Source organism: Symphodus melops (assembly GCF_947650265.1).
Source record: "Symphodus melops genome assembly, chromosome: 12".
Lineage (NCBI taxonomy): Eukaryota > Metazoa > Chordata > Actinopteri > Labriformes > Labridae > Symphodus > Symphodus melops.
The window spans coordinates 19,714,235-19,819,803 of record NC_136702.1 but is presented as its reverse complement, the minus strand read 5'-3'; the positions used below and the strand labels follow the sequence as shown (position 1 = coordinate 19,819,803).

The 105,569-nt window shown below is 38.9% G+C and overlaps 4 protein-coding genes across 7 annotated transcripts; 1 reads left to right on the top strand and 3 right to left on the bottom strand.

Annotated features, from left to right (window-relative positions):
• Nucleotides 1-875: 875 nt before the first annotated feature.
• Nucleotides 876-9,817, bottom strand: ccnt2a (cyclin T2a). 3 transcript variants are annotated; one of them, XM_079358192.1, is made up of 10 exons: nt 9,574-9,817; nt 8,870-8,951; nt 8,615-8,743; nt 8,244-8,304; nt 7,681-7,743; nt 7,060-7,105; nt 4,553-4,716; nt 4,308-4,378; nt 2,785-4,069; nt 876-2,629 (listed from the first exon to the last, which is right to left on the bottom strand). In XM_079358192.1, the coding sequence occupies exons 1-10, from the start codon at nt 9,729-9,731 to the stop codon at nt 2,556-2,558; spliced, it is 2,133 nt and encodes a 710-aa protein (XP_079214318.1). In that variant the 5' UTR covers nt 9,732-9,817; the 3' UTR covers nt 876-2,555. The 3 variants fall into 3 exon arrangements, 2 of the variants coding, with proteins under 2 accessions (XP_079214318.1, XP_079214317.1); XM_079358191.1 differs by lacking the exon at nt 876-2,629 and having other exon boundaries at nt 2,662-4,069; XR_013780298.1 differs by lacking the exons at nt 876-2,629; nt 2,785-4,069; nt 4,308-4,378 and having other exon boundaries at nt 4,583-4,716; nt 6,664-7,105.
• Nucleotides 9,818-10,242: 425 nt separating this feature from the next.
• acmsd (aminocarboxymuconate semialdehyde decarboxylase) lies at nt 10,243-16,359 on the bottom strand. 2 transcript variants are annotated; one of them, XM_079358106.1, is made up of 10 exons: nt 16,138-16,359; nt 14,538-14,582; nt 12,982-13,078; nt 12,844-12,893; nt 12,343-12,579; nt 12,075-12,168; nt 11,650-11,745; nt 11,319-11,491; nt 10,931-11,029; nt 10,243-10,512 (listed from the first exon to the last, which is right to left on the bottom strand). In XM_079358106.1, the coding sequence occupies exons 1-10, from the start codon at nt 16,192-16,194 to the stop codon at nt 10,450-10,452; spliced, it is 1,011 nt and encodes a 336-aa protein (XP_079214232.1). In that variant the 5' UTR covers nt 16,195-16,359; the 3' UTR covers nt 10,243-10,449. The 2 variants fall into 2 exon arrangements, with proteins under 2 accessions (XP_079214232.1, XP_079214233.1); XM_079358107.1 differs by lacking the exon at nt 12,343-12,579.
• A 1,366-nt stretch (nt 16,360-17,725) lies between these two features.
• LOC306833052 (transmembrane protein 163a-like) lies at nt 17,726-85,770 on the top strand. Its single transcript, XM_079358108.1, has 8 exons — nt 17,726-17,935; nt 25,752-25,871; nt 69,423-69,466; nt 70,530-70,621; nt 74,115-74,211; nt 81,121-81,232; nt 82,934-83,075; nt 83,196-85,770. Exons 1-8 carry the CDS (start codon nt 17,734-17,736, stop codon nt 83,254-83,256), a joined length of 870 nt encoding a protein of 289 aa, XP_079214234.1. The 5' UTR covers nt 17,726-17,733; the 3' UTR covers nt 83,257-85,770.
• A 5,024-nt stretch (nt 85,771-90,794) lies between these two features.
• Nucleotides 90,795-100,952, bottom strand: LOC306833107 (alpha-1,6-mannosylglycoprotein 6-beta-N-acetylglucosaminyltransferase A-like). Its single transcript, XM_079358189.1, has 14 exons — nt 100,531-100,952; nt 99,868-99,957; nt 99,659-99,724; nt 98,739-98,915; nt 97,276-97,445; nt 96,904-97,029; nt 95,039-95,172; nt 94,810-94,943; nt 94,220-94,363; nt 92,680-92,826; nt 92,303-92,416; nt 92,109-92,183; nt 91,850-92,007; nt 90,795-91,383 (listed from the first exon to the last, which is right to left on the bottom strand). Exons 2-14 carry the CDS (start codon nt 99,952-99,954, stop codon nt 91,176-91,178), a joined length of 1,740 nt encoding a protein of 579 aa, XP_079214315.1. The 5' UTR covers nt 99,955-99,957; nt 100,531-100,952; the 3' UTR covers nt 90,795-91,175.
• Nucleotides 100,953-105,569: the final 4,617 nt, after the last annotated feature.

Here is a 105,569-nt window from a genome sequence, read left to right as displayed (position 1 = left end):
GTGGCACTGGCCAAAAAAAGGGACCATGCCACCTACAAAATATGTGATCCAATCAGATCTTATCTTGCCCTGAACCCATTGGGTGGGTGTTGTTTTTGGGGGGCGTTGCTTGTACTGTACCCGCGGCTGTAGTTGGGTATTATTGAAGAATGGGCCAACAGGGCGATGACTGCTCACCGACGACTTGGTGTGTCAGGGACTAAGATGAAGTTAAAAGGGAGGCCAAGGCCTACATGAGAAGCACTTTTATATATTTGACTCAGTACACTAGTAGAACCTATAAGATGTGAAAAGATTACATAAAGACTTTTATTGACTTCTTTTAGATCAGTGGTTCTCAACTGCTCGATCGGGTCCCAAAAAGTTGATCACAGACCTGATTTCAGTATGTCAGATACCTGAAAAAAAAAATGTGTCAAAAGTCCATGAAGCACTTTTTAACCTTTTTTTTTTTTTTTTTGTTCTGCTACACATTTTCTACCTTCTAAATATTAGTCATGTTCCATGAAGGAGTTGGTGGGTCCTGAGGCTTGACTAGTTGAGAACCACTGATCATACCGCTCTTACACATGTGCCAATCTTATATACCTTAAATGTGTAACTAAAGATCTCTTTCCTACATCATGTTTCAGTTACATAACCTACACGTGTTAGCGCTAATGAAGTACTAAGCCTTTACTGATTACATGTTACGGGGGTCTGTGTGTAAAGTAGTGAATAAAAGACATGGCATTAATCGCATTTCAATTAGCACCACCTACTGTAACAGCATGTCCTACTACACTCAATAAAACACAAATCAGCGAGTCTACTCTTCTATTAAGGTATGTTACTGACATAATAAAGTGACAGAAACGTACAGGATTTATACTGTGTCAGGGAGGAGGCAACTTCGTAGTTTATTTATAATATTGAAATGAAAAGAGCATGTATTAAAGGGCAAATGCTCAGGTTTTTTTTTTCTTTCACATCTGCATTTGTTCAGATAATCTTGAGGGGAAAACAATCAATCCAGATCCAGGCTTAAACTTTTGTCACACTGAAATAAATAAGTTAATTTCAGGGGGGATATAGAGTTTAATGCAGGATATCGATGTAGAGACGTTTCTGGACAGTTCTGTTAAACAGTAAATTTCTAAATATAAATACTATTGGATCAGGACATCTGTAAGAAAACCTATTAGCAACACATAATTGCAGAGACTTGAGGTTTCCAAATAGCATCAGGTCATATTGCATACAACCAATTAGTCACTGGATTGTTTTTTTTCTGTCATGTTTACTGGAAATGGATGATTCAATAAAACAAGAGTCCTCTTTATAGGCTGACATCTAAAGGCTACAGATTCATGTTATGAAATTACGTCTGATGCACTTCAAAGTCAAAGGGGTTATGTAAACTTTAATAGCACACTACTAAGATCTTTGTTTTTTTTATTTATTTTGAGGCACAACCTTTGGCATCCAGCTTAAGGTCTACTTAGAGGTCCAAAAAATTATTTTTGGTACAAGCTGCATTGCTGTGATGTGGTAAATTGGTGTTGGATGTGCCAGTGTTACTGAGGGCATCAACAGATCTTTCCTGTGGTGGAAAAGCATGTTACAGCACCCTCTACAGGAAGGCTGTGAGAAGCACATTCACTGGAATGCTGCAATCATTCAACTGATGATGCCCAGTCCTTTGATCAACAAAATAAAGATTTTTTTTTATAGGTATTATAGTTATCTTGTTATACTTACAAGCAGCTCAAAACCTGAGTAGTCATAGTATAGAATCTTTTTCTAAACATACAAAAACGTATGCACATTTATCTCAACTTTCTGTAAACAGCAAGTACGCAATCTCCTTTCAAATCCCTTTGATGATTGAAACATGCAAATCATACGCACATCACTTTAGTATAAAAAGAAATCAACACAAGAAAGTAATTGAGGAGATGAAACTTTACACCTAAAAAAAAATTAAAAAAAATGCATCCATGGACAGTACTAAATGGAATGCCTGCCAAAAAAATAACTTGAAATCATCTCCATCTGGCCACCGGCGTCCTCCATACAACCGTAATAATGATTCAATTAAATTGTTAAAAAAAAAATATAATGAAACAAGTGCACCTTGTATGCCTTTGTAGTAGGTACTAATACTTTTTTTTCCCATATGCAGACGTGAAATGAAGGTAGGGATTCGGGTTGAGCGTAAAAACCCTCAAACCCGTCCTTGCACATTCCTAGACTCACTTGAGGAGGAAGGAGAACCGAGCAGCAATTCAACACACTAAACAAAAAGACAGCACTGAGCATCACAACCCAGAGATCTGACAGTTAAGGAAGCATAATCTTTCATCTTTGTCTCTCACAAATTGAGAAGTCCAACAACACTTCTTTTTTTTCTCTTTTTTTTTGCAGATACATTTTTTCTGCCTTTCAGTAAAGGGTTTATAATCACAGAGTTTTTTTTAGGGCACTTAACAGGGAGGTGAGCATAGTCTTCAGAGAGAACTCTGGGTAGTTTGTTGCCATTTCCATGAGCTGGCCATGGCTGAAGAGTGGTGGAATCAGTGTCTCTGCTCTCCCACTTCATGTGGCGATTCAGTAGGAGGCGGGTACTGCTGAGAGGTCCGCAGCCCACCTGGGTGTGACAGGAGGGGGGAGGAGGAGGAGAAACAAGAATGAGGAGGAAGAAGGGGGAGGGAGGTTAGCCATAGAGCTGCAAGCCAGACGAGACACACTGCAGTACAGGAGAGGGGCAAGGAGGAGGAAAGGGGAGAGAAAAAGTTGTAGTACCTGCAGCACCAGTGCCACCCTTGGAGATTTTGCTCACTTTGGAGCAGGAAGTGGCGAATGAGGAGGAAGGGTGATGGTTGTGGCTGGCATCGGGGTGCGGCCTCCTTCGTGACGAGGATGACGGTAAAGAGGTGGCTCCGGGAGCGAGCGCCGTTCCTTCCATGCCCATCAACCCTGGAGGACCACGAAGCAGGCTTCCGCCGCCACCTGGACCCTCGGGGCCTCCCCGTCCATTTCCGCTGTGTGTGTGTGGATGACTGTGCTTGTGGTGGCGATGAGCGTTGTAATCTGCTCCTTTATGAAGTTTCTCCTTGCTTACCAGAGGGCTGGAATGTTTACTCTTGTTGTTGTTTGCCCCCATTCCTTCATCTGAAGAGCTGTGGCGCTCCGATGATGAAACTTTTATCTTCATCTTAAGCTCATCTTTGCCTGCTTGTCCGCTTTTATCCAGCTGGGAGCTGCCGCCAGGAACTGCCAGACGGAGTTTTAGTGAGCCCTTATCCCGTTTTTCACTGTGATGACGTCTGTCTTGCCCTGACGCAGCGGAAGAAGGGACTTTCATTTTGATCGGGGAGGCAGTGGGAAAGTTACCGCCGCCGACGGACGCTTGGTGGGGCTGTGAGTGTTTTCTATGGTCTACTTGGCTTGTGGTGGAGGGTGCATAGTTAGAAGACGAGGAAGACAAAATATCCCCCCTCGTGTCACAATCCATAGCTCCTCCGTGCTGTTCCTGGCTGCGCTTCTGCCCAGAAACAACCAGCTCTGCGGCATGTTTCTCTCTGTATTTGTCCAGAGATAGCTTCTGAGCTGGCGAACGTTGGGGAGGAGGAGCTAGTGGAGGATAGGCAGACTGAGGCGGTGGCTGTGGCTTGCCCACGCTGCTCCCGCCAACAACCTTTTGTTCCTGTTTGACAGGGTTGAAGTCTGTTTTCTCAGTCCTGTACAGTGGCGGATGCTGAAGCAAAGAAGAGGTGGGCTCTTGGATAGAGATACTGAGGGGTTCTTGTTTTATACAGGTGGAGGGGTACCATGACTGGGTCTGGTTACTCTGGGGCCAATCGCTGTGGCTAGACAGATTGTACGAACCAGCCAAAGAGTCCAAAGACAAAGGCCCGTCTCCAGATTGGCCAGGCATGGACACTGTGAAGATGGAGCCTGCTTTGGAAAAACTTGGGTTGGTGGTGGGGCAAGCGTCTACTGGATCATGGAGCATGGAAGGCCCAGCAAAGGAGCTGTCGGAACACTGGGAGCTTTCAGTCTTGGGCTTCTTGGCAGCTTGTGTTGCCTGGAAGGTAGAAGAAGACTTGTTATGTCCCCCTAAACTTAGAAGGTATTTACAGTTTCTTTACTATGTTAAAAACTTTGTTTTGGCTCAAGCTTTCTGCTGCTTTAAAGGTTTCACGTAGCTTTAAACATATCTGTTGCAGGAAGGAGGATCTATATTGGCGTGTATGTTAAATTTGGATTTATTGATTTCAATCTCGTCTTTTTAAATTAAGACATAAAGTAGCAACATTTCCTACCCTCCAGTTGCGAATCCTTTTCAACCGGCTCGGTGTCTTCTCCAGAATCTGCAGAAATTCATGGGTCAAATCTGCAAGCAAAAGATATAGATGATACCATCAATCTCAAAATTCCCCTGATTCAGCCAGCCCTTCACGTATTTAGTGTATTAAACGTTGTCAACATAAGGACACTGCTCAGCAAACATTTTTTCTATACACATTTAGAAGACGATGAAATAAAATGGATATAAAGTCAAACTCACCATCCAGCAGCTCGAGGGTGACAGAGTTGTCCACGTACTCCCACCAGTGTTTTCCAACAGTGGAGACGGGGATCTCCCAGTTGGACCACTTGCACGCCAAATGAATGCAAACGCAGGCAATCACGGTGGGCTTGTACTGGAGGCAGAAGGTAGTGAGGTGTAGACTGCAGTATTTGGAAGTGATGTGTGTGTAATGCGTGCAAGCAAGAGTGAAATGGATTGGTGTGAGGGGAGACGGGAGGTATGCGAGTGAGTTGATTCCGCACAGGTGGAGTCACCGTTGGTCCAACATTTGGAGAGAGAAAAAAAGACAAGGAACAGACAGATTTAATGCACAGGCTGATTGGAAATGACTAGCTATTAGGTTTCTCTTGATGCATTTATGTAACTAAAAACTTCACAATAAAAGTGACAACTTTCACAACTTTGAATCAAGAAGGACACAATTGCAAACTTGCTTGAAGTAGAATCAAATAGCACTATGTGACAATCACTTATTTTCCACAGCCCTTGGGTGTTCTTTAAAACAGTGAACTAAGTAGGGAGCAGGCCACAGGTAATAGAGAAGTGGAGTTTGTCCAGTGTGAGTAAAGCTCAGTTTCCACACAGCGGTCCGGTATGGATCAGTACAGTTCGGTAAAGCCTGATTCTGTTTGCTTTTCCACAGCCAGGCGGTGTGTAGGCTGGATTCTGATAGCCACGTCAGCTAATTAAAAGCGTCACATGATAGCAGCTCATAGCCACCACGCTAATAAATTCAACAAAGGAGAAAAACACGACACCGAAAACAAAACCAGCAATGAAAGACGTCCAGCACTTCATCTACTTTGAAAAGAAGCGCGACTGTTTTGTAAAAGAGAGCCACATGCTAACGACAGAGAAGTCTGTGTGCGGCGAACAAACAATCGACTGTCACATGGAAAGAGACAAATCTTTTTCGACCAATCAACGGACTGCAGTGTTTAGCTCCACCTCTTCATCTTTAAGGTCGGATCTATATACACTTGGCGCCCCAACAGAAGTAGGACGGTACGGGTCTGTAATTTGGGAATCTTTCCCGGCTTTAGATTATAGAAACGCTGCAAAATGCGCCGTGCGGAGATGAACCGAACCGCCTCGTGGAAACTGGGTACACAAAGCTTTATGGACACAAAAAGCTGAAAGATCTGTTAAATCTCCACTCAGGGCTTTGCTTCTTTCCATTCACTGTAAATGACTAAATGAGTTTTAAAGGACTAATCATGGCTGCTCACAACTATTTAGACAATTAACCCATTAAAAGACAGTAAAGAACAACTTCAGTTAAAAAGAAAAACCTAGTCCATGATGTCACTAGATGCAATTTCACTTTAGAACAAAGCCCTGCCTCAGCATGACGCTGAATATAAAAAAGAAGCCAGCTATTACATTGCATCACTGTGTTTTAAGACCTAGTCAGGAAGAGTTGGACGATAGCTTTTACCGTAAGCAAGTACAATGTCTGGAGTCTGACGGGTCTGATTACAGAAGCCTGATGTGAAACAAATCGCTTGGATGAAAACATGAATCTAAAATTGTCTTTGAATTCTTTTTGGACTATTCCTGACTTCTTTTTTTTTTTTTTTTTTTTAAGTAAGACGTAATCAGGTGAACAAGCTTTTTTGTGAACTGTCACTGGCCATTGCTCTCCATCTATACAAGTGCCAGCCCACACAAATATTTCACTGTTCACAGCCATCACCCAGACATTGTCAACTGATTTGATGAACTTTAACTACAAAACATCAATTCCTTTCCAACATTTTGTTCCATAGACAAACCCTTTAAGGACCCAGTTATTTTTCATGAAAAGACATTTCAAAGAGATAATTTTGTCCTTTGAGGCTGAATCAATTTCAGTATTGTATTTTTGATCACTGTGAGAAATATCCAAATAGTATGTATTACACATTCTGCAAATCCTTAACGGGTCAGGAAAAAGTTTTTCTGGTCACATCTTTGGAAAGAGCTTAAAATATGAAAGAAGAGCTAGAAAAATTTTTTGCATTTTAAGGCAGGTAAGTTTTACAAAAGGTGGAAAAATATTTGAACAAATGGATATGAAAATAAATAAGTGAATTTGCGGTACTTACCGGAAAGACCTCTACGAGAAATGTTTACATCTGTGAAATCTTTAGCTGCTATTCAGGCTACCAAAGTGTCTTTCTTTTAGAATTATGCACTTTTTCGCAACCGAACAAACATGTGGGTTTCAAGCGCACCACTACACTTCACATCTTGCATTCAACCCATCGGTGCCAACACGTGGACCCTTGTACAATACACCGCACTGCAACTGGGGCCGGTAATGCTACGAGCCACCCTGTCCCGCTCCCTGTGAACAAGGGAGGGTTTGCTTAGGGGAGAAGGCAAGCATCCCAACAACCACCAGCGCAAGTAGGGCCCGTTGGACACTGAAAGGGCACCCTGCATTACAGGAAGCTATGGTGTGCAGTCAAAGTGCAACAAAGGAGGGGCAGGATAACAACCTGTTGGTAGCCATGAAATAGGAAGTCTGTGCCAGATCCTTGCTTGCTGTGGAGACAGGAAAAGACACAAAACATAAAAAGAAGGATTACTTTTTTTTTTCTAAAAAAGGCCGATGCATCTTTCATCAGAAGCAGAACAGCACTTTCATCCTTTGTCTTTTCTCAATGCTCTGTTTAAGACAAGGTCAAGAATAAAAGCAACGCTCTGCAAAAAAAAAGTTGCTTTTTTAAACATTTAGCAAGAACGACTTATCCAACAATTGCACCGTAATTACATGTGATTTTCTAAACACCTTTTACAATATCATATATCTGTTATAGTAATTTAAAATAGCTAATCACATGACAGAGAGAGCATTAGTGTTTTATTACGATTTATGCAATTTACATCACAATTACAACATCTCTCACACATTACTATTTGTTCCATAAAAGTTGTTAAGCTGTGAACAAACTCCATTTAAATGAATTACAATTCAGAGCAGGTGAATGCAGTTTAGGTGCTACGTCATCAAAAGAAAGGTGTGTTGTGGTCAAGATTTTCACCCCCCCTTCCCACCCATATCTGAGGTGGGACTAACATGAGCAGAGGGCACAAAGAGCAAAGAAGGAAGCCTCTACCTCGCACTAGCTGGGAACATTTCACCACATCAGTGTGTGGGTGATCAATAGTAATTTCAAAGCCTGGAACAAAATACATGACAGGTGAGTTCAACACAGACACAGTTGGTAGGTGACATGTCATTTTAAGATGAGGCAAACAAATGGGCTGCTACGTTTCGGGCTATGATTTGGGAATTGAGGAGACGCCTCGATGATCGGCCCCAAGCATCTTCACTTGGATATTCTTTGGACTTGAATCTTATACATAAGCGAGCACAAATTGAATGGTGACAAATTTGTCAAAGAATTATTACTGAAATAAATGAGCCTTATTGAGTCCATGCTTTAAGACTAATGGGTGAGAATGACATGTCACCTTTACATGATGTATTAAAAGAAATTACATGACAAGATACCCGTACAGCAGCTGATAAAAACTTTCCAATCAACAAGCTGTGATGAGTATATTCAACAGACAATAGTTCTATTTCCTCACTGATAATTACAAGTCAAAGATAATGATTATAAGCAAAAGGCTATCTCTCTCTCTAAAGCCATCCACTCCAGTCACCACTACTTACCCAGGGTCTGCAGCACTATGGATTCAAGTATCACCAGCTCTTGAGCTTGCTGGAGGTATGCCTGAAGTTTGATAGACAGCCATTACAACACAATTGTAATGAGTCTATTAATCTATACCCCTACCAACTAATATTTAATGGCCCAAAACGCCTATCAAAGAAGCTCTTTTTTTTTTACCAATTATGAAGGCTTTTTTTGGTGTGGTGTTTGACAACAACGGCACGCCAGGTCAGATAAATTAAGGCCCTTAGGGAATATGGGCCCAACCACAAACATAGGAGAACTGTGACCGTTGAGAGAACCTGAAAGTCAGGTATAAATGGAACAAAACATGTTCGACCACACAATACGAAGAGCCTCATCAACTTACATTGCTTTTGGTGTCTAGTGGCGGCTCTTGGGGATTCAGGCAAGCATGTGCTACTTTGATCACATGTTCCAGTTTCCGAGGTTGCTCCTCCACTTTTGCGGCCAAGAACAAGGTTGTTGGAGATATTATCTGTTCAAAAGCACAATGACAATTACACGCAAACCCACAGTAACTAAGTAAGTGTTATTTCTGTAGCAGGTTACCCGACATGCAAAAGCATGTGTCAGGTCAATAATTAGTGAAGTTTCTACTTACATTCCTGTGGAATTTGGTGAAAGAATGTTGCATATAAAATCTATGCATGTAAACAATGGCGGTATTTATTGTTAATTGTGAGCTGGATGGGAGGTCAAGGGAAATATCACATTTTATTTAGAAAAACAGCATATTAGAGCGCCAATGACATACAGGCAAGACAATGCATTGAGCCAGGGGTGCACACTGGGCAATAAGGTATCCATAGATAAAGGTTTAAAGATATTTAAATTAAAGGAAAACAGAGTAAAGAGTCAAAGTTCAGCTCACGTTACTGAAGCATGTTGACCGTGTTAGCATTTTGATCTGACTAAAACTTACACACATCCCCATGAACAACTTTGAGGATAACAAAGATGTATGCCTTTACTTGATAAACCGAGCTTTAATCGGCCCGGGTAAAATGAATAACACTTGGCTAAGATAAGTTTCCAACAGCGGCTGCAGACTCAACTCGCGGCCCTTCAGGCGTGCAGCCTCAGCTACTTACTAGCATGCTACATTAGCCTATAGCCAAACAAAGTCTCATTTAGTCTTCAAATAAATATGCTTGTTGTGTAACAGCATTTAATCCTAACATCTAATAAACGTGTAAAATAAAAAGTCCGTAATTGTGCCATCTAACCTCAGCGCACAGTGTAAAAGTAGCTGGCGCAAAAAGGGGCCTAGTCTCCGATCAGCGACGGTTTGTTTACAAAGGATACACGTTGAGCCGTTGACCCATATCTTGAACCAGATTCGCAGCTTGTTGTCGATAGGACAGTTCCCGGTCTGGTTCTACTCCACATCGGCGGGACGGCGTGCTCTCGAGCTGCTCCCGGGTGAAAAACCATTTCGACGAAGATCCCCGGCACGCCGCCATTGCGCTCCAACGTTCACTCGGGCATCGAGAGAGCGGATATGACGTCGTGTCGCACCGGAAAACACGACTTCTTCGACTGTGACGTTTACCCGCTAATCTGTTTCGCAGTGCATTTAATCAATCGTGACTGTGATACAGGACTCTTTAGGTCTATGATGTTTACAGTGTATGGCGATATTAATTGAGCGTAAAAACGTGATATTGATTTACTAAATCCGAAAACAAAAATAGGTTTTGTTAAGGGAATTAAATCACTATAGCCTACAATATTAAACAACTGTTCACTAACACCCAAAGAATTATAACCAATTAATAATAATAGCTGTCTGTAACTGTCTAGACTTAGATGCACGGTAAGTTTTACACTTACATCTTTATTTGTATTATATTTATTTCATTCATGAGCCTGATGAATGTGTTTGTAGTGTTACTTGTATCCTCACTCCACAATAAAGGCGACCTCAAACATAGAAAGAACATGACGATTTAAATAAAGACTTAACAGCATTAATTGTATCTTCTCAGAGGTGCATGCAATTTATTACGAGTTTAAAGAAATACAATTTCAATAACACAGGATAACATTTTTTATGAAATGTGTTATGAAACACAAATTAAGTTGGTTTTCATAAAAGCTTGTTATACATGTTTTTAAATAGTCAAACTATACATCTTCACTCTGATTGAGTCATAGCAGCTTGTATCGCAGATTATTCTGTTACTCAAATTGCTCTCTTTTCAGGCCCAAAAACTCCAGTGCATTTCCAGCAAGTATTTTATCCTACAAAATAAAAGTGTAAGCAAATTAGAAACAGGAATGTCAATAAAAAAACACTAATTTAAACGTATATTTATACATTAATGCACAGTATTTTAGTTTCAAGTGTTGCATACTCAAATACATGTTATTGTGGGCTGATTAAAAACAAAAGACACACACATTCTTCAATGGGTGCTGGATCCAAAAAACATAAACAGGTAAAGAAAAGCAAAACAATCCGCACTCCAAGAAGCTCCCATTTCAAGGATTTAAGTGACGTTCGAGTCAGCATGCTCATCCTCAGACTTGGAGCATCATACCTGACACATTTACTCATTTAGTCATTTTCTCTTCTGCCAATAAATTTGTTCCACATTGTTTCAGAGTCCATTCATTGTAAAACAACAATACTGAAGCTAGGGTAGAAAAATACTGATACCTTTAATTTGTCATCAAATTCCTCCATTGACTCGATGAGTGATCCAGGCTGCAGCTCCCCCAGTGGGAATGGATAATCTGTTCCTAGCATCACTTTATCCTAAAGAAAAAATAGATGCACTTCAAACTGTTGTCAGGTTGAACATCTAATGAACACATGCTCATATTCAAAGCTGTCTATCAACTAGGAATGTCATCAATACAACCATTCTGGAGCAACTGACTGCACTTTCAAAGAGCACTCTGCTACTTTTGTGAGCCTGGGTACACAGTTTTTGTGTTTTATTAAGATGACTTTCCAAATATCCTCGGTGCTAAAAACTGTCAATACTCCCTCAGTTTCCTTTCAGTTTGCCCTCTCTGACCAAAACAAGTGAATTTATGCTCACTTTTCCAATAACATCAATGAGTAGCTTCAGGGCAATGGGATCATGAACGAGGGAATCGGTGTAGAAAGAACCAAGGTATTTCCTGGGGGAGATCTTGTTGTCAATAGCACACAGGTCAGGACGGACTGTGTGGCCGTGTTCAATTCTACCAACGGTATACGGAAAAGATCCCCCTGTAATCATAGTCACAGTTAAGGTCAAACAACAGCACAGGCTTGTTGCATCTTTAATTGAGCATGAAGTGAGAATACATTGAACTTGACACCTTAGTGCTAATGTTATGCTGCTGTGACTTTGTTTAATTCAATGAAACATCTAGTCAGTACCATACCTCCATGTGCAAAGCAGACTTTCAATTTGGGAAATCTCTCAAAGACACCTCCAAATATCATTGAGCAAATAGCCATGGTTGTCTCTGTTGGCATGCCTGTATAGTAAGGAAGAGGCAAAAAGCGAATGTTAGTGTTATCAAAATAAGTCAACAAAAATTAGTTGATATTGGCCTTGATCACATTGCATCAACTAGAATCAATACCATTGTGAAAATACACTGATTTGGTTTGAGGACTTTAACTATCGTAGAGGGGAAAAGTTAGTATAATGTAAGTTTGTGTTCAGTGGTTTGGTTAGTCATGCATACAAAATTAGATTTGGGTCCATTTCTATCTTATAGGGAGTGTATGCCATGAGAGAAGTGCATCCTATGTTCTATTGACGATGAGGAATTCAATATCCCCTGTTCCTACTCTCCCTCACCCACCAGCCAGGGCAGCCAATACTTAGCCATCCTCCCATCTGTCTGCATGTCCCACGGGTGCACAAATATGGAGCAGCCCAGCTCCTCAGCTGCCTACATGGAAGACACAACTTCTAAATCAGTATTTATGGTAGATGAGTGAGTGACCTCTGAATACAAAAGATTGCTGTGCAAGTCAGGAGCAAATCATTCAAACCAATGCAGACAGAGTAACATTTACAACATTATGTCATCATGTAAGCTTAAAGTGCACATCCTTTGTCTTACAGCATAGAAGGGATAGAGTTCAGTGGCGCTGAGTTCCCAGTTGTTGATATGTGAGCCCAGCTGCACCCCAGGGAAACCAAGCTCCTTCACGCAGCGGGTCATCTCCAGCACTGCTAGGTCAGGAGCTTGCATGGGCAGAGTGCCCAGGCCCACAAACCTCTTGGGGTGGCTACGTACTGTCTGTGCCAAATCGTCATTTAAAAGGACGCAAAGATCCAGTGTGTCATGAGGTTTGGCCTGCAAAATAAACACACTAATAAAAGCTTATCCTGGTTTTCATGCTCATATAAATGATGAGGAATTTACTTTTTGAACCAAACGCCAGTGGATCCTTACAAAAAGAGCCTGAAATATATTTTGCTCTTCAACAGGAATAGGTAGGTGCAGCTCAGTAATCTCAGGTAAAGAAAACAACTCAATGTTCCAGGTTTTAAGCACACATCAATAAAACACATCTATTGTTTTTGTTTCCAAGTTCTCACAGGCTTTGTGTGCACTTACCCAATAACTGAACATCACAGGAACTGTAGAAAGGGCCTGAACTGTGACACCTCAAAGTTAAAAGAAGAAACATTGTCATCTAGAAAAAAAATACAATATAACTCAATGCTGTCTTTCTGATCTAAAAACTGCATTTACCATGTTGGTCCATGTCTCTAATGCGTGCATGAGCGTCCCAGCAGTTTTCTTGAATTACTCGGAACAGCTTCCCATCCTTCATCATTTGTGCTTCACCCTGAAAAATCACATTAATACACTTTTATCAGCAGTCTAGACATCTTGCTGTCCTTGTATTTGGTTCTGCTATTTGTAAAAGGCATAAAGTGAACATTTTCCATTAAAATAACAAATTCATTCAATACATATTAACTACACCACATAGGACTGTGGCTGTGGCTCTGTCTGTGTCTGCAGGTATTCTGACCTTGTTGTATTTTCTTCAAGACATCAGCCTTTGGACAGTAAAGCACAGTTTAAACTGCATCAAAGCAGTTAATTCCTGTCAATTACTCCCCTTATCTGCTGCTGAAACACTGATCCATGATTTAATTACATCCAGACTTGACAACTGAAATAGCATCCTTTCCGGCACATCATCCAAAGTCTTCACTAAACATCAATAAATCCAGATTCTCTGCTGCCTGTCTGCACATCCATCATTCTCACAACACCTCTGTCCTGCAAAATCTCCATTTGCTCCCTTACCGCGAGTCCAATTCAAAATCCTGCTCCTCACTTACAAATCCATCAACTACCATGCGCACTCAAACTTTAACGACCTCCTAATCTGTCACACTCCTTCCTGGAGCCACTGTTCTTCCGTCTTGTCTCTACTTCTTAGAACCAAGCATCGAACCTGGAGGGACACAGCCTTCTCCATACCTGCAGAAAGACTTCGCTGACCCATCCTCTTTCAAATCATTGCTCAAGATTTACGTTTCGTAAATAAGCTTAATTAAATTAATGCTATGACTCTCTTTTTATCAAATTATTTGCTTTTGCTATCCAGGGTCAGCTTATCCACTTTGCTTTTGAGCTGGTATTGCAAAGGCTGAATGAAAACCTATTGAATATATATATATATATATATATATATATAACCTATTGAAACTTTATACCATCTATACTTTTACATAAAGAATAATAGTCCCTTAAAATGTTGACATAGTTTGATATGTTTCGATAACACTTCAAAAAACAACCAGATGATGGCAGCAGACAGCTGATTCATTCTGATGTACAGAAAACCAACACTGATTTATACTCAGCTGCAAATTTACAATCAACATCTGTACCTGCACCTGTGTGACCTTGAGTCTCCAACCTCTTGTTTAACATCCTCACCAAGAGAGCAGATGTTCAGTGCCAGACATGACTTGTGTCTAAAGGCATCAGTGAGACACATTCAACTATCCCTCCTTATGTGCTGTCTGCTGATGGCAAAGGCTCAACCCACATCTGCCACTGAAGGTTTCACTGCTTCAGAGAGCTATCTGAAGTGTGATCTTTTGCTGATGTAGTGGCTCCGTGCTGAGTTCTTCAGCAGCTCACAGGGTGAGGACCAGGCGGACAGGCCCACAGGGTCTGGCGCAGCCTGCAGAAGGAACCTGCTGTTTCCTCTGCATTGGATGCATTTCTGTATCAGGGCCCCTTTAGCTGTAATCCGACAGCATATTCAAGAAAAGGCGTCTCACCTTGCAATGATGATGAAGCTGCACAAATCCATCATATCCATACCTCTGGAACATAAAGGAGAAAAAAGTAGAGAATGATGTTGTTTATCTGAAAGTAGCAGGTACTAAAAAGACACATTCAATGCATGGATGTAATGTCTGTTTTATTTTATTAAGATGTAGAAACTACATTTTAAATAGGTGTAGGTTAGTTCCCCCAGGCATCACTCTGAGGAAGACCTTTTATTGATTGTGTTCTCCCATCTGTAAGGGGTTCTGTCTTTATCTTCGAGAACTATCTTATGTAACACACCGGATAAAACAAAGCGAAAGCCATCTGAGGCTGCTGACTCCTTTGCATACAGATGAAGCTGAAAATGATCTACGTTGGGAGCACAGCCAGTAAAGCCCCATTTTTTCACATCAGGACAGATCTGCAGCACTGTACTTTGTTGGTACCACAGAGAAAATGCAGCTTTCTATAATGCCAGATAGGTTCAACACCCTTCTATATACTTAAGGTGTGAATCTATTTTGTCAGTTTAGATGGATGCTTCCCAGCTTAACAATAAAAACTAAAGACATTTAGAAATAAAAACATTATGTTTTATTTGAGGTCCTGAGTGACCAGGCTTTGTTGAACAGCTAAAAACAGAATGAATATCGTTCTGACTCTGATGCTTTGTTGCTGTTTATATTCTTATGGGAAAGTCTGAAAAATTGAACTGATTACATGTTCAAACCTCTCCAAAAATGATGCATTCATTATATGCAGGTGGAATGCCAATCTATTGACCAACATTATCCAGAGACATGCTTACATATAAGATACATCAAGACGTGTTTCAGAAATCTGCAGCTCGTGCCTTAGACATTTAAGTGGTGAGTCAAGATCATGTGAATAGCCGATTAGTTAAGCTGTATCACACCAATGTCTGAGCGCTGCCAACAATCTGCTTGTGTGGATTTAAATCAGATCTCCAGCAGAGAAGCTATTCAGAGCTCAAAACAAGAATATGTACAACACATGTCCATCTTATTATATTTACTGTACTTGTTCATTTTATTCATGTAAAAGATGATGCATAGAAAGCTTAAGGGAGGGTGATGGCTTCATGTGACTGAGTATATGAGCTCTCATATGAGAACAGTCAACAAAGATACATGGATGTATCTTCGGCCCTCAAGGCTCCAATCACCGACTTTCTACTCTGTACTAAACGTGGGAAATGATTAGCTAAGGGTCGGCCTCCACAGTGACACAGACATAAGAGCAGAAGCAGATAGGACAGGGGAAAGCGAGGCCAGAGCCACATATTGATTAAAGTTTAACCATCCATAGAGAACACAGATTTATGGAGTGAGCTGTTAAACTCCCCGTTGACACTCCAATGGGACAAGTCTACACTTCTATTTTACTGCCTTTCAATAGCATTGAATTAAAGTGAAGCTCTGCCTGCTGTATAGAGCTGTACAAACAAAATGTGTTTCTTTTAAACCCACTCAACCGCATGAAAGACATCCTATTGATTGTGATTTGCCTTAGGCTATTAAAAACAAACAAACAAACAAAAAAACAACCTCTCAGATCTTTGGTGAGTTTGTGTCTCTGGTTGCCTACCTGCTTCAAATCAGGCCACTCCCTTGGTAAAATATGATTATGGATATCAACCTTCATCCTTGTGATTACCCTCAGGGAAACTGGAGATCGGCTTCCAGCGTTCACTTGCTGTAACTAAGTGCAAATCGAACAAATTCACTCTTCGCCCTCAGTCAGAAACCAGTGACCGACAGGTTAGTGACTGCTGCTGTGACACCCTGGTCATTCATTACCCAGGCATTACGGCAGGAGATAAGTTATTGCTGTGTGTAGCCAATATGAAGCCATTCATAGGCTAGTCGATATCAAAACAATAAAACCTCTATTAACACCCTACCACACCTCATCCACCAAAATAGATGACTGCCTTCTTCATGCTGGCTCAGAATTAGGGCTAATAGCTCATTTGGTTATGATTATTTACACACTGTGCATGCGTAGTATGCTTTTATAAGCTGCAGCCACATATTGCTGACTGACCTGACATGCACAATGAATAGGAAATGACAGAGAATCTGAGCAATAATTAGAGCTCCCCCCACCACATTTGTTTTCATTCCGTTCATTCACAGTCGTGTGTTTTGCCGCCACCTCGTGGCTGACAACTAAAGGATTGAGCAGTATCATTGCTCAAAGTCAAATGTCTGTTAAAAATCAACATCTTTAAAAGCACTTCTCTTTTAAACTAATAAAATGCATGTAGCCTACTTACAATGTATGGTCACGTAGACTGGTAAAGTCCACGTAAGGAGTTGACGGTAAATAAGCCAAAGTATTTAAAATACAGTGCCTCTGGAGTTGTCATCACATTTTAAGTGCTACTCTTTTATTTTCTTGTAGGAACGTGTCGTTATTCAAAAATCACACTATTTTACAAATCCTTGGTGGTATTTGGTTGGATTTTATACATACAAACATTAACATAAAAAGAAAGAAATTATGTAAATTTAAAAAGTTAGTATATGAAATAGGATCAATAATAATTAAAAAAAAACCGAGTAGACTGGCATAAAAAAAATACAAAAAAAGGAGAAAAAAACATTTTGGCAAGGTTTGTTTGTTAAATAAACATTAAAAAAATCTTTAATTTAAACTCTTTTAGACTCTTTCGGGCTAGAAAGTTACTTTTAATATCATGCAGTGGCCTGTAATGTTTTTCGGAGATGAGCTTTGAGGGGCGGAGAGAAGGAGGAATGGGAGGAGGAAAGAAAAACTTGCTGGCACCGCCTGTCAGAGTCTCAGTAGATCCCAGCAGTTTATCACATCGCCGCATCTAACCCTAAACTGTCTGTAAGTGGTTCAGCCGGGCGGAGTGTTTACTGAGGCTGCAGAGCTGCTCATGCACTGTGGACTTTAAACACAGGGAGTTGGTTGGCGGCTGATGCTGGGGAGATTAAAAAAAAACAAAAAACCTTTTATCTTCCATCTTCTCTTATCGCCATCTCTTCTGTGCTCCCCTTCTTCGCAACTGAGTCGAAACCGGTGGCTTATTGGACGCGCTGGATGGCTGCTGCACTCAGCGAACCGGCGTGAATCTTTCTATCTCCATCATCATCATCATCATCATCATCTTTGTCTGCCTTGGAGCCTGAAATCAAACCAGTAACTGCAGCAACAATGACAGACCCGGCAACCCAGGAGTCCTACCCTGTCCCAGACCCGACTATCGTGGGTCCATGCCCGGCCACAGTGCGGAACGGCCAGTGCGCCCCGGATGGCTTCACCAACAACCACCACCAGCAAGCCAAAACCCCCAGTCAGCTGGAGGCGTCAAACACGGGCCAGGAGATGAAAATCACAGACAGTGTGGAGGGAGAAGGTAACTTTATACATTCCTGTCATGATTTTAAAAGTTGCCTGGGTGTGGATGTGTGTGCGTCAGGTTAGGTGGGCTGAGATGATGGGAGGGGTATTTTTACCCGTTGGAGATATTTTTAGTCGGCTCTCAATTGAATAATTTATGATCGTCCTACATCAGCAGGATTCATGGAGCGAGGCAAAAGTTGAGTTAAATTTTTAAACATTGTTGAATTGATTATAGTCTTTTCATTCATTTATTTCATAATATTTTGCTTCCAAGTTGTCTGCTTGCTTGTTTGTCTCTCAGACTCACAAGTCATGTTTCAAAGCTTGATTTTGGTACCAGCCACAGGCTCGCCAAATTAACCCTTACTTATGGTCTTGTATTTGGTTCAACACATGAGTGTGTGAGTTCATAGTCATATAATCCCAGTCATAATTTATGCAACATGCAGAAAACTAGTGATGCAGTCAATTCCACATAACAAGGGGGCCTCTGTTAAACAACAGTCCACTAAGCCTGTTAAGGCAGGCAGTTTGTTTAAGACATGCAAATTTACTGGATGGGGAAGTGATAAAATAATCTGAAATGATTATTGAATTCTGTGTTGCAAAAGCTATGTGGTTTACATGGGAAGATGCAGTCAACTGACAGCATTATCTGTAGAAGATGAACTAAAAGGTCCCATTGATGGATGATGGATAGATGCTATTGGGTTAAAGATGTTCTCAGCTTTAACTGGCTTTACATGACCAATGAGATGTCAGATAATGACTTTTATATACACAGGGCTTATATAAATACACAAAACAAAAAGACAACATTTATGAAACAGCAACTTTACATACTGTATTCCTGATAACTCAAAGCACTTTAATCACCACAGGTCACACCTGCCCATTCACACCAGAATTAAGCACTGATGGCGGAGGCTGTATGTAAAGTTTCAGTCAATAAAAATCAATCACTTATATCAATTCATACACATTTACACGCTGCTGACACAGCAGTGGGAGCAACTTGAGGTTAATTGTCTTGCCAAGGACACATTGTCATGTTGCAGCAGGAGCTGGGATTGAACCACTGACCTTCAGGTTGAGGGATGCGCCGACTCTATAACTGAGCCCCAGATACAATTCTTTACCTGTACATGTGGCCTATACATATTTTTTCTATTGAAAAATCTAATCCTGCTGTCTTTTAACTGCTGTAAATCATATTGATCAATTTTCGGTCTGGAAAAATGTAAGTAAATGCTGTTTCTGCAGCATGCTGTAAGACCCTGTGTCCACCTAGCATTTTTCCAGGCAAAAAAGTGCTGGCTGTGCACTCAGGAGCGCTTGCATGAAGCGTTTGTGCACTGGGAAAAGAAGTGCTACACGTCTGCCCTGTCTTTATGACAACAGTCTGTTTGCAACAGGTGCTGTATGACCGACATGCCCTGTTGGTTTTTTACTATGTGTTATAGTTGAGATTATTTTTTTCCTGATCAGAAGAGAATGTGAGTAAAGAGGCAACAATTCAGGGAATACCTAATATTTGAAAATGAGTGTCAGTGAAGTCAACAGCACGGTTCTGACAAGTTGAGCAGTTTTCAACTTAAGCACTTGGAGGAGCCGCACAAAAAAAGGGCGGAGCGCTATACTCCAGGTGTCCGCTTGATGCTCCGAAGATCTGTCCTCATTGAAAACCATTCAAAAAGACACTGGCACCTTGAACAAATGGTGGACACAGGGCCTAACTTAGTTTGATTGACATCAGATTGTTTAGGTTACATAGAAGAATCTGTATTTAATTTAGTCTGATTAATAACCAACACTGATGACATCAATATGACATCACATGGATTATCCCCCCCCCCCCCCCCCTTAAACCAGTATTGTCATTATAATACTGTTTTAACAGGGGTGACTGCTATTCTGCTGGTAATTTAGAGAGATTGTAATATGTTGTGGAGTGCACCTTTAACCGTGTGTTCACTTGTGTTGATGTTGTTTGTAATGTCAGGTGAGATGATAGAAATAAACAGCTCATCTCATGGAAACAATAACAGAATGATCAGCAGAAATCAAGGATGACTTTTTTTTTACATGCAGCTACTGAAATAGATGTAGAAACACCAAGCTTTAAATAAACTCTAACACACATCACACACACACACACACACACACACACACACACACACACACACACACACACACCCACACATTATATTTCACACATTCACACTCCCTCCATCTGAATCCCTTTTCCACATTCCTTATTTCTCTCCTATTTACATAAAAGTCACTGCCATTGCTGTGAGGAAACAGTGCAGACTTTCAAGCCTGCTCATCTTTGCAAGTGTTTCTATCGATATGTTCGTCTGTTGGTATGACATGTGGTACATTTAAGCAAAATAACATTAAAGTAAAAAAGCTCAAGGTAAGGATGAGGAATTCAAGAGTTTTAATCTCTGTTAGGTCACACTCCAGCCTGGAGTTTTGTACTTAGTTATGCTTTGTGGCTTTCCCTATTCTTGTAAATATGTGTGTAAAGTGTCGAGTCATTACAGCTGATGTTTTTTTTATTAAGGAACAAAGATGTGACAAGGAGAGAAATATGAATACACACACACATCCACCCACACAAACTTGTGCGTGTTACAAAGAGATACATGAGGAGATGTTGAGCACATGCCTCCCTGTCTGATCCCTCAAGCCAGCGATCATGTGAGCAAAGTGATTTAAGCATGATGTCTCACTTCCCCCTCTGCAATACTACACACGCACACACACACATGCAGAGGCACACGGGGGCACACACACTGGTCAGTTTGTCTAAAATGGTTCCAAGAAACTCTGCACTCGGTTTTTCTTCCCATGTATAAATCTCAGCCAGCAAAGTTGTATTACTTTTAATGAGGATAGGAGGGTTTGTTTCCACAAACTTTACTCGTGCTCTGACCATTTCTGGGTTGGAAGCTGTGCTAATGTCCTTAGAAAATCAGCTAAAGGTCTTTTAAAAGCATGTCAAGCCAGAGGTCATAAGAGGTGTATTGTGCAATTGAGAAATGTCAACTACATTGTATAACACTACAGTTTTATTGTTTTTTGTTGCAGTCCAACAAACTTAATTTGACTTCTAATCATTCTGAAGTATAAATTTACACTCACAAACTTAGTTTGTCGAAATGTGTTGATACTTTTAGATCACCATATGTTTTTAACCAATAAACCTTTGTTTCTTTAATGATCAATATCGTCAAAAAGTACCAAAGCTTAAAGGTAGGGTTGGTAATTTTCGAAAACCAGCATGATTCTGTAAGTAGCATCCTCTCCGTTCTCCATATTCACTCACCCCCTCCCCTCTGTACTCCCCTCAAAAGCCCCGCCCCTCACTTACTGTACATGCACGAGCGCCATTGGTCCAGAAGCAGATTTCAGCTCATGCTTTGAGTGTGGGCTCATGCATGCAGGGTAGAGAGGCTTGATTGGTTTATAAAACGTGGTCGAGTACCAACATTGGTCGACATTTTTACGTGTTTACCAGCAATAGATGAATATTTTTGTTTCTTTTTCAGAGCAAATGAGTTATTAATTTCTGTCAGGACCTAAAGACAATTTCAACCAAAATCTTGAAAAGTGTATTTGGAGAAAATTACCTATATACCCTATCTTTAATAAACAGAGCTGTAGTTGTATTTTTAAAGCAAAGCTGCAGGGAGTGACAGAAAGAGAGCAGATGTGGGCCGTCCACAATTCTCAGGTCAGCAAATGCTCATTTCTTGTCTGTCAAATTGCAGATGGCAGGTTTTCTCAAATCATTTTGGGGTCTCATAAAGATGCAGAAGTTTGTTGCATTTCTCATCCAAAGCAGACGAGGAGCAGAGAGAAGACACAGTCTAAGTTGCACACAGCTATCCGAAATGTTTTAATACGGAAATGTTGTCAACATACTTGTGCAATTGGCACAGTGTGCAGGAGTTAGCCTGTAAGTTTTGTTATTAAAAACATGAAATTACATCATTTTCGTTGACTAGGAGGACTTTGTTTTACAACAACAAAGGTTGCGATATGATTTGATTGACCTACTGTTGTATCAACGTTCAAAATTCAGGTGTCAAATCAATCCTATGAGAAACTGTGTCTTATTAAAATGAGTCTACTTTACACATACACACACACAAATGCACCCACACACAAAGGACACAGCTACCAAGTGTGACAAAATTTTCAGCTCTTTAAGTAAATTGATCTTTCTCTTCACCCTCAGACTAATGTTTGATTCCTATCAAGAACGAGACATGTGATTTCCTTTCATTTTCGGAGAAATGAACAACTTGATTCATAAAGTCAAGAACTGAATGAGAGTTTGCTGTAAGCGCGTGCCAAGATGATCAAAAGGCTGGTTGTGGTGTTTTCTCCCCTGCATGTCAACACATTGTTCATGTTTTAATGAATTCAAAGTGAGAATGACACTGAACGTAATGGATTATAAAGCTAAGGCTGATAAGTATGCACCCAACTAAAGACGTCAAGTTTAAGTCCTCAAAGAGATTTTCTCAGTAAAGCTACAATCTGCTTACAGTATTTGGCAGATTTCTATAGTGATTACATTCACACTTTGTTTTGCCTCCCGCAGTTAAACTCAGAGGAAGGCTACAGGAGTTGAACATTTTGACACAGTGCAATTGTATTATTTTACACATGAGACTCTGTATGTGGTTGGATTCAAAGTCGTTTCTGACAGTTGTAGCTTGGAGTTTTCTGAATTGAACAAAAGTCAGCTGAAGTTTTATTGTACATGGCTTTGAGCGCAAACTCTGGCAGACAGACAGAAACTGTTGGCAAGGTTTTCGCTGGTGGGAACCTGGTGAGGGATCATATTCTAGTAACAGCAACAATTCCCTCTGGATGCTCTGTCTGCATTGTCTGCTTCTGTCTACACCCACTCCAGACAAATAGTCCCAGACAAAAACAACATGAGAAAAGGGAAGAAAATCTAATCAAAGCACCTGATCTATTTAGAGGGTTATTTTCAATACTATGTGATGAAAAATGGAAAGCTTTTCAAATGAACTGAAACAAGGGCTTTTTTAAGTTAACATGTAACAGGTTGCCCCAATAATAACGAAAAAAAAACATCTTAATGATATAAGGTGTTTTCTAAGTTTGAGGAGAGCATTTACATGCAAAGGTCAGTTCTCAAATCATGTGAACCACTTCTCTGCTGCATTGAGAAGGGTGATGTATGATTAAGAATTCTTGAAAGTATTGTATTTGTGCTTGACCCGTACTTTGAATCAAGCCAACAAGAGTTAAAAAGGAACACAACAAATACAAAGTGGGATAACTCAGCCTCTGCGTCTCTTTTATTTCTACCAGTCTTTGACAATCTGTCTTTTGTGGATCCTTCAATTCATGGAAGTGAAGCACAGAAACTCTGTAGTTCTCCTTGAAGTCCTAAACGGTTAGATTTGGCACAAACATGTGACTTTTGCAGCTCCCAATCAGCTGTTGTTTCTGGCAGGATTCCATATAACAACAACAACACACGCAAACACACACATGCACACACACACCGCTCCACAGCCCTCTCTGTGCACGTATGCCCTGCAAGTCACATCATATTGTTTCTAAAATCGTGTTAGTTTTTGTTGTTCAGTATTAAGTACTTGATCAAAATGTTTCCTTTGTCTGATGTAGAGGACAGCTGCTTTGTGAACCTCCAGGGGTGATTGGCTGATGTGTATGAGTTTGTGCAAGCTTAAGCCATCACTCCAGGTGATCAAACAATGTGGCAACCTGACAAATACTGAGAAGAAAAACTTTTATCAAAAGTGACCCAGTTTGGATGTTTTTCACAAGGTAGAAACAGGCAAAGATTCCAGCGATGCTCAAAGTAACTCGGTCTGTAAAACAAATTCAAGAGCATGGTGGACGTGTTTGTTTGTTTTTTTGCGGCACCTTCTCCCATGGCGAGACACAATATCACTGCTGAAGCTGTGTTAATTTAAGTCAATGGAAAACAATTAACCAAATCAGCCAATATTGTTTAACTCTAAATATTCCACTCTACCAAATGAAGACAGAAACATTCTTTTTAACATGATAAAACACAAACACACTATACAGGGCAACATCTGTGCTGCAAAAGCTGAAATCTACACACGTTTTTATATCTTATCAACAATATCTCATTACACTACTCATGAATCAGATTCACCTAACAAGGTGAAAAAGAGCTTTGTGAGTATTTCGCTGCAGTGTCGTGACATATTTCCAACTAGAGCAGGATCAAACCAATCACTAGATAGAAGGTGGGACAAAACATGAAGATGGCTTTGATTGGATCGTCAGCTTTGGTAACGCTTCTTTATTTGTTGAGAAATGAGTAAGCGCACCTTAGTGCAGGATGAGACATTGAGTTATTATGATGAATTAAATTCATAGATATGTAATTTATTTAAATATATTTGGAAGATATAAAGGACGTGTCTGATGAATGTCTCATTATAATTTCAACAAGGTATTTTATAACAGGAAAATAGAAATGTGTGCCCTTTTAGTGCAGTAATTCCTCTCCAAGCAACTTACTCATATGATTACTGAATCTGTTTCACAAGGTTAAAAGGTTTTAAAAAAGAAGTTGTTTTCTTCCTAATTAGTTCTCATTATCCGCCTGTTATTGTGGAATATCTTGTAGTCTGGACACCTTCAGTGACTCAGGATATTTCACAGGTGACACACTTTGCCATAGTGCTTGGGACAGATTGCTGGATAGAATGTCGACAGATACATTAAAAGCTCTTTTGGGTGAAAAGGTTCAGAGTTATAAATATTGTATGAATCTGCAGAGCCTCACTTTATAACAATGAAAGAGCCCAGGGCTGTTATGTCTGTGACTTCAGGCGAAGACTTCTCACACAGAAACAAGGCTAGGAAATGTATGCTAATTGGATAACTGAGCAGCGGAAATGTGTCTTACATAGCATCTGAGATTAAAGCAGACTTTTGTGGTTGTCAAACTCAGTCATTTCAAAAGATGTTTGGTGACATATTCTGACCAGTTACACATTGCTCTGGTCAGAGGCTGGTTGTCCACTGTGCTAGTTTACATCTGTGCAGTGTATTATGGCAGCTACTGCCCCAGTTTATGGCAGGTAGCTGCTTACATACAACAAATGTCCACCTGTGGGCTATAATAAATGAATTTAACCTACAGTAAATCGTTGAATTGTTTAGTCGGCTAGTGTAGATTCCTAACTCCTAGACCTCTTGAAGTTGGTTGATTATAGCTGGTTTAAAATATCAGTTCATGAAGCACTTGTGTAGCAGAGCTTGACTCCTGACCTCCCACTGGAAATAGCAATGCGAACATTGAGTTTTTATAATAACTAGATTATGAAATGGGGAAATGTGGTAGTCTCACTTGCAATATCAGGATACAATAAATAAATTGTGTTTTTTTGTTCAGTGTTGTTTACAGTTTTGAATGATTGTGTGTCACAGTAACCTCCAGCCTTATACGATTTACTCATGCAACAGTAGCTTTGACATTATAACTAAAATACAACCCCTTGGTTCTTGAATTTATCTATAATCAGGATTACTTGGTGATTTAAAAGGCTGATCTTTAGCCACCTAAGTTGAATGTCAACTCATTGTTGTTGCAAAAGGAACTCCAGGATGAGTTTTATTCAAACCAAAGTGCTGGAAAAGGTCAAATGAACACTCATTTTTTTCTCTGGTTGTGTACCATGATCAAATAATTCCAACAATGAACATTACTAAACACATACAAATGAAAATGAAGAGTGTTGTTGTAACAGAGTTTTTATGTCTCCTTGCAGGTCTTCTGGAGAGCAGCATGCGCCTGAAACCACACGAGGCTCAGAGCTACAGAAAGAAGGCTCTGTGGGTTTCCTGGATCTCCATTGTGGTCACTCTCATACTGGCAGTGGCAGCTTTCAGTAAGAATTAAACAAAAAAACACTCATTCGTAGGCATGCAGCATGGACACAATGTGAATGGAGTTACTTTGACACGACTGACTGCAGCAGTTTGTTTCTCAATCCCTTGTTGGCTCAGAAAATATGTTGTCATCTTACGGTCCGTTTAAATCGTGGTGCAAACACATATGCACCTCCTGGGTCACCACAATGAGACCCAGGAGGAGAGATGAACCGGACAAAAAAGAGATGAGCATAAGTGGTCTTTACTTCACAAAACAAATACAATGAAGACAAATGCAAAAAAATCTGAATCGGGCAAAACAAGCTGAGTCAAAACTGTGGATTTCCAAAACTGAGAAATCGTTAAAAGCTTAAGGATTAAGATTACAAAGAATACAGCCCTTATTAACTCTTCATTCCAATGAATATGTCAACAGCACATCAGCACGTGAAAAAAACAACTTGTGAAACAAGTGAGCAAGACGATTTCATGGCTAGTAGCTTATAAAGTACACATTTTCTACACTTTCCTCCGAAGGGCCCGAGGATCCTAACTGCATGTGTGGCATCTTCAAAAGATGCCCTTTAGTCCTTTACAAAGGAAGTGTTACTTAACCTTCACTCATGTGATGTGGCACTAATTTTGAAATCAGTATATGATTATCAGAGCACACATTTTTTAGAGCCGTATGACGTTGAGCATGTGCCTTTCCCCCACAATGACCGGTCAAATAAGAAAATGAATGAGTCATGCCTATTATTATTCAAGGCTGAGAAGATAAGATGTGTTTGCAGAGAAAAGTTCTGCTGTTGTCAGGCACTGACCTTTTATACTTTTGATCGAGGGGTAACATAGTGTCAAGTTCAACAGTTGTAAAATGTCACTGGTGTTTGTTGGAGCAATTGAAAAAAAAAAAAACTGAAAATGAAAGAGTGGATGAACGTAAAAGACACAAATCTTGTTGAAGAGTGGCATGAAATAAGAGACAATTCTGTTAGAATGTGTGTTTAGAATAGAAAAGCATAACACTGTATTTGTACACTGTGTGGTTAGTTGTCTCAAAGACAGGGTTGGTCATTTTCTCCAGATACACTTTTTACTCTTCTTTATATTGAGGCAGAAACTCCAAGCAAAACCAGACTCATGTTGAACAGACATCTTTCAAAACTGTGTTGGGTATGGAAAGTGGGATAGACAGATGCAGGAAAACGGAGTGTATGGGTCTATGGTTATAACACAGTACTGGGGTCTGAAAATTCATTCAAGGAGAAGGAAAAAAAGCAATAGTCTGAGTTGGAAGTCGTTTTCTGATTTGATATGACGACTGTATCAATTACACTTTGGAGTTAAATCACACAACCACAGATTTATAGTATGACAGTCTGTGTGGAGATTATCCTTTAGAAGTTCTTTAAGCTACATCAACTTTTCCTCAGTGATCACTCTGATGTTGTGAAATGATGCAGCAATAGTTTCATCACACGTTTTTTTTTCGTCCTGTGATATAGAGGATGTTTCTTTTCATGCGCTGTGCTGTTGTGGGTGCAACAAAGGATGTTGCTTTGTCATCCTGCCTAAGCTTTTACTCACAACGTGTTCATATTCATTGAGACATTTTGTCAAATATGAGGATAGCTGACTGAGGCTAAACTCACCTATTTAAAGTGTGTGAATAAAACAAAATGGTTCAAAAAGCTGGTGGCACAGACTCTGCTATAATTAACTATGTCAAGCTGTGAAGCAAACAGTTTGTAACGAGCCGAAAAAGTGCACATTTTCCATTTCATACAGGACAAAGGCTCCCCCTTCTATGTTGAAAATTCACATCTGTGTGAGTCACGTCTGTATAAGTGTGCCCTGCCAATTTAAAAGCAGAATGTTAAGGTGTTGGCTTGCTTCCATGGCTTCCTAGTGGCAGAATATCTGCAGCAAATAACAAAAAAGAATACTTCCAATAAGATGAGAAGTGATAAAAATGATGTAGGTGATGATAACGAGTTCTTCCCAGACACTAATAGGAGTTTGTTATTGAATCAATACAGCCTGTGGTGGGGACAGAACCTTCAGTTTGTGCTTGACATTTGATCTCTTTCGATGAAACCACTCCAAGGAAGCAATTGAAAACAGCCTCTGTTAAGTATAAAAATAGAAAGTGTTCTTCTGTGTTGCCGTGTGTGTTTGCCTTTTGGAACCTGTCACTACTGACAGCTTCCAAAGAGACTTTAGCAAAAGATGACCCACAAAAGTGGAAACCACTGAAGACTGAGGGGAGCGTCCCAGTTATGGGAGGTACAGGTACAGCAGAGCACAGACAGAATTCCAAATGTTAGAAAAACTGCGACCTATAGAGAACTTTTTGGTGGGAAAATTATAAATGTCTATAAGTCTTTTGCCATCTGCCAGCATTGAGAGAAGTGAAAGACAGATGGATACGCATTGTGGAGTGAAGCTCTGAAAGGTGCGATGGTGCCAGGGGACGAGGCTGTGAGTCCTGGCAGGCAGCGTTTGGGCAATGGTGGTTATGATGGCTTAACTTGAAAGAACAGCAGCGTGCTGTTTCCTCCCACCTGTGCCCTAGTTTCTCAACTCTCAGTCTCGCCATCCTCTGTTTTATCTGGAACGTCCGGTCAGCTTGCTTCCTTAACCTTTACTTTCTTTACCTCCTCTTTATGTTCTCATCATATCCATGCCTCTTTGCCTCCGGTTTATCTTGTCTCTTCTCTTTATCTGTTTTTTTCCTGGGTCTGTGTCTTTTTCTGACCTTTAGCAGTATTTAACATTTATCACGAAAAAGGTTCAATACGTTTCCTTTTCCTCTCTTCTGTCTATTGTGTGGACTCAGGAATGTCTCGGTCAGAAGTGCTCGTCTACGCTCGCTCAAAAAAACGTTTTTGAGAAGTTGCCTTTTTGTGCTCACATGTCTCACTATTCACCTGTTAAAGTGGTACAAGTCCTCGAAGCTTTATCAGGCATGAAGACAACTCAAAGAGGCACAAGAGGGTAAGTTGTTTTTCTGTACACGTCTTTAAACTAGCAAGCAGACTGTCATGGTAATCGACAAACATGCCCAAAGACATTAGCAAGCTGACATCACATTTCCTGATGTATTGATCTGTCACACATCTCAGCCCCCACAGTCATAGGTTGTAGCTCTTACCAGATATATTGTAAATTCATCATTATGAGAAAAAAAAACAAGAATGACAGCTACTTCCTTGGGTTGCCGTGCTGAAAAAAAAAAAATATCCAAAGTGATAGAGCAGTAGACACAGTCGACCGCCCACTTATGTTTATTTCTGTTGTTTTATGCAAATAAGTGTCTGAGAGCAGACACGTCCCAAGACAGTTTTATATGCTGTAGGCAATTGATTTTTAGTGTTTTAGTAAAATGCTGTTTTGCCAGCATTAGATAATGTTTTATATTGTCATTGGCATATATTTTAATAATATTTCCCTTAATTCTATTTTCCCATTTATGTTAAAAATCCATAAATAAGTTAAACACAACGAGTTCTCAGGAGTATAAACTAGGTAGTGCACTGCCTTCCTTTGATAAAATGTTTCATTTGTTCATATTTTCACACTATTGCTTTACAAAGAAACCGACGTCCACCTTCCAAACCTGTGACCAAGTAATGCCGCTCTCCTGCAGTGAATTTTCCTGACTTTTTTTTTACCTGCTTCCTTCACACATTGGCTAATAAGTAGGGAAACAGTCTGCTAAAGTCATACTGAAAAGTTCAGCAATTGCATTCACACATCATGCAGCACACTTCATTTTCAGTCCATTTTGTGCATGTGTAAAACTACTGTTCGAATGAGTTTTATGGAGAGGAGATTAGCACATTTCCAACTACCTTATATCTGCAATTCCTGCCTGCTTTCTAGGATGTGGACCACACTCCCTCATGGGAGTTGTAATAATGCATGCAGGTTTAAGGAAGTCATGTTAGTTATCCAATCATTTCATCCATCCTTATACCACTTTTTCCCACTGGAGGTCACGGTGGGCTGGAGCCGATCCAAGCTGTCATCGGGCAAGAGGCCACAGGGTACATCCTGGACTGTTCCCCAGTCAATCACAGGGACAACACATAGAGACAGACAGACAGACAGCCACATTCAGACCTATGGGCAATGCAGCATCTGCAACTGAGCAAACCACTGCACCACCGGGCAATCATTTCATTCAGGGTGACATTTTGTCAAGGAGCTTATTACAGGCCTTGGTCAACCACAAATCATGGTTTTTCTTGCCTCTTTAAGAGCATTTGCTTACTTGATCACTGTGAATAGCAAAGTGGAGTTAACAAATATAACAACAAAAGTTCACTTAGTTCACTACCGACATCTTTAAAGGTAGTTTCTGTTTCATTTGGTGTTTGGGACTAAAATAGAACATTTGTGGCCTAATCATATACCTCCCCCAGAAGATTTTTTTGCCCCAGACAAGTTGGAATAAAAATGTAAAGACGGCTCTTATTTGTTGCAATCCAGCCTTAATATATGTGTGTTCAATCATAAGTAGAAAAAAAATGCAGTTTCTTTTGTATTTTCAACATTTACATGTGTCTTATTTGAAAACCTAACCCCATTTGTGGAGGGTTCTGTTGTCAGACATGAAGGGATTTCTGACTTGCATGTGTGTGATGCATTTGTTGTGTGCCTGCTTAGCGACCACAAAAAAGCTGATCCATATTCAGAGAGTAGAACAGACTGCGCAGCAACAAGGATGGTTCTCAGATTGCCTTACAGGCCTTCTCGGTGCAGGCAATTGGAGCTGGCCTGTGGACTAATAGGCTGCCGCACGATCAATCAGTGGCACTGCCAACAACCATTTAATGTTTGAGCAAGGGGATCGGAAGCTCGTGCTATGAGAGAGTAACAGAAGGAGCGAACAGGAGGGATGGAAAGGGGAGAAAATCTGAGATTGAGCGGTAGAAAATAGGACTGAAAGAGACGGGGAAACTAGGAGGGAGTAGAAAAGATTTGAGTTAAAATATAGTGAGGGCAGAATAGAAAAAATAAGGAAATATATAGTTGAGGTAATGTTTTTTTAAAGATTGGGTTTTATCTGCTCATGAATTGGCCATGACTTGCTGCCATCTGTCCTTTAGGGTATTGCAAACATGATAATAAAGCGCCATGAACCTGAGTCATTGTCCTGCATTTAACTTTATTCTCATGTTTTTTACAAGTTCATTTCCAGCACCAGATAGATAATGAGCACCAGATAGAAATGAACTTTTTTCCTGAAGCGAGCTAACAAATGCAGGTCATCCAGATGAAATAACACTCTCATTGCCATCCGCTCCAGACCCTCTACACAAAAATAGATTTTTACCACGACGATTGAAAGGTTTGGGGCAACTCCTCTATGAAAGAGCTTTGGTTACCATCAACTCTTTGAAGAACATAATACATTTTCCCTTTACTGCTAGTAATCGTTTGCACTGAGGACTGTTTTTTAGGCTAATAAGCACATAACACTTCCAATTTGCCTCTAAATGTATGCATAGTGTCTCATTAAAATAAGCTTAAGTAGCAATAGACCCCTAGAACCCTTTCTGCTTGGCAGAGCAGTTTCTACCTTTAACGGCTGCTCAGAGATTTACACTATTTTTCCTTCTCCTTTTTCTAGAGGTGGCAAAGACCAGCCCGTGTGAAAGATGGATTAGAGAAAAGTTATGGTGTAAGACAATAGCAGATGGATATATAAGGATGGAAATATGGCTGATGACAAAGACACAATAAGACTACAGACAGTATGAAACAAGTCATTATGCAAAGACTTCAACGCACAGCCTGCCTCTCTTTTCATCTGTTTCCTGTTTGCTCTGTTCTTCTCTGCAGCAGAGCTTTAATTACACAGATTTAACCCAGATACATAAAGGAAAAGCTGGATGTAGTTATTAATACGCCTTCTCTTACATCTATCTGTGCCATGACTTTGTAGTTGTAGATAGAAGGAACTCAGCCAGGGAGAGGTTTCATGGTGGTCTCAACATTTGCACAAAAACTGAACTTTTGACACAGTAAGAAGCTCAGTCTGTAGGAACATGGGTCTGAATCTGGAGGGTCGCTGGTTCATGTCCAGATAAGATAAGATGAGATAATCCTTTATTCATCTCGCAAACGGAGAAATGCACAGTGTTACAAGCAGCAAAGCAAGATAGCAGAAGAAAATCACACAGTGCAAAATGAAATTAGATAAAAATATAAAAATGTTAAAAAAAGGAAACAAAAATAGTTAAAAAGAGCCAGTAACTGTAACATGTAAGTCTGTATAAACTGGAAGTTATGGAAGTGATAGCTGGAGTGTTGCCAGTGCACTTCCTGCGTACTGCCGAGGTGTGTGTTTGGCTCTGACCTAATCACTTCTCACAGTATTAATTTACAAGCAGAAATTTGAGAAGTGATGGTGTGATATCTTAACACCCCCCTACTGTGAGAAAATAGCATTTAAATCAGTGCAGCTTAAGTTGAGCGCCTGAACTAGCTCATGGGCGTCTTTGCTTTAATGCATATATATGGCCCTAATGCATGGGATATATCTGGTTGTTCCCTTTTAGAATTATTATCCATGGTCCAAGTGTTGACGGCTGCAGGTGTCAAGAGTCGACCATGGTTGTTTATTTAAATTAAATCCCCAAAGGTCACCTTTAAATAATGCCATTAGCTGAGTTTGCTTTTTTCCCTCTCTGCCCTATTTTCAAAGGTTACAAGGTTAGAGTTATCGGTTTTAATTGACTTATTACGCTGATTTATTTACAGAGCTAATCTTTTATCTGCAACTGTTGTTTTTTAAAGAAAGCTCACTGGTAGACTGTTTGATGTTTTTACTGTAGTTCTAGAAAATATTCCCCATGACAAGAGAGCAATAAGTTTATCTCTCTTGTCAAGAATTAGTTTTTGCACTATTTGCACTAATAGTAAAAAAAGTTAAGCTTTAAAGACAAGCAGTTAACTGTTTTTTAAAATTAGACGAAATATGTTGTGTTCAGATACTGAACCATAAACATCCTTATTAAATAAAGTTGAGACATCAGAAAATGTTTAACTATAGCACAAGACGGTATTGTTTTCTCACAGGGGGCAAGGGATGGACTACATCGGACAATAATGAACATGTCTGTAGCTAAATCATTAGATTATAGGTCAACAGGGTGACAATCTGATGTCTGGCTTCTCTAACACCAGGATAAAGTGTTTAATATTATCAGGTTTCATTTGTGTTCATTAGTGATTTATCTGTTCCCTCATTCTGCCTCCACTTTCTCATTCGCTGGATCTGAGAGAATAACACAGCCGTGGTGAAAAAGCAAATGATGAATTACAGAAGGCAGAGAGCACACAATTGAGATGTTTGCATTCAGCTGTACTGTGCTATCTGCAGGCCATTCATCATATCTGGCCGGCAACACAGTCGTACCAATATCTGCCTCCCTCTCTTCCTTCCTTCTCTCCCCCTTTTTCTTTTTGCTACAATTCCATCTCCCCCTTCCTCTTTATTCCCTCAACCCCTCTACCCCGCTTATTTTTACTCATGTCTTCCTTACCTACACAAACCTCTTTCTTCTTGAGCTTCCGCTCTCCATCTTCTGTTTCCTTCTCCTTCTCCCTCCATCCACTCATATAGCCCCCTCCCTACACTTCTGTCTGTCTCAGAATAGAAAACATGATAATTTATTCATTTGTTTTCCCTCTCCTCCGTGTGCAGCCTGTTTTTCACTGGTAAATATCAAGTCACCAGCAGGGAGAAGTGCGAGACTGTAGCCTGTGGTGTTAAACTTTGAAATGAAAATCATTTATTTCCTGTTGTTTCGCTGCAATTATTTTTAGGGTGTTTTTTAGCTCTTTTGCTCTCCATTTTGTTTGCCTTGCCTGTGTTCTCATTACCATAATACAGGAGGTTTGCTAACTCTGTTTGTGCTTTCTCCCTGCACAGCTCCAGCATGTTTGGGTTTTGTGTTATTAAGAGCTAATTCTGAATAAACTCAGACTGAAGCCGTCATTATGTGACAGTACATTTGATTGCTAGCAGCCTTTACGTCACTCACATGTTGTTTCCAAAGATGTCGACAGACATGAGCTGAAGGGAAAGGAGTTGATAGGTGATGTGAGACTCCCATCGCTTTCAATTTGAGCTTCACTTCTACACCGTGTTTTGTCTGTTGTACAACCAAGAGTTAGAGAGAGTTACGGAAACAAAAACACTTTTTCTTTCAGGCTTTAAGAACAAACACGCTAGTTTATCGCCACACAGATGCACATGCAGTTAAACTAACAGACGTAATGCAGTCAGTTTTAAAGTAACAATCCCTGCGATCTTCATTAATGCATGTGAACCAGAGTTGTCACATTGCGTTGAAAAACAGGGAACTGGACCCAATTGCAGATTAACGAATCCAATTAAAGTTATGAAAAAAACCCCAATTATAATACAACTATTTATTTCGGCTAAAAGAAGTTAGAAAGACAAAACTATCAAAAAACAAAGTCCATCAGGAGAAACAGGAAGCAACGAGGAAACACAGACATGAACGGACATCCACACCAACAAACGATAATGAACTGACACAGAGCGAAAGAAACACAGAGACTAAATACACACAGGGATAATCAACACAGGTGAGACTAATGACACAGGTCAGCTGTGTTCGAATTAATAACTCCTTCTTGCAAAAGCAAGTGGAGAGGGTTTAGAGGTACAACAAAAGACCAAAAGAAAACTAATTAAAGCGTCAGACTCTGTTTGCTTCTTCTGCCACTTGTATCTCATGTGTCTTACATGTTCTGCCTCCTCAGACCACCCCCCACCCTCCTTCTGTCCAACACGGATCGTCTCCCACTGTGTGGGACTTGTCAGCCGGCCTGAAATGTTCGATTTGTTTTTGAGAGTACACATGTGACACGTCGAAAATTGCCTTCTCTGATGGCACTGCACTTCTGTCGATGTGCAGTGCCATAAACCAGTGGCTTTGTGAAGAGCAACCTATATGGTATGGACTGATGCATAGAATGAAAAATTATGTTTTTTTTCCCTCCAAGATACCACTTTTGAGTATCATGGTGCTGATTTTAGAACCACTCTTTGTCTGCAGTGTCGGTGTATGCAAGGTGTGATATTACAGACAGATGTGAGCAGACAGCCTCATTCAGTATTTCTGTTCAGTGTGCATTTGTTTTCTTAAATGACAAGCATAACAGTGTTTCCTCGAGGGAAATCAATCCCTTCCAAACTCTGAGTTGTTTACTCCACTATCTCAGCTGCATTTGCTTTCCTGAGGTACATACATCAATTATCAGTGGCATGCATCTACTACATCTTAGCTAATTCCTCTTAGATTTTAAACGATCTTAGTCTATGTGATGTCAAGTAGTTAATTCAATTGACACCATTTAATTAATTTTCTTTTTGCTCCTGACAAAATTTGTCAGATTTTACTTTCAGCAGACACTGACTATCATTTTTGGAAAGATTTGTTCCATTCATGGTTCATTATTTCCTCTGCCTGCACTTACTCCAGGATGTGTGCTTGTTTTTCCTGTCTGCTGATGTCAAGTATTTAAACCAAAATCGACTGTAGTTCAGTATGAAAAGGGAACTACAAATGTGTTCCTTTTTATCTAAATATCTCGCCCAGTGCAATTCCACGGTGGAGTTTTAAATGTATTGGGTTCTCCCCCTATGCACTGCATTTGAAGACTGACTCAATGCCAAATGCTGCTTTGTGAAGTAAAACTTCCATTGCTGTTTAAACATGTACACCAAGGTCACTAACAGCTCCCCAACTGCCTTCAGAATATTTCACACTTTCTTAATGATTATCAGCAAAGTTGGGTGTATGAATTGGAGCAAATACATCATAGGTTGCTATGTTGGGTAGGATTATGTCAGATTTGTTGACATCATTTCCCAGATTGGCAATGACAGTATTCTGCAAAGACATCTTTCTAAACGCGTATGTTTCCAGAGGGTACCATATCGTGAATTTTCAAAAACTCTGCATGTCATTCCTGCTGAACCATTTTACCAATTGTTGTGTTTTCCCCAATTATAGACGTTGAGTGCAGATGTAAAATGCCACACGCTTCCCCTCCACTTAACTGCCAGCTGCCGACAGAGAAACCCATTATCACTTTAAATGATCACTTTTCAGACTGCGTTGCTGTTTTCTGTAGAGGATAATTTGCCCTGAATTCCCACTTAATAAACAAGAATTACAGCCAAACGATACGGCAGATCAAATCACAGACATCCTCGCTCACATGACCCTACGTTTCAGTGTAGTATTCCACATATCTGTGTTCGTTCCACATGGTGTCCAATCCTTCAGGGGTTTATGCTGAAACAATAGTGGACAATGTAACATTCTGAAGCAGAAAGGGGGCCACAGACTCGCTGTTGCCTGGCATGTTAATCCTGGAGGTTAAATGTCTCATTCTTTGCTTTCTAGAAGCATTGTTGGGTGAACAGGATAATGCTTTCTTTTACAACCCCATGATTTGACGGCATGTGCTGAGACTGTATTTAACATTTACTAGCAATTACATAATGAATGGCAATGGGCCTGTGTAAGGTTCACTTCAGCAGCACAGAGCATTAATATATAGTGTGTAACTGTTGACAGAATGGGGACAAGGGTACTTTGACTATACTCAGGGATTGAGGAGTGACTGCGGTTGTTGCTGCTCAGTGTAGCTACAACCCACCATGAACCCTCACCGCACTGAGTGCAGCAAGAAAGATATAGAATTTGAAGAAGCATTTCTGTATTGCTTTTTATATTCTTAAATTTAAATTTAAAGACAAACTGTATGTTTTTCATGTGATGTTCAATGGGTGGAATCATTTTCCTGACATTTTTGAGCCAGTATCAAATCAAAACCTCTAACGTGTGTTGGGCAACATTTTACACATAAATACAAACAAAATCAAATATATGTTCTATATCGCTATCTCCCTGAGCCATGACCGTTCCATGTTTATGTCATGTTTACATGGATGGGACGCCCTAGCATATAATGCTGTTTTAGTCAGGGACGAGAGAAAAGAAGAGCAACACAGCCCACTGCTCACATACGTTAAGTGTCTTTAGGCCTTGGTCAATTTGTGTCAATGCCTGTGCAATATGAAGCTATGAGTTCACCAGAATAAAGTGTGCAGAATAGTAGAGGTATCCTTTTTGGTTTCATGCGAGTGCTCAAAGGCGACATCTACTGGATCAAAAAGTTGCAGACTCATCATTTGATTATTTATGGTTATTATTGTAGCATGTGTTGAAACTAACTTGTGACTGTTGGGATATTCCCTCATGATTGAAAGTGCATAAAAATAGTTTTTCTCTTAATCATAAGTTAATCATGACACCATTACTCTCTCATTGTGATTTACAACGTACAGCACCAAGTGACCCTTTTCATGCTTATCAAAAAATATCTGTAACAAGGAGTTAGGAAGAAAACTGAACCAATGAAATGTAAAATCCTTTTTCAGAATTGTATTAAAATAATGACAGTAAATCAGTAAAGATAAATAATACAACAAGTGATACCCCATGTTGGCTTATTTTATACTGTTGATGCATGATTGACAAACTGGCCATTTGACAAATTGCTTTTTGCTTTCTTTTCGTTTGTTTTTTTACCAAGCAAACACAATCCAGGTGTGAAGATGTCAACAGTTGTTCTTCATCCATCTTTCTGTTTCCACCCTCATTGGTCTTTCTTAAACTAAAAAACATGCAGAGTACCAAACCTTACCCATACTATATTATTGTTAATAGTTCCTTTTTTTAATGAGAAGCAATTAAATGAGTTTTCCATAGTTCATAGTTTTTTTGTTATCTAAAAACGTCTTGTCTCAGTGTTGTAATGCACTTTTCAACGATAACACATTTAGGCATTATAAATAGTCCCATGTGTAGGGTTGCCTCAAGCCAAAAGACTAATTTATCGATTTGTGCTTCTACGATATATTGTGGTTATTACACAAGTTCCTCACTGTCACAATAAACAGATTCCCTAAGATTTACATTCTCTGAGAGCAGCTTGGAGGTTGTCACCAGTTTCTTGCTTTCTCACACCAGATGCTTTAGTCACATTGCCCCTCTTTCTATTCAGAGCAATATCAGTATGCAGAATAGCCACGCACACACGCACATACACACACACACACACACACACGCTTATCTTGAAATGATCCTCCCAGACTCTTCTTTTCAGCCTTTCCACTGCCTAATGACTGCAGTGTCCACTTAGTATATACTCTGCTGTGTGTGTGGATCTGTGTGCGTAACTCTGGTGGTAAGGTAAATATTTGTCCTCAGACTCTGGTTCTGGAAGTGTGGTTATAAAATCTTTACAAGGCTTGGGATAATGTCACAGTTATAAATCAAAGTCTTAATGCTCCCGCCAAACACCCATTTTTCTCTGCACTTATTGAGCCTTGTCTTTTCTCTGCGTCTTTCACTGGCTTACGGCCAGGCACAAAATTCTAATTTAGTAGAATTGTGTTTTATTTTTAATTAAAAGCTCTTCTGTACCTTTCTTTTCTCTTATGTTAACTTCAGTTGAAGTCCAAAGAAGTCGGAACCTAATAAGTAAACAATCATTGGTAGAATTAAGTCCAGCCCATTACTGATATGATTTTAAAGCTGTGTATGAGCTGGAATTAAAAACATAAAATAAACATTGATACTTGTTTTGTTTCTGTAATCACAAGAATATCTTTGGTTTCTTACTTTATAGACTTTTTAAAAAAAAAACTTTTTAGAAATTAATTAAATTTAACTTTCTCTGAAGTCATGTATTGCATCTTTAAATGATAAAAACCCCTGATGATACCAAACAAAAACTGACAAAGTAAATGCTAATATGGACTCGTGCTTGTATAGCACTGCTGGTTTTGTGGCGGCTGGAGCTGGGGATCAAGCCCCCGACCTTCCAGTTGGGAGTTGACTGCCTCTGCCACCTGAGCCCCCCCCCCCCCATTACGAAGCAGAAGACTGTCTAAATCAAAGCTCTCATTACTCAGTTTACACAAATTGTCCTCTGTGATTAAATCGGCAAATGGTATGCAAAGAATGTTGGGTGGCATCTGTCTCACTACAAAGACTTGGAACAAGTGTGTGTTTGTGTGTGTATCTGTGTGTGCTTTTCTGTGCAGTAGGCTCTTTATGTTTTATACCATGTAGTCATGCATACTCTAATACACAACTTCAATCATTTCATTACATGCAATGATTAAACATGTAAGTGCATGCTAAACATGCACATATATAAAGTTATGAGTAATTTATGTAGCAAATAACATTAAAGATCACTGCACTAATGATTTGTCCTATGACAAAAGCACAAACTGGTGTTGCTGCAGTATTGTATTTGGTTTTGATAATTATATGTACGGTAATAGCACCAGAAAAGCAAAGACAGAAACAGACATGCAAATACTTTCTAACATTTCAAAATGAGTCTAATTGTTTTGGTTTGCGATGGATTTATGTTGGTTGTGCCATGGTTGTCAAGGCGATTCTGTCCACCTCAGCAGTGTTGCTTGGCCATGTACACAAATGCTAAATGGATTTTTGTTTAGGATTCACACTACATTAACTTACTGATGCCACCTTTGGGTTGTGACAGGTGCTCTAGATGTAGGAAGCACGCCAATTAGTGACTTTGTTGTGGTAAATGGGCCAAAGCGGCTTGCTTCATTGCATCTGTTCCAGTCAGGTCTAATGTTTAATTTTGATAACAGAAGAGAGGAATAGGGGGCTTATTTCCTTGAAATATTGAAGCAAAAAGTAGTTGTCTTATTTTTACCTCTACAAACTGTAATCAGTAAAGTCTTTAAAGTTTTGCTTAAAAAAATCATCCCTGTTTTTTTTTCTTTGGGTTGTTCTGTTCTACAGTTAATCATATTTGCGGTGTCTGAGTCTTGAAATTGAAGGGCTTTATCCTTGCAGACTATCATTTGGCGATGCTAAAATGCAAAGTCTCCTGCTGCAGCATTAACATTGAAGTCATTGATGATATTCTACCTCACTGCAGTAGCGCAGCGCTATTGATCTGCTTTTCAAGATTAAAAAAAAAAAAAGTCGGGATGATGAAGGACAGACACAGGGTTAGTCATTTGTTTTCCAAACAAGACAAAAGCCCAAGGCATCTAACATACATTTTAAATCATATAGAGCTTCGTTGTTGTCTCTTTTTTGCTTTCTACTTTAAACCATGAAACGATGATAAGCAAACATGCTAAAGATGAAAGAAAAAAACAGAAATCCAGATGAGTGGAAGGTTTGAGAACATAGCAGCTTTGGAAGTTCCAAGCACTCAACTGTGCTGACTGGTTGTTTGCGAGTACGAGTTTTCACACTGCACTTCTCTTGCACACACTTCACCTTGCTGTTGTTGTGTCAGGGATATCTGGGTAGGCATTTTTCATCAGAGGCTGTGGAGTGTTTTATCTGTGTATATGCTTGGCTGTCAAAAACCTCTCCATCTGCAGCGCAATTATAGGACCGACTCTCTCACCATCTTTTATCAGCCAGCAGCTCGGACTATTTTTACTCATCACTGATAAACCAAAGGAGGGAGGCGGTGTGTTGGGATATAAACATCAGAAGGGAATGTCTGAGTGGCTGTGAGTGTGTGTGTGTGTGTGTGTGTGTGTTCGGAACACTTCCTCTTCGTCACACAGTCTTGAAATGCTCTACCTATCATGTCAAGGTGTAAAGTTGGGGGGATATTTTAAGAGGAGACAAGAAGGACTTTTGTTAATTATGGGGGTAATGGTGTGTTTATCAGCCCAGTGTGTATATAGTCTCAAGTTATTGGTCTTTATCTTGTACATCAGTTAATGTTGCATGTGATCAATACATTGGAACAGCTTTGTAAATGTCATTAAATATTTATTACAGCTCAGTTAAAGGCACTATGCCTGACAAGTTTGCAGTGCTGATGTCAAGAAAAGCTACAAAAAAGTAACTTTTATACAATTTATGCAATTTACATGTCTATTTTCTGTCAACTAGAGGTGAGAGGAAAATCACGATTCTTATCTTATGAGATTTCGAATAGATTAATAACTTGGGTTTATCAATCACACGCTGCTAAGTCCCAAGGCTAGCTCTTTAACTTAGTAAATGGAGAAACATGAAATTCAGCTGGTCTCACAGATGACTGGAGTAGATCTTAAAGTACGTACTAATTAAAAAAAGACTTTGAATCTTGAATCCTAAATTGTTTTGAATCAAAAATAGATTATAAATCAAATCGTGACCCTATGAATCTAAAGAGAATTGAACCGTGAGACACCCAAAGATCCCCAGCCCTGTGAGCCTTTAAGTATGTCAGATTGATTTCACTAACAAAAAAAAAAGTCATATGAATATACATGTACAAGAGTAAATGGGCAGTGGTGTATTTTTTTTACAGGACTCCGATAAGAAACTTTCAGTTTGCATGTGTGTGGGCAAACTGTTATCCCTTCACAGATCTTGTCCTGTACATGCGTAAGGAATATTAATCATCATCCTGCCTTCTCGTAACAATCATATCCTAACTGTAAATCTTAAAGGCAGGTAATCTGCCGTTCTGATGCATGCTGTACCTTAATTCATTTGACGCCGACCAAAAAAGCTGTTGTACTGTAAGTATTACAAGTAATAATCAATGGTTGATTAATGGGTGCTAGTGAGGATTAACTCCATTTCAGATCAAGCCAAACACTCCTTACAGAATATTTTCCAAAGTCTAATTGCAGAGGAAGAGATATTCTGACATGTGGAATAATACAGATGTAAAAAGTTACCATAATCCATCCATTCATGTTCCACATTGAAAGTTTCGCTAAGAATAAGGGTACTCATCCATGCTAGCATCCTTTCTACAGTTCTACTCTGGAACAATGTTTTCAACCTCAATGCAAATGTCAGCAAGTGAATATGCAGGACGTGAAAATGCTGACATACTGTACAGATGTTTAGGAGTAAGGATATGCATGCAGCAAGCTATTGTTTGCTAATTAGTACAAACATTGATAATGATCAGTCACAAGTTAGTGTCCAAGCTTTTCACGATTCATATATTTAGGACATGAAGCATTGGAAATGTTGCATTCAACATTGTGTTTTTAGTAACCTTGAAAGTGGAGGAAAGTAGTTGAGTAAATCACATTGACAATTCATCCTCTTGAACGTATACAGCAACATAAGCAAGAAAGAGAGGTGTATCTGCTCCCCAATGAATGCGATGCCATTATTTTGTCTCTCTTTCTCTATTTTATTGTGTCTTCAGACTCACAGGGCATTAAAAGGCATCTGCTCCCTCATTCTTACCTCCCGAGGAGCAGGTGGAGGATTCAAGAGTGTTTCATGCCTGTTTTAGCCAAAAATTGGGTATTATTATGAGGTACAGTCATCCTTCGAGGGCCATGAATATATTTTCAATGACTTATTGGACGAAATAGTCACAACAGTTTAGTCCATATGCTGCCTCCATATTCCTCTTCTCACTATCACTGGAGCGCTGACTCCATTCTATTCAGGATCAGACCAAAGAGCTCACTTAAAGAAAATCACATTATGCTTCACATCTATGTTCTACTTTCTCTGGTGGATTATTTTACATCGCTTAAATTTATGAATAGCTTGAGGATCGAGCTGTTGATAATGGACTCTTATTGAACTAGCTTTTTTGGCCCGATGCAGTGTGGAGGAAACACAAAAGAGCAGACAGTGAAAGTCCCCGAGCCGCCAACAGCTCGGTCTACAGTGATCGATGGTAAACTGATGCTTACAATGGATCCATTAGCAGCCAGCCTGGGCTTCCTTATGCTGCAATTTGTTACCTGGGAATAGGCTGTGTACTGGCAAAGGTGGCCTCGGGGAAGAGAGACTGGGAAAGGCTAATTTTTTCCCCCTTAATGCTTGATTTTTTTATTGAACCGTGTGCTGTTTGGCTGATGAAACATGTAAATAGGAAAAGGAAAAGGCTTTTAGTGTTTAGTGTGGGAAGTTAAATCAAGCAGGTGAAACAATGGAGGGAAACATTACAGCGGAAAATGAAGATCATTTTTCTTCATTCAGCCAGGTGATTCCACGTTTGCTCACATTATTGTAAAGCAACATGGGACGAATGGTGAAAGCAACGTCAGCACCTCCTTTTCTCTATCATTGCTTAAAAATGGGGTCAAACCTTCTTAGATTATATTGACTGCAAGAAAGAAAAGACAGAAAGACAGAAAGGAGTAAAATTAGGGCTGAGGGAGGTTGACTGAAAGGCCATGCTTTGAAATCAAGTAGAAAAAGACAGGATAATGGCAGCAAGAGTGGGAAAAAATAAAGCAAAGCAGCATTGAAGTTACAATGGTTAAACAAAACAAAAATGAGATATAGCATTTTGTAGCCATATGGAGAAACTGAACCAAAGCTGAAAGGGTGCAATGCCCCACTCATCTTTCTGAAATCAGACTAATTTGTTTTTGAGGTTTCTGACACTCGGTTTGATGTCCAAACAAATTAATTGGATTAGTGGTTTAAAAGTGCTGCAGTGATCAGTTTTACACAAATTGACACAAGTATGAATACAATGTGTTTGTTTGTCATTTGGAATATCTAAAGATGCAGGTATTGATCTGATAAGCACTTTGAATTAAAGTTTTCAGAAAATTATAATAGCTGATGCAGTATTTAATTTTAACAGTCTGATCTCCAATTTGATCTCTTTTCTTTTAGACTTTAAATTCAAACCAATGTAATAGAATCATTGTTTCACCCAGGATGAAGCGGTACATGTGATGCTGGAGGTTGCAAAGGAGTCATGGGGATGGTGTTTTCTATTGAAAATATTTGAATCCACTCCCTTATTTATAACGCATTAGATATATATTAAGAATCAGAAGAATCAGCTTCAGAATCAGATTATTATTATTATTATTGTTGTTAATATCTTCACTTAGATTTATTCTCCAATGGAGAGTTCAGAAACACAAAGTCTCATCTTTTGCTCTCCATGCTTTGGGTTATATTACCCACATTCACACACCACAGAGAGAATAAAACATGGACTCGATGGCCATGGCGGTCACCACATAGAAAATGCTGTCTCTACCTCTACTTCAATTAGGGTTAGCCAAAAAGACGATGTGGAGGTGAGGCGGACCTTGCACGTCTTCACAGACAGCTACAGCTCAGCCACTGATATTAGTCAGAGTTATGCATAACTGTTATCCTTGATACTATTAAAATGGATGAGATTATTGTTTTTAATCACCCTTCTTCGAGCATAAAATGGGTTTTGCACCAGGCTGTTAACATGTTCTGCTGTTGTAGTTAACATTTTTAAAGGGTGTGTACGTGACTTATTGGCCTTTCCAGCCAGCCTCAAGTGGGCTCTCAAGGAACTGCAGTTTTTTACACACGCACACGGGCCGATATATTTAATACCTTTGGGGAATGATTAAAAAATAATTAATTCATATATGAACCTGCATGTCTCCTTTTTTTCCATACAGTTATTTTGTATAACAAGTGTTGGTGTGTAGCTGTGTGCCAGTTGGTAGAGTCGATTAATTATTAATGTTAAGCTTTTTAAATGCATATGAATATACATCACATGTTTGATCATCTAACCAGCGCAGCCCTGTTCTATTCAACATTTTTTATTATCTCAGTTCATGTTTTTGCAGCAATTTAAAACGGGTAGTTTCAAGTGTTTAGTCTTAATTTGCCGGTATCCCCCAGGTGGCAGGCCATGCTCAGTGCCATGAGAAGACATAACAAACACACACACCCAGACACACACGCACACACATGCATACTTGAGACAGAGGACTAATTTGCACTCAATTTTTGGACATGATTTGAGAGATGGCAAACTGTGACTAAGTGTGTCTCCGAAAGATAAGGTGTGCTAATAAACTGGAAAACATTTTTTTTTTCTTTTTCAATTACATGTTTTTTGGGGTTTTTTTTTTAATCACAGTGACTCAGATTGGAATTTCCATAATGAACTCTCACAGAAAAAATCTCAGGCTGAACAAGACACAGGCTACGTCGATAAATACATAAACATATATGAATATTAATCAGAGATCTTGTATTCTTCCACTTCTGTAAGTACAAACACTTAATACACTTTGTTTCAAGGGTTCTGTTTTGTTTGCATGATTCAAAAATATTGTTGACATGCCCATATTGGAAAAGAGCATTCACAGAGTGCATTTAAAATATTTATTTTATTTATTGGTTGTAAATTAAGCAATACCACTCTACAGTAGATGTTCTCTGTTTGGGCCATTAGCTAACCTACAGTAAATGTAGCTCAGATGAAATTCAAGCTTTTAGTAGTCCCCATCTGCAGCTCAGCTCGGCTCAGCTGTACTTTTGAAAGTACAGACAGTATATACTGTAACAACCTCTCACTCAGCACCAGTACACACTATATTGTATCAAAGCCAGTTCCAATTTAAGATCAGAGCAGAAACAGCAGCAGTGCCAGCATCACTGGAAGTGTTATACATAAGGTATGTGAGAAGCTGCACCGAGTGATAATTAGTAACCGGTTTATCCATCCTAGTCTTGTTTGTGCAGAACTTCTTTACATCTTTACGGGCTCTTTGCTTGACAGGTGTGATAGCTTGTTACGTACATGAGTTTAGGAATATAAGAAACCGAATAGAAGGGTTAGGGCCAATGAACCTCCTGAGCAAAGTGCTTATGGTTTTATTGAGTGCCAGAAAATGAACGGTTTTCCTTCAGCTATGTGCTTAATCTGACTAGATTTTCTGATGGATTACAAAATATATTATTGTTGTTTCTGTAACATAAGTACGTATATGTTTTTGTTTATTCATACACATCCCTCATTGCTGCATCTGGATAGGCGTTCTTTGTATTTTTGACCTCATTTCTTACTTTGAATCCCGTTAATTACAGCCCTGATAAATTACTGCAAGCATTGCTGGTCCTATAATTAAGCATACATAGTAGCTCAGTCTGTTGGGATTTGGGTTGGGAACGGGAGGGTCACTTGAGTAATGCACCGAACCCCCAACTGCTTGGCCACTCTTTCATATGCAGCCCCACTCTGACATCTCTCCAATAATGCATGTCAATATGTCCTGTTTGTGAATTTGTGTATTTCTCTAAGAGAAGCACATATCTCAATTACTGAGTGTAAATCCACAAATTCCCCTCTGACATTAATACATTAAAAGAAAATGGACTTGCTTTAGTATTTCTCAAGTTACTGTATATTTATCAAATAGAATTAAAGAGGTACATGTGAGAGTATCAGAGGAACAAAAGGTCAACAGAAGATCCACTCACCCAAACAAAATATAATAATTCAAGTCAAATTATAAGAGGTTGAATTCAGCAAAGCTTTCAATAAAGAAAACCAAGGCTAAAAAAGAGCCATTCTGTGCCAAAATATGAAAAAAGAAAAAGAGAAAAAAGCAGACTAACACTTCATTAACACAAATGCTTATTTCAGCAATAAAGAGCAACAGCTCCTGTGACATGTGGCTTAAAGCATAGCATATAACACATTGCTAAAGTGATAGGAAGGAAAGAAAGCAGGATGGATTACCACAGGAAAAAAAAGTGTGAGGATGAGCTAATGGCACCTCTCTCTGCGGGCGCAGGATGACAAAGTGAGAAATGTCAGCTGACAGCCAAACCATGTCGGCTGTTTGCTTCCTGATCACCTCCAGAGCAGCACATGAGACACAGAGAGAGGGATGTCACAGTTCTACAGCTTTTTTACTGTACAGACGGCTGGATTTGGTCTGTAGCATTACACGCCTTACATATGATCACTACACATTACAATTATCTTTGAATTATGTTATAAGGTAATCAAATAATGTCTTTGACAATTTTTGATGCACTTTTAATGATCAATAGGATTAAAAGTACTGAAGCTTTAAAACATTTCTGATCTTCAGTCATATGTCTAACTAAAGGTTCCAACACAAGCTATACAGACTCTCGAAATCTAACTAATACGTTGGCAAAGTTTTGGTACTGCAATGTTGCCAACGTATTTGTGCTGTTTAGATAGTGTTCAGGAACATGCCAACATTTCTGGCAATTTAAACCCCCCATAAGCATAACATAAGATCATCAGACCAGCATGTTCATTTCTGCTGTAAAAACTATTTTTATTTTTTATTTTATTTTTACAGGGAGTGTGTGTGAGTTTCAGTGCTCCTTTCGTCAATCTTGAGTGAACATTTGACGAATTGCAAAATGTTGCACTTCACTACACATTGGCTTCATTTATCCACTTTGGAGGTTAGCACTTGGTCTTCCTTTATATACTGTCATTTAAGTTATTATCAAACATTATAGACTGTAGCAAATAAATACAACCGAATGGTCTCCAAAGAAATACTTTTCACTTATTCTGATTTTATATGGATTTGTGTATTATGGCCAAACATAGCACTTTGACATCTTTGAAGTAGTCTCCTGCCAGCTCAACCCCATAAAACAAGAACTGTAATTGACAGCACTGAATCAAATATGCGATAATAGTTTCATGATCATACTTCTCACCTCATTTATTGTTCAGCATGATGAAACAATGTAACGGGTTGGGTGCAGATATGTTTGACTGAGTGACACTGGGCTGCAGCTGCTCAGCATCATTGTGGGATGGCTGCCTACAGTGGATAATCTAAACATCACTGTGACTTACATTTCACAATGAGTCAATCAATGTCAGACTAAGTAACATGATGGGGTTGTTTCAAAAAACACATGTGAGAAGACCTTTTTTTAAACACGCATAATTTGCTACCACACTCACATTTTTTGAACCTGAAAAACTGCTCTCTGAAGACCTTATCTGGCACTACCTCTTTATTTCATTTGATGTGAAGTTCTGTGTTTTCCTTTTTTAATTCTAAAATGCCTCAAAGACTGTCTTCTTCTGCCAAGCTCGACTGAGTCCAACACATCACACAGTTTTTTTGTCTCTAAAGCTGAGAACCAATCAGCAGCTTCTGTGCTCATGTTACCACGGAGAATGAGAATGAGACAGGACGCCCGTTGCTATGACAAAACTGCTTGTCACTGTGTGCATCTGATACATTTCACATCCCCCTCCTTTTGTCACATTGGATCAAGAAAACTAAATATACCTATGCAGGTGAGTCATTTGACAGAGAGGTCTGCACAAGACATAATATACTTCCTCTCAGAGCTTGTTTACTGGCTCTCCCCATCAATGGCCTGAAAGAAGATAACTAATGTGCAGTTCATAAATTACAGTTTTTATCTTGTTGGTTGGAAGCAAATGTTTCCCCTGTGACTCACCTCACATTTGTAATAATGGGATGGTTTCATAGCCAGCAGAATCTCTATTACTCACGATGTCCCATGGATGGTTAATATTTGATTAAATATACTGCTTGGGTAATCTGTCGCTGGTTCATACTAATATCATTTTATTACTGGTGGCATATTTCCTATGCTGATTAAATAAACCCAAGGCATTTAATCAACAGTGATAATACTCTTGTGAATGGTCTGCAGTTGTTTTCTTGTCTCTTCCACAACCTTCCAACATGGATGAGTTTGCTGTTGGAAGGCAAATGTCGTGATGTACTGTATGATTCGACATGAGTCTGGTGTCACCTATTAGCAGCTGCCGTGTTTGATTTTCAGGTTTATTTATGCTACATGTCCCTTTAATGAGAGAGCAGCAGGCGGACAGACACTTACTTTCACACCTAGAATGGAATGATGCCAGAGAGTCTATTAAAACATTCCCCTCAACAAGAGTGTAATTAATATTAATAGGTATGACATTTGGTCTTTTTAAATGTCAGTATTTAGACCATATAATTGCTGTTGCTTTCACTACAACCCAGTGATGCTCTAGTTCGCTGAAGACAATACTTTATTTTTTGAATCCGGATACACTTTGTTTTTATTGTTTTGAAACGGATGAGAGGCTCTGCAAAGTCTGTGGTGATTAGACACCATTGTAATGTCTTCATGTACAGGAGGAGCTGAAGAGCTGGACACTGATGAGATGATTGGTTGTGACTTGAGGTGGAGGAGGGTCGAGCTCGAGCGATAGAACTGAAACAACAAACTGACAACCGCAATGGAGAACTCATTTTAAATTTGCTGTCGATTTTAAATCAGTTCTCCACTGCTACTTTAACAGCAGGATGATTGGTCATTAGAGGTTTTGGTGAAGTCTGGTTTGTTTAGCACCTACAATGGTCAACGAAATCATCAGATAGCCGACGCAAGAAAAGACAAAGTGAAAGTGGCAGCAAAATGAATGAATGAGTATGAATCATTTTTCCTGCTTGAACTCAGCCTGAGCTTCATAAAGACTTTCGGCATGTTCCAAGTAGGTCTAATTTAGAATGTGATTTCTGAGAAGTTGCCATGTCATTGGTTAGGTTAAATCTGCAATTCTCTTGTTAATTGTTGTTTTCTGGCTCATCACTGCATGTCTAAATCCTGAAATATAAGACTTGTTCACACTTTTATAAAACTCCAGACGTTCTTCAAGGTGAGCAGCATGTTTTTGAACCCAAACAGCTGGACGTATCACTCTGACTATATCTGGAGTTTCTCCTGCCAGCAACCTTGTACTTTTTCCATAAGTCATCCTCGGGGAGCCGATGTGAGAACTCAGCAGGATATAATAATCAGCAGAATGACCCTCAAGTTAGTGCGAGGGGTTTGTGATGTTTATTCCCTGTGAGCGACACACAACCATCGACTGAATTCAAGCGACCATTGTGATCTCCGTGCACGTGCTTCAACTGCTGCATGATGTTTTCTGTTCCCAGTATGTTCTTCTCCTCTCTTTTCTTGATATTGTGATGTTGTTGAACTCTAGCATTGATATAAAAGCAAATATTCTCTTTAAAGCGTCATGTAGTGGACTCTGCTGCTCCATCCTGCCACTTCTGCTTTGCTCTTTTTACGTCATGTCTTGCCTCATGAGATCCCCTGCACCTCCCTCCAGTCCTACAGTGATATTCTCCCACTGTAAGGTGGGATGTGTGAACATTTGGCTCATTTGGCTCATTTTTACAGGCAGACCTCCTGAAATACTCATACACAGTGCATATACAGTATGACAGCAGCTTAACTGTCAAAAATAGAAACTATTCAAATACCTAAAATGTAGTTTCACTCATGCAGTTTTGACACCTCCGATACAAACCATCTCAGTAATTGGTGTTTGACAGCTGAAATAATATTTATGCTCAACAGAAATAGCAGCCCTCATTATGTGCGTATGTGTGTGAGTGTGATACGTGTCTATCTCATCTCTGTGTGTCTCAATTTGATTATGTAGATCTCCACTGAGCTCATTATTGCTCTGTGGGGGAAATGAGTCGCAGTCAAAGCTTCACAGGAAACCTGTTTAGTGAATTTGGTTTTAGCCGATGCTTTCCAGGACACAACACTATCTGCATAACTCTCTAGTCTTTATGTATCCCCACACGCACACGCACACACACACACGCACCAAGTCACACTTGCAGTATGCAAAGGTTAAAAAAACCCTCATCATATGTGAAAAGACACCCACGTACATCCCTTTGCTGTCAATCTCACATAAGAGGAATGGACACTCTGTCTCAAATGTGTTATAGCTGAAAAGGAAACCTAACTTGAGTTATTTCTGAATCATCAGGATCAAGGTCATATTGAGAGAGAGAGCATCAGTCTGATTACATTTACATTAACGTTTAAAATGTGATGCTGCAGGAGCATGTTTATAACCTATGAAAGAACACATTGAATGCAAACAAATTTGTTTCCTTCCACAAGCTCAGAAACAGATCATTTATCAGCGGTTTCCTTTCAAAGGTTTACTGAATAAAGAGAAAATATCTTTTGAAAATGTGCCAGGTCTGATCTTGAGGTTTCATTTAATTATTAATATTTGAATAACTAGGGATCAAATGTCATCTTTGCAGCTATGAAATGAGAACTGACAGTTACCTGAACACGTCTGGATAAGCAGTCTGACTGGATGACAGTTCCCCTGAAGCATTTTGCAGTACGTCTGTAATCTGGACTCAGGGCTCAGCCGTTACTATTCAGCCCTTTCATTTTAACGAGGGAATGTATCTGCAGTTTCCGCAGGGTTGAAGAGAACTGCTCATAGGCTGAGGAGTCGTGGGATACTGACAGATAGCAGTGCAAAGAGAGGCTGCTGAATTACTGTAGCTCTCATAGGATGATTTTCAGAGAGAGAGAGAGAGAGAGAGAAAAGAGAGTTTTAGTGGCTCAGGTGTGTTGCAGTACTGCAGGGATAAAGCGATCATCAGTCAGACTCAGGAGAATCCATTTAGCTTGAAGACTAATATTTCATGTTTGGATTTCCTCTATGCGTTTGTGTGTGTGTGTGTGTGTGTGTGTGTGTGTGTGTGTGTGTGTGTGTGTGTGTGTGTGTGTGTGTGTGTGTGTGTGTGTGTGTGTGTGTGTGTGTGTGTGTGTGTGTTTGTGTGTGGTCATGCATCTGTTCACTTGGTGTCATCAGACCTGTTTGGCCCTCATGTGGTGTGGACAGTGTAATCTGCATTTAAGCCTCATTAGCCTGCTTCCACCTGACGGGTCAGACTAGTGAGGCAGGCTTTATTTCTTTCCACACCTCAGTGAAACAGTGTAAACATTTCTTACTAGTCGAAGAGACCACAGCTCAAAAGTGAAGCTTACATATATTTTTCTCATCCTCTTGTAAAGGTTTTCAATAATGAAACTGCAAAACTTCTGCTAATTATTGCTCACTGTTTCCCCTGCCAGGGTCCTGATGGACTGTACTTAAAATGTATCAAAGCAAATAAATTAGGAAGGTAAACAGTAATCAGAGGGGAGATTTTTTTTTTTTTTATGTCTCTGCCAGCTGTACTCCTGATGGACCCAGAGAATGAAAACAACTTAAGATTTGAGTTTGTTTCTTTGTTTGTTATAATTACGTGGAGCAGTTTAAGATCTCATGGGTTCAGGTGGTTAAATAAGATGCAAACAGCACAGTTATGTAACTCTGTACGTTTAAACCAAACACATTTACAGCTAAAGCACTTCAAAAAAAAAAAAAAAACTTCTGGAAGGGATATATTTGTAATAGGCCGGCAAAATGGTAGGTTAACTGTCCTCATAAAGATCAGCGATATGGTCCCAGTGAAGTTATGAACAACATAAGTGGTGCCGCTTGGGGATGTCTGCCCCCCAAGACTATTAATTAAATAGCCAAAATAGGTTAACAGCCTTTGCCTGTAAATGTAAAGCATGTGTAAACAAACTTGTTTCAAGTGCATCTTGTACACAGGGAATAGATACACTTCCCTGTTTGACCAGTACAGTTATAACCAGGAATGTGATGGCCTCTGCAGTTTCCTTGCCTTCTTCAACCCCCTGAAGATTTGTTGGGCACATATTAAAGGTACTGTTTTACTCTACTGTGGGTACTGCCAAAAAGTCTCTCAGTTCTATGCAATATATCTACCTGACTGCTGATGCTGCTTGTGCTGTTTAAATACTGCTGTAATGTATTGTAAACATGACTTTGTTGTTGACAAGGTGTTTCGCTGAAGATTGGTGTTATTTACCTTGTGCTTACTGTAGCATTTTACTTTCTTTTTCAATGCCTCTCCTCTTCATATGGCCAAAAGACTGGCAGCTTAAGACATCCAAACCATCAGTCATTTAAAATTCCCCATCCATGCTGATTTGAAAAAAAAATGCAGAAAGCTAATTAAAGGAGATATATGTAAGACAGAAAGATTAAATTACCCAATCATATCACCGACATGCTATGTTGGAGTACTGATTTCTATGACAATAGTTGAGCAACCAGTATGTCTAAGATTCCATTTGGGTCCGATCTGTATTTGTTTAGTTATGGATGCTTCCGAGTTAACAAGACATGAGGCCAGTTATCACAGCAAACCAACACGTTTTGCAGTAATGGAAGCGAGCAGGCGAAAAAGTTCCACTGATACCTAAACTATAAAAAACACGCCTGCAGTTTTGTAATAGTCTCCACAACCAGAAACGTGGTAAAACAAGGATCAATCTTAGAGATGATTCTGAAAAAAGGAGAGAGGTTAAGAGTCAGATGTAGCTAAACACTGAAGCTTCATTGCGAGCAAAATGGCAACCTGTACCATAGGTTGTCAGCTCTAGTGAGCACACATTGACAGGTATAAATACCTTATTAACACTGGACTATGAAGTCAAACACCATGCACAGCCACAAATCCTGACACCAAAGACTGTCAGCTTTTGGCAAAGAATTTTCTGCAGTCCCCCACATTCTGTGACTGTATTAAAAAGTTTAAGTGTAATCCAAAAAACTCAGCAGCTCCCTGTTTTCATCACCATGCTTTCTGTCTTCAACAAACACAGGCTGTTCCATTTCACATGTGCTTTTTCAAAAAGGATTGGTCTCACAAACCCCAGCCTTTCAGATCATTATAACTGAGTAGTCACTGGAATGTAACACTCCAGGACGTATAACCCATAACAACCCTTTGACCTATTTTACACTTTACTTCTATCAGGCTGCACATACAGGACACAGGTGGGGAATTTCATGTTGCCAGGAAAATGTTGTCTCTGCCATTGAAGTTTCAATTCTACAACTTGAGAATTACAATAACACAAAATATTGCATTGTGTACTTTGTATTGTAATATATCTATAATATGAAGGCACATGTAAAGCGCTTTGTCAAAACACATAATTACCTTACTAACATTGCTGTGTATATATATTGCATACATATGTGTATTGGATTCAGCTAACCAACTGTTGTAGAAATCTGGTTGTGTTATCTAACTCACAAGCAGCAGTAAGTTATATTTAATTGGAGATGGCTAACTGGGTTTGCAATCATTGTTCATGTTGTCATTATTCTCACATACTGTACATTATATGATAGACCATTTATCTGTGGTTGCTGTTAGGCAGGGCTAAGAGTTCGAGAACCCAGAAATGCAGAACACAGAGTCAGGAAGCAGTTGCAAAAGGAAGTTTAATGACCAACAGGACTCTTTGAAGATCCTGAAGTTCAGGGGAGGGTCAAGGGCCGAGTCGAGCTGGTGCATTTGGGTTTGCTGGGGTGAAGAGTTGACTGAGGAATCCAGATAGATGCAGGAGTGGGATGGAGGCAGGAGTTGAGCGCCGGGAAAATGTCAACGAAGGAGAACAAGGTTTAGAATGATTTGTACAGAACAATAGGAAACCGATTTTCTAATAAGCAGCTAGAACAAGACTGACTGCGTAAACCAGAGTGGTGGAGTTGAAGCCCAGTATTTGTAGCAGAGTTGATTGAAGATGAAGAGCAGCTGCAGCCGAACTCCTACACACCTGAGTCCACTCCTGCAATCAAGAACACACACACTGCAGGCCAGGATTAAGCAGTGGTCATGACAGTTGCCTTGTGAAGACTTTGTTGAATTGAAGAGAAAATGAAAACTCTCTTTTGAAATGTTGAAAGCTCTGACCTGGAAATAAAATATATATATATATATATATTTCTACTTTAAAAAAAGGTGGAGACATACAATATTCCACACTAAATGTGTGCCCAGTATCTTCCATAACATACAGCAATAGATATGGTACAACCAAAACACCAACAGTAAAGATAAGGTGTGATTTGCAAATTAACAGAGGTCTACAAAGTTCATTCTTTTAGTGTGTGAATGCTCGCAAACAGTCTTTGTAGCCCTAAAGAGGTAGAACACATTGGTTGAACTGACTTCGTAAACAGGTTCATGAAACAGTTGAGTTGTGGTGTTTGCCATGTTTCCCTAGCTTTTCAACAAAACCATAAATATCAGAAGAGTTCCATCCTGTTCATCTTTTGACAGTTCAATCCTGTAGAAAATGTGCTCTCAAACAGGCCATTCTGAGATGTTCCCTTTGTGTTATCAAAAAGTAAATATCCCTGTAGTTGTTTGTTCTGCCCTTTAAGTCTGCCTTCTCACTGTAAACAATTCGGCATGTTGCAAGAAAGCCAAAGCAACAAAAGCCCTTCCAGAGTGGAGTAGTCAGACACGGCTCATTGGCATAATCAGCGGGAATTCTTGCAACACACTCATGTTTTGGGTAGCTATAGGCTTATTTGAACAGGTTAGAAAAGGAGGGTAATATGTGACCTTTAACTGTAACTCTTTTGCTAGTTTGACTGTCATCAATCACCTTAGTGATGTCTTAGCCTGAATATGTCATTTGTTAACATCGGTTGGCTAATTGTCAAATATTTCAAACCCTGTCAATCCTGTGGTTTTGGGATTGTCTGACTGTGAGAAGGCCAGTGAGAAGTTGTACTCGTCACTGCTTTAGATTCGAGGTAACCTCTCCTACATTTAGGCTTAAAGCTGCAAAATGATAATATTATCATCAGGAAAACTGGGTGTGCTACATTTATTGTCAGATTGATGCACACCTCTAAAAATAGGCTCACAATAGGCTATGTATCAACCGAGCATTTTTTCTCTGCACCAGCCTTTTTTCAGAAATTCTTAATAGACTAGATCCTAATTTCCGTTATTCTGATGTGATATCTGATGTGGGCAATCCACAAGGAAGGCAGAAAGGATTTCAGGGTAGCAGTAAAAACATGATATTGTTTTTCATTGATTTCACTTCTATCAGTGAGAAAGAAGATTGGATTTGAAGGAAAGTGCTCTCCCAGGGTAGATAGACAAATGTGCTGAGTTTATGACAGGGTAAATATGACAAGGTCCAAATGAATTATTTTTAAAAACTATAACAATAATCGGTCTGACACCCTCCCACTGTACCCGCTGATCCAGCCAAAATGACTAGGCAGCCTACCAATACATGAAAATGGCCAACTCAGTGAACAAAAAAGAATGTACTCCGTTTTATATTTCCTCTAAGTGGCAGCTGATAATGGATATTTAATGGGATAATAAAAGTCATCCCTGCTGATCCATCAAACCCACAGAGATAGATACCTGCTCTGAAGCCAAATACAACACTGGCTCTCCATGTCACTGTAGTGAAAGTAACAGCAGACCTTGAGGAGGATAGTTTGCCTGCTGCATTTAAATTCCTTTATTTTGGAACAAACGCCATAGTATAACCTTCAACTAAATGAATCACAGTAATTCTCCCTGCTGCGAGGAAATTAACAGAAAATAAATAGTTTGTAGCAGTCTTATAAACCATCCTAATGTAGACATTGTATTGAATTATTTTGTTATTACAGTAATAAACCCTTTTGTCTCTCATTATTATTACTATAAAAGCCTGAATGTTCAGTCCACCACTGACACTTCCCTCCTGGTATTGGAGCTGATACTGTCCTGAGACTTAGATTCCCTTTCTGGCAAATTCCTTGAACTTTGCTGAAAGTGTCTTAGACAGTGAAAACGTTTCCAGATTGAAGCTCTTTAAAAACCTGCAGGTGTGGAGGAAGCATTAGTTCAATCAGCCGTTGCTTGTCCTAGTAAATCTCTGCATGAGCCCCGGTGAGTCCCCAGTGCCAAGCTGCACGCAGATGGCACCGCCCTCGCTGCACCCATCTACTGCAATCCTGCCCAGTAACAAATCAATACAGCCGGGTGAAGAGAGGGGAGAGGGCTTATGTAGCAGGGGGAAAGATGAAACACTCAGGGAGCAAGGGGGGGGAAAGGGGATGATAATGTGGGAAAAAAGAGGAGAGAGAGGGAGGAACAGAGGAGATAAATTGAGAAGTAAAATGAAAGGGACGTGAATAGGTAGGGAGTGGTTGGGATGAGCAATGAGAGGAAGAGGGAGAAGGCGAAAGGATGATTAAGCAGAAGAGGGATGAAGGAGCAAGACAGAAAGGAAGGTGAAGACATCTGCAGCAAAGAGGACATACAGCTCGACCTTAAGGGACAGAGAGAGAATGAATGTCTCTCTTTAAAGATTATACGAGAGGGCCACTCATTTGGGGCAGCGAGTGAGAGGATGACAAAAAAGGGAGGTCAGAAAAGGAGGAAGAAAGAGTAAAAGAAAGGGAGAGAGGAAGCATCCCAGCAGGGATTTCCGCAGGGTGAACTCAGCCAGAGCGCGAGGCGTGCTGCAGAGCCGAGCAGTAGGTCCTGAATTATTAAACACAATATTTTGCAGCCGAGCAAGCGGCTGTGGCCATGTCGGATGCATCTGCTGAGGGGGCAAAGATTGTGTGTGTGGGTGTGTATGTGTGCACATGGAAAAGGTCTAGTATAAGAGTTTAGTTTGGCTCACATGTGTTTTCTGTGTTTTTTGTGATCGAGTGCACTCAAGACGGAACTTTTTTGACTGTTTTTTTCCCCATATTGCAGGGGCTTCTTGTTTTTGCGTGTGCGCGAGTGCGTGTGTGTGTGTGTGTGTGTGTGTGTGTGGTCATCTGAGGGAGTGCATGCTCATTTAGAGCTGCTAATTAATGAGAACGCAAAGTCCTTGAGACCTGTCTTAAACCCCTGCCACAGTAGAGAACAACCAGCAATTTAACACTCATAAAAGAGATCCCCACACACAAGCACACATAAATTTACCTTCTATTTTCTAATTTTAATTTGCCATTCATGCTTCTCTTTCTTATAAATAGTCTTGCTTGCTGCCTCTATTTTTGGGAGGCAAAGTTTCTCCACTTTTATGAATCAAGCACAACATTTTTAATGGACACATAGTCATATGGAGGTTGTGGGATGGATACTGGGTCTTTGCCCTAACTCTGGCTCAGTGGTTCCCAAAGTGAGGGTTGAGAGATGCCTTTCAAAAACAAGTACACATGTGAAACAACTTTAAATTGCATATTTTACCCATGATGGTGAAACAAGTGAGATTTGTGCAATGTAACAGTGCAGGTATCTGTTAAACTCTTTGTAATTCAAAATGCACAAATAGGTTGTTGATGTCATTCTAATGTCAGTGTTTGGATCAACCTGTTAGTACTTGCTGTTTTTTTTTTTTGTAATGTTAAGTGCTATAACCTCTTCCAGGCATAGAGGGCGTCCCTTGTCTTTCGCATGTTCTTTTGGGGGTTGCAGGATGAAAAGTTTGGGAACCCCTCGCTCTAGACTGCCTAGTTTGGTTTAAAGAAGAAAAAAAAAAGTACACTGCGGAAAGGTTGGCTTGTAAACTCTAGCTGAGATTTAAACATTTTTGTTTGACACGTTGGACTCAAGCGGATCAATTACAAATCTGACAACATCCGAACAGGCTGTATCAATGAGACAAATTTCAAATCAGCTGATGAGGACAAACTCTGATGTGTATTAAACCCAGTTAGACTTTCTTTTATGGCAGGTGCATTATGCTTCTTGTTTTCAATCTATCAGTCCTGATGTGGTGATCAGATTAAATTATAACAGGGATTCCTGGAATATCTTCAAATTAAAAATAATAATAATACATTTTATGTGATGGCACCTTTCAAACCACCCATGGTCACCTTACAAATTTGGCGAAAGTATTTAATTTCACCTGAGGGTGAACCATTATGATTCAAGTTCATCTCCATCCAGTTGAACTTGATTTATTGTGAATGCCTGGAGGGGATTTTCTTTTCAGCTGGTTTAGAGTCATGTTTTTCATCCGTCAGAGATAATGGTGTTTATTTGACTAATGTTGATTGTTCAAGCTGTTCATTCTCTTGTGAGCGAAAGACCTTATGACAATACCATGCACTGAGAGTAAGGGAAAACATGAGATAAAAACAGGCATATCCACTGAAAATGATGCAAACCTCTTGTGTAAACCTTCTACTGCTGTTTTTTTTTAAGTTAATATATTCCTTTTCTTATTTCTTGTGCACAAGATGCTCCACTTAAGTCTTGTAACCGACAGAGTCTAGATCTCTGCCAATGTGATTGTTTCTCAGGGGGATGTTGCTGCACTGTCAGGTGTATTTGCATGAAATTCTTGCTTGTCCCAGCTTTAACGCTGCCCCATTTCTCAGTTGCTGCCCCAACTGTCTGCTCTCCCCTGTCCCTGTCCTTTCTTCCTATACGATCGCTGCAGGCTTCCCATTCTGCCTCCTCTGTCTAGCTCTGTTACTTCTCTCTCTGTGGCCACTTAACTGCCTGTGCTTCCATGCTCATTGTCAAATAAACCACCACTGCTTCAGCGCAGAAATATGATGCTCTACTTTTGAACAATTTTATTTTAAACATTCTAAAACCCTTCTCTCATCTCCGGACCACTAAGTTGTTTCCTTTCTAATGAATCACTAAGATTAAATTGGAAGCACAGAGAAACTGATCGACAGCTTCAAAGTGGCTCTCCCCTCATCTCTGTTTCTGTCCATCTCTCTCTCTCACCCACACTGCCCCTCTGTCTCTCTCTCTCTGTCCATCTGCTGCTCTGTGTGTCTCATTCTTCTCCTCTCTCCTCTTCATTCTCAGTCTCCCACTTTATTCTTTGGCTTCTGGTGCTGTAATTGAATTTCACATCCCTGATTTAAGCTCCCGCCCTTGAGAAACACAGAGGAGGACGTAATTACATTTCTGTTTGGCTGCAAATGATGCTGCTAATTCGATATGCACTTTTGTTCATGCAATTCACACAGGCACAAGCTGGTGGCAGGTTTATGGGTACAGAGTTGGAAGCTATAGAGGGAAAAAAAATGCTGATTTACAGTTTCAGTAACATTTGAGATGCCTTAGTATTAGATGTAGGACAGTAAAAATGTAACTGCAATCTATATTTATTTGTGATTCAAAATACGAAGAAATCAGAAGTAGAGCTGTTTTGGAGAGAATAGAATTCACAACAACTCTTTAATTGGTTATGTTCTTTCGGCATGGTGTACAATTCAAACAAAGCTGGCACATTTTTCCAATATTACTCCAGACTTCCTCATGCTGACCCTTTTCTCCTGCTAGTCCTTTAGAAACTTTTCACGTTCTAAACAACATTATAACGCAGTGGTCCTCAACATTTGTTGGCTCATTACCCCACTTAGACTTCACAAAACTCTGATGACCTCAGACAACCAAAACAACGCTTTTTGCTGAAACGATTTTGCTTTACACCATGCAATAGTTGTTCTACTATGCGTCAAGTAAACATTTTAAAGCATTTAAGCTTTTTTGTGTGTATTATTGTGCACAGAGGAAGAAAGGCTGGGGTGATATTTCTGCACAATGGATAACAGACATAGACTCTATCGATATGTAAATTTTGTATTGAACAATAAGTACACATTTTAATTCCATGTGGACTTACAAGGGGCCCGAACCCCAAGGTTGGCAAACCTGCTCTAACTGTTTGTGGAAGCTAAAGTCAGTGATTGTTTGAGCTTTTCTCTGCTAATATGCTTTGCAAGAGGTAATAGCTCTAACATGGTGTACATGTTGTGCTTTTTCCTCTACTGACCAACAGAACTAATCATTACATTATTTAGTTTTATGATCTTATTGTAAAGCAGTAAGGACTTCTTGCTCTGAGAGTATGCAATAAAAAATACTATGTCACATTAAAAAAAAAAAAAGTTCACTTGTGTTCTATTCTTATCTGTACAAGCAGTGTCACATGTATTAATAGTAATGCTGGCAGTACAGCTCTGGGGATCTTAAAGTCATTCACTGAGATCTGACATAAGAATGAAAAAAAAAAAAAAAAAAAAAAAAAAAAAGGTATTTCTCACATCTCTGCACAGTTTAGCCAGAAGTCACCACACACCCCAGCCTTGATCTTGTGTTGTAATGATGCTGACCTTTTGTCTGTTAGTTTACAGTAATGTGAGACTTGAGCTTGCAGTGCGGTTCTTATAGTTCACTGATAATCCACAGAACGATAGAGGAACATCAAGCTTCATGATCAAAGAAAGTTAATATCACTTCATTACTTCAGTCTTTGAAGGCCTGCTTCTTTTAGTGCAGATCTCCCGTTCTGTGCTGTAAGGCTGAGTCACTGTTTCTTGAAATCATATGTTTAAGGTCTAATAGGGTGAATAAGGCTTTTCTTTATTTACATATGAAACAGTAAAGCATTTATACAGTTTCAGCAGATGTTTTGATGTTAGTTTTGAGATGATTCATGGTGTTTTTGCCTCCTTAACCAAAATAAGTAAAATTAAGGCTCAAAGCATGCAGACTGAAAATATAAGGATGCCACAGAGATCTACGTTTTTTTAATGTAAATTACCCACCAAAATAATGAAGGACGTAAAGGAAATCAACGAAACAGAAAGGGGTTTTAAAAAAAAGAAAAAAAAAAAAAAAAAAAAGATGGGAAGATGCTGAGCCAACCACATTATGTGTCAATTAGCCTAAAGAAATCAAAAGATCAAAAACAGGCCTATTTTAACAAAACCCAGCAATCTTGACATGTGTGGGGGAAACAGTAAACATGGCAAACAAGCTCCTCCGCACATCACTGCCCAAAGTGTGTGTGAACAAGAGCTGCTTCTTGGCTCCAATAAATACCCTTCCTCCTCCTTGAGCACAGATTGAACTCAGGTGTGCAGCAGGTGAAGGAGGATGGACAATTAAGGAGAAAGACCAGGTGTGCAGCAGGTAGAAAAACAGAGAGAGGGAAACTGGTAGCAGTTGGCCTTAAAAAAAGTACAAATGGATTGATATGATTATTTGAGTTGAGAAGAATAAGCACATTAAGGCTTCTGGGTTTAAGTATTTCCTTTGTTAGCCCTGATATGAATTACCATTAAACATTTTATTTCAAAATGTGTTATCCAAACAAAAGTTAATCAGGTAGCATGACAGTTTGCACAACGTCTTTGAGAGAAAGTACAAATCACTAAAGCCCTGACATTAGACAACAGAAACGAACTCAAGTAGACAAATCTGTTGTAAAATCAAAGATTTTTTACTGAGTAGAATGGTTCCCTTTTTTACAGGTTGCTTTCGTATGTGGATGACACATGGCCTGGGTGTTGCCTTTACTTTACTTTAATTTATGCACATCACTTCAAGCCAGATTCAGATTAACGGACAACTATAAATCCTATATATAATTTTCCTCTTCGCTCTCTTGCTAGCAGGTCTTTGACCCTCTACCAGTTTAAAGCCTGATCTGAAATTAATGTCCAATAAGATGCTGCTTCATCTATCTGCTGCTTGTAATCAGTGCTAAGTGAATGCTGAAGAGAGAGAGAGAGAGAGTATGGGTGAAAAGTGTTGGCACTGGCCCCAGTACTTGCATAACTCAATGATAATTAGGGTTTTTACTGCTGCCAAAGCTTAACCACTGCTATGCCTGTGCTTGCTGGCAAGATATCTGAGTAGACAAGGGGGGAAATAGATTAGAAACATGTAGAAATGAACCAAACAGATACAATAGCCTCATATTTTACAGCCATAAACTGGCATAATCAGCGCAAAGGGTTTAGGATCATCTTAGAGTGAATAAAGAAACATAATTAAGTAAAAGAGTAACACATTTACCTGATGTTTGAGTTACCAGTCATTAGTTATTTTGCACACAATATGCTATTTAGAGACAGATACAAACTTTATCCACTTTTTCTTGCTCCATGTGTCTCTTTCAACCCTCATTTATCACACCAACATCACCACTCTTTCTCTATTCCTTCTTATCCGCAGCTTTTCCCCCTCCCTTTATGATATCTCTCTTTTTCCACCTTTTTTTTATCTCACATTGCTGTTCTTTTTCCATGCACAACCACTCCCTTTCCAGCTCCTCTTTCCCTTTTTCCTTTCTCCCCTGTTTCCACAGTCTTGTTTGCACTAGTCACGCGTCCTTGCCTGCCTGATTAACGAACAACCCAAAGGATGTAACATCGAATGGTGTCGGCTCCCCCAGAGAGAGGCATCGATTTACTGGCAGGCTATAACCACACATACGGCTGCATGGCCTATAGACATGAAAGCTTGAGAGAAGACTGAAAAAAATGAATGACTTTTGGGAGCAGCGTCCAACAATTTATAAATTAGTAGCATACACTTAAAAGTAAGGAAAAGCCTGCATTTAAGGCTGGATGACCATATGCTTAATAAAAACTCCACTAAAGTTTTTTTAATGATTTGATGTTCATATACAAGAATGAGGTGCAGGAAAAAAGTACTAAGCTGTAGTTGATGTAAAAGCTTCCGAAATAATGACCAAGAGTGAGAGAGGACATCTGGTTCTGCTTACTAAATACAGTATATTATATACATAGTGGGAAAAAAACGAAAAAACTATTTGTGTGTGTGTGTACACAAAGTGCTTTCTCAATATGTGTTGATTGCCATTCCAGTTGACTCAATGTACTGCCTCTGAAGACAGAGGTTCCAGACAGAACATTTATGAGAAATTCAGAGTAAAGAAGTTGACTAACATGGGTGGATTTTCCTCAGAAAGGTGTTAAATATTTTTGCATTAATGTTCCACTTTTTTAGCCTGTTTTTCATCTCTTTTTTCCCTCATGCGGTGAATCATATTTCCGCCTGCAGCTTGAGGAGTTTATGCTGATTAAAACAAAGCTCCAAAGTAATCATTGTTGTTTATGAGGATATTGGATTTTCCAACACAAATTTTCAAATCCAGTAAATTATCTTTTCACAAGCAAGATTCAAGATTTTTATTTGTCACATGCTCATACAGATGTGCAGTGAAATGTAAGGACTGTTCCGCAAGCCATGCAATAACAATAATAACAATAAACATTCAGTTTAGCGATAATAGAATATAATCTAAAAAATAAAAGGAGTTATTTGAATGTACAAAATAATAAATATAGAATAGATTACTGTAAACAGTGTAACGTGTCAGTGTGTAAAGTGTAAAAGTGACCAGGTTCTAGTAAAAATAGTAATGTTCAAGACTTAAAGGGATACTTCACCCATTTGCATGAAGCTGTGTGTCATTAGAAACATGGTAGTAGTGTTGAATGGTCGTGAATCCAGCCCTCATTTTGCCCTGAGATTGTCTGGAAGTTTTCTTCATTAGATGCAATATGACGCTTTTTGCATCACATGAAGAAAACTTTCAAGCAAAGAAAAACACGTTTTTTTCATCTCAGGGCAAAATGAGGGCTGGATTCACAACCATTCAACACTACTACCATGTTTCTAATGATACACAGCTTCATGTAAATGGGTGAAGTATCTCTTTAACAAAAAGATTATTGAATGTACAAAACATGTAAAAATATAGAAAAATGTAAACAATGTCCAGGGGTGTCAAAGTGCAGATGGATGTTTTTAACTGAAGAGAGTGGAGTTAACAGTCCGGACAGCCTCAGGAAAGAAGCTCTTCCTCAGTCTTTCTGTGTTCGCCTTGATGTGTCGAAGGCGCCTGCCAGAGGGCAGGAACATGAACAGTCTTTTTCCCGGGTGGTGGGGGTCACTCATGATCCTCTTTGCCCTGGCTGTGCTCCTCCTTGTGAAGATGTCCTGGAGGAGTGTTGTTACCCATGGTGCGCTCTGCTGACTCTGCTGACTTTTCCATTGCAGCAATTTCCCATTAAACATTTAATGTTTCATTCAACATTAAATGTATAATTTGTACACTAAAATAGGCCATATAAATTAATAATAAATGGACTAAACCTGAGTTATATATTTTTGTTTTTGAGTACTCAAATATTTCCAACAGTTATGTAAGCCAGATAAATGTGTGATTTTAAAGTTGTAACAGGACATGTCTTGACGTTTCCACTCCCATGACAGAGCTGCTATGACAGACAGGACATGTTTATCGTTGCCGTGGTTATATCAAAGATGGCTGAAAGTCCTGAAAGTTGCTGTATGTGCTGCTGAGAAAAAAAACACATTTTAAATCATCCTTGAATACGTGGCCCAATACGGTCAACTGGGAGCTAGTTTACATTGAGGGGGTGAGTAGCAGAGAAAATCACTCCCATGATTCTCCGCCAGCCTTGACTCATCTTCTGTAATGGTTTTGATTTTGAGAGCCCCCTGGTGGCAGAATTTACATACTGAGCATTTAATGTTGACTCCACATGACAATACAATCTGTCACACATTATCTTCAGATGTGTGAGGAAAAGTTACACATTGCCTGAAGTTGTAAACTAAGGACATGATTTCCTCTGATCCAACTTCAGAACAACATATATCAGGAGTTACAACTTATAGATGTATGTCAACATTATTTTCCATGAGATGAGAATTTCTCTCAGAACAGGAAACACATTCCTCTGTTTTTTCATATGACACACACAAAGCTAGGTTAAACCCATGGGGGTCAGTGCTTCTTTGGATCTTCTATGGGTCAGTGCTTCAGTGGTTTAGGCTCTGAATACTAATCATTGATGTTGGAATGTAGACAGTCACACATACAAGCTTTAGGTTCAAGAGCTGATTATTAAGACGGTTACGACCCAACACAACACCTACATATTAACCTTAACTCACAGCAAGCCACAATTTAAGTCTGAAGTAAAAAAAAAAAAAAAAAAGTCAGTAATTATCTTCTATGATAACAATGGATGTGTTGATCATAAAAGAACTATATTTAACTTTCTAATTGTCGGCAAGTGTAAAATCTTGGGCAAGAAAGGGGATTAACTGGCCCTGAATAAAGCATTAAATGCATTCACACTTTACACCAGGGTGGGATTATAAATCCCAGGCAGATCTCTAGAGAAGGTCTAATAATAATTAGATGGAAAAAAAGGTAACACAGATTTTAGACACTTACTTACTTTCTAGCCTGCAGGCCTTCACACACACAATCAAGCTTTTTCATATTAGACTCGAGAGGACACTTGCACACCTGGGGTCTGTCCTTTTAGAGAGTGAAATCCCTTTTTATTTATTTATTTTCTAGAAAAAAAATGAATAATTCCTGTTTGTCCACTCTGCATTACAGATGCATTGATTGAAGCAAAGCACCAGGTTGCTCAGTGGATATTTACCCTCTTTCCTTCCTGGCTCTTTGCAGCAAAAACAGGCCCTCTGCAAGTGTTCAAACAAAGGTTTTAATTATTCAGCTGATTAACTCATATAAAGAAAATATTCTGGTATTCACCTATTTTTTGAGATTTATCCTATCTGATAAAAGCAGGCTTGGAATGAACCTCACTATTAAGATAAGATAAGATATAGCTTTATTGATCCCCAATGGGGAAATTCGGGCATTACAGCAGCAGCAGTACAAAATCAAAAAAAGTCAAAAACCAAATAAAAAGCTTGTTTGATGTCCACGGCTCCATGAATTTAAGGTTTTCATAAATGGTGTATTTTGTCATCATCTGGCTGACCCTGCAGTCATCCACACAAACACACTCACTGTTTGTTGATGATCTTTTATTGTAGAAGAGTCAATGAGCTGAATCACATGTGATACCAACCCCTTGTGCATCCAGCTTAAAACATTCATACCAACAAGTCTGTTCTTGAGGGGTTGTTTTTCTTCTAATACATTATATTTACTTTTATTATATATAATAATTCTTTACAGATTGTTCTTTATCGGGAAAGTTTGATTTTACTTTGAATAAAGTTCTGTGAATAAAAGGTTTCCTTTCACCTTTCACATTGCCACTTTTACACTGCACTTATATGTCTTATACTTACTTGTATGTCTGCAAGTTGTCCATTTTCTTCAGGAAGCTTACTGTAATGATGTGAAAGGCCAGTATTTTAGGCAGGAGTCCATGTGAAAATACAAGGAAGGATACATTAGGAAGTTTTCTATTGCCATTGCAACATTTGCCCCGAGCAGTTGCCTGCCTTCCCTGTTGACATGCTGCACTTTTGTCTATGCATGATTAGCTGGATTTTGTATAAATGCATGCTTGTCCCCTAAATGTAAAGCCTCTTGACTGTGTTTAATGTTCTGCACAGAAGGGAAAGGCAATTGTTTTATTATTAATTTATTATTAGTGATAAACCTCGTACCTTTATTTTTATATTTTAATATACTGTATGACTAATGATATAAGATCACAGAATATTTTTACATTAGCTGTCACTGTGGTTCATACTGAACTAGAAAATGGGCTTAAATCATCTGCTGCATGTGAATTAAATGAATCCAAATTGATAAAGTTATACTTTTTTATCAACCTTTATAGTATAAGGGTATTATACCCTTATAGTACTTTTAAAGGTTGTAATCTGATTATTGCAATAATGTTACTCCTAAATAAATGAGAGGTTCATACAACATTGCCTGCTAAAAGTTGGTAAGTCTGACCAGATGGCATGCAGCTTCAAGTTGAATTTGACATTGCTATAACTGACAGTTTAAATTGTGAAACAAACAGGAAAGTTAGGAGTCTAATTTGACTGCATAGACATGAATACTCTCAGTTTGCCTTATTTTATGCGCTCTCCAGATGGGTCAGAATACTTGTAGAGCTCTGGAGAGTCCTCTTACCCTCTGTTTGTGCGTGACAGAGAAGACAATCAAGAAGGAGGATGTGTTTGCAAGGAGGAGAGTGTGCCTCTGGGTGTGTTTTACAGGACAGCGCGAGGCACAGGGACAGCATATGTATGTGAGTTTGTGTGGGCAGTCATGTGTTATGCACCCAGTCTGACTGGTACCATCTGTCCTGTATCACGGGTCTGTCTGGGACTGCCCTCTGCTCTTTGGATTCTTTAAGTCCACCTTTTCATCTTTCTCTGCATCACTTCTTTTTTTCTCCTCCTCTTTTTAATGCAGCTGTATTTCAGATTAAAGCTGCACTGTTTTCACATTAGTAATTCTGTAAGCATCAGGAGAAAGTAGAGGTTATTTGTAACTTCTGCTTAGATATTTACTTATGCATGGGCAAATGCAGCGTCATTCTGGGTCTGCTGTTGTGAAACAGTGAGCTCTCATAATGAAGGAAAAACAAAGCAGCCAAAAAGGCCACCAGTCAAGGATGTGTCAAGAGGCACTGAGACCGAGGAGAAAGGATGATCTTTGTGTCACCTGGATATCAAAATTTAAGTCTGACAGGATAGAGAGGACACAAGAAAAGGCTCGGAAATCAACAAAAAAAAAAAAAAGAAGATGGTGGGGTAGAGAGGATAAAGATGAAAACCTTGTTCATACCAACTCCCAGCTTGGCCTCACATCTACTGTTACCATGGCGATTCCACTGCTGAAAGGCTGTCCCCTGAGACTAAAAACACAGAGGGAGAAAGCCAAAGAGAGACAGTAACACAAGGACATGCAGAAGGGTAAAATAACAGCACAGGTGTTCCAGACAAGGACTGCACTGCAATGAAAGAACAGTACCCTCTTTGCCATTTAGTAAACTGTGATGCTTCCAGCAAGGCTTACTGAAATCTTCATTAAGTGCTATAGTAATTGTGTCTCACCTTAAAACCATTTATTTAATGCCAAGGATGTGTTAGCAAATGTTTCTCTAGAAGACAAAATGTTGGGTTCCGCCTCGTCTCTCGTCACCATGGATAGTCATTGTATCACACTTCTAGGTAATTTTCACACGAGGGTCCTGTAAACTCGCTGCCTTTTTTCTACCCAGTGTAACGACCCTGAGTTAACAAGTGCACTTGTTCTTTATGAAACAGCTACAATTACACACATCTATTCACAACAATTTGTAGATCAATGTGAATCCCAACATTAGACACCCAACCTGGGCCCAACCAGTGTTTTCCGTGGAGAGTCCATGTCCACCTACTTAGGTTAAGCCCATCTACGTCCCACTTGGATTCATTGGTTTGGCCAGGTCAACTGTACGTCAGTATCAGATGAACACAGTGGATCATTCAGCGGCTGAACACTGATTGACTTTTGGACTAAGAACTTAAAACGGATTGAATTGTGGACATAACTCTTTCAGATCTCTACAAACACATCTAAAGATGAATGCTAATGGTTATCCGTGTCTGCTGCATGTGGGAATGCATGGAGTGAAAGTGCCCTAAAAAATCAGTTCTTGTAGTTATGGTTATTGGTGTGTAAGAAAAAGTCATGAATGGCAAACATGAGATTATGTTTTACTTAATATAAAGGATTATTGTATATTGTGCTGCGTACATTTGCTAATATTCTCACAATAGGAAAAATGTTAAAACCTTCAAATCAATGATAACAAATGAGTATAAATTCATCTTTCTAGGTTTATAATGGTGTATAAACGACAGCTGCCTGTATTTAAAAACCCCTTATTAAAAACGTAAAAGTATTTCCACAAATTGTCATTTTCAGTCAAACCTGGACTGGTTGTTGTATGCATGATACGCACATACAAAGGCCCTCAGTACACACATGCATAAATAGGATGTATGGATGTTAATGAAGAGAGGTCAGTTTAAGAGGGGGCACCCCTGAGCTGTTGGGGGCTCAAGGTGACCTCGGCACTACTCAGGCAGACAACTGACACCTCTCCAGCAACCAGACATATTTCAATACTGTGGTGTGTACTGTGTCAGGGGATCCTCCGGACACAAGTCCCTACAGATTGAACTACTGCCACACTAATTTTCCACCCTCATACAGTAATATGCATAATTAATGCAACTGAAAATATGTGACATTAATTATTATCTCAATATTACTAACTGTCCATAACTAATGTCACATAACTATACCACTGAACTGACCAGTGACATTAAAACTAAATGCTCTCTCTCTCTTTCTTGCTCTCTCTCATTCACTCTTTTTCTGCTCTCTTTCTCTCTATCTCTCTCTCCACAGCTGTATCATTCATGAGACACAGCGCATCAGCCTTTGGATTTGCCGTGAGTCCCACCTCCATTTCCTACTCCCCCCCATTATTTCCATTGATCAATTAGTCATAACTTCAGGCTTTGTCATTTATTAATGAATCCTGGTACTAAAGTGTCATTGGTCCCTTTATCTCCAAGGTAACAAGTCAAAGAACTGAGACTGGTCAATGAGCCAAAGGTGTAATATATCAGTGCCTCTGAGCCTCCATAAAACATCTTCTGGTTTGACCCAAACAAAGCTTCTAATCTCGACTTCTTATTTAGAGGAAGTGACTGAGACTGTGACTAGTTAAAAATAGACTTAATGAGAATTAAGACATGTGTAACCTCAGAGAGGGATTGTTTAACATAATTTGATTAAAAATGTTATAATCTATAATCTTCAGTGTCAGCTATCTTTTTAGTAGAGATTATATTTTAATTAGCAAGTGCTCTGCTGTCCAGGGAAGTTTTATTAAAGCTTCAAGGAGACTACAAAATGATATAACCCAGTACAAAGGGGTTAGATCTCAGCAACCCCCCCCCCCCCCCCCCCCCCCCCCCCCAAAGTGTTAGAAGCTGTTATGATGAAGCTTGCACTTTACTTTAGATTTACAGGTGCTCTTTAAAACTTGAACATTAAATTGTATTCTCCTGATCCTGTCACAGTTCACCATGTAGCTTCAGGGCCCAAATGACTTTGTCAAGTCTTTTCTGAGGCAGAAAAACTTCCAAATATGGCACAAAGTCATTTGTTGTATTGATAAGAATGTTTGTCACACGCCATACCTGGGGCGGTATAGAGATATCGGTCCTTATACTTTGATTTGAGTTTATCTTCAATCATTTCCAGTTCTAAATGTCTTCAAATGAGAAATACTGGCAACACAATATATCACATGCTAGTTTTTACTTTTAAGTAAAAAGTTTAAAATTTCATATGGTTAAAAATGTGTTCACACAAACCATTTATGAAGCTGCTTCCCTCTGTGCTTTGTCCTCGGTGCTGCAGCTAAGGTAACAAAAAGAAGTCTGATTTATTAAGACCTTGTAACAGAAGACCCTCTCCCCTCTCGTGTCTGCTTTTTTGTTGTAGTTTGATGCCACGCTGGACGTCGTATCATCATTCATTGTCATCTGGCGCTACAGCAATGCAGCAGCTGTGCACTCTGCACACAGAGAGTATATGTGAGTACGGAAAAATGTCCCGCTGAGATTAATCAATGTGTGATTAATGATGCAGCTTGTGTTACTTTTCTTCCCACAGCTACCTCATGATTTTTTTTTTTTAATGACTCAAAAGATTCAGCATCTGAGTCAAGTTTTGCATATTGTCTGAGATGTTGATGATTAAAATAAAGGATGGCATTATTAAATTTAGACAATAATGAAATGTCTGGATTCACAAATAAAAGAATGTGCCACCACAAAGGGTGACGAAAGTTACATAGATGTAATGAAAGAATGTAGTGGTTAATGTTGAATAGATTTAGGAGGGAGGATAATTGGATGAAAGAGTTGAAGAGTTAATTTCCCTGGGACTGTTTAGACTGATAAGACTTAGCAAAGGGAAGTGGAAACTTAGCACACATTGTCTCTCGGGTGTTCCTACCCTAGATGCAACCAGGAGGAGAAATGAAAAAAAAAACAGTTAGACGACAAAAATAAATGCTTTGGAGGGTTTTCATTCTCCTTGGGACTCCACAAAAGCTGCCGTGCCCCCCCTGCAAGTTTCCACGTCTATGAACTCTATTAGTAGAATAAAACCCATCTTTGCAAAGCTATTTCTGTTTTTCAGCTTTTGATGATGGTGGTAAGTTCTTCTTTATGATCTCTCGTACAGTACGGATTCAGCTGAGATGTGGGGACTGAAATAGATAGGGTGGGGAAAAAAACAAAGTGTTGTTGTTGTGCTTGCAAGGGTGAGATATTGTTTTTCTGTATCTACTTGCCCACACTCTTTTTTTATTGTCCCAGTTGAGGTAAAAAAATAAAAAATAAAAAATAGGAAGACATGCTGAAAGAATACTGACAAATCATTGGTTATGAGGATGTGAAGCCCTGTCTATTAGGTCTTTAGTTATATTTCGCACAGCTGGAACTATCTGATACTTTTATGGTCTTTATTAGAAGGTGGGACAGAGGCAAATAATTTCTTGAATTGAACCATGTCACTTGCTGCACGTGTAGGAGTTTTTGAGTGGGGGAGCCCAACTGTGGTACTAACTTATTGTATAAAGGGATTGTCTGACGGGTGATGTGCACACAAACTCAAACAAATAAATATGAACAATGTACCCTTTCTAACCTCACCAGTAATATCTATCGCAAGGTCATATCAAAACACAAGAAATGAGGACACCAGCCTAACTTTTTAAAGACACAAAAAAAGATGTACGCTTGCAGAGGTGGAAAGTTTGTATTAAGATTTTAATGCAAGACTGAAAGAAAATGTGTTACGTTGATATTTCAAGAAAAATACGATCAGCCTTTGCAAAAAAAATACTAATAGTCGGTTTGAACATAATTCCCACATCTGACAGTGCAAAAGACCGATCAGTTCAGGATTTTTGGGGTGGCACTTGGGTTGGCCAATTACAATTCTATTTCTAGGTTTCTATGCCACCCTTCTGGACACAACCCTGCCTCTTTCTCTGTGCATCTGTGCTAATAACTAAGGCTGTTAGCGTTCCCGTTTTAGAACAGCTGGGTTCATTAAGTGGCTGTCAGGTTACACAGATTCTTTATCCTACAAAAGCTTCTCTGCTTAGCTCAGAGGTGTCACACCTGAGCAAGTTGACATTTAAGAATCTGATCATAGACACAAAGAAACACAAAGACTGAATGTTCAAGATGTATTATTGCATACATTGTTTTTCCACACCTTATGTATTCCATTATAAAAATCCATTACAGGGAAGCAACACTCATGACCTACGGATACTGTCACATACTCAAACTTTACAACAACAAACATATCCCACACACACAAACCACAAGTGAGATCATGTGTTTCAGAGTTATAGATTTACTGTAAGTTTAGGGTGGATTTTTTCTTCTGTTTCGTGCCAAACTTTCATCCCACCCCACCCCACTTAGGTTTTACGATATGGCTTAAGCAATACTGTCATGTTGAAAAGTTAAACTAAAATTTGGGGGTACAGAATGTCTCACTGACATAATAAACAGGGGAATATAAAATACACAGAAATGGGACACATACATAAGCACTGTCTGGTATGGAGATTTAGAAACCTTCATTATGTTCCACAGTTTTATTCAGCTATTTTTGATTTGGCAATAGCTTCTTGTCAGTTGGCACTTGACAGTTTTGTTGAGAAAGACTAACAGATTGCTGTCAATACATGCATGCTTTGTGCAGTTAACATCTTGATTTCAAAGAGCTAAGACACTAACAATGAGGAGTTTCCAAGAGTTTCTTTAAAACCTTTCCTTAAATGTGTGCCGATTCAAAAGTGAGCCTATTATTGTTTCATTGAGACCAACAACCTTCAGTAAAAGGAAATGAAATGAATAAAAACTGACATCCACCTTGTAAATAGCAATGTGCCATCCTGTAGCTGATTTTTAAAGCAAAAATTGAGCTGAGACTCTGATTTGTTTGATTCATTTTAAGCTCTAAAGTACCTATTATAGGTACAGTATAATCAAGCCACAATCCCTTTTCTTTGTGCTCTGCGCTCCGATTTTTGCGTTGTGTCAATATGATCGAAATGGTCTGAATCACCACACACTTTGGAAAAAGCACTTTGGACAACACGCTTTATGCCGTCAAAATAGCACCAACTACGTTTTTGTAATGTAGGGAAATGTTCACATTGTAATTAAGGCCCATCTTTTTGTAATGCTACCCATATATGAAGTGTGCATGAGCAACCTGTATCCCAGACAGATGAAAAACCTCAATTTTGTCATCTCTAAAACTTTTTTTTCATAAACAAACCCTTAACATGCTTCAGCTAAATCTGATAGTATAGAAGGCGGTTTTGAAAACAGCCACAGACTAAATACAAGAGGCAATCAAACACAGGTGAGACTAATTAGACACAGGTGAGGATAATGAGGGAAATCAAAAAGTAAGGGAAACAGACAAAGAGCAAACCCTCGTTTTGACACCCTCGACCAGAAACACTGGAGGCAAAAACTAAAATATAAAAGAGAAAACACAGTGGGTGCATTCAGCTTGTAGGTAGGGGGACAATCCGGATACACCCTAAAGACTAAACTGAAGAACATGAACAGGAAAGCACACACAGAAAATAGACAAGGATAATAGAAAATGACCAAATAAAACAGAAAAAGACAACAAAACAAGGAATAAACAATTAAAGCAACAGTACATTATGACAATATATTATTTTCAAAGGTCTGTTAGTTAGGTTGAGATGAATAAAGCCACTGGGCAAAACTTGTTAAATGCTCAATGTCTTTTTATTTTCTGTTCCTTTAACATTTGAAAGATGCAAAAAAGAAATCTTACACAGTTTTTATCATATTCATCTTGTTTGGAATACTTTGAACATGTTTTGATCCTGTGCTTCAAAAGTGCAAGAAAAAAAGAAAAAAAAAAGAACTGGGATAAAGTGTTTAATTTTCTGAAACGTCCCCATGGCGATGAGGCCACTTTCACTACTCATACTGTTTGCTTGTGTATTTGCAGAGCATGTGTTGTTCTGGGAGTTTTGTTCGTCCTCTCCTCCCTGTGCATCTTGGGAAAGGCCATCCATAACTTGGCAACGAGGATGCCGCCGGAAGTGGTAAGACGACACACAGGCAAACAACATGGCACTCCTTATGGGAATTCTATGGATATGAAACACGATTTCAATGTGTTATGTTTAAAAACATGGAAACACACGACCTCTGTGAAACTAAAGACTGATTCACAGGATATATATGTTAAATTGCTGGTTCACATGAAGCGTTAGAAAGTCTGCATCCTACACATCCAATTATGCAACTCAGATGAGACTTTTATTTGATCCGCTCCTCTTCTACTTCAAACTCAAAATCTTTCATGCTCTTTTTCAGAAGCTTCTCCAGAGCCAAAGCTTCTGAGAAATAGATCATTTACATGCTGTGAAGTGAATCTTATCATAAGTCATTCACAATTTGTAGACTATGAAGTGCATGCCCCCTCTGTTTTATATAAAGTGTTAATGTACTCTCTGTACTCTTTTGTGGACACACAGATGTGTGTCACACAGGTGTGCGTTACACAGGTGTGTGTCCACATATAGAACTGAGGGTATGGAGTGCTATGAAGACATTGACTGAATTCAACCCGCACCTTCGAGCAGATTTTTGAAGAATACGTTTTTGTGCTATTGCAGTGGTTTACAAAGTGGGGACATAACTCTCAAAAATCTAATAATTAGAAAAATAATTTCACTTGTTTGTCTTACACAAGATAGCACTGTTGCCTCACATTGACGAGGTTCCTGGTTCGAATCCTGCTGTGTGGAGTTTGCATGTTCTCCCTATGCATGCGTAGGTTGTCTCCGGGTTCCTTCCAACAGCCCAAAGACATAATTAGGTCAATTGGTGACTCTAAATTTCCCATAGGTGTGAATGTGAGTGTGGCTGCTTGTCTGTTTCCATATGTCAGCCCTATGATTGACTGGCAGGGTGTGTATTTTACCCATTATAGTAAAAATAGAAACAAATAAGTTATTTGATTCAAAATAAGTGAAATAAAAATTCAATTCATGGTGAAATACATCAAATATAAGTTTGTACATGACAGCAACAATGCATGTGTCTGATGCTCTTTACACATAAAGATGAACACACCTGTGTTAAATGAGTCTGCTCAAATTGTATGGTTTTTAAGCTGTTGTAGTCTTCATGTCACCAGTGTTGGAATAGGCCTGTTAGTGTGTGGCTGTTTGCTATGTTGTATACTTCAACCACATCTAAGGACAGTTGAGGTCCTTAGTCACTGCCACTCTTATTTTATAAACGTTTAGGAACTCCTCTGCTTTAGAACAAAACCACGTCAAAACAGTTAAATATATAGCACTTATTTCTCTGACACGATTCAGTTTTCTCAACCATGATGCTCGCTCTCTGCATTCACTCTCATTTAACTTATCATGCTTATTAAAATACAGATTCTTATAGCATTGGATTTTGATTTACATTTGCAATATGGTCATGGTTAGGGTAAACCTGGGTGTAAGTATTTGTCTGTCAGTTTAGATTCTGCTAAATGCATGCTTATTGTTTATTAAGAGCCATTTGATTAAATTTTCAAATCTATTATCTATGCTTTCAAACAGGTGCAAGTAACACGACATGACATCCTTAAAACCATACATACATTAACCCCACAGACACAAAGAAACAATCAAATGACAATTTATAAGTGCCAGGAGCCCCACATACAAGCTCAATAGAATGAATAGAAACACTAAAACGTGCACACAGAGAGTGATGCACAAATACACACACAGACACACACTTACACCATTCATGTTGGTGAGGAGGTATCTTTTTTTAGCCCTCTGCTGTGGCTCTTTTCACGTCAGAGTTTTCCTCTCCCTTCACCTGACTTTTGTTTCCTTTTTCCTTCTTCAACACGCACACACACACTTTCATTTTAATGTCAACATCGCCCTCCCCTCCGTGCGTATCTCTGGAGGTGTTAAGACTATGAATAAGGTCCAAAAATACTCTCCTTTTTCTGTCGCTGAGGCACGGCCCAGCTCTGCTATCGTCACGGTGTTTAAGGCGTATCTGCGGCATTTTTTCCAGTCCTGTGATTTATATCTCCCCGTTTGATTTGTAAATGATTTTACCTCCACCATCTGTCAATTTTAATAACCAGCGAGAACAGCCAGATTTTTACACTCCATAAAAAAAGAACAGATACTCCAATTTTTAAGTTTCCATCGGTGTAGTTTCAAAGTATTAAGTTCTCTGAAGCAGGTCTTTATAATAAGCAAGCATTGCACTACAATCCCAACATATCTCTACATTTGCCTGTTGATGTTTTCCAGCTCAGCTCAGTTTACTCAGGAGTTTCAGAACAGCAGTGAGCTGAGAGGAAATTGGAGACTGTCGGGCTCTTAAACAACGTCAAGGAGCATCTTAAAAGCACCCTGTGGAGTTTTCCTGTAAACAGACACACAAATGTGCTGTCTGTACTCCAGGGGCCGAACAAAAAATGTTGAATACATTTCCTTACCATTTATTAATTAACTAATTGTGAAAAGCGGATTTTATTTTGTTATGTTCACACCTCCTTTATGGATGTTCACATCTGCTTGCAGTCTTCTTGTTCCTTGACTTTGCATGGATACCTTTCTACGTTTCATGGCTTATCACTCCCAACGGTTGATAAGTACATTAGGATGATGTACTTATAGACTGTGCATACTTATTGGTGTCTGACTCGGTGACACCACACATACCTGCTAAGATAAAGTTTGTCCACAGTATCTTGGTGATCATTACTCCACAGGTTGCATCCAAAGAATAAGAACAACCTAAATAAGAAGTAACACATAGCATTCAGGTGACTTTTCATGCTGTTTCCGTCAGTTTGAAATTGCATATTTGGCACACTGCCTTTGTCTTGTCTTCACTTAATTTAAAGTGTTCTGACACAGCTGAAGTCTTCAGCCTTTTTTCTTCTCTTTAACGGCCGCGGTGAAATGTGACATTCTCTGACTGCTGTGAGAATAGGAATATCAGACACACCGCCTACCACCAATTGTGAATCAGAATCCCAAAATTGATTATCAATTGCCTACCTGATGAAGGAATTAAAACAATATTAATCAACTCTACAGGTTAAACTAGCAAAAAATGTCACAAGGTTGTTTTTCTTCTTCTCCTTATGAGTTGTGTCCAACATATATTGAGTTGTGTATTCATTTAGCAAATACACCTCGGCTCAGACGAAGATATACATTATCATTCCTTCAAGAGTAAATTAAATTTGACACTTTGTTGTTGTGATCATGTTACAAACATGTAGGCTGAAATACAGACTTATGCACAAACAGAATCCTATGGTCATGCATAGGTAGTTTGGCGGTGGGAGTTTCTGTGCCTTGATCAAGGACATCTCTGCAGTGCTCAGGCAGTGAACTGGCACCTCTCCAGCTACCAGACAATTTTTCAAACTTCATCCACACCTGGACTTGAGCCAGAAACCCTCGGGTTCCCAACCGCAACCCTACCAGAGATACCACCACCCCATCATGTAGAAGTACTCTGCTTGCAGATTTCCAATATGTGCTGACAGAAGTTAGCTACAAGCCAGCTAAAAGGATGCACTGTTTATCTTGTTTTCATCTTAATGTTGATTTATGAAGACTAGTTTCAACACTTTTCAGCTCAGTTGAAAACAGGGGCATGTCTTGGCCTTGCTAATGCTTAGGATGTCCCAGACATACACAGGATACAACATTAAAATAGCATTTATCTAAAACAGGTCCAGTGGTTTGAAAATTCTACTTACACTTACACAGCATAGCTCTGGAAAACATTTTGGACAGTGTGAGGAACAACAGATTCACGTTGGTGAAGGTAAAGGCTTTTTTGTGAATATAATGAGATTTCAGTGAAGGATGCAGACGAGTGTATGTCGTGATCATTTTTAAGTGAATTTGCTATAGTGTGAAACTTGACTCACCAAAGCCCCCTTGACCACAAATCAAATAAAATTAAGTCAAGAGACTGAAGCAAGTTGAAGGCAGCAGCAGCCACTCTGCAGACTGTGTTTGATGCGCCAGTGGCATTATGTTAATGGTAACTCTGGATTTGAGGTCTCAGAGGAGCTTCCTGACACCAGCAAGAGCCTATTACCACTGCCTGTCTCTTTGACATTCTCTCTCTTTTCATCCTTGTATTATTCCCTCTTTTTACTTTGAGTCTGAGCTCCAACACCTACTGTCTCAGTTGGTTCTACTTCTCTTTTATTTTGCAAAAAGTTGATGGTTTTCCGTTAAACAATTATACAGTAGCTACAACTTTTACTTGGATCTCTGTGTTTTACCCTCAACACTTTGGAGCAGCACTTTGAATGTATTTGATCAGTGTTGTGTAAGGGTCATATACAGTATTTCTCATTTCTGCCTATTTTCTCTTTATTTAACCGTTCTCCTTTTTTCCCCCCCATCTGCCCGTACACTATCCTAATTTCTCTCCTCTCCCATCATGATCCCCATCTCTTTCTCTAACCTCTCCCTTCAAACACACCTGTCTGCCTCCCTTACAATGACTGTGTTCTCTGCTTTGTTGCTTTCAGACTCTTATATTTGTCATTCATAGCATCTCTCTCTCTCTGTGTGTGTCCACCTTTTGGCTCTTTTGGCAGAAACAAGCTCTTTCTCTCAGGTCTTCATCAAACAGCAGTCAGAGGTGATTTATCATACCAGCAGTGATCTGTTCATGTGCTCTCTTTTTATGTTTGCAGAACAGCATGTGTGGCTGAAAGAGGCAGGAATGAATACTAAAAACTGAACCTTTTAGAGGAGGGAAGGTAGAATCTGCCGTTGGATTTGGATGTTTGAAGGTGTTATCGACTCAACTTTGGAAAAATTTCCTGTCCAGATGTAAATTGAACAGAAGCAACAAAGCATAAATACTGTAAAGTGTTGTTACCTTGGGGAACACATCTGAAAAATCCCATCGAGTGGACAGCGTGATGAAGGAAATCAGGTATCCTGATTCTCATCACGTTCTGGGTTGCTGCTCCCATGGCAGACCGTCTTTGTCAAGTGCCTGATTAAACACAGAGTGTGGAGATTGGCTCTACCTGCCTCTGTGCTGGATGCAGAGAGGATAACAAACACTGATGCAAAAATACATGCATAAAAGGAAAAAGCAAACTTATTAACATAAAGAGGGCCTACAGTACATAATATAACATAAAAGGATGAAGCACTTTAAAGCAGGCTCTGAGTCCACACACTTGTGCTGTTAGCTCACACTGTTATGACTGGAAGAATATATTTTTCTTACCTATGTTCTGGACATCTATTTTAATGTAATTTCAAACCAAAATAGTTCCCCCCTTAAAACATGCACAGACATGATATTTTTTCCTGCTATCATGATGCGAAGTCTTGACCAATCAAGTCAGGCCATTTTATGCTTACCAGAATTGTAAAAGTAGCGCAGGCAAGGGGCACGGCACACTTTATCATTGCTTTTGCATTGAGACCTAAGGCCAAAATTTCAATTCATATATGAGTAGTTTACAAATGAATGAAAAGCTGTCTCTGCTTCATGTGTTTTTGAGAATTGAGCATGTTCTTTTAAATGTGAGATCAGGCTCTGCCAAAATTTATTGGGCATATCCGAAATTGGAATCGTCCTTTATTGTCAGTCAGACTCTATACCAGACAGGTAAGTAGAACAGCATCTACATTGATTGAATAACTTGAAGGTGTATTGCAGACAATAACGATCAGTAAAAAGCTGAGAGGCACATGTATGAAAACACCTGAAATATTAAAGACAGGCAGCAGTCATCCATGTGGGGAAATGTTATCATGATAAAATGCAGTCAGCTATCATGCAGTTAGCTTCCACAATTTCCCAGTTTGGGATCAATAAAGTACATCCATCTAAATAGATCTCCTGTGCACTAAACCTACAAAAGGTCTTATGTAATTCAAGTAAATGAGAATATTAAAGGTTGCAAAGGAATGAATGATAGCAAACTTGTAAGTGAGCTAAAATACAAGACAGGGCATATTGTTTTTCACGCCTGTCTTAGGTAAGATTAACAAAAGTAATTAATCATGCCATTTTTTATATTTTTGAAAAAGTGTATTTTGTGCAGCTCATTAGCTGTTGGTGATGAATACAAAGCATTATACTTGAGAGAAGCCTTATATTGCTGCAAACTCAACTGCAATCATTTGCATTTTTTTGTGTCTTTTTGCCTATATTGGATAGGATGCATGGCATTCAACATGACTGCTGTCAGGACCACATGAGTAAAAGCTGAAGTGGTGCTTGTAACGTTAATGATGGTTAATTTGTCAAATGTCCTTGTACAAAAGAAGAAAAAAAAACAAGTAGAAGCTTAATAACTTCCAACCAAACATCAATGTTAATAACTTATGGTTGTACTTGGTGAGGAGGTCTTATTACTTTTGATTGATTAAGTGGTTGTCCTCAGAAACCAGCATCATTTGCATACCATAAAACCTAAGTTGTAAATAGTCCCGACCAAATGTCTAAGAAAAGGTGTTGTCTGAAAAAGAAATAAAGCAGATTTGTTCTTGTTCTTTTTGTACCGAGTTTCTCTTTCCTCACACTGTTGGGTCCAATTAAATCAGAAAAAGACACACTGGGGTCAAGTTCTATTTTTTGCTGAGTCTGTTTGACACTGAATTTGAAAACACCAGACCTTGGCTTCACATGGAGCAGTCATCTGTATGACCTTGGGTTGATGTGTCAAGTCAAGCATGTCTGTATTATTAATGTTTTAACTGACAAAATCGTTTTGAGTCATTCTGTCTGCCTGCTAATGATGTGTCTGCTTTAAAGTTAATGTGTATTTTTGTTTACGTTTGTTTGTACTCTTTATATTTTTCCTCTTTAAATGGTTTTTGCACATTTTTTGACACAAATGCACAAATGACCGGCTGTTTGAAAAAAAATAAAAATGAATTGTCTTCCCTGTTTATTTGTTTTTCTAGGATGACTTCCTGTACAGTGTGTCGATAGTGAGTGGGTTCACGTGTTCGCTGCTGGCTGTAGTCAAGTTCTGGCTAGGGAGAGTGCTAACTAGCCGTGCCCTCATCACTGACGGTAGAGTACAAACATGCACAGACACACACACACACGCATGCATGCAAACACACACACTTACGCTAAAAGGCATATATGCACTAGCTTTTAAATATGTAGAACAGGCATCCTTTAAATTATCTTACTGAAGTTTAGGTTCTGCAAAAAGTGGCAAAATGCATTCTGATTCTTAACTAAAGTTGTAAAATGTACTTTTTTTATCTACTGTTGTTTGGACAATTTATCACATTACATTATTGTTACAATATATCACATTTTTATATGCTCGTTTTTCTGCACTTTATTAGAAGATAATAAAATCAAACACATTTGCAGTGGTTCAAAGGAAAATCTTTCTCATTAAATAAATGTAAAGTAGGAGAGTACAGAAGCAAACAAAAGTTAACTCCTTTAATACTGAATCAAGTATAATATTTCTGGAATCAAGAAGGAAATAAAAACACAGCATCATCACTTAAACCACAAAACATTGTTTGTGTATTTGTTGTGTTTGATTAAGTTGCTCCTTCAACTGAACAGAGAGAACTAATAGGTTATGACCCCACTGGTTGGCAATGGATACAGGCTCATGTGTGTGCACACACACACACACACACACACTCTCACACACACACACACACACACACACACACACACACACACACACACAGCTATTCCCAGGTCTCAGAACACACGGGGCATCAATCCAATAAACCTGAGGTTGCTGTTCTTGGAGCCTGGATTTATTTCCCACAAGACCATACACTTACTGCAGGCAGGCAAATAACACAGTGTGCTGGCTTTCACACTAAAAGAAATGTAATTATAAAATAACATCAGCAGCTATACAGCATAGCTTATATGGAGAAGGTGTAGTCAACAATTACTTTGGCTATAGTCATTCATGATTAAAGGTCATATGAGACTTCTATTCATGTTAATGTTTCTTGTCTGCTATCTATGAATGACGTAGATGTTCTAATTCATAATGTGGGATTGTTTGTTTTTCTTTTACATGATTTACTTTATCGATTCCCAAAGGGAAATTAGGTTTTTTCACTCAATCATGCATCAGTCATACATTGAATCATGCAACACACACATAGGCTTATATATACAGTACAGATGCAATAAACAGGATCTTATGGACATGCACTATGGAGAGATGTCAGAGTGAAGGAGCGGCCCCCAGCAGGCGCTCTTGGGCTGGTTGGAGTGGGGTGGGAGGGGAGGTCGGTGCCTTGGCCAAGCGCACCTCGGTAGTACCTTGGAAGTGGTCTTGCATCTCTCCAGCTACTAGACCAAGATTTTTTGTCCGCACAAGGACTTGAACCGGCAACCCTCTGGTTCCCAACCCAAGTCCCAAAGGACTAAGCTACTGCCCCCTTTTTTTCTTTTTTGTAGCTAATGCAGGCAGTAGTTTAGCATAAAGATCAGAAACCTGGTGAAACAGCTTCACTGCTACCTGGCATCTTTGGATCATGTTTGCCAACTCAACTTGACAAAAGAACTTCAGGAAGTAACTGCAGCCAGCTAAAAGGAAGTTGTCACTTATACTTAAGGTGAAGTGCAATTTCTTAATGATGGTTCAGGATGCATATCTTAGTATGTTAGCTTGATGCTACCACCTTTGGTGAAATGACCATAACTTGCTAACAGAGTGTCCACAGGCCTATAAAATACAGCACTGGTATGAAAATGTCATGTTTTTATCTTTTTCAGGATTTAACTCTCTCGTAGGAGCTATTATGGGATTTTCCATATTAATCAGTGCTGAAGTCTTCAAGCATGATACTGACGTCTGGTTTCTGGATGGTACAATTGGAGTTCTTATCGGGCTCATCATTTTGGCATATGGTGTCAAGTAAGAGATAATGCCTTGAACTCAAGATTTTAAATATCATATAATAGCTATTAAAGTTAATCAATGTTAGCTTGACAGATGCAATTGCTTCCCATTAAGACCCTGTATCTATCTCCACAGACTCCTGAGAGATATGGTGCCCCGTGTGAGGCAGACAAGGAACTACGAACGTTTTGAGTGAGAGACTGAAAGCGGATTCACATCCACACACCTGGCTGCCTCCTATATCTGCCCTCTTTCTCTGTCTTTCATGCACACTACAACACACATTTCACCTGCACATGCAATACATGCTGAAGTTCCAATGTGCTGTATATATTGTACATAGTACATGCATACTTTCAGACAGTAACAAACAAACATGCAAGCAAGCACAAACACAGACATCGGAGAGACTTTAAGGGAAAAGAACTTGATGGAGACCACTTTTTGGAAAGAAAACGATTTCACCTTTGTTTACGAATCCACTAATTTAAAAGTTACGCCCAGAATAAGGAAAAAGACTGAGACACACATCACATCACACGTCAATCAATAGGAGCTTTGAATGGGTTCATACAGGACATTGAAGGGATACTTCACCCATTGAAAAATGAATCTGTATTGAAACTGGGTCATATATGCAGTAGAAATGTTAAATACATTTGGAAGTTGGTCCTTTCTTGACTGAAAAAAGGCGTGTATTTTTGCTTCATGTGGATAAAAGACCACAACTCCTAGAATGTATAGGCCACTCCCACTGAAGCTACAGGGCTTACAGTCTGTCTACAACACATACGGCCGTTTCCTCAACTAATTCCAAGATTTCTTCCAGATGGAATTTGCATCTCCAGTCCACCCTAGATCAAGCCGCTCAATATTCCAATTTTGTGTCCAATCACGTCACTATCTCGTGCCCAATTCAAATGTCCTAGCTGTTGTTTAACCTCACTATGGCAACTCATTGTGGTCGTGAGTGATTTTTATTTTTCTTCCGCGAGTGGTTCTTACCTCTGCAGGAAGTCAGTTTTAGGTTGGATATTTGGCAGACGTTCGCTCCGGGTAAACCGAACATAGAACCTCCAACATAAAACTGACTTCACTGCGCTCTAAAAGGTAATCATTAGCTACAACAACGCAGTCAGATTTGCAAACAATAGATGTTCTTTGGTAAAGCAAAAATCATGGCGTGCTCCAAACTTGGCGAAAAGCGAACGGTGGAATCTGAAACTCGTGAATTTAAGACAGAGTGGACAGACAAATATGCATTTTGCTGCCTGTGGGGAGCATGGAACCGATGTTTAATCTGCAATGAGACAGTTGCCTGGCCCTCACTCCTTTTGTGCTCACGTTTTAAGAACTAGTGGCACAAAAAAAAGTGTCATGTTTCACACTGATGTGGACAGAACACTTCATCTTTTGTGTATAGTTCAAATGTTTTGCCTTTTTTTGTTCGGAGTTCTAATTTTGGAAGTAAACGTCACTGTTCTGGACCCTGGACTGATTGGAAATTTGGTGGACCTTTTGAGTTTCTAATTGAGTACCCCTGGTGTAAGCATAGCTTCCAAACAAGATGACGGACGTTGCTTTTGAAATCTTGGTGTGAGATCCTACCCATTGATCTGTAATAGGTCTGTAGCTTCAGTGGGTATCAATGTAGTTTAATCCCCTCTAACCAAAGCAGCCTCCGATAATGCAAAATCACGATTTTTGAGTCATCGGAGGCTCCTTTTCAGACAAGAAATACAGAGCTTTTTAATGATACTAAGCTTAATGAACATGGGTGAAGTATCCTTTTAAGTAGTCACTTTTTTAGATGACATTAACCTCATCATTCAGTTCTACACTGCTAGAGATTACAGCAGGTTGTTTTGCCATGAACTATCATCAGAGAGAGAGATAGATGTGTATCAAAAAAAAATGTATAGGGTGGTGAACATTTCACTTCAAGGTCACATATTATGTAAAATACACTTAACCATGTTTTTCTAACACTAATATGTGTCCATAGTCCTTTCTACAAACCCCCCAGTTATAAGCAAAGTCCATCCTCTCAGTCGATTAGCTGCTCCACTGTCAGAAAATGGGTGACACTACCAAAGCTTGGTATTTGTTCTGCCCCCTGACTCTGCCCTCTCACCATAAACAATCTGGCATGCTGCAAGAAAGCCAGAGCGACGTAAACCTTTTCAGAGGAACGTGATCAGACAAAGCTCACTTGCATTTAAAGCTATAGACACAGAAACAACCTGTTCTGAGCAGGTTTATAGGCATGATCAAATACAGGATCAGAGTGGATTTATTGCAAGAAACTTCACAGACATGTTTTGGGGAGATCTGAAACGTATTTTGTTGTTTTTTTAAAGGAGGATCTATGTGACCTTTAACTGAGGCCTCCATAGAGAACGCAGGCTTCTTCTTTGCATTTCATAGAAAAATATACACGATTCAATCTTTAAGCATTGTTTTGGTTCTTGAAAGGAGAGTTGGTAATTTTCGAAAACTATCATGATTTTCAAAGTAGCATTCCCTCCGTGCTGTCTCCACCCACCCCCTCCCTTCTGTGCTCCCTCAAAAGCCACGCCCCTCACTTAAATGCACAAGCGCCATTGGTTGAGAAGCAGATTTTAGCTCATGTGTTTACAACTGCTACAGATTATTAATATCTGTCTGGACCTAAAGACCTTCTTAACCAAAACCTTAAAAAGTGCAGCTGGGGAAAAGAAATACCAACTCTTCCTTTAAATTATCAGATTTTTTTAGATTTGTATTTTAAATAAGAACATCAAACTCCACATGAAAGCCTGCAACTAATTTATTAAAAATGTTTATCTTATTAGCACGTAAATGTGTCTCTTAAATAATGAGGAGGTCCTGCCAAACCTCACCAGCCTCCTCTTTACAAAGCATCCACTTTTATGCCAAATTATACAGGAGAGAGAGAATCATTAAAGCAGCATGGTCAGTCTCGATATGGAAACTCATACAAACAAAAGGCAGCAGCAATATAGAGGTCAGAAGTGAAGACAAACATTTGATATACAGTAGCTATAAAATGAAGTGCAGAGTTTATATTACATTGCATAGGCTACTTTATGTAATATATCCAAGCACAAATTAGCAAACTTGTTGCTGACAGTTTAGCACTAGGCAATTTTTATTTTGTCGATATTTCAGATAATTCAAGGGTGTTTGGCCTTTTTTATTTACTGCAATATCTGTTTTTACTCATGACTCCTTGCCATATATTGTTCATATCTTTGAAATGTTTACACAAACACACATCATTTAGCCTGTTGTTTTCTGATATCGATTCAGAATCTGTTATTTTATACTTGAAACACTGTTTTACATACTGAAATTTAAGCAGGTTATACAAATAGTGATCAAATGTAGTGTTGCAGAAGGGCAAGAAAAAAAAAAGATATTTATTTTGTCTTTGTCTTCGCAATGTTTTAGGTTGATGTCGTAATTTGATGTTAAAGTAAACTCTCCAGGATAACTTCCTGTGCAATTTGCGATTGTGCTATAATGAATTATTGTCAAATTGTGCTGAGCTTTATTTTTCTTTATTTACACTGTTTAATTCCATTTTTCCTCATTATGACGGCAAAGCTTCCAAAACAAACAATGAAAGCGGAAACTGATGACAGGAAGTTCATCTCCACTGTATATCATTTAAAGTGATGTTTCCTGCCCACCTGCTTATCATTACCGGTTTCTTCTGCATCTATCCAGTCATTATCATTTACCATCAAAGTATGTGCAATGAACAGATTGTAAATATGAACCACACAGTCTGTAAATATGTTTATTCAGTGTTTGGGTAGTAACAAAAAGTCACAAATATAGTCATAGTACTTTATGGCCAACATAACAGGCTTTTTGGAGTAGAAAGCTTATAGTTCAAGTATGGATGACCAATGGTGCATATACTTATATGTTTAATGTATAGTGATTATACTATACATGTTGTTTTGCATATTACTGTAGATTATTGGTGAAATGAATAGACAGATCTTACTGTAAGTTTTTTGCACTGTAAATGAAACCTTCAGACTGGATGTAGGTGTCATCGGATGGCACTGTCCAAGGCTGGTTTTATCAATGGTTTGAATACTTTACTGCTAAACAAATAGTGAGTTCACATGTTGAAAACATGACAGGAAAACATATTGGGCACAAAATCTGTGAGCAGCAATCTAACATTTCTCATTGAACTACGTGTCTTTTCATAAAATAAAATGTTTCATGAGAAACATTCAATTAAATTAAGAGGATCATTGTTTTTCTTCCTCTACGAAGATTACAATGAAGGCTTTTCAGTATGATAGTTTCGATTTTTTTGACGTCTGGTTGAAGATGGTACTTATAGGGCTGCAAAGACGTCCTGAAACAGTCCTTATATTTCTAGGAGGAGCTGTATGTGCCCCACGCAAACTGCCAAGTTTTTCACTCTAACTCTACCTGGAGTTTCTCCTGCAAGCCCCCCCCCCCCCGAGTATTTTTTCCACAAAAAGTCTGATGTGAGCCGATGTGAGAATACGGCACTATGTGACCAGGATAAATCACATTTAGCCTCTATGGGAGATGGTGCTGATGTTTATATCCTGTGACTGGAGTCAGTGCAAAGACTGTATGCACACGACCGCTACATTCCCTATGCACTAAATTAAACAGCCACATTACGTTTTTTGTCCTCCAGTATGGTTATTTTTTGTTGATAATGTGATTCCATCGAACTACACGTAGCATTGATATAAAGGCAAATATTGAAATTAAAGCAGCTAAAAATGCAAAATTCAGTATCAGTTCAAGTGTATTCTATTGTTTTAGATATAATCACTGCATCATCTCGCTGTCAAACAGCTGTTTTATTTGGTACTACTTTTCTCCTCTATATTCCGATGCGCTCGGTCAAAAGACCAAAACATGTTAAAATGTTTTGGTCTTCAAAAATGTCTTAGGTGACTCAAACATTGCAACTTATATTTTAGGTCATTATTTAGTTAGCTTCTTGTAACAGAGGCACAGCTGAAACTTACAATATGTGTGGAAAAGTACCTCAAACCTCACTTCAAAAAGGCTTAAAGAACCTTTTATGAGGCTGAAATTGTAACTCTAACCTCAAAATGAGCAATTGGATTTGTGAAACTGAGCTCAATTTATGAATTGATTTGATAAAAAATTATGTAAATGTATTAGTTTAAAATACTAAATGATTAGATTAATTAACAAACAAGAGATACCAAAATTACTCTGAAATTAAGTGGTCTTAAGGTCTTAAGTGAGGTGGACTGTGGATTCAGAATGCCTGAGAGCCCCCTTGTGGTGGAAGAAGAGGAAGAAGTTTTAAAACACCTTCAATTCACTGGATCCATCGAGAGAGTCTAAATATAGCCCAGGTTTACAGACAGAAACAGAGCCTTGGATAGTGACTGAAGGGGCCCTTCATCCTCTGCACACTGTAATTATCAACTCTGGGTCGACATACTGGATGAGTAGCAAAAATAATTGGTGTTATCTTTTGTTGAATTGTGTAAAGAATAATGATTAGTTATTAATTGAAGGCGTGAATCAGCTCACACCACTTCAGCTCACCAACAGCACACTGATATGTAATGTTTCCCTAACCCCCTTTCTCTGATGCATAGAAGACAATCTTTATCATGACTTTTACGAGCAAAGCACAGTGTCCAAATGCGTGTTTAAACCACATAAGGCACAGAACAAACAATAACGCTGTCTTAGTAATGGTATGCTTTACTGCATAGTTGCTTATGTTGTGTTTGGATGAACTGGGGAAAAGTTTGATCTTGGAAACAAAATCATTACTACCTCTTCCATGCACCTTGTTTTGTCTTCACGCCACTTTTCTGTGCATATTTATGCTTTGAAAAACTATTATGCCAGGTGCCGTGATTGCTGCCCTGTCTCTCTTAAACTCCTTAGTAATAAAGTATCTTTGAAGCTGCTGCACTGTCTGTTAATCCTGAGTTGTGTGAAGCAGCTGAATTCCGACAAGGATGTTAAAATTCCCCATTTATCTGTAATCACCAACGTTTCAGTTAATGTGTATAGATTATGATTTCCACTGTTTGATTACATTGTCCATTAAAACTTTTAGAGGTCTGTGGGAAAAAGACCTCTGAACATGTATAACTTTGCACAAACACCACCTCTTTTCATTTTACAGGTGTTATATTCTATTTCTGACAATACTTTTTAGTACACTGTTTAAATTAAATAGGCCAGATACATTTCTGCAGCTTCATAAAACTGTGCCAAAACATTGACAAACGTTTGTCCACTTTTTTGGACGTGTGAATCATTCAGTTGTATATGTATTGAGTAAAAAAGGACTTCTCCTTCTTGCCCCAGAAGAGGCATCTAACCATTACCTTAATCTCAAGCATTAAGATAGTAATACTAACCTCTTCTTGATTGCTAAACATTTTGCATGGACTTGAGATTACCCTCATAGCTTCAGTGATTACAAACGCATTGCAGCCTGACACACACAAACATACAAGGTAAGATCTTAGTGGTTTCCAACAAATCTGACTGTGTAACAGATTGTTTATTTGTCTGTTTGTACAGTAATGACATCAGTGGTATTACAGATGGTGTAAACATCATTTATTTATGTAAAAGAAAACTATCTCTCTTTGTCAAAGAGCAACGTTTTATTGATTAATAAAGTTGTATCCTGCTTCTTCATCAACAATGTCCAGGCATGTTCTTCTTTTAACCCCAAAACCTGTCATTGATTACTTTACCGTCGCTGAGGTAGTACAAAGAAAGATATGTCATTCTCTAATCTAACCCTTCTCTAATAAACTCCAAAGTGTATGTTGTTTGCACACGGCCCTTGGTCACAACTTTCTGGATTTAAATAAAAGTCTTCGTTCTGTATATAAGGGAGCTCTAACCTTTCTGATAAGTAGATTTGACTTCCTTTGAATCATTCAGATACTGGCTGTCGCCAGATAAAAGACATACTGTAGACCCAAAAGATTCACTCATCTTACTTGTTGCATGCAAAGAAGTAATCCTATACCCAAATGACTGTGTCCATTCCTCATAGCCATCAGCAAGAATGCCCACCAATGAGCTTCATGTGGAGGATAAACTGGAAAACAAAACGCTCATGTCGGATGAAGCCGAGCAGTTTTTACCTAAAAAGTTTGGATGATTGGTGATTTAACATGAAATATAAAAAGACTTAGAGCATACACATGCTTAATGGTAATGTTACTGAAAATGTAAACTATGCCTTTGTAAATGACACTTCATAAATTTATATACACAGTACAATCTGGCGCCTTCTCAGTGCAGGAATAACTACCATGTGCACAGAAGACTGTTTAGAATGCAAGTTGCATATCAATGCAGCACTGCTACAGCACAAATGCTCTTGTTTGAAGGGACTAGTAAAGAACAATACTTAAAAAAATAAAATAAAAATCTCTGTTCAAAATGCTCTCTCACCTGCTAGGATTTAGTTTTCACATCTTTACATCATCAACATCTCAAGCTTGTATTTGCCCTGTTACGTCAATGCATATTGAGTGCCTGTCGAGGCCATTACGGTCTCATGGTTTTCTGCTTTTCGTGGACTGTGAATTTTTCATTAAACAATGAACACCCACTGGCTTAACTCTTCACTGTCTTCACTAGAGTTCACCATGCCTGTAATAACATCACCCTTTCTAAATAACCTGTATTCAAGAAACATGGTTGGTGTTTAAGCTTCATTCATGAAAAAGTCATGCTTTATCTTCAGTCAAATGCTTTTGGACACAATTTGCAATTGTCTGCCTTTGTAAATGAAACTGGTGTTGCCATACTCAGGCAACGTGATGTCAGTTTAACATCATTTCAAGTCTCGTTCAAGCTCTTGGCTATATTCAGGATGTAAAAAAAAAAGCTCACACTTTAAATAATTGACTTCTGAGTCTGGAAGCTCAAATAAAACCCACATAAAAAACTGTCACTTTAAAAAAGGCCTGGAGACTTCATGCTGTCAGCTTCTAGGATGGCCTGCTGTAAATTCAAGAGAATCCTTTCCTTCGATTTCTGATTTGTTCCAAGGTGCAAAGTGAGTTGTCCATCCAGCTGTCAGACACAAGCCTTGCATAAGGCTATCTGGTCCTTGATGTAGTCTCTACAGGGGCAGATACGAATCAAAGACTGGTGTGATCTCACACAGCTGAAGAGCAGGGGGTCAGACTGGAACACACAGTGTTTGCCGTTAAGATCGCTTGTGTAGGCGGGAAACACCAAATTGATGTTAGACTGCTCGGATATGTGACAATCAACGCTGTAGCTGGAATTAAAAAAAAGAAAGAAAAGGAAATCATAAACAAATTTTAAAAGAAGCATGACATCACAAAAAGTTGTAGAGATATCAGTTTTTCAAACTCAATCTTGTTTGACTGATAAAGCTTGTAAGGCTCCATCAATGCATTTGCAGAATGATGGGACAGCTTTACAATTTTAGAAGATTGTGTTTGCATAATGAAGTGGATGTGGTAGTGTGTTTTTTTTTTTTGGCTATATGGGCTTAATTCAAATGAATGATGGCAAAAGGGTGTGAGTGAAAAGTGTGAATACTCTTACTTTATTTTTGCATAATATGGCTAGTGGGGAATATCTGACCTGACACATTTCTGTGTGCAAATCTGTTTTTCAAAAATCCCATCCAGTTTTTTTCCTTTTACTAAGACAACTATTTCATCCTCTATCACTTCCTCTAGATGCAAACTATGAGCACTTAATATGTGCACACTTACTTTGAAAGGCTCTTGGCATTGTTGATGTGAGGGAAAAACGCAGGTTCACAAATGAGCCCTTCATCCTGACAAGTCTGTTTACATGATGTGCCTGACTTTGCTTCCACAACCTTGAGCGCGCTCAGTGGAGGCCAGCTCCCTGGAGTGGTGCAGAAATCCTGGTAATTTTTTTTTTTTTTTTTTTAAAGAACTTGAATGAGATTGAGGACAAATAAAGAGTATTTTTCTAATTATAAATTGTGTTCTTTTCCATCCAAACCTGTTTTTCAGTCAGGATGTTGACCCTCTGGAGCATCCCTTCACAGGTAAACTCATATGGAAGGTATGGCTCTATCTGGAATTTGAGGCAAAATCTACAATCAGAGGGTCAAGACACTATTGCTCTTCTTTTGCATCTTTATATCATCTGTGCCTTTAAGTAGATTTTTACACCATATTTAGAAGAGTACTTACGCTCTGATTGAGGATAGCAGTGAGTGCTCTTTCCACATCTGTGGAGTTGTGCATGTCCACCAACCACACATAGGGCTCTCCTATGGCTTCGGCATAAGGATGCTGGGATTTCAACTGCAATAACAAAACTCAAGCAATTAAAATAGGTTACATTATAACTGCTTGGTATCTCTATTTCACTTCAAACTGTGCAGAACTTTTCTCCATGTGCTAAGACAGGGACGATGATTCTGTCTTTTTTTCTGTCATTTCATTTCTCTGTTCATTTAATTAAAGTTCAGAAAGAATGCAATGTTTTACTGGCTACAAAATGATTCACTTGATTATCAGATGCTGTTGAGTACTCTTGTTTTTTTTTTTTTCATATGACCGCTGACCTCTCTGATGTTGGGCTTTCCCTTGAAGAAGTTTGAGTTCAGGCTACTCTGTGGAGGGAGTAACCTGGGGTTCAAGAAAGCACATCCATTGGCTAAGGCCTCCAAAGGGGCGGGGCCTTCGTATGGGAAAGACAGTCCAACAAAAACCTAAAACACACATTGAGCACACATGAAGATGTATATAGTTAACACAATGCACCTCTACCTGGTTACCACAAGGTGTCAGCCAAGACCAGAACAATGAAAGATGTGGTCAGCTCTGCTCCTACAGTTTGAAGAAACAACATTTGCAATGTTTTCTGCTTCAACTATTACTGACTTAAGACTTCACCTTTATATTTTACATCTTTACAGACAGACCAAATTTGGAAAGGTGATTATTTCATAATGTTTTAACAACTCCAGAAACATGCTTTATTTTTCTTTATTATCACCTATACATTTGTTGAATTGAGGATATGTTTCATAAGTTATCTAGAGAAAATAAAAATCAGTACTTTACATTAGTACAGTTTGGGTTTAGACATTCTGCAAAGACATTTCCAACAAAAACAGTTTTTTTTACTCTATTCTTGCCAATTTTAAGATTTTAAGAAGCACTAAAAAGAAGAAACACGAAGGAAACACTACAGATAGGCTCCTTCATGTTATTATGTAAATCCAACACAATTATGGAGCACACAAATGTAATGGAACACCTCACAGTAAGAGTAGATAGTAATAAAACGGTAATGGAACAATAACTTCTTCTATAATCACATAGCAATTTACACTGTGACGAAAGCTCCCGTCTACAAAGACAGCACACACCATTATGCATCTTTCTTATTCTTGTCACATTACCATATGCTTTCTCTATCAGAAGTTCTCTGAATCTCTCCAAAACTCATTACACATCTATTTAAAATAGTCTTATTCAGAGATGTGCTGGGAGAACTCCCATATTGTGGGTTTTGTTGGTTCTGATAGAGCTGCATAATCAAATATCAAAAAATCTACTCTTGTATAAAAGACTTTTTGAACAAGTATGTTTCTGCTTCAAACTCCACTCTGATTGAAAAGTTTGGAATAAAGCAAGCTGCTAACAAATGACTGCTTGAAGTTGTGTCCATACTTTTTTTTTTTTTGCTGGTCCTTCACCAGAGTTAAGCACGTTACAAAACTAGAACGGTATTTGTTGTGTTATGTGTCAAAAGGAAGGATCAAAAACGTGTATACACTTTAAAAACAATTGGTCATGTTATAATTCACTGCAGTTTAAAGACAGTCAGTAACTTCACTTCAATGTATTAAGTTTCGCTCAGTGTAGTCAATAAAATCTGATGGTGACTGTGTCTGCACAGAGATCGTCCTCTGCATGAATTTTCATGTTTTGTTTTGGGTTAGGGTTAGGTGAAACGCCACATGACTAAATCTTATTAAATCCAATTTCCAGATTTGGTCTGTACTGAAACTTAAACAGCCGGCCCTGCAGTCCCCAACCCAAGTCCCTGCAGACTGAGCTACCATGGCCCTTTTTGCCACCTTGATTAAAACTCACCTTGCTCTGTCTCAACAGGGTCTGAACTTCGGTGCCTTTGATTATACCGTGGTTCTTCACATAGCTTGGAATCTGAGTGCTGTTATCAACCGTTGCATGAATCTCCACGTATTTGTGGATGACATCTAGATAGGCCTCTTTCCCCTGCAGAGTGACACCGAGCAAACAAAAAGATGACAATCCGGCAAATCAATGGACATGACATAAATCACACCTCTCCTAGACCAAGTGTGTGTCTTATCTGGATGTGTGATTGAAAATGGGTGACGAAAAAAACATTTAAAAACCATTTCAGACAATATCCAATTAAATGTTCAACATGGAAAAGGTTTAGTTCAGAGTCCAAAGTAATTCATAGACATAAAACTGACAATATAAGTAGGTGAAATTAAGGAGGTTTCACAAATTACTTGTAAATCCACCAAGTTCACAGAATAAAAGGCACTTAAAAAAATATTAGTTAAAGGCCTACCCTTTAAATATTCCCTCAAATCCACAGATGTCCACAACTCTCTTTTTTTTAACACAACTATTTCATTCATCAAGGCAAACTTGTTTCTTGGGCAATCAAAATTTCTGTTAATTGTTACCTTCCAAAATGTGGCACTCTTCCCGTACACTAGCGCCTTGTTTTGTCTGGTGGTAGACTTAAGCTTCTCACTTTGACTATCACTCAGCTGGTGCTGCACCACAAAGCCCAGGAATGTGTTGTCTGGTGTGTGGGCTGCACACAGGAGAGAATGCAAATGAGGGAAAAAAATACAACTAGCTTAAAAGTGAATAAAAAGTTTGAAAACAAAACAAAAAAAATACACATACGAAACATGGTGTAGAACTGCATTGGGATCAGACTGAGGCTGCCAAAAGGTCTCTGAAGGTTGTGCTTTTGGGCCCAATCTGCATGATTAAAGTCTGGTTCAGTGCCAAAAGAGTCCAACACTCGGAACATGCACCTGATCAGTGGATAGAGATACCAATTACACTCCCACAAACATTAGTTTCCAAACATTTGTCTTTTTTGTCAGTACAGATTTATGTTTAAAAAAAAAATCAAGTTTTCCCTTCTAACTTTGAAAGAAATTCCTTCATGGGTCTGCTGTATGTATATGCTTTTACTTACTGGAGTTGTATTTGACCAGGACTATACCAGGAATCATCATCTGCATTTGTACTAAACAGTTCTGTCAGACTTTAAAACATGCTTGCATGCTGTCAAGTTAAATGTGAAGGAGTTGGTGTCTGTGTCCATTAAACTAATGCGAGTATTTCAGCCTTTTTTTATTTGTATGTTTATTATTTAATTACTCGAGATGATTTGTATTATGGAGGCTGAATAGGAAGCTTTCGGGGTGCTGGATGTGGCAGATGGGCTGCCAGTTGATGATCACTGATCTATACTTTGACTCAAGTTATGTACTTGCCCACCACTGACATGAAAGAGTGGTTATGGCTGTAAAAATGTTTTGCAACAGTTATCCTTTTCAAGACTGAATCAATCTTAAAGATAACAGTATGTGGAAAATGAGGATGTATGTTGTGTAATCAGCTTTCATGCTCTACTTAATGTCTGTATCAGCATGCAAAAATCTTCCAGAATCAGAAATGCTGCTCACAAATCCCTAGGGCTAACAAGGAGAAATTACAGTGAAAAGCCTGGATTAACATACACAAGATAAGGAGACTTATATTAACATATCAGGGCCAGGGGCAGCAGCATGATGTTACAAATCCATACATTATTTTCTTTGCATACATATAGGCCCAGTATAAATTAGATCTCAGATTACATTTTTTGTAACACATAAAAAGGTCACGTTATCCAAATCTGCATTTCAGCCTGACAATCCAGATTAATTATGAGCAGGGTATTTAAAAAGTTGACCTTACTTTAACAAGAATTTTCTTGCTCACCTTGTCCTTCCCTCAGAATTTCTTCTTAACCCACATTTATCTCTCTTATGTCATCTTCTTCTGAAGTCACAATCCCTTCTTTCTTCTACGCTCTCAAACATTCCTCTCTGCTTGGTGAAATCATGCAATTTCTTCGACCAGCACATATTTTCTTTGATAGCCTAATTTCAATGTTTACTCAGATCCAACCTATAGCCTTGTTTTCTTTTCTTTCTTTTTTTTTTTTTTTACAGAAAATCACAGTCAAATTGCTGTATTTCCTTTCATTTCTGTTCCAGCATAACGACCAACTGACTCAGACTTGCCTTTCTTCTCTCCTGGTATGTTTTCGGCTCAGATCATTTTACAGTGTACTCTTTTTTTTCTATATGCAAATCTCCTCAAGTCACACTGTTTAACCGTGGCAAAGGATTTGACCTTTGAGCCTTATTCATTTTAGGACACATAATGGCTTCAAACTCTTGGTATGTTCAAACTACAGATTAAATACCATAACAAGGAAACAGGGAGAAATAAATCACTGAACAATTATTTTTTCCTAAGCATGCACTAAAAATAAATTGACTGCCTAAGTTTTGCTATAATATCTGAACAATGATAAAAGACTTCAAATTATTGTGAGTATTATTACAATGGATCATCAACTGTTCATTCAGATTACTTCTTATTGCTTCATAAGAAGCATTTTTTATACAGTATAAACAATATGTGCTTCATAGCCTGCTTTCAGGGCACAGAGAATGTCGTGTTGGTTCAATTTTCTTTCAACTCACCTGTATTGGCTCCAGGAACCCGGTAGTGCTTGTTGAATCTGTCTGAAGCCGATAATGTCTGTATAGATCAAGTTTGCGTCAATCTTTGAATGACGAGTTGGGCAGCTGCTTTTTACCCCCAAAAAGCTTTGGAGGGATTTATATAGAGAAATACAAAGAAAAAGATCATTAGAACAGAGATTAGATTAATTTCGAAAAAAACATTTCTTTCAGTTCAAACTGTTTCTCAGTCTGTAGAGCATGATACTTGATTCAGGACGGGATTTTAAACCCTTAATTATCAGAATCAATTACTATTGATTCACTTTTTAGAAACAACAAAAGTGACCTTCACAAAAAACTATTAAAAGCTGTTTCAATGTGCATACTCACTCCCTGAGGTCAGATAGAGAGGCAGAGAGGTGAAGGTGGTGGCCCAGGATGTGAAGGGTGGAAATGAGGTCACTCCACTGGACCAGTTCTCCAAGGGGCCCCCCACTAAAAGCAGTATCTGTTATTTTAAGATGAGATTCATCCGTCACCACACCAGGATGCACCAGGATCTGTAAGATAGGGGTGAAGTCCAGTGTTCTCTTGTCTTTGTTTAATATTCATCTTTAAGATGCCAAAAAAAAAAAAAAGAAAAACGTTTTATGAATCCAACTTATACTTGGGTGACCAGAGTGTCTACCAAATCACAAAAAGTGAAATAAGCCAATCCAATCCTCTGTTTGTGGTCTGCACATGTATTTAAACACAGAGAAAAACACACTCTGTTCAATATGTGCTCCCCTTGTGACATCACAGAAGGATTGATTGTAAAAATAGAATAAATGTATCTCCACCCTTGGATTCAACCCCCAGCCTAGAGCTAAACTTTTTTTTGTTTACAGGTTATTCTTGCAAACAAAGGAGCAGGTAGAGCGATGTAACTCACAGCAAAATTCAGCACAGAAGCTGCTCTGTTGTATGCTGCAAACACCAGCATTATAGCTTTCACACTTGCAGAAAACTCCTGAAAAACCAGATACCAGTGGACAAACAAAGGACTGGATGGGTTTATTTCATATTTTGTTGGCAGTAGACACTCAGGTTACCCAAATCTATGTTCAAAAACTCTGTCAAAGTGGATCTTCCATAATATGGCCCCTTTCAGTAAGTAATAAAAGCATGATACATGGCAGTCTTCAAGTAGACCTGCTGATATGGGATCGGTATCAACTGAAAATCATTCTGATCTGAGTCCCCTTTATTATTACTGCAAACAGAAAGCATGGCAGGCATTAGGGCCTGCCTATGACAAAGGCAGTGTAAGCAAATGGAAGGGGCACCAGCTGTCTATAGGGGGCTACCTGGCACCCGAAGTCAGTGAGGAAGAAAAGTCGAAGATAATAGTAATAAAACAAAATAAATGTCTGCTTAACTGTTACTCAGTTATTTTATCTAATAGAATTTTAATTTTGTTGGTAATATAACAAAAGAAGCCACAAAAACATTATTATATCATGTATTTAAAAAGGCCATATTGTCTTGCTCCCTGCTCGACCTGATTCATCACAACACTGCTGCTTAGTACTTTCTCATTGTGGGGGAGTGGGGCAGAGCAGTTATCAGAAGTGACACTGACCATACAGATAAAATTCAGGTTTGTATAAAGAAAATCTGTAAAGCATAAAACTGTATGCTAGTTTTTTTTAAGTGTGTGAACATCATGATTGGTAGTAGAATTGGTTGCGATACAAGGAGCACCAGCATCAGATCTTGTATAGGGCACCAGGGGGGTTAATGCCGGCTCTGGCAGACGTCGTAGCAGTACGTTAAGATGGCATGGGCCAGTATAGGGAGTGAGACATTACCTGTTTAGCTTTCCGCCCTGTCAAGTTGTATTTGGACGAAAGAGAACGCCCGGCCTCAACCCAAATCTTATCCATACTGCGAATTCTTTGGTAAATCCATCTGTACTGGGCTTTGTTTTCCAGAGCCGAATAAACACCTGAAAGACTGTCCCGTACCACTGCAAGTCCTGAGATAGTCTGGAAGAAAAAAGGTATTTTTTTCCAATTCAAGGTGTAGTTCCAGAGATACAAAAATGTACAAGAAAGTCCTGGCCAAGAGAGAAACCACAATTATTTCCAAACAATTCACATACAACAGACCGTGACAAAGAAATATATTATATGTATCGGTAAATTACATGAATAGATAAATTAGCAACATTCAGCAAAAAAATATGCACATTCACTGGTCAAATGATCCTTGATCCTGGTTTCTAAGCTGTGCAAGGCTCCAGTTTAAGGTCATCCTGTAATTAAAAGGTTTATTTCTTCACATTTACCATTTTGTGGATTCCTGTCACTCTTTAAAACTGTTCACAACACATCTTACCATTTTAGAACTGATGCCGAAAGCCTTGCTCATTGCAACTTCTCTGAACAGGATAATTTATTAGAACCCAATTCTCGTCAATGCTGAATTGCTTTAAATTTGAATAGTTCAATAAGTAGGAATCTGCTCTTTCATGTGTTTGAGGACCCTGAAAGCCATGCCACATAAGGTTACTAAAGGGATAATCAAAAGAAAATACCTAAACACAAAAACAAAGTAAAAAAAATTAGATGACTCATTGTCCAGTTTTTCATTGCCGCTTTACAGGTACAACAGGTCAGCGAAGGTTGTTCATTCCTTATAAGCACCACACACCCTTACAGTTCATTGCCCCCTTTTTGCAGTCTGTTAAAAACACTTGAAATCTTGTCTGACTCGACTTTGCATTTACCTCAGGGGCTTCCAACGAAGCAACATTTTTCAATCGACCTGGGAGTAGAGGACACCAGGATTCTTTCTTAACACAACATGAAGAGACAAAGACGGCAGTTACATAAGCTTAACTTATATTATTGTTCATTTTTAGAATCAAGAAATTAATTGTAAGTGATAAGGTCATGCACTGAATGAATGATAGGAGCTTAGAAACCAATGAAGTACCTCACTGAGGTAGATTAAGATGGAGCAAAGGGTCCCATTAACCCCATAACTGGCGTAACAAGGGTCATTTTTCCACATGTCCTTCATCCACTGGAGAAACAACAAAAACAAAAACAAGTTTACAATCAGGATCAAATATGCTTCACATGTTCATAGTGAGCTTAAAATTTTAAACTAATCAGGTTATTCCCCCCCCCTTCTCCTGCAGTCATTTATTTATTTTTCTTTCTTCAAGACTTGACTTCTGTTATGCTCTTTATTCCAGTATCAGTCAAACATTCAAATGCTGTGCATTTAAAATTCTGTTTCCAGGCCTTTAACGCATAACACCACATGTGCTTTCTTCCCTTCACTAGCCACCTGTGAGGTTTAGAGTTTACTTAAATATTCTATTACTTGTTTTTAAAGCCTTAAATGGACAGTCCCTAATGTATATCTGTGAACTGCTAACTCCCTATGAGCTGACTGCTTAATGAGATTGTCCAGCTCAACCCTACAGTTCCTCAAACTCAACTGGTCACAAAAGGTCACAAGACTTTGCAATTTGGGCACCACATGCTGGAACTCCCAGCTTGGAGATCATAATCAGGCAAACTGTCCTTCTTAAAACGTACTTTTATCAGTTGTCTTTTTCTGGACCATTGGAAATGTATTAATCTTTACCAGGTTTTATTGATGCAAGGGTACTCCCTCTTGCTACTCATGAAAGTAAGTGAGGAAATCCACTCAGCACAGACTCAAGTGTATGTGTCTAATTGACCTTGGAAGACAAAGCTGTAGGGAGCTTATATTTGCTCTTGGTCTGTAATGCACTGGGCAATGGAATGACATGATTGTAGGCCAGGGGGGTTTAAGGTTATCCCAGAACGATAACCACTGAAAGGAGAAGGATATGCATCAGAATTGTAAAAAATTAAAACAAATGTAAGCTCCCCCTGACAAACACTTCAAAAAGCAAAACTAAAATCTCCCAGGGAGACTAAGGAAACAATCCTGAAGTGAACACAATGGTTGCTGCTCAACCTGAAACTCTAGTTTCAGGCTGGGCAACCATTACGACAAAAGAAATCAATGGCACACCTCGCACAGTCACTGACAGCGAGACAATGAGTTAAAGCAGAGCAGTGGAGCCCAGAAGTAAATACAAGCTCCTCACACCTGGTCTTAATCAAGGCCAATCAGCCTCACACACCTGAGTCTGCACTAAGTTGATTCCCTCTCCAGTGAATAGAGAGTGACTGCCCTCACGAGATAGATAATTGTTACATGTTTCAGTGGTTTATTTGCTTAATTCATTTATTTATCTAACATTAATGGGCTTTATTGTAGAGATAGGGCTATGAACTTATTTACTTTTAATTTGCTTTCGCAGTCTGGATATCCATCCATCGGTGGAAGTGGACAATTTTCATCCTCTTTGATCTGTTTATCTAAGGAACACACAAATAACAGCACTTATGTTAAAGATGCTTCAAATATTTTTTCCATTACATGTTTAAACTTTGAGAAGAAGTCACCATCTTTCCTGCAGGTCAAAACCTTAATTTAGTTAAAAAACAATCCATATATGTTTTATCTGTAATGTTTTTTTTTGCCTTTGATTCGTTAAATATGTTATGCTAGTCCAATGAGTGATTCAATTGAAAAAGTGCCTGCCTGGATTTTTTTTACTTGATTCTAGAAAAAGTACGAGATAAGAGTGAAATTTAAAACATGCTGCTTGATCAGTATTCAAGTCAACCTTTATATTTTGTGGGGGCAGTTGCTCTATATGGGAATGGCTGCTTATGTTTGGACATGGCACATGAAGAACATTGTATATCCTTTCAGCTGTATAAGCAAACTAAGCATGTGTGCGCTTGGTGTTAACATGCATCCTGGCTACCTTCCAAGAGCCTTCTATGTGTGATCAAATTTCCCTGGATTAATGTTGATGCCAACAGGACTTGTGTATCCTATTGAATAGTAAAACTGCAAACAGTTAAACTTTGTGTCAATATATCTCATTGAAGATAAATAAAGCGTGTGACCGAAGGGTGCACTCGACAATCCATACAGTGCCCAAGCACGCTTCCCCACTAAAGTCAAGTTCGTTTAACCAGTTTGAGTGCTCCGATGGTACACTTCCTTGGCTCTGGCACACTTCGAAGATGTGTGCTTCAGTATGGTACAACTTTGCCAATGTGAGTGCGCACTAAAGCTCCACAGCAACTAACAAGCCAAGCCAGAGTGATCACTTTAATTGACTATGATGATATTTATTATGAAGCCATGGATTTTGTTGTTAAGGTTAAAAGAAAACCTGCAAAAATCCTGAATTTGTAACATTTTTGTGTTTGTCAGCTGCAGTTTATTGCATGGTAGGCCTTGTTGGATCAAGTCAATGCTTGGAACCCACCAGCTAATGTTTAACAATGTTAGAGCCTATAGGAAATATCATTAACTTCTCAGGGTTGTCTAGCTGTCAGAAATAAAGACCAACTATTCCAAACAATTTACTGTCTCTTTTGGTCTCCATACTGACTGTTTTCCTGCGTCTGGATAAAACCTGCAGGAAATAATTAATCTATACCTATACCTGACCAAAGAAATACATAGACAAACAAATTTTGCTTGTAGTCCACCGACATTCAAAAGTCATGTTATTAATTTTTTGCTCATGTTCTCAGTTGAGTTTAACCACATAATTAAACTATTTGTCTTCTATGGGATGGGAAATCTGCATTAAGGCAACCTCATAACCATTGTACACATGTCAAATACAGCAGGCACAAGACAAATAATGTATTTTAAGTTGCCATTTGAAAGTTGGTGATCATAATAATTGTCCCCAAACTGGATTTAAATCCAGTAAGAGATTGAATCCCAACAAATTAGATCCATAATGATCCACAAAACTGTTCAAACAACTCAACTATTCCTCTGACCTTTTGATGACAGTTGATAGCAGCGTATGACAGCCAATGAGAGCCTTTGTTGAAAGAAGACATTTATTGTAGCCAATGAAATTCTTTAAACATGGATATGCTGCTTCTATCAACAGCCTACTTCAGGGTGATTTCTTTATGTTCAGACTGAGGAACTGCATTAAAAGTATTACCAAGGCTCATAGCCAATCTTTATACAAAAATAGACAATGAGCCATGAATTACAGTATTTTGAGAAAATAGGTAAATCTATGTACAGTTATACTTAAAAACAAAAAAAAAACCCTTTAAGCTGGAATGTAATGATCATTGTGCTTAATTATGAGACTGGTCAGCTGAGAAACACATTGTCGAATATTCAACGTTATGGGGTCACCTCTGTATCTTGTTTTTGATGGTTTTCTTCTGTTTGACATATCGAGTCATCAGAATGAATTTCAGTCTGTGTCAATTAACCAGCTAAAACTACTTGCAGCAGCTTCAAACTCTATTCACTAACATGAAATAAGAGAAACATATTTTACCAGATTTGATTGGTTGAATGTTATTCTCTGCCTGCATCTTTAGAAGCTCCTCCAGTTTGACCACATGTTGCTGCAGAAGTAGTTTGTCAGTATGCAACTCTTTGATCATGTCTTCCCTCATTCGTCCTTTTTCTTTCTCAGCCTCCATTTTAATCTGGAGTTCAATAAAGTCTTCTTTGTAGTCCTTCAAAGGAGGAGGTGGAGAGACTGAGAAAAGATGGTGGGTGTTTTAATAATTTAAAAACTCTTCATTGCTTTGAACATATTGTCAAGAGCCTTTCATCTGGAAAACAGCTATTAACACAATCAAACAAGTACCACACATTTCAATCAAAAACTACTTTGTTAGAAAAAAACAACACTATAATTATCCAAAGTGCTTCTTCACTGAAATGGCATGTTCAATATAATTATTACAATTTAACATGATATTAATTGAGAGCTGCTGTCACATAAAAGAAGAAGAAGAAGCAGAAGAAGAAGAAGACACTCAGTTGATTTTATGATATTCAGGATATCATACATTAACTTTATAATTCTCTTCATTATGTCAAGAAAAGAAAAGAGATGAAAATGATATTTAAAAAGAGAGAACACCGACTAAATTGACATAAAAGCAGAATAATTTTGAAATTAAAGGCACTTCTTTTACTTCTTTTAATCCTTTATTCATGCCACCTCTATACCCAATGCTAGTGTTGTAGTACTCAAAATTTTTGAAAAGTCTTGGATTTTCAAAGGATTTTCACTCTGTCTTTGCTCAGTCTCAGACTGGGTCCGAATTTTAAATAAAGACTGGTCAAGACCACTACTTTAAGGCTTCTTTTCTACGTCATCACTGTGATTAGCAGCTTTCCAAAAGGAAAAATAACTTCATTTCATTCATAAGGACATTTTTATCAGCCAGTTACAGACGCAACCTTCGCAGTGTTACGGTCTAAGTAGTGACACTCCCCTGTACACAAGATGATGATTTTCTTTATAGGGTATTGGTCTTTTATCGGTCTCACCCTGCCTTGGTCTCGGTCTCGTCCCCCAGATGTCTTGGTCATGTCTCGGTCTTGGAGCACTCTGGTGCTGGGTATGTCTTAGTATGGTACACTATGGTACTGTGTTTTAGTTACTCCTATGCAACTGGCTTCCATTTCATAAATATGTACTTAAAAGGATGAGGAAATTATTCATAAAAACCTATTTCTATAAAGATACAAGAACTGTTTTGGAACAGTTTTATGCAACATTGGCTTCACACATTTTGGTTCTCTTCTTACCTTTGCCATCCCGCCTCAGGATGTTCAGATCGTGTTCGCTGATGGCCTGCTGGTTCTTAAACTGGGCAATGCAGGCATGACACAGCATCACAAATCAAAAAGTCATTAAAAAAAGCATGCTGCCAAAAAGCCAAAACATCCATGTAAACACTTTCTCCAGGTCACCAGTAAACTTCTTCCACTGAGCAATCATACATGATTCAAGCACTCTCGATGAGATGATAGGCTTCGCAGGATTTTTCCTTTGCAGGTGTTTTCTGTTTACATGTGTTTTTGACAAGGCTATAAAGATCCTTTGTGTGTTTGCAGCAGGTTTGATGTGAATGCTGTTGTTTCAGACTTGTGCAGAATGGGGATTTTTTTGGTCATTTTCTGTTGCATTTCTGTGTTTTCCAAAATGTTTTTTTAATGGGATAGTTCGATATTTCCCGAAGCGGGATTCCTACAGGCTTGCTGCCTTACTTCAAAAATGCTGAACTATCCCTTTAATGTGCATTTTTGCCAGCTATTGTAGGTTAGTTGTCTTTGTTGGCCACCGTACAATTGGCTGTAAATCAGAAGTGACTAAAGAACAGCTCTTGACTTCATTGTATGCGAGCATTTTCAGCTGAATGAATAAAACATGATACAGACCAGGATGAAATAGGGGAAACTGAGACACCAGATGAAACCAATTCCCAGGAGCACAAACAAGGTCCTCCTCAGGGTGGGCATCACTTTTCTCATGATTCTGATAGGTCATCCAGATGTAAAAAAGTTAGATGTGATGTAACACACGTTGAACAATATAAGCTGCCTTGAAATTAAGTAAATAATTTTAAAGTTCAGTGAAGAGCCATTTAAAAGGGATTTACCCCATGTGTCAAATTATGACATTTAAAAACAGGAAACATAAAGGTGTGATAATGATGAATGGTACAACATTACTGACTAAACAAAGAGCAAAAAAATCAGTTTGCTCTTCTGTTTTGAAAATTACT

What these genes read in the sequence shown, in the direction of transcription:
- LOC306833052 (XM_079358108.1), top strand. Translation starts at nt 17,734, where the DNA reads ATGACAGACCCGGCAACCCAGGAGTCCTACCCTGTCCCAGACCCGACT. An exon ending in CATCAGCCTTTGGATTTGCC is followed by an intron (nt 69,467 to 70,529) that starts GTGAGTCCCACC and finishes TTTTTGTTGTAG; the next exon opens with TTTGATGCCACGCTGGACGT. An exon ending in TCTGCACACAGAGAGTATAT is followed by an intron (nt 70,622 to 74,114) that starts GTGAGTACGGAA and finishes GTGTATTTGCAG; the next exon opens with AGCATGTGTTGTTCTGGGAG.
- LOC306833107 (XM_079358189.1), bottom strand. Translation starts at nt 99,954, where the DNA reads ATGAAGGACATGTGGAAAAATGACCCTTGTTACGCCAGTTATGGGGTT. An exon ending in GCAGTTCTACACCATGTTTC is followed by an intron (nt 94,944 to 95,038) that starts GTATGTGTATTT and finishes TCCTGTGTGCAG; the next exon opens with CCCACACACCAGACAACACA. An exon ending in AATGCCAAGAGCCTTTCAAA is followed by an intron (nt 91,384 to 91,849) that starts GTAAGTGTGCAC and finishes TTTTAATTCCAG; the next exon opens with CTACAGCGTTGATTGTCACA.
- ccnt2a (XM_079358191.1), bottom strand. Translation starts at nt 9,731, where the DNA reads ATGGCGGCGTGCCGGGGATCTTCGTCGAAATGGTTTTTCACCCGGGAG. An exon ending in TATTTCATGGCTACCAACAG is followed by an intron (nt 4,717 to 7,059) that starts GTTGTTATCCTG and finishes CAAATACTGCAG; the next exon opens with TCTACACCTCACTACCTTCT. An exon ending in AAAGGATTCGCAACTGGAGG is followed by an intron (nt 4,070 to 4,307) that starts GTAGGAAATGTT and finishes TCTACCTTCCAG; the next exon opens with GCAACACAAGCTGCCAAGAA.
- acmsd (XM_079358106.1), bottom strand. Translation starts at nt 16,194, where the DNA reads ATGAAGGTTGATATCCATAATCATATTTTACCAAGGGAGTGGCCTGAT. An exon ending in AGTGGCCTGATTTGAAGCAG is followed by an intron (nt 14,583 to 16,137) that starts GTAGGCAACCAG and finishes TTTATGTTCCAG; the next exon opens with AGGTATGGATATGATGGATT. An exon ending in TTGGCTGCCCTGGCTGGTGG is followed by an intron (nt 11,746 to 12,074) that starts GTGAGGGAGAGT and finishes CTTACTATACAG; the next exon opens with GCATGCCAACAGAGACAACC.